The 144,179-nt window shown below is 47.3% G+C and overlaps 1 protein-coding gene across 2 annotated transcripts; it reads right to left on the bottom strand.

The window, feature by feature from the left end:
* Positions 1-2,590: 2,590 nt before the first annotated feature.
* Positions 2,591-110,066, bottom strand: IGSF11 (immunoglobulin superfamily member 11). 2 transcript variants are annotated; one of them, XM_075436916.1, is made up of 7 exons: positions 109,876-110,066; positions 10,054-10,217; positions 8,599-8,806; positions 7,667-7,822; positions 6,542-6,664; positions 6,161-6,311; positions 2,591-5,468 (listed from the first exon to the last, which is right to left on the bottom strand). In XM_075436916.1, exons 1-7 carry the CDS (start codon positions 109,949-109,951, stop codon positions 5,018-5,020), a joined length of 1,329 nt encoding a protein of 442 aa, XP_075293031.1. In that variant the 5' UTR covers positions 109,952-110,066; the 3' UTR covers positions 2,591-5,017. The 2 variants fall into 2 exon arrangements, with proteins under 2 accessions (XP_075293031.1, XP_075293040.1); XM_075436925.1 differs by lacking the exon at positions 109,876-110,066 and adding an exon at positions 107,868-107,922.
* Positions 110,067-144,179: the final 34,113 nt, after the last annotated feature.

Raw genomic sequence — 144,179 nt, forward strand, 5'->3', positions numbered from 1 at the left:
TCACGCTGAATTCCCTTTCTCAGCACCCACAGTCCTGAACCTCATGAGCATATCCTGCCTTATTCACAAGAGCAGAGCTATAACAAGGGCACGGTGGGGGAACCTCTGCTTTGCTGGCATCAGGACAACAACCTGAAGGTAGAATGGCCAGCAGCACTTGCAAAAAACATGGAGAGAAAGCCAACGCAGTCATCAAGACACCTCACAACCGCTCTGCTCCAGGCCTCCCTTGAACAGAGGCCATATGAGTTAATAGGAGGGCCTGCTGGGTTTGCTCTGAAGTCAACATGTGAAAAGGACCTGCTTCCTCAGTTTCCCTGCCCTCTGTCTTAGAAATGTTCAAGACCCGCTTAACAGAATCGGCTGAGCCATTTTGGGTGCACTCAGTGTTGGCACACACATGCACAGACTCCTCCACTTGCTCACGAACCAGCAGCACCATGGCTGGGAAGACCCCAGCTAGAGTGCAGATACAGAAAGGCACTTGTGTGCCTAAATTCAAGTAAGCTGGAATGCACAGTGTTGCTTCCAAGAGATATCCAGTAACCTGAAAAAACTTACCAATGTGTTTGATGAAACTGGAAATTTATCACAAAAAGTTTTCCCAGTATCTTTCCTTTTTTGGGGGACGATAAAAAAATTTCAGTTTGATTTCCTCTGCCCAGTACCAAATTGATCACCCAGTTACCTCAGTCCTGGACATCATCTGAGGCTACCCTGATTTGAGGTACTCTTTCTGAGGACTTAAACCATGACATGAGGAGGGTTGATCTCCTGAGCATCCCAGGTCCTCAGAGGGAAACCAGGCAGCCTTGGATAGGACATCATCTGGTAGACTGACTTCAGCTGGAAACTCATCTGTGTTCTGACTAGAGTTTGTTGAAGTGCGTGCATCTGGGTAATTTTGGTTTTTTTTTTAGTTCAGATGAATCAGCAGATTCAAGTCCAAAAGCTGCGTGAGTTAAAATAACTTCTGGCAGTTTACAGACCAGATTTTCCAAATGTTTGGAATTGAGTTGTCGTCTGTATGAATCTCTGAAAAGATGTCCACTGCTAAAGTGTAAAGCATCCTCTCATGATTATTTCTTTGTCTCAGCACTCAAATATACAGTTAATCCTTGTTCTAGAACAAGTTTCCTTCTGATATTCTTTGGTGGAAGATGATACCACTGATAAGGACTGACATTTAATATAACATCTGTGGCACCCACTGTGACGGACAATCCCCGCCACACAGCTGGGGTTGAAGGCTATCAGCAAACTCAAGCATTTCAGTGGTGGCTTGAACTTTTGTTTGCTTTTTAATGATAAATGGTCACTCTGGAGCACTATCAAGACCTCTAACTGGTAATATTTTTGGCTAGATATTTGTATTGCAGCAGTGCCTCACTAAGTACAATTTACAGGCTAGAACTTGAGCATACTAGGGGCTGCAGAAACGTTGTAAACTATCCTGTGTCTTAGGAAATCCTGCTCTAGATCAATAGACAGAGATGTGCAGAAGAATGATGTAAGGGGCAAGCCAGTGGCAAGGAATGTATAGTGTAGCAGAATATTGACAGAGCTATCATGGGAAGAAAATGCAAAGATGCTATTAATGTCACATCAAGGCTGCACAATCAAAAGATGAAAAACACAAATGTTAAGATTCCTACAGCAACTTTCCCAAAATGGCAATGCAGTCAGCTCATTTACTGTAAGGCCTATAGCTGAAAACACACTTGCAGGAGTATTTTAAACTAGGTATTGAAAAATAACAAGGAATGAGAACATGATGCATGTGCAGCAGGGCTGAATTACCACTGCTGCTGGGTCTGTAGGTTTCTGGTTTTAATAATCACTTTCAGAATATCTGTGGGATTTTAGAGAAGAAGCAGGGAAAATGAAACATGGAGAGAAAAATGGAAAATCTTTGGCAAAACATCAGGTTGCCCTAACTAACAATAACATTTTGCTAGCAGCTGTTGATGCAGACTAAGAAGTGTGTGCTTTCCAGTCTTCTTATGCCCTGGAAGTGTGAATGCTCAGACACTGAAATTTCCCATGCTCTGTCTACGGGGATCAGCAGTTTCATTAACTTCCTGACAGTTTCCCCCATTAAACTTTGATTCAGATGCCCAAGAAAATCAGTGAGGACTTTCCTGGACACTGCCTTAGATTTTAGATCTGAGTTGAACATGCCATGTTTCAGATTGGAAAACAACCACATCAGCAAAGTTAGGCAATTTTTAAAAACATTTTCCCACACTAATTACAGCAGCACAGAGGATCACCCCCCCCCCCCCCAGTCAAATGACGGAAAATAGTACTCACCTTTGTTTAGGGAAGTAGAGACCTTGCGAGCCTGGGAAACTGTACCTTCAAGGGCAATGTGTCAAACTATTATGAATGAGAAAAATAAGGCTGTAGTAGCAGGGTTCACTACCAAACTGTCTGGGCTAATAACATGCAGGTCTTGGTTGCATGGGCGCTGCTTACTGCCAGTGATATCAAGGAAGAGTATGAACAGCCAGATTCATTGCAGTTACAGAATTAGGCGGGGGGGGGGGGGTGAGGAAAAAGCAGCAGCAGGCAGTAAGAAGTCCTTTTTTTATATGAATAAAGTTTTATTGAATTTTAGACAATTAGAAAGAACAAAGAAAGAGGAGCAAACAGTCTCATGGAGGGTAGGAACCAGACGAGCTTTCCCAGAAGAAAAGGGGGCCTGCTGAGGGCAGTGTTCCTGTGAATGTCACACAGGGGTTGTTACAAAAGCAGAGAAGGTGTCTGGGCTTTTCTTGGATAGTTGTTTTTCCTTTTCCTGCTACACTAGGCTTTCTAAAGCCACTATTCTTCCTCCATCAGTCCTACCCCCCTGCAGCAAAGTGAGCAGACAGGCAGGAAAGAGGACTGCTCCGGTGAAGTGTGTGTACACACACACAGAGCAACCGCAGTGCCTGCACCGCCGCGGGGTTTGCACCCATTCTGGATGGAGTTGTGTCAAGGGGGAAAGAAGGGAGGTTGGATTTTTTTTTCCTCCTTTTTCTTTTGTTTTTTTATTTTAAGCAGAGAAGGCACAAAATCTCAGCCAAGCTTCAAACCTAGTGCTGCCTGGGAACACTCAGCCTCCCAAAACCCCACTGTGTCCATGTGGGAACGGAGCCCTCACCACCCCTCCTTCTTCCTCAGAGTCTGTGCTTGCATTTGAAAGGTACCGCTCAGGCAGGAGGCCCTGCCCACAGTGTGTGCACTGCTAAGGAAAGTAAAGCCGTGCCAGGACAAGGAAAGTGGGGATGAGGAATAGTCCGTTGGCTTAAACAGACCATTTTACCAATGTGAGAGCTACATAAAGTCACCTGTGACTCCCCACATTGCTTTTCCAAGAGCAGACCGGGGAGGGCTCTGGTGCTTTTGGAGGTCACCACTGCCTTTACATGTGCAAGGGTTGGTCTTATGCAGGAGGGCCAAGACCATCATCCAGGCATGGTCCCTTTGAGCCAGTGCTCTCTAGGAGGGTAAGTCCCAGCCCTCAGTCCAGCCCTCCAAATGGCACCAGGTTCCTTCAATGGTTTCAGCTCTTGGCTTTGATTAAGGCTATTTAGTTGCAATAGAAAAAGGATAGGTGGCAGCCACAACCACTTCCCTGACTATGAGGAGATGGCAAAGCCACTGGCAGATGCCACCAGCACCCAGCCCTGCGACACTGAAGGAGGTAGAGGAGGCAGAGAGATAGCATGGGGGCTTCCACAGGGTTACCTCGTCCATTAAGCTCCTGCTTTCACTCTTTCTAAGGAAAGAGATTTGGAAACGAATCCTGCCTACCTCAGCGTCTGGAAAGTCTGTGTGCATGGGAGGGTGGAAATGAAAACTGTGATGCCTCCATGTGAGGGCCCCAAGCACAGCATGTGCCCTGCCATGCCGGCCAGCCATGGATAGTTCAATAAGGAAAACCCACCATGCAAACACCAAAGCTGTGGGGCTTAAAGCCACTTGCCCCAAGACAGAGCAACCCAGGGGCAGCAGACACCTCCTGGACCTGCCTGCTGCTCTGCCACGCTACCCTGCTCCTCTCTGCCTCCTGAATTACCCCAGCAACACTCCAAAAAAAAATCCAACCCACACAAGCCCTACAGCAGCAGCAGCAGCAATGCACCCTCACCCTGCATGGAGTGTCTCAGGGAAGGACACTCAGAGGGCTGTGTCCTCCACAGCCATGAGCAGGGCTCTGGTAGCACCCCAAGCTTATGCAGTAAAACCACCCAGTCTGAGGAGGACCTGTGTGTGTCTCCAAGTGTCTGTGTCTGTCTGTGTCTGTCTGTGCGTGTTGGGGTGGGGGAAGAACTGCAGAAAATAAAGACAAACACTCCCCGGTGCGCACCCTCACCCCGCCGTCCCTTGGCCGGGCTGGTGGCTGTGCCTTCATCTTGCCCCTCCAGCCTGGCCCGCGCCTCCCGACACCCGGCCCTGGCACACCACCCTCCCTCATCTGGCAGCGGGGCCGGGGGGAGGGCCTGGGGCTGCCATGTTGGGGCATACCCTGCCTCAGCACCCCTCCCTGCTCAGCCCTCCCTGCCCTGACACAGGGCTGTCGTCCTCTTGGAAATAAAACAGCAACAACAACGGAAAAAAATAATATATATATATATCTCCCCAAACCTCCCTGAAAGACCCAAATGGACGGAATCAACCCCCAACAAAACCAACGAGAAACCAAAGCAAACCCCCCCACCCCAAGGTCAGGGCCGAGTGCACATCCCAGCCGGGGCCCAGCAGCTGGGGAGCGCGTCCGACCCCCCTGCTCCCCCCGCCTTGGCACGTCTGCGGCGTCCGCCGGCACGAGGAGCCCCGACAGCCGGGGGAGATGTGGCACAGCCGGGGCTGTCCCACCAGCCGGCAGCAGCCTCGGGAGGGGAGGGCAGGGGAAGAGGCGAGTGTGTGTGTCCCCTGCCGCCTTGCCACCTTTCAGGAAGGAGTAGGGTCTCTTTGCCCCGTTGAGTCCAAGAGGCCCCTCGCTCGGCGCTCGGCTGCCGGCATGGCCCTACACAAGGGAGCCAGCCCGGCTCTGGGCGGGCACCATGACGGGGACAGCCCCAATCCGCTCCAGCGTGGCCTGGCTGACGGCGTAGGAGCGGGTGTGCGGCGGCCGCGGCTTCCTGCTGACCGAGCCGTTGCTCCGGATCGCCTCCTGAGGGGACGGCGCCGTGCTGGCCGTCACCACCAGCGTCTTAGGGGGAGCCGGGGACGGGTGGCCGCCGTTGGCATAGACGGGGCGGGTGCTCGTGCTCCCCGAGCGGGAGAAGGGGGGCTGGTGGGTGTCGTTGCTGTTGCTGAAGCGGGTGAAGGAGTCTGTGGCGTGGTTGGCTTTGGGGTCATTCCAGTAGCGGCTGTTGTAGGTGTTGGAGGAGGTGAGGGTGTCGTTCTCTGATGAGGATGCATCGGCATGGAATGTCTTGGTGGTGGAGGAGCATTTGGGTGGCAGGTCGTCCTCCCTGGAAAGAAGAGGGTGTGAGGGCACATGGAGGATGCTGCCCCTACTTGCCCAACACCCCTCCCTCTCGCCACACTCTGCTGGGGTCAACGCCATCAATTCCAGGTGAAGGGCAGCACCAACATGAACCAACATTGCTCCTCGGCCCGTTTGTTCATCCCTCTGGGACCCACCTCTGTGCACATTAATTGCTCCATGTGCTGACCACTGAGGCAAATGACCCACACTCATGTGTCTAGGGGGGCAAAAACAGTGATTGTCACAGCCACTGGTACTTCGCAGGTAGTCAGTATGACTGTACGACCAATGAAGTTCACCCTCAGCGGAGCTGGAGGAAGCTACCAGGGGGAAATACTGTGGCTGTAACACCACAGAAGATCAAAGTTGTACCTCCAGAGCCTTTCAGCTATCACTGTCTGGTATTGTGGGTCAGGATCCCCACCACATCACTCTCTTACAGAGCTAACAACATCAAGTCAAAGCTCTCAATAAAGGCAATACTGAAAACAAAATCTGTCACTACCACTCCTCATTTGCTCCCGCCGCTTTCTGAACATACATGGACATCTTCCCCTGGCCCAGGGGAACACATCTGGGATTAGCAAGAGTGAGATTTCTGATTGCCTTCCTGCCAGCTGCTGCTTTTGCTGGGCAATCACAGGTCTCCTGCCACCAGATTTCCCTGACCCTTACCTTATCTCATTGGGAATCTCCTCCTCTTCTTCTTCTTTGTGTTTATTTTTCCAGTAGAACAGTGCCACAGCCACCAACACAATGCAAACAACGAGCACAACTGCGCCTGTGGCCACCGCTCCTGCAATCAGGCCAATACTCCGGGGGTGGGCTGTGGAGGCAATCGAACAGAAAATGGAAAAGAAATGAGGGCTGGGCTGTGGCCATCCATGAGCATTTGAAGCTGCGGTGGCTTGGGAAGGGGGAAGGCAACTTCCCCATTCCAGGGCACAAGGATCTTCTCATAGAGAGGCACATGGTGGCTCACAGCAAACATGGTTACATACTTTACTGTCAGAAGACAGAAGCAGGTGGCCAAGCCTTCCTCAGCAAAATACTTACGTGCAATGACTTGCAGGTCCAGAAGGCAAGTGCTGGTTCCAATGGCATTTGAAGCCACACATTGGTAAAGACCTGAGGACACAGTGCTGATATTTCGGAGAGTGACAGTGCCCTGGACTTGGTCTAGTCAGAGAGAAAAGAAGGATTTAAATCCCTCCCCCCCTTGAGGAAAATCATGAAAAGGCAAAGCCAGCAAATGGAGAATTCTGGTGTGAGACTCTTAAGAGAGAAATAAATTAGGAAATAACCTTGAGATGGAAGCGTTGTGCGCGCACACGCTCACACGCACACACAGAGATAAGATTAGGTCTTAAGAAGCTTACACTAGAAGTTTCTTTTTCTACTTATAGATGAATTTCTGCAAATGAAAGCTTGGGACTCTCAGCACTGTATGAGAAAAGGGACGAAAGAAGAGACATGCAATTACCTCTATGCAGATCTACCTGCTAAATTCAATCCTGCTCTGCAGAACCCCTACTCTCCCATCTCTGGGCTCCCCACCCCTTTCTCTTCCCCTCATTCCTGAATTATGTAAAAGCAGAATGTTTGCATAATCTTAAAATACAGTGAGATAAAGGGTAAAAGTACAGCTGTCACTACTTGGCCAGGATGCCTAGGCTAAGAACTCTTATGGATGTTACTTGGGGCTGGGCAACACCAAGTCTGATCAGAGCCTTGCTTTTACACACATCTGAAAGGCAGCTCTGGCAGTACCTTATCGGACAACAGTGTGAGAAGCTGGCAGTATTTTCCTGGGATGATTCTGTCTCCCTTCTCCCAGTTTCCAATCTATCAGTCATTCATTTGGTTTAAAAAGAAGGTGAGTTGGTGGCTGAAATCTCCAGCCACATGCCAACATCTGGCAACCATGTTCTCTCCTTCCCATTCAACCAGACTCTTGTTCCTCAATGGGGAACATGTTTCTGTACCAAAAAAGCCATGACAACCTAAGTGGCCACTGGAGGGTGCCTAGTCCACCATGGGCTCTAGGAATCTTTGTTCCAATAAAGTGACCATGCAAGTGATGGCAGACACTCAATGAACCATGCCACGTCTGGCGGCTCAAACAAAGGAAAGCCCACGTTGTCACCTGGGAAATAAGAGGATAATCAACAGAACAAGCACCTTGTGTGGCAGTTGGGGGCAACTTGGGAACATTGTCCAGTTTCTCCCAGAGGTACGTTGGCCGGGGAATGCCTTCTTCCGAGCTGCAGGTCAGTGTGATATCGCTGCCCACGTCCAGGGACCCCTGGATTCTGCAAAGTGGGGCAGAAGGAGGAACTGCGAGAGAAGAGGAGAAGGTGACAGCAAATGAGGAAATATGACCAAACAGTGGACACACGCTACTGGGGAAAGCGAGGACCCTGGCATGAACTGACAAGGGGACAAGAGGGAGGCAGCAGACAAGAACTCATGAAGGTTTGGGGGTGACAGTTCACAAAGATTCCTGACCCACAGCCCATCAAGGTTACAGACTACTGCTGACCTTCACAGGGTCAAGTTCTCTTAGATTCCTCCCTAGAGAAAACAAAGGTGAATACTCCTGTCTCTGAGACAGCAAAGGTGGTGAGAGCTAACAGAGTTGCAGACAGAATTTGCTGTAATTGGGTTTTTCTTTCATATCTCTATAGTGGCAGACACTCTAAAGTATTTAACATCCTAGGGAGCATCCAGTACTAATTGCTTTTGTGAAGAGGAAGCAAAGATCTAAAGTCATTCTCTTCTCCTGTTGCTATGCACAAAACTCTTATGGTCCCTTCACCTCTCCAGGATGCCCTCATACTTTATTCATGCTTTTTTGCAACTCCACATCACACTGCTGCCACAAAAGCTTTCTCTCTACCATATTTTAAAACTCCATTATATGTTACCTGCATATGAAAGCTATGTGCCCTACAGACTCCCACAATACCCACAAGGCAGCCCACCCCTCACCACAGGATGTCCACGGGCTCCAATGTATACAATACCATATTGTTCTGCTATGATGCACTAACATGCAGGGGAGCCCCTTGTCCCTCTTCCTCGCCTCTCCCCCATAATCCAAATAAACACACCCAAGACAGTAAGTCCAATGACTCCAATATTCCTGACGCCTCGGTCGGGAAGATTGTTGACCAAGCACTGGTATGTGCCAGTATCCGACAGCTGAGTGTTGTTGATGAAGATGGAGGCACTGGTGGTTGGCATTGTCACAGCAAACCCCACTCGCCCATAGAACTGAGGTGCACCACCAAAGATCTGACCTCCTTGGTAGAGAATAACCTGGAAAATAAAGGAAGGCTCAAACAACACTTTGCAGGAGCTGAGCAAGGAGGAAGAACAGCAAGCAAAACATGGGCTTCCAGAGACAAAGAACCAATTCTTTAAGCATCTCTCAATTCTCAGACCTCAATATACAGCTGTCCCAGGCAGACAACTCTGCACCCTAGCAGACTTGTTTTCTCTAAAAGCAGAACACACTCTGTAGCTTGTTTTATGTCAATAAAATGCTCACAGAGGTAACAGACCAGATAGATACCCAAGTCTTCTGGCATAGCCGAATTGGCAATACCAGCCTGCCTGCTTCATATAATAGTCATTACCTGTCTGGACAGGATTGATTCAAAGAATCAGAGACTCTCTGCAGGCCACTGAGTACTTTGCTGGAAAGCATCTCCCAGGTGAGCAGTATCATTCTGAGTCTCAGGCAGTAAGATACTGCCATGCTTTGACACTGCTTACTGAAGATCATTGGGCTGAACTGAATGACAGGCTATGCAACCCCTGAACCTGCACAGCCTCTACCAGTCAGATGGCTTGTATAGCAGTCTGTACTCAGACCAAGTCCCTGAGGAGCCAAGCACTCTTCCATGCAGGTTCTCACAACTGACTACCAAATGTGATGGGGGCAGTGTGACCCAAGACAGATGCATTTCAGAGCAATGGCATTCTTATGCTGTCAGAGTAAGTGGGCAAAACCTAGGCTAACAGATCTCAGGTTATGATTCCTGTGCTCACCACGACAGACTCTCACTTGCGAATGTTCCTAAGAATGCACTTACATAAGCAACAGACAGTGAAAAACTAAGAGGGGAAGTAACAGGGGAGAGGAGTCTTTGACAGGCCATGTGTTCTGGGCACATTTTACACATTTTACATAGATTTCACAAGTTTAAGCCTGCAGCTGTTCCCAGATCCTCAAAAGCCCATACCCAGAGCACCAAAACCTGGATTACATCTCCCATGCTCTTTTGAATACGCAAACCGCCAGAGATCCAGAGCAGCCATACAGTATCACGTGCACCTGCCCCAAATGCACAACCAGCCAAGGACACAATGCGCATCAGTTAACAAAGCATTGAAGAAATCAGATTCATGTATGATCCAGAGGGCATGTTCAGCAATGAAGGGAATGTTCTAGGACAACCAGAGACTCAGCATTGTAAAGGGACTACATCCAGATCAGTGTGAAAAATGTGAGGAAAAAGAAAGCCTCAAAGAAATGCATGCTCTCGTGAGAAAGGACCTACCTGTTGAGGCTGGTTGGCGTTAGAAAGAGGAATGACCATCCAGATGACATTAAGGTTAGTGAGAGCAGCGTTAGTGGTGAAGGTGCAGGGCAATACTGCTGTCTGGCCTCGGGCTACCTGGATACTCCCTGGACTGACTGACACCTCCAAAGGACACACCAGACCTGGAGAGAGAAGGACACTCAGTTCAAGCATTTCAGGAGAAGGACACCCAGTTCAAGCATTTAAGGTGGCCCCATACATATGCAGGTCATTACAACAGCATCCTGTTGTTACACAACTGTCCCTTACCAGTTACTTCAGGCTAAAAAGAATTATACTCTTCCTTCAACAGATCAGGCTGCTCTCATGCAGACCTTTTTCATAGGCAAATGCAAATAGGCAGCCCTTTTCAGTGAGAGCACTCTAGTTTCAGAGCCTCTGAAAACAACAGGTTTTGTTTTGGCAATGGATAAAGAGCCAAAAGAGCAGCCAAGCTGTGTCTAAAAGACAATGAAATATGCTTTCTAACCCATCAGCCTTAATGATACCCAACATCACTGAAACAGAAGAGGAAACTGCATTCTAAAAGTCTTCACCAAGGGGTAAGAAGAAAAAACATGCATCATTAAAGAAGAAACGCAGTTCTCCCCCAACTTCTACCCCTCATGAAGTCCAGCATAATCATAAATATTTTAGTGCTATTTTTAATTTAAAGGGTTAAAAATCTAAATCTTTGTCAGTCCAGATATTTCTATCTAGCTGGTGAAAAATGACTACTGATAATGGAGGATCTCGTCAAATCCAATTTATTTTCCAGCATTTCCACCATTCATTTCTTTGCATTCCACAGTCTGGACAGGACTCAAAGCCTGATAAGCCCCAGCTTCCCAGCGCACCAGCTCAAGGCTGCGGTTTTTAGACTGCAAGTCACACAGGGAAATATCTCCGTTCCTACTGCCCAAAACTTGTCAAATGTAACTAACCAAGAAGTCACCACCACCATTTTGAGTAGCGCTAAAATTCTTTAAACCATTTTTCCTCACAAAATCAAAATATTGACTACAAAAAACATCTCTCCGTATGACAGCTCACTATCTTCTTGTTCAGCTCATGTGGGAGGCTACTGGAGGAGAAGGCAAGCAGTTTTCAAGCTCCAAGGCAATATCAGAATATTTCCAGCACCAAGCTGTAGTCTGGGGACCGTTCTATTCTCTTGATGACTCCAGGGAGGGCTGCCAGCAAAGTTTCTATTTTCTTGCCAAGAGACACTAGTTTGCTGAAGGTGAAATGCTCCATGAGAATAGATTTTTAACTGAACCATGAAGAAATCAAACAGGCTAATTTCTGAGAAAAACGTGAGCAGTCTCCTGCATGCTAGTCTGCTGGGATCCTTCTCAGTCTACCTGATGGAGAGATGGGGTGCTCGGAGCCTGGAAGTGCTGAGTTTCAGATGCTACAGACTCAAAGTTTCTAGCACCTGAACAGCCTATAATGAGTTCCTGGGTTTGGACTGACTGGTCTGGACCTGCAATACTCCAGGTCCTTGCAAATCTTCAGCAGCCTCCTCAGGACTTCCGTCCCTCCTCCATATCTCCCACCTCCAAAACCCCAGGTAGTTTGGGAAGACTCAGGAGTGCTTCAGAACAGAGCCAGACAAAATGCCATTTTAATCTCTCCAAGTGAAATTCATGAGTTTCTTACTTTGCAGGAAAAAACCCAACAAAACTCAAGTCTGTCTTTGCTGACAGTCTTGGAACATATTTAAAAATATGGAGCTTTTTGGAAATTCCTAGGGCAACAGTTCATCTCTGATGCTAACATCTCAGAGAATTAGGTGCCTGAATGAGGAACAGCTGGTGAAAGTTTAATCCACCAATCTCCTATGCAGGGCAGTCAACAGCAAGCGGAAGTAAATAATCTAAAGAGCCAGTAATAAGCATCACATTTATTACAAGGAATCTGCCTTCCAATTGCATCTGGGGTCAACAGACTGGGAATGGTTTTGGACTTCTCATTTGCTTATGGCTGACCAGGCAGTGGCAGTAGCCCAAAAACCAGAATTGATCCATGTCAACTTTGGAGATGTTTCTTACTGGACATGACCCTAACAAGTGATCATCTCTTCTGCAAGCCTAAATTTGAAGACTACCTTGGCATGACTACTCATCTAGTCTAGCATCATCCATGTACTAAACATTGTGCAGCGAGTCACAATAAGTTGGACATTTACTGGATTAATCTCTCTCTCCAACATGGTGCAGAAAGCTCTTCTGCCATGTTCAGTGCAGATTTAATGAGAGGTTCTCCATGAGAGGAAAACCAACTAATCATCTGATTTGGAATAGCAACACGGTTTCTTTAGCCCTGTCTCTTGCCCCCTCCACTTTCCCCTTCAAAAAAAAGCCCACACATTCAAATTGTTGTCATTCAGGAAAAATAACATGTAAGTGTGAGTATTTGCTAATGACAAATTTACTGAAAGTTAGAGTTTACAGTTTGCATTGCAGGATTAGTTACATCAATCACTCAGTCATCAAGATGATCTGATTTTCATACCTAACCACCCTCTTGCTACTTCTACTACTTACTATTAGTTGACTGTATACATCTTGAAGAATAAAAAACCTACTAAAATAAAGGATGCATAATTTCTTCATTGTAAAAATCATTTTCGATACATTTCAGAATTTCCCAATCTATTTATAAAGAATTTAAAACAGGAAAGAAAACATACGATATTCCCTTTGCTCTGCCTGTGTCCCACTCTCCCCATGCAGCACCCCACAGCCTCTGTGACCTCCTCCCCCTACAGCACCCTTTTTAATTTGAATGCCATGGAGTCGTTTCAGGGGAGGCACTAAGAGCTGATGTCCCCATCCATTTCTCTTGCCGAGGTGAGCTGCTTTGAACCTGGGCATGCAAGATGCACACCCACCTCCCACCATGCTGTCCTTTGTCTCGTTAAACCACCAGGCAAGCCAGCTCCTCAGACTTGCCTTTGCCTCACACATCCCAGGGCCTGTCAGCTGGTCTTTGGCCCAGGATGCATACGAGGCAGGCAGCACTTAGACAAGGACTCATTTTGTTAAGCTAAGAGGCACCTGCAGGGCTACAGCTGGGGAAAACACACACAACCACTTCTGACAAGTAAGCTTAAACAAGGCGACAGGGGAGTCAGGAGAGCAAATGTAGGCGAAGTCCTCTTCCACCAGCATAAACAGGGAGGTAGGCTGGTGTGTTAGCACAGCACCAGGGGGGCATTACTACAACGCGACTCCTCTCCCAGGGAGACAGCTGAAAGAGCAAAGATCAAATCCTCTTCAGAAAATACAGCATCTTTTTTCATATCTCAGGCTACTAGAAAATGTAACACACTTATTCATGCACTTGCCTGTTTATGCAAGCACCTACATGACTGCATCCTTCCACACCAATACTCATGGCCCAAAACACAGGTGGATGAACACAGACACATATGCTTATAAACCTGCATGCCCAGGAAGACATCTAGTAGGAAAACTCAACCAAATGATACATGTTTAAACATTTCAAAATTAGGAGTTGCAAAAATGTGTCTTTGCATTAATGGAAAAGGAGGGAGGTGGGGAGGAGAGGGAGGAAGAGATTTCAAATTCAGCATATCTGTTGGGATAAGGCTTTCTCAGTGCAGCCTAAGGAATGAGGACTTGAATTCCCTTGGGTAGATATAAATGCAAATACAGATATATACACACACATACAGCCCAGTCTACTAAGTCAAATTACACACAAGAGGTCAGAAAAATCAAGCAAAGGATGTTGTAAAGGGTCTCCTTTTGAAAAGGTACACAATCCAGATGTTTTCTAAGCATTCAGAGAAGTTTAATGACTTCTGAGAGACAACGAGAATTGATCACCACCAAATCCTCCCTTAGAATTGGATTACAATAGCCATTACATCCTCTCTTGTGTGTGCAGTTTTCTCCTTATTTAGTAATGAAGTATCCCTGTAAGCAGCATGCCTGCAGAAGAGCAGGTACACTACTGTCAGCAGAAAGAGGAACGGGTCCTTCATGTACGTAGGACACTTTGATCTTAGCTTGATTCGACAAACAGCTTTCTCCTTTGATCACGATGCAGTGAGCTCCCAACACTAATTAGAACAGATGCTCTTTTTTTTTTTTTCCTCTATCAGGGAACCAGGCAGTAAAAAGATGTTTTGGCTACAGAGGCTCTTTTAGAGTTTCTTCATGTTTCCAGGACCAAGCAATTATTCTGGCAACAGATCAGTCTGATTTCACTTTTGATGGGTCACTACTGGTTTTCCAAGTAGCACACTCAGCTGCCTCCCCTGCATTCATGAGTGAGTCCACGTAGATAGTTCATGCAGCGTGACACAAGCATGTAGGGCCCAGTCCTGCAACCAGCATTTGCCTCCCTGCTGGATATGAGGAGGAGGCAGATGTTGCCACATGTTTGCTAGCTGCCCTAAAAGGGCTACAAGCCCAAGAGGCTTCAGAATATACCAGATGTAGCAAAGTTGAAAGATATGGGCACATCTCAGCACTTTGACTCATACCAAGTTGACTGAAAATGTTCCCAGCTCTCGCTCACTGCCACACCTCTCTGCCAGAGATCACCAGCAAGACCAGCAAATCACCTCAGCTGACAGCCCAATGGGTGAAATGAGGAGTCCCACCACCTTCACTTCACACCAATAGGCCAGATCGTAACATGAGCAGCTGATGCACAATCACCAGTCCATATCACGATGATGACAGGTGGTCTCAGACCACAAGAGCTTCAGAGGCTGTGATTTCAGGAGGCACTGTGGTCATGCTGTTGGAAGTTGTGCTAAGGGCACATCTTCCTCTACTGCTGGATCATCCTCAGCATCTGGTTATCAGAGGCAACCATGCTCAGCGAGATATCTGGGTATCACTGGCTGGGTTGCAGTACAGTGTATAGAGAGGGTCTCCCCCACTGTATTTAGCTTAGCAGCGTTCATCTAGCAGGACCACAGGACAATAGAAGTTTACTCAGAGTGTCATTCATAACATGAAAGTCAAGCTCCCGCCCTGCCTTACCTTCTGGAGGACACTCTGTACTTCGCAAGTCCCCCCAAGAACACTTGTCAAGTCAGCAGCATTTGGCACCTGCTAGGAGCAACCTCCTGATACTCAGTGGCGTGGGAGGCTGGGCTAGGATGACTTTGCATACGCAGAGGCCAGGGTACAGGTTCACTCCGCAGTGCTGGCAAGCCAGGGAAGCAAATGGCCAGGGGACAAAGGAGGGAAGGAGGTGTGAAAGGGATGAAAAAACCTCTGCTGCGTGCCTTCTGCATCTCCAGATCTCCAGAGAAAATGTGCAGAAATGTGTGTGGCTGGGGGGGAAATGAGAATAAAACTTCAGGCTATATCAGCTTGCATCCAAAATCCATGGAATGATTCTGCCCATCCCAGTGCAATTGGCAATCTTCTTGCGGTGTGCTGGGGAAGATGCCTTTGGCAGTATGGCATTTTGGGTCCCTCGTTAGAGAGGCAAAGATGAGGTCACTCAAAAGTTTCAAGAACAGGGTAGGAACAAAATGTTCAACCTGGCGACTGCAGGCAGCGGAGGGAGAAACTGCAGAGCAGTCTTTTTCCTGAGATGAAAGGAAAACACAAGTCGCTGTGCCTTTGGCCAGCCTCACATCTCTGAGTCTGGGACCAAAGCTGCCTTCTGTGCTAAAGAAGAGAAATCTTCCACCCCAAATGATCTGAGTTACCCTGCCAATGCAACACACTGAGCAGCAGCAAAACCCACAGCCCAGGAAGGAGCAACTCACAGCTGGAGGAGACAGCAACAGATGCAGGGAGTACTTCTGCCACAGGACTTCTTAGTGCAGCAACCATTCAAAAGCCCCTGAAGGAGCCTAATTTGCAGTTATAAGCACTGATAACACTGAAATTATCCAGCATGATGTGACAGCACCTAAACAGGCTGTGCAACAAGCTGTCTGAATACTGGTCTTGCCCATTCTCACCAGGAGCAGAGTATCTTCCTGTCAATCTAGGTGTGCTACAGCTGCTAGGTCAGAATCTATCTAACCAAAAGCAGTATTTACCCAGCCTGGTGTCTGAAGGCAGCTTGCAGTAGACTCCATTCTGCTTGTGGAACCAGCATCACCAAGCACTCCAAAGTAGCAGAAGTCTGAGTTAATGCCCACTGTCTTGGTAGAGACCTCCTTGGAACATTTATACTGGGAGCTGGGAACAATAGTGAGAAGAAGGGAGGGTTCCACCACACTATAGCCCTTTTGCCAGCTCACAGAAAGGAGAAGGCAAACTTTGGTCTAGAAACCAAAGTGATTGCCTCTGTGGCCCAGTTTGTGGGCACAAGTTATACAGGTGCTACAGGAAATCTTCCTGCAAGGCATACTGAGGACACCCAAGAAGAAGTCACTCTTCTGTCAGAAAAGAGTGACAGAGACTTTCTAGCATAGGTCCTGCTCAAGACACAGTCAACGCTGCCTAACCCACTCCCAACAGAAGTTTGTCTAATTTAAAGTTCCAGACAATGTCTGTATCGGGCAGCACATCTTAGCAGTCTGGTCCAGTACTCAGCAGCCCCTGCTTTCTTGTAAGCCCCAGAGCTCTCACCAGTGGTGCTTCTGGGCCCCTGCCCTTTCCTCTCTGCAACCCAGCCATGCAAGTCACATTTGCCAACCTTGTCCCTTCCCCTTGCCCTGTCCAGCTCTTTCTGCATGTCCTTCACTATTCCCATCACAAGGATGGGCAAGTATATAGCCAGAGATAAAAAGAGAAGTTGCAATTGATCAAAGTTTGGCCATTTTGTTGGCTGAAACAGCTACATAAAATTTTGAATATCTCAGCTACCAGACTGAGAATTTATTGAGAATAAACCCATTCCCTTTACTTGGATAGGCTCAATATCCCAAAACAAGGCTCGTGCTGATTCTTTCTGGCTCACAGATCTAGCAATGGGATAGTAACCTGACAGTGTATAAGGAAAAATAATTGCCAAACCTTTCCTTCCTATCTTTTCTGGCTCTACAGGACGGACTGGAACAAACAGCAGGAAAACTATCGCATCTAGCACGGTTTTAGAGCAAGATCTCCGTAACACAGGTGTTAAACCTACACTGACACTAACTTTTTCTCTGAAGTCTATACAGTGTTACCCTCTCTGTTAAATGCAGGTCAAAAGTGAGGTTAACCTTTCAGCACCTTTATCCCTGGAGAAGTCATCAGACACAACTGGTGGTATCTAGTCATCCCTCCAACACAGAGCATCCCCTGTAAATAGATCCATTTTATCACAGTAAGAGCAGTCTCAAGATTGCTGCCCACCCTGTAGGATGTGCGAGCTAGAAGACACTAACCCAGGGAGAAAACAAAATGTCAGGGTCTTGAACTCGAGCCCTGCAGCGTTTCTTGCCAAGAACTCCACCAGCTCATCAGGGACATTGGCTACCTGTAAATCTGTACTGATGACACCAATTCTTCTCCCTTACCATTTATAACCTCATCTGAACCAGATAAAAATAACAGTGAAATTTCCTGCTGACCCACTCTGCTCTGGCCTCAGCTGTTGGCTTGGTGAATAATGGCCACTACCACCCCTGCCATCCTCCTTTTTAGAAATAGGTCTTTCTCTGCAGGCCAGCTGGGAGGAGGATTTCAAACAACTGTCTGATTGAGATGACATGGTGCACATCTCCCTACCCCTGACCTCCCCAACCTGCAGCCATAAAGGGGATGAAAACTGGACTTTAAGACCAAAAAAAAGACAGGAAAGCTTTCAGCTATACATACTTCAAGAACGGTGTCAGTTCCCTCCCATGTCCTTGTCAGAGGAGCTGGACTAGCTCGTGCAGGAGTAGAAAAGGGGCTATCATATCACATGAGACAGCTGAACATCATGGAGGAATTTTATTCCTTCTTCATTTCTGCCACAGACTCCCTGGGTCCTGCTGAGCAAGTCAGTCAGCTCCATGTATTCTCAGAGGGTTCCTGTTAGTGCGAGATTCTCATTTGCTCAGGTTTAGACCTCAAAGGTTTGATCTGCTGAACTGCTGAGCGTTCAAACCTTCTAGGGAAATCGAGAGGGGCTGTGCTCTCCACGTAGCAGGGATCACATTATATTAAACTCTCTGTGTAATATGAACCATTCTCTTCCAACAGATCTTCAAGCTTGTGTTGATCTAGTCACACTCTTGAAATGTAAAAGAGGTTTTCGAACTGTGAGAAAAGCATGGTGCTAGAGAAGCTTGCTAACACATACAAATTGGGAATAAGAACCCAAATCTGGTTTACAGGTGCCCTGGTGATAGCAGGGTTGGAGGCCCCATAACTCAAATGGTGCTTTCCAGTTCTGGACTCCTGCTGTGCTCCCAATACCGCCTTGTCTTCTGTGTCTCTGTCCAGCCTGGTGGGAGCTGCCAGGAGAGTCACCTTCTTCATAGCTCCTGCTAGCTGGAATGGTTGCCTTGCACCTCTGCTGCCTAGGATGCAGTATGCATGCGAGTTAACAATAAAAAAACAACTGCATTATATCATAGCAAGATTATAAAAATAGGAAGGGGCATTGATAGGAACAAAAATAGCATCTACAATGACATTAGCTAGGATAAAACTAATCAATCGCTGTGCTCTGGGGCATGTGTTAATTCCCTCTCCATAGTATAGCGTTGCACAATTAGGTACATTATGGAAGGTTTAACACTTCCCTCCGATGCACGCAGCATTGGCTGGAAACAGACACTGCTGCGATCTGAGCTGGCAGTCCTTGAATTCACAGCATTTGCAGAAGAATCAAGGAGCAGCTGCACTACTGATGTTGGGGAATTTTTTGCTTTAGCAGATGAGCAAGACCAGAGGGGACCCAGAGGGGATCAGGAACTCACTCAAATGTTCACTCATTGCTCCCCCGTATTGAAAGAGGGGAGGGGTGGGTAAGCCTAATTCAGTTCACTCCGTGGGACTATTAGGTGCTCTCTTTGCCCATTCCTGGCTGTGCCTAGCATCGGAGTCAGCGATGACTCATTCCTCCAGGACTCAGGTGGGGAAATCAGGAGCATCCAATCTGACTACAGGAGATGGCTGAAGACCACAATGTGGCAGCATATCCAAGGTACAAACAGGGTGGTGTGTCCTTGCAACAAGGTGCTAGTCATTTCTTTCCCTCTTAAAGTTCTCCAGAGATGCTTGGAGCACCATTTTCCAAATCACAAGCATACACAAGGAGGAAAGTGAAAGTCTAGCTGGGCACAGAAAGGTGTCTCACTGTTCTTTACCTTCTACAAAGCTGAGACTGCCAAACACAGTTCTTCCTCCTTTACTCCTAGTCCTGTGATAGATCAGCTCTGGGGAATCCTGTTGCAGTAACTTAAGATGTTGTCATGATCTGCTGTTTGCCTCATTGCTCAGCACAAGGTTGTTGCCCTAAAAGCAGTGAAAGCAGGAAGGAATCTGTGCCTCCATCTCACAGCCAGGCATTAATTAGCATAGCCTGCATAGGAAGGTCGAAGGACAGGCTAACTTGCTTTGCTGAGGAAGGGAAAAGCTGCACTGCAGACACGCTGTCCTGTTCTGCTCGCTGCTACAGTGGAGGCATCATCCAACAGTAATGAATGTCTAGGAGTAGGAGCATTTTAATGACCATGGCCAGTTACTTTAGCTGAAGTGACTTGGGAATGAAAGCTTATCAAATGTTCATGCAACGCATTTAAGGTGGGAAGCTCAGCTAGAGTTTGCAAAGAGCCTGCAACAACAGCTCAGAGCTGCATACTTTCACATTCATCTAGCTCAGATGCCAGCATAAACCTCCCACATCCCTCCTCTTTAATTATCCCACTGCTTGTCACAGGACATCAGAAAGGAAAATGCGCCTTTTACAGAAAAGCTGTGTATCTACGTTTCCTAAAAGAGGGAAAAGGCACAGAGCTGACAGAGAGCAGCGAAGGCAATACGTTGGATTTGCTTTCTTGAAGCAGGTTGCAAAATCTTGCAGGACCCAGCTCTTAACATTTGGGAAGGATGACCATGGCCAGTCACTGTCTCTGAAAGTATCCTCAGGCATCCCCATGGATATCTATAACCACACTGGAGGCCAGCTGAGCCCACATCATGCGAAGTACAGGATGAGGCTGCACGGGATAAGATCAGAGCTGTATGCAACTTGCTTACCCCAGAGCAGGAATCTAATTAGAGCTCTTCCCAGGATCTAAAAGTAAGAATAGCCTCGAGTTTCCCACCCCCGCCCCCTTGCCCATCCCATTTCCCTGCTAATATTCTCCCAGCACAGCCCAGTCAGCAGAGATCTGTCGCGCTGCGGTTCAGTGCCAAGTGCTGGCAACTGCACGTGACTTTGCTGACACAGCAAAGTGGCTTCCTTCGGGAGATGGTATCCACTGTTGTCTCCGCAAGAGGAATGTATCTGCTCCGAAGACTGGGGAACAGAGAGTCAGGGTTAGGAAACCAAAATGAAAACAGGTCGGCAAAGCTCTGCTAAGACACTCACTCCTATTTTCTGTTTGCCAAGCCATAAAAAATACATTAACAGCCCAGCAGCTTTGTAAATGATTTATGGTCAAAAGAATAAATTTCTTCCTTCTCTCCTGGTTACAAAAAAAGAAGGTGCAACATAGTGATAAACTGCTTAATAAGGGAAAACAACTTGAGGTTTAAATATGTTCAATGGTTTATTGCGTGGGAAGGACAGAGCCCATAAGGAATAAGATTAAGGGCTGGTAAGGGAAGGTGGCACAGGGGAAGGCAGGGTGAATGGGTGGGCAGGCTGGAATATAGAACTTGTGTGGGGTGGGGAGAGGCAGGAGCGCAGGGTGCAGCTGCATAGGAAAAGAGTTGGCGGCGGGGGAGGGAGAACCAGCTCATCAGTGACTTTTAGCACTGCTCATAAATGCCTCCCAGAATGCATCGAGAGATAGGCACTCTGCATATCCTACCACCTCCTGCCCCCATTATGGGAAAAGTGCCATTGAAACACAGACTGCTAACTCACACTGGACTGGCTTTTAATCCTACCCTGACTCAACCATCATTAGATCTGACTCCAGTGCAAATAGTCCTAACCTGCGGTTTAACTACGGTGCAGCCACTTTTACCCAAAGCACCAAGAGCTATGTCCATACTCTCCCAAAAGGAGGAAGAGCAGAAGGTGGTAGAAAGAAAAGGGACAGCGCCTGTGCTCTTGGCACAGGCTGGGGGAAGATGCAGGAACATGCTGCTGCGTGATACTGTCACTGCAGACACCACTGACATCCTTTGGGAGTCCTCCAGGAACCTCAGTTGTCCATGTGAAACCCAGGCCTTGTTAGTGCTGCTGCATCTTCCAGAAATGATGAGGCAGCAAGATGACAAGAACACGATGCATCCACCCATCCAGATATTGACGGGCTCCACCACAAACAGGAGCGCAGGTGTGCACGTACGACACAAAGCCACTGAGGCCACGGCAGGACTTTCGTCAGCGATGACGGCTGCAGGGAGCTGGGACTTCCCATGTGAGAAAGTTTCCCTGCAAGGGAGAGAGAGCAGGCTGGGCCAGACCTGGATCAGACTGGAGAGGGGCCAAGGGCCGCCCCAGGAGGGAGAGGTTGGGGGAGAGGAATGAGGGGCTGCAGTAGCAGTGTGGGAGCTGGGGTTGGGGTTAAGGAAGTGCAGGGGACCATGAAAAGTGGAGCCTGGGGGTAGGAAATAACTCCCCAAGAAATGGGCCCACATGTCCAAGCCAAATGCAGGGGAAGTCCCCCAGTGCTTCCCAGGGTACCCCACCTTACCTGCCTTCCCCCATTACTAGGATATTCCAGCACCATCATCACCCCATGGCTGGTTATGATGGCCCACGGGGGGTTATGATGGGCTGGTCCCTCAACAAAGGGGTGCCTAAGACAAAACAAAATAAAATTAAATAATTTAAAATAAAAGCAGTGCGTGAAGAAACAGAAGCTAGTCATTTGTGAGAAAAAAACGTTTTCATTTATAGACTGATCCCATACTCCTTGAAGTAAGGAAGGACTGTCACCAGGATGAGTATCAGATTCTTAAAGGATCTGGTCCAGCAACCCACAACTTTCGGCTGAGGCAATGCAAACAAGTTGGCTGCCTGCGTTCCACCTCAGTTTTGTGTCTCGTGTACGAAATGTCCTCACCCTATGGAGTACACAGGCTTCGCAAGTGAAAGGATATTCATTGTTCACAATGCCTTTGAGCTCCCCTGAAATTTTTCCTGCTCAGTGACTTGGCTGTGAGCCCTACTTCACCTACACTGCTGCCTGCACCGCCAACAGAGTACCCACATGGAGCTGGGGCCGCCTGGCCAGACACTGATGCCCAGGCTGGCTTGATATGTCCTAGCAATTACTCTAAAGGCAGTTAAGTCACTGGAAATACACTTGATGTTTAAAAATTAAGCACATGTTTAAGTATCTTGCCAAATCGGGGCTTAAAGGTCTAATCACATTTGCGTCCATTTTGATGACAAAACTCCTGTGGCCCGCTGGTATGAGAGAGAGCCTTTAAGCGAGAATATGCACAACTACAGTGAAACTTCCTTATCTCATACATGATGTTGAAAACAAGCCTGGTAACAGCTTAGAAGCATAACTTTCAGTCTCCAAAAGCAGTCAGACTGAAGCTAGATTTCATGGGGATGTTCAAAGATATTAGACTTCCATATGTTAAACTTTGTTAATCCCAAAATACTTCAGAAGTAACATTATTAAAATTATTAAAAATAAACAGATAAGAAACAAGAAAAGGCAAGGCCTTTTTCATTTAAATTAAAAAGAAAGGAAAACCCAAATTTGTCTTCTGATTTGGCAAATGTCGGGTCAGTAATTGAATGTTTCAGATTATGAGTTGAGCGCTCTGAAAGAGGTTGTAAAAGGACAATTTTCCACAGGGAAAAAAAAGAGTTTTCATTAAAATCAAAATAGGTTGTAAGAATATCAACTTTGATGACATTTTCAGTCAGTGAAGACAAAGTGAATTGCTTCGACTTTCCAATTTAATTATGGTAATACTGGCACACTTCAGTTCAATAAGGTAAAACCACTTTATTTCAGTCCATTTAAACTTTTGTCATATATTTAGATATTACATAAATTCTAACTTTGTCTAATTTTTTTCAGTAACAGTACAATGTAATATGCACACACATGCTGAATACACTATGGCCTTTCAACATCATGTGAAAGGTATCTTTTCCCAGTAAAAATTCCCCCTGATTTTTGTTCCATCCACTAAAAATTCTGGACTCTCACTGTAACGTGAAATGAAACAAATAGGACACGTTGGAACTTCTCTGGACAGATGACTAGTTTGTTGCCAGGTTCAGCTACCAACAACTCCAGCCCAATCTTCTCACAGGAACACCCAGAGTTCAGGAGCTGTAGGTGTTTCCATGTGAAGTTTGGTCCTGATGTTGCTCAACTGGCCAGTGTCAGGCACAGACACTTCCGCACATGAGCCACAGGAACACATCTTTATAAGCACTTTGCTGTCTTTTCCCTGAATGCGACTCGCTCCCTGCTCTCCATCCTCAGGAAGCGCTGTCTTCCCCACCTCCCTGCCCCGAAACCCAAACCTTTAGTGCAAGTATTGCTGACTATAAATCAGTTCCCTGCTCTGCAGCCATTTGGGCTAATCATTCCCACGTTGCATGGTGGAAGCAGGACCAATAGACAAAAAGTGCACAGCCAGATTAATGCAAATCTGCTGTCCGTCTGCTGCGTGACCTTTTGACATGTGGGTATGTGCCAGCACAGGGCGCAAAGGGAAACAAGTCCTAATGCTGGGCAGCCCTCTCTGCTCACAGCGTACCCAGGGTTGAGGCATCTGCAGCTCTAAGCATCCAAGCTAAGATCACTGGGCCTGTTTTTTCATACATCCTTGCATCCTTGCCTCAAGCCAGTGCCAGCCCAGCATCACGCTGAAAAAAATCAAGTTCAGAAAGTTACACTGGTAGCTCTAAAATATGTTAGCAGGTAAGGCACTAGGGCAATGCAGAGAATCTCCATTTTGCAGCGAAGAAAACCAAGATGGAGAGAGACTATAACTCACCTGAACACCACGCAGCAGGTCAATGGCGAGACAAGAATAGGACTCAGCACCTGATTCATGGGCCTTGTTCTGCCTATTAATCACTCTCTCCACCACTGTGCCAAGTATTAGTATTGATTTCAAATTAACACACACATTTCTTATCAAGGAGAAAAAAAAATTACCAAGAAGGTTCACTATGTTTGGCTCTGTTGGAGGCCAACAAGCAAACGCTTTCTGCAAAAGGCCCTGGCCAAAGTGGTCCAGACTGGGAGGCACGTAGCATCACTCTGAAGAAAGTGTCAGATGCTCACAAAATGCTCCAAACCTCTTAAGGAGGTTTTAAAAAAAAAAATCATCATAACATGCTTGAAACGCAGGAAAGAGACTTTGTGAATGCAGCTGCTGCATTATTGTACATGACAACGTGCCTCCCTCCTCACCACCTTCTTTTCTGATGCCAAGTCCTGAGAGTTAACCCTGGGTGATCAAGCCTCCCGGTCCTGTCTGATTTTATGCTTGCCCTCTCTTCTTCCCTTCTCCTGATGTCCTAAATTCCTTTTTACAAGAACTGCTAAGTTTTGCAAACATAAAGCTGCTACAGGCTTCCCTTGTCTTTTAGAGTTAGAGTCTCAGGAAAACATTTTGCAAATTTTCCCTCCATAACAGATGCAAGAAGCTGCTTATGCCCAAGCAGCAAAGTACACAACTGCTCTGCACTAAGAAAGACTTCTTTCTGCACGGCTGGCTCAGTTTTTCACACAGATGTTGTCTCTCCTCCCAAGACTGAGAACACACAGAGCAGCATTAATATGAAAGAGCCCAATCGGACACTGGTTTAACAAGTTGAAAATTCCGCAAGCACAGACTGGATGCTGGGTTTTCCTTTTCCTTTGTTTTTTGCTTTAATGTACCCAGTGAAAAAAAAAAGTAAAATATAACAAAACCATAAGAAGCGACTGAAGGTTGTCTTAGCCTTTCGGGGGTAAATTCACTTCTTGAAATTCGAAACACACATGTTAATCTTTAATGTTAAACCCTGGATTAAAAATTCATTCAAAAATCTTACAGTTTGGAACACTTACAAGTCCATTGCATTATTAAAAGCTCAGATCAGTGCTACTCTGCGTAAAGAAGTCTCTCCAAACTCTTTCATTTCTCTTGAAGCCAAAACCAGGTACTCACTGCTCTCCCCATTTATCTGTGAAGTTCAGAGTAGCCTTATTGTGGTTCCCAAGATCTGGGAAAGGCTCAGACTGGGGGTCTCCAGGTCCTGTTTCAGAGTACTGCCACTCACTCTGCGGTCCTGGGGAGCAAACCCGGAGCCAGCGGGAACAAGCTGAACGCTTCCAAACAGCACTGCCCTGTTTAGCAGGGTTTAGCGGTGGTGCAAGGTCACAGATCGACTCAGCCTGTCCAGTTGTGCCTTTTTGAAACCAGATCCTGTCCACGGGCATCAAAAACATCACGGGCCTCAGCCTTCGTCTGAGTGCCTCAGCAATGCTGGGGAGGACTCGCACCCAATTCTGCAGGTCAGCCCCAGTGTTGAGCTTGCCGGTGCACGCAAACACCCTCGGTTTTAACAAAGCTATGTGGGACGCACAGCCAGTATCATCCCCAAGAAAAGAACCGACTGTGCCTGACGTGGTCCTGGTTGCCAAAACTCACTGTGGCAGAGGACCTTTTCCAGAGGACTCACTGAAATATTTTGCATCGTGGAAAGAAGAATTGTTCCCAAACTGCCCTGTGCTGTCTTACTATAAAGTTTATGTTTTAGAAACACAAGGCATGAGGCTGAGCCCTCAGTTTTACTTATTTTTTTGTACTCTATTTGCCTGGGAAGGGGGGATCGAGGGACCAGGCAACATGTGCAGAGGTGCCGTGGTTTTTCACAAGTATTTTTTGAGCCATTTGCTCTCTTATCAGCTGCAGTAGGCTGAGCAGGAGGTTTCCATCTCTACAGTCTGTGGCACCACGTCATTTAGCACAAGGGGTAAAACTTCCTATTTAAGCATCAATGTTTTTAACAGCCGCCTCAGCACCGTTGTGCTAGCGGTTACCATAATGACGCAGCCTCTCTCCTACCCCCTTTCCTACACTCGGAGGCTCATTTCCTTCCAAATCCTCCACCTGAGACCATCCCCAGGAGGCTGCCCTCACCTGCAGCCATCTGGGTCCGAGACAAACCACTGTGACAGCCAAGGTGAGCACTGCCCACGCACACCTCGGGCAACGAAGGCGCACGGGCAGCGAGCACAGCTCTTGGGAGAGGTGTCCCCCTCGAGGAGGTGCTGATGCTTCTCTGACCCTCCAGATACCCTCGGAAGAGAAGACCTTTCCTCTGCAGTTGGGACTGCTGCCTGCTGCGCTAAAGGTACGGTATGAGACCGAATATGCTGCGCTGCGCCATGCAATGGGCAACCCCGATGTCACCGGACTCCAGGCGAAAACGATGCAATCTGTCCTTAGCTTTAAAGCAGTACTTGTCATCAGGTAAGAAAAAAAAGAAAAGAGAATACACGCAGAAAAGATTAAACACATACAAATTGCACTTATCTCTCCCTTGTTTATCATAACTTTTCCTGCCGTATTTGCTAATGGCAATAATAATAATCACTGTAGTAGAAGCATGCTTTGGCTTCTTTCCCAGATTCTCCTCATGTTCACCAGGCAGTGAAGTCATTGTATCACCAAAACTTCACATAGACCTGGCATTGCAGGAGAGGCCCCCACTAAGAAGGGGTTTGACAGCTTCCTATAGAAGCTGAAAAAACAGAAGAGGGGAGGAGGAGAGCCCTTGTTTCAGGGACAGGGAGGTGACAAACAGGAAGGAAAAAAGGTGGTAAATCTCCACTATATTTGCCAAGAATGGGAAGTAAGGAAAGCAGCAATTATGAATGAACAGGTAGTCCAGCACACAAACAAACCTGCTCAGGATGCAGATGTGTTCCCCCAGCAGGAACTGAGCACACCTGCGACCCCAGGAGAGGCAAGGAGCAATAAGCCCAGGTGACTTGCCCATGCTTGTGCAGAGCTAGATATGAACTCTCACTATCCATGGCCCAGCTTGGTAGTTCATCTCCCAGATCATCTCTCCTTCCATAAATTCAGTCTTCTAATTTTAAACTCATGCACCCATGAAGTCAGATTACAATTAAAACCTTGCAAATATGGCAAAATGTATTCATGAACATCTGTTTGAATAATAAGGCTGAATTCGCTTTGACAGTATTCACAGACCTGGTTTCTTTGCCTTCTGTGAGTGCTCACACCAGCTCTCCCCTGTTCAACGACGATGACATAAGGGAGAGGCTGCCGCACACACTCACGTAAACACGAAGATGGTTTCAGCTGGTGGAGGAGGAGTTTCCAGCCTCTGGTACACAGACTTTCCAGATGTTGCAGGCTACTTATTGGACTTCACAAAAAACAGCTAAGATAAACAAGCCTAAAATCAGAAGGCTATATTTACTGCACCAAGGCCTGGTGTACCACTAAGAAATCTGTACATGGGTTTGAATCCTCTGCAGTTTGGATGTGCTGGGAGAAGAGGGGTAGTCCCGTGTGCTGAGTCTATACCCACTCCTCTGGCTGGGTTCCCCCAGGGGTGCAGGTAAGCATCCCACCTGCTCCTTATCCCACCCTCTCCCCCTCAGACCTGCCAGCAGAACTGCTGGTGTAATAGTTGTCCGACACAGCTTTGGCAAAAAGATCCTTGTTAGTGGGTAAGAGCAAATTTTTTCTACCCTAGGTCACATTGAAAAGATCAGGTTAAAGAGCAAGAATGCAGGCAGCTATGCTGGCAACCTGAACTGATGGTAACCTCTGGCAGGGGAAGGGGAGCAGGGACAGCAGAGGAAGGGAGCAGGGACAGCCTCTGACCACTCCATCCACCCCAGCAGCAGTCAGGGCAGTACATCTGACTGCAGCCTCACTCCCTGCCTCCATTTGCCTGGTTGGAACTGGGGCAGTGGCCCCCCTCAGCCCACCAGCTCTCTGTGCTTGGGCACGTGGTATTGAGGGAAAGCAGGTAAACAAGCAGAGGGACCGATGGAAGGAGCAGAAACCATACCCCGAGGTCTACATGAACATTGAAAGTAATAAATACTCAAAGCAATAGATTGCAAGCTTGAATATGACCTTGGGAAAAACATTTAAAAACAGAGAGCAGTAAACTCAACTGTATACATTTGATGGCCAGCTGGAGAGAGACGTGGAGTTCAATCGGCATGGCCTAAAACACAACCCCAACAGAGACAGATGGAAAGGCTGCCCACTGGATGCCTCTGCAAGAGCTCTGTATCTCCACAGATATTTTGGCTACCTCTAATCAGGATGTGGAATGGCTAAAGAACAATATAGCAGGACAAGAGTAGTCTCTGGGTGGAAGGAACCAAGAGCTTGAGGAAGACCAGCACTACACTGGATAAATCCCAGAAAAACAGAAGCTCAGAAGGAGTTGTCTTTTAAAGTTGCCACAGGGATGTTATTTATGTTCACAGTAAAAACAGGCCACAGGGAAGGAATTCAGCTCTAATGACAAGGTGGTATTGTGGGAGGCTGTGCTGTACTGAGACTGGCACAAGGCTGCTGCCCATCCAGGGACGACTTTCATCAAAGGAACAGCTTTTTACAACTGCTTACCTAGTAGGGCGTACTGATACGTATTTCCACACTCATGTCACAAAATATTAAAGTCTTTTCCAAGCTCTAGTAAGCAGGAAGATACAGCAGTGGAGGAAAGCACTTCTGTTAGGCTGGAAGACAGCATTGCTTCAGACAGCACGTGCAGCAACAATCCATAACCACAGAGGACAGCTGAAGAAAATACAGCTACCTTTGGAGAGTGGAAGTCTAACAAATTGAAACAAGCTTCCATTAGTCTTTTGGCATGACGAACCCTGGCTCAAAGTAATTAAATGGGTTTGGTTGATACTTCTTTTAACTGATCAAGAGGAATGGTGTTGCTGCTTCCACACCCCCATTACATCTAAAATGATGAGTAGCAGCTCAGCACTTCCCTAGCAGAGAGAGAAGAGCCTCGGGCATTCACTCACCTCTGCTCTTTCCTGTAGCCCTCTCAATGACCCTCACAAATCTCCTCTCCAATGCCAATATTGCCCCCCACCAACAAGACCCAAGAGGACATGGTTCGAAGCAGGGTGGTTGTGCCCAGCACCACAACAGTGCAGCTGGCCGTGGCTGTGGGAAGCACAGGAAGGGCCTGAGGGGAAAAATCATGCCCCCAACTTGAATGACATTGTATGGAACCTCACTCCCTGGGACTGTGGTGGCTTTGCAGGCCATACCTCCAGCCCCGTGCCAGCAAGACACCGAACATGGGGGTGTGGAAGGAAGGGTGGCAGCACACAAGCTTCCCACCATTACACCATCTTCCTCCTCAGGGCAATGGAGTCAGGGTGCTTGCTGGAGCTGACAAGGCCATGCAGCACCGATTCGGTGTTTGGCATTCTCCGAGAAGTGAAAAACAGGAGGTGGCAGGGTGGTTTTCCCCCTGCTTTCTGGATGCTCGGGTTTCTGACAGATTTCTCTGCAAGGGGCTACCCAAAAGCACCATGGAGCTGGAGTGTCAAACGTTAACACTCAGCACTTATTTTGTGGTGCAAATCCTGTCAAAGCCAATCGTGTCTCTGTGCTCCTCCGAGGCATCCCAGGCTCTCTCGACTTCTGCAGGGGGCTGAGGCTTTAAGGAATGGCCAACTGCTAAAGCGAGCCTGCGAACCGGCAGGATGTACAGCGTATGCTCCAGTGCCAGGCATGCCCTCTCCCCTCTCCTCCCCTCTGCCGGCTCCACGTACCTACACAGAGTGGCCAGCAGGGAATACACCCCAGGAGGCTTAATTAATGAACGTATTTGCAAGCTCCGGGCATCATCACACTGCGAGAAAAGAGTGATAATGTTCGCTTCTGAGCATGAGCTGTCTGGGTTAAGAGAGGAGGGAGATGGGGCTGGAGGCACTGGCTGGCTGGCTGGGAAGCATCCCAAAAGCACAGGACCCTCTATAGGGATCTGCCATACTCCTCTGTACCAGACACAAAGCTACCAGAGGGGAAGGAGCCTGCTACAATGGGAGATCAGGCAGGATTAAGTGGGAACCCACAACACACGGCAGATGCTTCTTTCTGCCCCCTGTGAAAGGAGAAAGTGATCATCCTGGAGGAGGGAAGATAGGAAATGAGATAGAGATAGGGAGATACATCAAAGGGACAGAAAAGAAACAGAAGAAAAATAGACAGAAAAATGCTAAAAGATAAATGTAGTCTGTTTTTAATTTGCATGAGAAAAATAGTTCTCTTTTCCCCACCGATCATCTTTATTAGCAACAAAATTTGCAGTGAGATCTCAGACTAGCTATCTAGCTATGACAACAGCAAAGCTCTGAAACAAACTGCTCCAGAGAGGCTGGGAAAACTCCACCTCAGGCAGCTTTTAAAGGCATGGTGTAGGGCTGACTGAGACTTAACCGGGTCCTTTGCCTGAGCAGCACACAGACCAGATCAGTGATGCCTGAACTTTTGGCTCACTGTCCGCTCTCTGATTTTTGGAGAACAGCTGCATGAAATCACTGAGTTTCTAAAAGCCACTGTTTAATACAGTTTAGCTACATAGTGCTGACCTCGGTCTCCCAGACCACAGTCCACATACCACTAGCCTAAAAAGATGCCCCAAGATCTTCTCAAGCTTCTCAAGCTGTACCTTCAACCACAGGGACAGGCTCCAGGAGACATGAAGGAAGCCACAGAAAAAAAAGGGATGTGTAGGAAGCCCACTTTGCCCCAGGGACCTACAGCTTGCTCAGCAATAAAGCATGTGCTATATGTAACCACACTGAGAGGGGCAATCTGCCCAATGCTTCCAATACCCCTTCTCTGTCGAAGAACCCACTGTCTGCCATCCACACCAACATACAGCACTGAGTCTGAAGATGGAGCACATCAGGCTTGAACTGTGTCCTTTTAGGTCTTAGCTATGAGGAGGAAAGCCAATGGCAACACCTTGAGCAGGGGAAGAGGTTGGTGGCAAGCAACTCTTCCTTCATCCTCTCTTCATGACGCTCCAGGGAGAAGGCACATGGGAAAAGATGTGTCCTTGAACATCTTCATTCTCTGAGTATCTGCTGCAATCCAAATTCCAACCAGTAGCCCAGTTATGGGGATACATGGGCCTGAGGCAAATCACAGCAAAGCCACTGCTATTAAGAATAGAAAAAGCAGTAGATGATCTCTGGCAGAGAACAATCATGGCTAAGAAACCTTCTGCCAGGAGCACTGGAGAATGACAAGAGGTCTTAAATCTCCATGCCTGGCACCATTCCCATTTAAAATCCTCCTCGCTTCTCAAGCCAGCGGACCTGATGGGAGAAGACCACCTTCCTCCATATGCCGTAAGGAAAATAAAGGGGGTAATCTCCTTCTTTTTCCAGGAGACAAGGGGCAGCTCTGCTTTCTCAAGCTTGCCTGCTCACATGAAGGTGTGAGTAGCTGGAGAGGGATGTTCTCTCCAGCTTTTGCTTACCAGGCTGACACCAGCACACAGCCCATCCACCAGCTCTTGGCTCAGCAGCTTGCCAGACTGGTGACCAGCTTCAGTGCTCAAGAAGTTACCAGCTTAGCTTACAGGGCTGATACCAAGGCACATTTCTACGTGAATCACTGTATTTCCCTGCAAGTTTGCTTTCCTACATTCCATGCAAATATCAGCACTTGTGGCTACTTATGCTCTCAGGAAAGTGATTGCCTGTGACGAGGGAAACTATGAGAAAGGAACACAAGAAATAAAGGGACAAAGAGGAAAATAAGGAGAAAAGCAGACAAGAGTTTTCCAGCACTCAACTTGGATGAAAAAGGAACAAAAAAATGTTTCCTTTCCTTTCCTTTCCCTTTCCTTTCCCCTTTCCTTTCCTTTCCCTTTCCTTTCCCTTTCCTTTCCTCTTCCCTTCCCTACCCTTCCCTTCCCTTCTTTCATTTCCTCCCTTGAGTTCCTTCCCACACTTTTTTCCCTGCCTTTTTTTTCTCACAGTGAGAATCAGAGGTAGTATTAGAAAAAATTAACAAACACCCATCCCAATTCCTTCTCCTACTCTGACCACTTTCTATAGAAAAAATGAAATGAAGAAAAACAGTACTTGATTTAAAAAGCCGTATTTCATCAACATATACAGCTGAAGGAAAAACCTGGACCAGCTCTGCACAAGATTTTGGAGATACAGCCTAGCCCCAAACCCACAAGTATTTGTCCTCAGCAAAATTCAGACACAGCAGGAGTGGACGTGCCTATAGTAGGTTTAATCCAGCTAGCATGCTAAAACAGCAGGGATGCCATGCTGGAATGGACACTATATACTTTCCTGTAAGCAGCTCACAATGAGATCTGTGCCACCACATCCTCCCTCTGACTTTTACTTGTGCTAAAACAGGAAGGATGCAGCAGTGCCATCACACGCTCCTTCCCCCAGACAGACAAAATCACTAAATGCACTGATTCAGTGCTACAACCTCATGCAGCAGGTATCAGAGCCCCAGCTCCTGGCCAGGAGCAATAGAGTAGTTCACGTACATGGGGCTGCTGTCAAAGGCACACGTCTCTGTGAGGTTTATTGGCTCTCTACCTCCCACTTGCTGGGAGAAAGCCAAGATGCAGGAATTTGTGAACTTGCTAACTCAGCATTTCTGCCTTGCTGGCACAACGTCTGGACATGGCCTTCTGGAAAGTCTAATGACCACTTGCTGGTTGCAGGGACAATGCTCAAGCCCAGGTCTTTTGAAGCTGTTGCCCCAGAGCATCAAGACTTCACGCTGTAGTACAGGTCAGGAGATCAGCACTACAGATTTGTTAGTGAAAGGAGGCCTGCGAAGGACCCTTAGGGCACCGCCAGCGGGGCACCGCTGCCCACCCTGGCAGCCACACTTAGACACCAGGCAGCTGCATCATGGTGCACCACAGCAGCTGGGGTAATACAGGAGGCATGCCAAGCAGAGATGGGGTGCATCAACATTAAAGGGGTCCAAATGTCCTCAAATAGCTGAGTGCATCTGCTCATGTACATGAGTAAACAGGGGAACAGCACTGTTTCCTCTGGATCTTCTTTTAAAGCAGATTGAGGAGAACCAGAGGTGGATTCTCACTTTTTCTTTGGTGTAGTGGTCCAGCAGGAGGGAGCAGAGGAGGATAACTGGCACAAGGACACATCTTCCTGTGGAAGGGATGATGGACCAAGAACTCTCTTGCCAAAGCATTCTGTTGTTCCCATTTGGGGCAAGTACTTCTACACCCTTCACAGCAGCCTTGTATTCCCTTCATGCTTCCTGCTCCCTCAGAAAAAAAAAAAATCCTCCTGTAAAAACATTAGACACCTTAAGTTCTTTCTTAGCTAGCATTTGCTTCACCCATGAAAGCACAAAAAGAAGCTGAGCTCTGATGTACCACTGCATCCTCCCCTTTACCCCCATCCTTTCCTGAGCACAATTTGAACAGTAATGACCTGAACCAACCCCATCTTAAGACAATGGGTGTCTGTGTACTGACTTCAATGGAATTTGGATTAACATGGGATTGTATAATCTCCAAAATTAATGCAACTCTACTGCTGTTAAAACAATGGCTCAAAGGTCAGTAGATCCCTGAAGTTAAAGGTTTCCCTTGATATTAAGTAAGCCACGACGCACATCCTGCATTGCCTATGATTATACCTTCGTACAGAGAATGAAACCGAGTGCTGCACATCTGACAACAAAACTCAGGAATATAAAACACCCTGTGTGCAAAGCAAACATTGAGAGTAGATAGTTGTAGCTATCTACCTCTTTCTTTATCCCCCAGTTGGTACTGATATCTTGTTCGCTGCAGTGCTTTTTGTTCTTGTGCTTTTCTTGAAAAATTAATAAAACAAAAATGTTAGAAGAAGACAGTGCATGTAGAACAAATACTCCTTTGACAACAGTTATTCTACAACAACACTGCTCAGAGAGCAGCAAACTCAGCCTCAGCCTCCACTCTAAGTAGTCACGGGATGCCACCTTTGAGCCCCCGCTCCAACTCACCAGAGGCCAGGCAGGAAAGCAGTGAGATGTTGAGGAATATGCCACTAACAGTGACACCCTCTTTCAGAGCTTCTCTCCCCATGCAGGTAATGTCCTTGTGCGTAATGTTATCCAAACCGCGCAAGAGAGAAACTGAACTGCCTGGCTCCAGTTTTAATCAGAGAACCCACTGAATTGTGACTGCTGACAATTAGAGATGCCCATTAGACAAGAGATGTTAGCCAGAAGCTGACTACCCGCAGCTCCTGCTGAAGGCAACGAGGGCTGGCAGTTTGGAGTAGTCCTTTCTCCAGTCGCTGTTATAATGTCGTGATAATGCCATGCCTCAATGTGGCCCCACAGGAAGTGGGGTGAGATGGATGGAGTTGGAGAGGGAAGCAGGCAGCCGCTCTTCCCACTGTTTGCTCATCTTTTGGGACCTGTCTATTTTCCCGAGAACTTTCCAGGGAAATCCTGGCTACACGTAGTTTGGCTGGGGTACAAGGCTATTTTTAGGGAGACACAAAATAGCTGAAGATCCATTTTTAATTTTCATTTAGATCTAGGATTTATATTTTATTTGTTAATTTTGCTTTAATCTCCTTGTCCTTCATTACTCCCTGACTTTCACAGCAGGGGAGAGGAGGGACACAGGGAGGAGGGTGAGGAGTAGTACCCAGTGGGAGCAGTGATGAGGAAGGTACTGAAAGAGGGAAGAGAGTGGGGGGAAAAGAGTATTGTTGACAGCATCTGATCCTCCGATTAATGTATTTCTAAGCAGATTAACCAAATCCCAACTGCTCTGTGCCAGGTTTCCTCTCTAAGCTTCTGTCTCCCCCATGTAAACAACAAGACACTTCCTCTGAGCAAACATCCAACGTACTGACCTGGCAGAATCCCTGTCCTCATGCAGAACAACACTATGGGGCAGAGGGGAAGTATGGGTCTGTGGAGGTAACCTCTATTTTTAAGCATATTTTGTGCTCTTTCTTTCAACTCCTCAAGACTTTGCATGACTCCTGACTTGTCCATCTTAAAGAAGTGTAGAAGGATGCCAAGAGTCACGTGGGAAGATGAAGCAGCAATGGCTAGTACTATTCTGGTCCCAGAGGCACATGAGAACTCATGATCTCATTACGCTTTGCTTATCCGTAACTGCTTTCCATAGCACCCACATAGGGAGAAGGGAACGAGAAAGGTGGGTGAAAGCATCCCCAAAAGAGATGGTGGGAACCACTAAACACAAACCACTTCTTCTCTCCCTGCCCCACCAAAACTTTCATGTTGATTCCTTACAAGAAAGAATTGTTGCCGTTTCAACCTAGGTTCTTGGAGCAGTTTGCAGTCAGTAGTTGGCCAAACACCCACAACCCTCTATCACTGTCCTTATTTTATATGAAGGGAAACCAATTGTAGGAGAGACTTTTCCAAAGTCAGAGGACATGTCAGTGGCACAATCCCATTCACATGAGCTGAGTTACAGACGTCTTTTCAGGTCACAAGATCAGCCTTGACTGAACAGAGGTTCTCTAATGAGTGTCTGAATTTAACCTCCAAGTATATTTGTTTCCACACCTCGTGAAGCAACCCCTCCACCAGTCAATCTCCAGCCTTGCTCCCCAAGGGCTGGCTTCCCGTCTCTGCTAGCAACAGCCATGGTGGTCTTGGGATACTTGTGCCTGCGTAACATGCTGATTGAGCTCAAAGACTGTGCCTGCCTTCAAGCATTGCAGCTTTGCCAACCTGTCGTGAAAGGGAGTCTGGAAGGATGGAAAGACCTCCTGCCCCTCTCCCCTCTCACAGCCGCTCATTTTTTTGGTACAGGTTTCCTAGTGGCGCTCTGCCCTCACCACCCTGCTTGAATTGGAAGAACTCCCCTTAAACAGGGAAGTTTTTCTATATCTCCTAACAGGAAAGGAGAGCAGCTGTCATAATGAACAGGCAACACAGCGTAGTTGATGAAACCACTCAGAAGGAAGAGGAATTCCCATTTGCTCAGCTGCCTGTCTTGCCCTGCTGAAGTCGTGGTGGGAGCTTTAAAAATTAAGCCAAAGACACACTAAAACTAAAATGCTGGCTTTACCACACAGGGACTGTTTCTAACATAAATTCTCGCTGAGAAGGCTCCACCACACTCAACTTTTAAATGAAACACTTCAGATCTTATCGCACTGTACAGCACTGTGCTTTCCTACTGATGCCTTTTCATTAAGAAAATCACAAGAAAAGTCCTGCGCTGCAAATGGAAGTGGAGATTGTGACTAAACAAGAATATACAGAGTCAGTTAAGGCTGTAGGCAAAAAATAAGGGCAAGGGGAAAAAAGCAAATGAATTTACGTTGCCTAAGGCACTGAAAGGAATAAGAAGGGATTTACAAATTCATCAGGAGGAGAAGAAGCACCAGGAAGAAGGTAGGTTCATTAATGAATGAGGAAGAGGATGAAATTAATGGTTCAGAAATGGCTGAGCAGCTTTTTTAAATCTGTCCTTAGCCAGAAGAATATAGAGAGGAATTTTCGACTAGAAAGGAGGAAAAAAAGGAAGTTTAAAAAAAAGCAGAAGCATAAGGAGCTTGAAGAATGATATGTCCACAAACCAAATAAAGCAAATGACATCTTAGAACTTAATCCAGAAAAGACAGAGACATTTTTTAAAAGTATTTTTCACTTCAACAGAATTAATACAGAGCTGAACGTTAAGCAATCTATACATATAAGCACCTGCATAAATGTATGCAGGATCAGGAGCCTAATTTGTTACGGCAAGGCATTGACAAACGTATTATCCCAGTGACAAATAACCTGACAATTTGCATTGAGCTAGGTAGGCTCCACAAAACCGACAAATAAGCAAACATAATAAAGATTTTCAGTAAGGAATAGTCAGCAATGTTTAATACCAAGCCAATATCTATCCCTAGTGAAATAATGAAACCAATATGAAGGGCCGTTAAGAATCAAAAGAAAAAGATCACATGCAATACACAGGTGCAAGTATTTTCCTTTTTAATACACGTACACAACTAGCACCCAGAAGAAAGGCAGTAAAGGGAATTGAAGCTTTAGGAGTTTGAAGGATTTGACATTGCTCCACTGTGTGAGTTTGACCAGAACCAACAGCCCATGGATCAAAAAACTGGCCAGAGGTAGCAAAAGAAAATACATTTTTTTGGACGGGGAAAAGACAAATGATGTGCCGGAGGGTTTGCATCCATGCTGGTCTTATTAAACCAGTGTCACAGGAAACCAGCACTAACTGTCCATGAAATTTGCAGCTGAGACCCTACAGAGAAATTGCAAATATAATGAAAGACAGAGAAACAGGCCCTCGACGAACTTGAGCTCCTTAAAATTGAGCATGCGTGGGCAATGGTCCGAAAGTTAAAGCAGAGAGTAGCATGAGTGGGACAGAGGATGATTGAATCTAGTCCCATCAAAGCCACAAGCTGAACCCAACAAAATAGAAAAATGCGGGTAATGTCCCTGGAGAGCAATAATCCAAAAGATGGATACTCAGCAGGAGGGAGAAAGCACAGCATCTGTTTTGCTCTCTGAGACTTGAGGTTACAGAAAATGGCAAATAAAAAATCTTTATGTAATATATTAGCAAAACAGGCTCTGGCAATTTTGGGTGGCAAACAGAGGAGCATCCCATCACTGCAAAGGGAGGGAGGAAAGAGTTTCTGCACCATTTCAATCCAACCAGCCCAAAGATTCAATTTTGTTCATTACATCAGTTTTTCCTCACCAGCAATAAATGAGCAGCAAACTAGAAAAAAATCAGAGATGATTGATAGAGAGACCTGGAAGAATTTATGAAGAAGACTAAAAAAGGTTAAATGTGTACAGCTTATTAAGGAATAACCCCAAGGAAGTAAACTATAAAATATACTTGATGCATGTGAATACTGCAGAGTGGGAGAAGGTAATAACTAGGAGTTATGAGATTAAACTAGAAAGAAAAGGAAAAAAGTATAGACCTTATAGGAGGAAATAAGTTGGCCTCGTTCTGCCTCTGCATCAGTGAAAATTAGAAGTAACTCAACAGAGAGGAAAGCAGGGGCATAGAAAACAGGTACTGCGAGTGCATCCAGAAAGAGCATTTTGGAGATCCATTCCCTCTCTCCCTGTCTTTGCACTGTCTGAGATCTCAGGTCCCAAGCTCCAGCAGCACTCTTCACTGCACTGATTTGTTCCTTCCTTTTAGGAAAAACAGACACTTTACCCAGTACACGAGCACTGGGCAGAATTCAAACCACTGCCGAGGCAAAACAGCGTTGCTCGGTGTTTCAGCAGCTCTGGCTAATCTTATGCCCATTAGCAACATTTTTAGTTACGTAAAAGAGATACTAAGGCTCCAATTCCACTATTCATTACCATTATTAATACCGTGACATACAAATACATAACTCCCTCCTGTCCCTAGGGAGGTCATCTTGCCAGGTGCCTGGTGACCACAAGAAGGGCTGGGAGAGGGGCACAGTTTCTGAATTCCCCTAAGCACTACCAGGCTGCATAAACAGACATGACCTCTTCTCCTGGACAGTGACAAAAATGAACATTCTTATCTGTCATTGAAATTTAAGTCAGGACAAACTGCAGGTACACCCACAGAGCACTAAACCCAGGGAGGAACATCTGCAGGGTCCTACGTATTTTCAAAAAGACAAATCCAACCCCCAAGTCAGGAGATGTCCATGTCTGTTACTTTAGAGCCAATGAAGGAGAAAACAACAGTAATAGTGCTCAGCAGCCCCGAGGACCTTCAACTAAGCTGCTGCGAAAGGTCTGCGCTAGTGCAGGCACAGGGAAGGAGAGAGCACACTGGAGACAACGGTACGGGAGAGCACCGCTGCTTGGCGGTAACCCATGTGACAAATTTGGCCACCCGTTATGCCTGTTACCGCAGGATGAAGGAGTGCTGTGACAGGGGCTTTCAGATTCTTTGTCCACTTACTGAAATAAATTGACGTCGCCTGCCTGAGAGGTGTCTTTTGGCAGTTAATACACTTAATATCCTTATTATATTCATTCCTCATTTCCTGATGGCTAAATCCTGGCTTGCCCTGCCTTCATATGCATCCCATTTGCTTGAGTGTACAGCATATGTGCATTCCCCACTATCTATTTTGGGCAGGGCCAGATGCAACACAGCATTAAGTGTTCCCAGGTCAGCCGGTGGCAACAATACTCAGTTGCCCCCCATGGTCCCAGAGCAGCAAGCTCAGCTCTTTGGGGGCTAGGACTGGAGACCTACCTTCCTCTGAATGTGTGGCAGAAGCATTTCAGGAACTGCAGTGCTTTTATCCAGCAAGCATAAAAACTTCTATACAGCTCACTTGCCCCACCCAGAGGCATTTTGCTCTGCTTCTTGCAAACACCAAAGTTCTGCAGCCTCCAAGTTCCACAGGAGAGGCGCAGATAACAGCTGTATCACTGAATCAAACCCAAGAAGCGGCAATGACGGTAGTGAGGGAATCCTACAGACCTCGACAATTAGCAAGTTCAGGACCTCTGGGGCTTTTCTTCAGTGTCTCAGAGTTGTGAAATTGATATGGAAACCACTTTATTAATGTTCTTTCTTTTCCTCCCCTTCTCCCCAAGCAGCATCATCATTTATTAATTTATGATTAAATGAATTATTGATTCTCACTGCACCTGCAGCATTCGCCATTGTCCTTCTCCCCCAGAGATATCTTTGACTGATGTGAGAATGGCAAGATGTCAGAGAGACAAAAAGAGGGAGAGAAGAAGCTCACTGCATATAGGACCTCAGACTCCCCACTGAAGTGCCAAGCTGCAGAAGATGGACGCAATGCACCAGGGCACAGCAATGGGGCCACCTTCTCAGATGGCAACGAAAAAAAACATACCAAAGTGTAAAATTAAATTGCTCCTGCTAAGGAGGGAAAGAGTAGCAGAGCTATTCATAGGCATTCAGCACGTGGGGAGGTATTTCTAAAAAAAAAAAGGTCTGACCCAAAGCAGAAGCTTTTGTTTTTATTCAGAAAAGTCAAGCGGCAGTTCTTTGAATACATCACTGAAAAAACCTTCCAGGCTTTTGGCTTTTGCCTTGTGATTACAATCAACAGATGGTGATTATTTCACAGGCTGGGGCATCTGGTCAGCTCCTAGCCAAACATAAATAAAAGACCTTTGCGTGATTTTATTGGGCATTCTGGTCCAGAAACAAAAACAAGTTTGGGAGCAAAAGAAAAAAGGTAAAAGAGAAGAGGTATTTAAAGTTCCCTGGGTTTGGAGATATTTCATTTCCAAGAGAAAAAACAGGGAGGGCAGGGGGGAACAAATACAGAATCTTTACAGAAATGTGCCCCTTGCACAGATGATCAGAGCTCAGCACTCCTGAAACTGATGGAAATTTATGAGCCAGAATCTCCCTGACATGAATTAAACCTAAACCCTGACCTTTTATGTGGGCTTTGCAGGCCAGATAAACCTTCACCATTTTTCATAGCACCTTTCACCCAAGCGTCGTAATGTGCCTCTCCCTAAAAAGCCAGGCAAGTTTTTCTCTGTTTGAGAATAGGAGGAACGCATCAAGGTACTGCTCCTGCTTTTCATCAGGGAAAAAGGACAACCAAGCCACACAGGGAAACATCCTCTCCCCATGCATCTTTCCTGGCCAGAAGAGCTGCAATATTCTCCTTTAACTAACCGCACAGAAAACGTGCCACCCGACTTTTGTCCTTCCCGCAGCCCTCGCCCCCCCCGTGAATCACTGCTCACCAAAACACTAAGTGGTGCACACCAGCTCTGTGCGCCTGACCACTGCCCACCGAGGACCTGAACCCACAACAGCGAGGGAAGACCTAATTGCGGCAGGCAAATTACTCCCTTCGGTGGGAGGTGCGGGGCTGTGTTTAGGGGAGAGGAATTCCCAGATGACCGAGGCTTTGGGCACGCATGTGTGCAAACACCCCCAGAAGAAATGCAATGACCACTTCTGCTGTTCCTACACCCAAATTTTGTTACATCCTGTTAGCCCACAGCTCTGTTTCATCCCAAGCGCATGTGAAAGGATCGCAGGTTTTATCTCCGAGCAGCATGGGCACTACAAACCTCAGGGATGTAAGAGGAGGTTATTACTTATTACCTGCATCTCACCCAGCACCCTGACAGATTCCCCCATTGCCTTGCTGCATATGAAAGCAGCTTTTTACCACCTCCCTGCCCTCCCCTTTGCTATTGGTGGTGCTGCAGGCCTGCCTCGCCTGATCTGCAGAGAAGCTTCAGAGCCCTTATTGCTATTTTGTGCTACAGGACAGTGGCTGAAAATCTGCAAGGCAGTCAGCCAGAGAGAAATTCTGTTAGGAAAACAAGACAAACACTTTCTGTTCCTGCCTCACACATGCCTCTGGGTTACTCAGCCATTATCTGCTAGATCAAGGCCAGCACGACTGGCCTTAAGAGCCCGTCCTGTACCAAAGTGACGGCCAACCATGACTTCCCAGCCATTGCCGTGGGGCATACGCGGCCGTCTTGAACTCTCCGGCAGCTTGTGCAGAATCCTCGCCCACCTCTCACAAACACACAAGCTCTGCTCTCATGGGCAGTGCGAAGAAAGAGTTGAAGAACTCCTATAGGTTGCCACCATCACAGCTCATGTTACAACACACCACTGAACAGTTTCTGACTCCCTCCCGGGGATAATCGGCAGGATTTGGCCATTTCATTACGTGCTTGGCAGGACTACAGGCAAGAGTGGAATTAGATGCCTGCTTTCTAGCTGAGGAGGAATGAGAGGGACACCCTACGGCCCAATTTATACAGCGGCTTCGGAAGGCAATGGCAAAACAGGGCCCAAGGTGGGGCAGGGGGCATGGACGAGTAACATAGGAGTGAAATCTCTGCAGAGAACACACATACGTCATGGAATGAAGGAAGGAAATTACATTACACTCTCCACGTACAGGGAACAAGCTTGGTTCTGAAATAAAAGAGCAGCACGCTACCCCACTGCCTCCTATTAAATTGATGGACTACTTGGCTGTGCCCAGGGCTTCTCAAGATAAAAAGGTTCATTTCCTCAGAGAACAAGGTTTTGACCTTCACGACCTTATTGGGCCTGTGCGCGTTTACCCATTTTAATTTCAGATTAGCATCTCGCATTTTCAATACCTAGGGGATTATTGTTTTCGCCTGTGCAGCAACCGCAGTTCATAAAAGTATCGGTTACCCTCCCCCTTGTTCACAAAATCAAGGCAGATCTGACCAGATGGCACATGCTCCTGCGCTCTGTGTCAGGCTGCATTAATTCAGGGGAAATGAACTCTCCTGCAAAACTATATTTATTTCAGATACTGCCATGCCCAGTCGCTGGGCTGTCCTCAGGAAAACCCTAGAGCCAGCTCTTCTCCATGATCTTAGCAGGGGAAAAAGCATGGCAAAGGCCTTGCTGGAAGTATCAGATGCCAGGAAGGAGGAGTACCCACAGGCTCCCAAGTGGCTGGAAGTATTTCAGTGCCCCTCCCCCAGGGCTTTGAAGCAGTAGCTGTTTCCCTAATGCTCAAAGCATCATGAAGCAGAAGGTGCTCCCACACCTCATTGGTCCAGCCCGGTAACATCTTAATGCAGTGCTACTGGAACAGCTCAGCCTTTCTGGGAAGGTTGCATTACGCTGCCTTGCTAGGATCAGGAATGGTAATCCTCCAAGCAACAGAGAAAGGCGAAAGCTGTTCTGGTATGGTGGAGGACGTGCAACTTCAGTTACTAGCTAGATCCAGCTCTTCGACAGGCCCATTTCTGCGGGGTTTTAGGCAAGGCATTTCACTATTTATAGCTCTGGCCATGCTGCCCGTTGATAGCCCGTTTCCTCCACCTTCTGCTGGAATAATTCTCCCCATTGCTGGAGACACTATAGTATGAGTGCTGGAAAGAGAGTCTGATTGGCTAAAAAATATGCCCTTTGTTCTTCTCTGTAAAATGTTATTTACCGTCTTAAATAGCACATATAACAACACCTAAGTGCTATACTACAATTAGTAAAATCATGCGGAGAAACTGTTCGTGTGGATAATGATACTTTGCGTCCTCCCATGTGGGTAGTTTAAGGTTGAATTAATTCATCTTTGCCCAGCTTTGTGAGATCTATGGAAGAAAGGCCATTGTTATGTAAATAATTATTAATAATGACTCCTCCTGTGCTGCTTCCCATTAAATGTGCTCAATTTATAAGTCAAAGGGTGTTTTTCTCTTTGCTGCAAGACAAACTGGGTTCCACAAATGGAAATGTTGGTGTCGGTGTACCTGGCAAGGGAGGACAGCTCTGAAATGAGGATACTTTTCTGAGACTGAAGGCTCGGCCTCTGGATGCTCCTTTCTATACTACAAGTAATATATGTGACCCTGGAAGTCGCTTGGAAGAGCAGTCACGCTGCCTACTCAAGGCATCAAACTGGGGTACAGTTCAGAGGATCTCAACACAAAGGCAAGCCCATGCAGAGGGCAATTCAGACCACCAAATACCATATAATTTGCCCAGAGGTGAATAATTGTCTTCATTTCACAGACTGAAGCACTAACACTTTTGACAATCAGGCAGCTTTCAGAGGTACAGTGAGTAGAAATACACCACACATATAATGCTCAAATCCTAGACTAAATAAGGACAGGTGTCTAACAAAGACAATTTTTAAGAACATCAGGTTCTCAGTACAATGCAGGCATGAGGCATTTGGTATCACAACCACAACCATAGTTCTTTGGAACAGATGCGCAAAACGGCTCCATAGCTGGCTGCTAAGCTCACTGAGAGGTCTCCCACTGTGGATGAAGGCAGGACAACATAGAGTAAGTAGATAAGGAATTTCATATTGGACAAGGATTCTCCCAGGTTGCAGGGCATTTCATGATCCACACAGGGTTCACACCAACACGACACCCACAGGACTGTTGAATGACTGCATGCCCCTCAACAAATTCTCTTTTTTCATCTGGTAAAACTATGAGGGCAGAAAAAGAGAAATTTGGCTATTACCATAGGCTTTTTAGAGCTTCATCAGCCTGGTACAGAAATAGTCTGATAACTTTTAAAGAAGAACAATTTTTTCCGTATGCTGTGCAAGGCTGCTTGCAGCCAGAACACATCAGATTTACTGTGCTATTTTCACGCGGGAAACAGCCATCAGCGTAGCAGGTCTGATGCACCCCAAGCCCTCATGCACACTTACCTCGGTGAGGGATTTCTCAAACAGAAACACAGAGAAGCAAGAATTAAGCTACACTTTTGGCTCCCAAGGCAGCAGCTTGCGTGCCCAGGGTTCCTGAGCATCATAGGCTCGACAGAGGTTAACCGTCCGTCACTGACAAACATTTTTGCAGGGTTCCCACTGCACCAAAGTTCGCAGATGCCTTAGGCAAGACACAAGGTAGAAAGGTTTGAGGTGGGTGTCCTCCTGCATCTTCAGCAGCTGTGGACACTAGAGAATCTGCAGTCAGAACTTAGCTCGAGGTGGGGTTTGAGGACCATAAGAGACAGAAGCAATGCCTGCTCATCTCCCTCTAGTTCTGCAGATGCAATCCAGCTAAACATCAAGGAAATTAATTTGTGTGACATGAATGAGCAAGTAGGAGGTGAAGGCACTCCTGAAACTGATGTGGTAGAAAGAAGGTCCTTCTCCATTTTATTTATCTGCTACCCTGGTTTCACAGTAGCTGTGACAAATAGATACTAATCATTGCCACAGATGTTCCAGTGTTCAGATGTGTGCCCTTCCCTGAGGCCCCTGGAAGACTGCATATTGTGTGTGTTTGCATGAGAAATACAGCCAGCCCCACTGCTTGCACAGGCCTGCAGATTTGCTCAGTTGGTCATCAGTCCAAGGCACAAACACTTGCAGTCCACCCACAATTACCCAAAATCTTGAAGAAACAGACGAGGTGTTGTAGTGTGTAGATGCTGGCGAAGCTGCCAGGAAGAAAAGTGCGTGCCTTAAGCCCTGCAGAGCAGTGTGTCTAGGACCTGACGTTTAAGGGATTCCCTAGTGATTTCAACAAGCTGATAAAAAAACACCCTAGAACAAGTCTTTTTTGAACTGTAGCAAATTTAACCAAAGAAAGCTCTTCCTCGCTGTTGAGTTTTCAACTGAGGGAAAGTCAGATCTCTGGGTAAGGTTTCCAGCCATCAGGAGTGATGGCTTCATGTTCTGACACACATGAATCCCTTCAACATGAACTCCACAAGCAGCAGTAAGCAGAGAGGGCAGAAAGCACATATATTGCTGACATTTTAGATAGGTCTCAGTAGTTCAGTCACATATGGATTTTCATTCCAGCCTGGACAGCTTTTCCTTAGGCTGTTTCCCAAAAACAGGTTTGTGTCACTGGGGTCTGCTGTAGTAGCCCATTTTGGCTAGGACAACACATTTTTTTTTACAGAGGACTTCTGTAAATGGACTTCTCCAAGGACTGAGATCAGCTTTTGAAACATCACACCTGGTCTCCCCTGTACAATGGAAAAATCATAGGGCACTTTCTGTTGGCCAAGTGTCCTAGGACTAGATGAGGAATCCAGCTAAAAATCTTTAAAGAACCAAAACCATTATACGTGTGAGCAAAGTATTCTGTTACCTACACAGCCACAAATCTTTAGATAGAAACTTGCATCTCTCAGGGGCGTTAAAGGCTTTTAGGCCTTTTTGTGGAGAAGAAAACATGAGACCAGCACAGGAGAGAACACAAGGGTGGTAAGGTCAGGCAGGTCACAAAGATGAGACTTTATCTTTTTTTTTCCTCTCTGCTGGACCCACTTGTCTAGTGCTGCAAAGAGAATATTCACAGGCAAGAAATATACTTAATTTTTTTAAATGGCACCAAAGATGCCAAAACTCCGGTGCAGTTAGCTTACAGGAAAAGCTCAAGGTTTTCAGTTTACCATCCCAGGTAAGGATGCTATTAATGATCATACATTGTGCTGGTAAACCAACAGGGACCATGCAATTGCCAGGGTCGCAACAGGACAGCTAATTCCTCAGTGCTCTGGTTAAATTTTTTCTTTCAGAGGGACAAAAAGCTTCTTGAGCAGCAGAATCTCTGAAGCCTGACTTCCTACAGCTGTCTGGTATGCAGCTTCTCGAGTGTCCAGTAGCTCATCTGAGTTCCCACTGCAGCCACTGCAGAACTGAATAGCACCTTCCCACCCCATCTCTAACACCACGTGTTCCTTGTCTTTCTTCAACAAGTTACTCATGAATGACTGATCATTGGCGACTTTTTGGTTAGCTCTTTCCCTTCCTGCAGAAAGTGTCTCTTCTGCAGAGGTCAGTTTTGCCACTGGAGTATATTTACTACTTGGAGCCTCTGTGTTTCACTGGTAGGGGAGAAGCGTGCACACGCAGCTCCCGTCAGGGCACAGGTCTGAACAGAAGCATTCAAGAAATAGAGCAGTAGGCTCTTTCTTGGATGCAGTTAGCTGTCTGATTGCTATCTTGTAAGACTGGCCCTGGGGGACAGTTGTGACATATGACTGCAGTGCAAACATTGCAGGTGTTCCCTAATCTGGGAGTTACTCAGGAACTAGTACAACTTTCATGTTACAGGTAACATATGAGCAGCATCAGGAGAAGAAACACTAATTAGATGACTTATGAGCCGTGAAAAGACTAGGCAAGACATGAAACAAAAGATTCCCTTCCAGACCTGCAGTCACTGACCGGTAAACTGGCATTGGTCTTGGCAGTTGTGTCTATCAACTCCACTATCAGCTCTGCACGATGCAGCCTGAGACTCACGATGAACTGCTTCCTGTAATGGACACCCCCAGCACAGATGAAGGCCAAAAATTTCCTGTACCATGTCTTCCAGGCTATGAGAAATGCCAATACTTTGTGCTGTAGCAGAGACACAGCCAAGAGGAGAAAAACAGTTTCCAGATTTCACAGTTCAGTGATCCCCTAGACCTGCTGAGGAAGAACATCTCTGCTCTCTGCAAGTTTTGAGGAAAAGGAGAAAGACCTAAAATATCCCCTGCTAGTCCATCTATGGAGGACATCTCACCACAGCCCACTTACAGTGCACATCAGAAATGCAGGACTTCAACATACGGCCAGGTTCTTTTCCAAGTGAGGAATGTGCAGTTTCACTTATTTACAGCAATGTTCCACACTGCTTTCCTACTCTACCGGCAGTGGAAAAGACTCGCAGCCAGCACGAGGCAGCTGTTTCAGCAGTGGCCTTTGTCACAGAATAGATGCTGTGAATACATCATACACTTGTCAGTCACTCTGGCCAACAGGATACCTGAGTATAATTAAACCCCCATTTTACAGATTCTTAAACTAAGCCACGAAGCATTAACCTGACTTGCCATGAACCCACAGGCAGTGAATGACCAAGGCAGGGGCAGCAGCTCTCCCTCGCCTCCCAAGGAGGCACGCGGATGAGCAGAGATAAAGCATGCACCTCTGCTTTCTTGCTGTTCTGCATCGCCTTTTCTAAATCCCTCCTTCTGTCTGCAAACTTGTGATGCACTCCTGGCACTCATGTCAGCCCTCCACGTGCACCATTGATCACAGACCAGGCTTTGTGGGATGCTTGCTGCTTGTTTGTTTGCTAATGAACATTATTTTTAAAAAGCAAGAGGTAGGGGGGGAGGAAGGACGAGGCAGCCTGGAGTGAAGGCTGCCGCTGTGTTCAGTCTCTATGGAAATAATCCACAATGCTAATACGTCCTAAAATGGTAATAAAGCCTGTGTTCTCTTATGTAATCCCATAGTAAGAAAGAGCTCTGTCGGCTTGCCTGACAAATGATATCTCTGTAACCTTGGAGGGGATTATTACTAAAAAGCACAGGGTGGAAAAACAAAGCAACACACACACACAGGCGCAGGCAAATCCATCGAATGCAGCAAAAGGAAAAACAGCTCCAGCTGGGCACCTGCGTGTTGGCCCCACGATGCTACATCTCTGCCGTCAAACCGGGAAAGGACCTCCTGGCAAAGCAGCCACCCTGCCCCCTGCTTGCAGCCCACCCTCCTTCCCCAGGCACCTCAGCACCAGCAGCAGGCACAGGGCAGGTTTTCTCCTCTTCTGTCCTCCTTCCCTCCCTCCCTCAAAATGAACATTCAAAGCCCCGGCAGCTGGCCAAATCCAGTTTGCCTGCGTCACCAATGCACGCGGATTCACATCTGTCCTACCCAGCAGTGGTGGAGCCAGGGTTACGTGCATCCCTGAGGAGGATTCATGCCCCCCAGATCCACCAAGCTGTGTGTCAGCAAGGGGCGAACTGCACTTTTTCTGGGCACAGCTCAATGGCTCTGTAAGGCTACCCAGTTTGCCTTAGAGGTATAGGGAGACAGGAGGTCTGGAGGCAGCGGTACACTTATTTTAGAGCTGTCTCTAAGTTTGGCTGGTGAACCATAAACCAAAGGCAGGCAGCTCTTTGCTCTTGTGCCTCAGGTGCAGAACAGAAATAAGGCACTGCCAGATTAAAGCCATGCTTCACAAGGTGAACCACAGTGTACGTCCAGGGAAGTAGTCCTTTCACCACCTCCATCTACTCCTCTGTCCCCTTGCAGATGTGCCCCTCTGCGAATATGGAAAGGGATCCACCAGGTCACCCTGGAAACCCATCAGAGGCATGGGTCTAACACAGTAATTGCTTGAACAAACACTCCTGTCCTCATGTGGACCAGCCAGCCCCAAGCTCCCTCCTCCAGGACACGGCAATCAGTCAGTCAGGAGGCTGACCCCAGGAGACAAGTCACACGGGATAGTATTAGCACCAAGCTCTTATCTCCGTGCCAGCAAAGGATGGTGACTACTCCAGTATCCCTTTCCCACAGATGAAAGCATGGGAACATTTAGCGGAACGCCAAAAAACTTTCTTGGGAACGAGAGATGACATCAGACGGGTTTCCATGCCTGACTGGACATTCACCCTTTCATGATGGGCTGCGTTTAAGAGACTTTTAAAGTTTTCTCAGACAGCAGGAGATGAATGAATAGGCAGTCTCGAGTCAGAGAACATTCCTGAAGGCAGGAGAAAGCCAATTCTGAAAAAAAAATCACCCCTAACACTTAACAAGAGGTTATTATGACACTTAAAAGACGTGTCTAAGGGAGCACAGCCTTTACCAGTCAGTGCATGCAGAGAGCTCTAATTCAAACTAGATGTATAAAATGTGACCGCCTGGAGAATAAAGGGTTACAATCATTATTCACAGCAGTCTCATATTTTTTAATTAATAACCTTGTAATTGGTATCGATTTCAACCAACTGATGACAGTCTTATGACGAGCCATTCCCAGCCAAGCTTCCTACCCAATTGCCCTCAGGTCAGGAAAACAGTGAACTCCATTATCGGGCAGAAGCTTTCCACCCCGCCCCAGTCTCCTTCCCAGGCCACAGCGAGGTCGCCCCACACACGAGATGCAGCAGCCACCCACCAACCTCCACAGCCTTCTTCCAGCCCCTGCCTGCCAGGACCACGGCTGTACTGAGCCTCTACCGTGCTGCAGCCTGTCTTCCACAGGCCAGCATCCAAAACACCAGCACGTTCGGTGCAGAGATTCCCCTGCGGGGAACTGTGATTAAAAAAGGTGATCCCACAGTCAGGGCTACCAGACCCCCTTCCCAAAGCCACCCTGGCAAAGAAAGCAAAGGCTAATCCACCTCCAGGTGGAAATAGGAAGGAGAAGGAGCAAACTTTGCTCCTCCAAGATGCAGGCTCAAGCAACGGAAATTCCCCTGCAAGATCTGCAAGATGTGGTAATTTTGGACGTCTCTGACACAGCTGCCATACGCAGCTTGGACATGCCTCTCTGCAGGACAGGGAAAGGAAAAAGGGCAGCGCTGACAAAGGGCAGCCTTGTCTCCGCAGCAGCTCAAGCCGTGGCCTCGCTTGAGACAGGTCACAGCTAAGGAGAAAGCCCTGGGGCACCATTTCTGGCCTGAAGCTCACTTACAGCAAATTTCGGGAGAAGTTTAGTGCCACACAGCAAAGAGCAAGTCGCCTGGGTGCAGGAGGGATCAGAGCAGCCCCCCTGTGAGGGCCTGACCCGCTGCACACCAGGCATGCCAAGGGGATGGATATGCCAAACTACGGCTCTGGCATCACGGCTGTCCCCGGGCTGTGCCCCCCACCCCCAGCGGGACCGAAAAAGACCCCTTTTTCCCTCCCAAGCCTCGACAGGGAGCTGGCGGGGTCTTCCTGGGGCCAGCCTCCCTCAGAGGGTCCCCCCACCGCTACCGACCCGGGCACCCCCCGGGCAAGGTGTCCTCCCAGCAAGGCGACCCTCAGCACCCCGAGGAGGGGGCCAAACCCCCCCCGGCCCAGCTCCTTTCCCCCCCGCTGCGGCGAGCCAGGGGGTTCCGCAGGGGCTGCTTTTTAATTAGAGAACGCCGTGTTTTAATTAAATAAATGTGAAGCTGAAGAAGGCGATCGGGAGAATTGCCTGCGCTCTTCCGTTCCGCTATTCAATTTATTTTGTGCTGCCCCCGCACTTTTGGTTTTCTCGTGCCAAAGGCTTTTGCATCGATCCCTGGGAGCTGCATTGCAGAACCTGCCAGGGAGAGGGCTGGGAGCGCTGGCTGCTGGCGAGCGGGCAGCTGGAGCTTCTCACTGCTGGAGATGCACGGGAGGCAGCCGGCGTCTGCAGCAGAGAAACTGGGGTTTTTCCAGATTTTCGAGCACCGAAGTTCCCACTGGCCGTAAGCGGCATTCAGCAACGCTCCTGAAACTCAGGTGCGAAAGAAGAGAACAAGAAAACACGCTGTCCCATCCAGAACTAGGGAGAGCAAGTGAGCAAGCGTGCACACACACGTGCATGCAAGCGAGCACACAAACCAACGGGGCATCTTCGTTCTGCTGCAAGCACTTCATTGATTTCCTGAGCACGCAATTATTAATTTTAAGGTTCTAGAAACCAAAATTACAAAAAAAAACCAAGGAGTTTTGCTTTCCAAAGCCAGTTCTGGTTGCTAAGTGACTACAATATACTTCTCTGTCACATCATTTGAAAAACCCACGCGCTAAGAGCAAGGAAATTGCTAGGTTAGGGCATCAGGAATGTGCCCTAGCAAGATGATGAATTTTATATATGTATTTGTACTACAGTAGCTCTTAGAGACCCCAGGGAGCTATTGTCTTTGGTAACATTAAGAGTAAAAGAAGGTTCCAAGGAGGTCTTAAACAAGCTAAAACAGGGCACAACAAGTTGGTGTAAGAAACCGTAGCACAGACCTGGAAAAAGGGAAGGCAAAGAAGCAGCTATATCAAGACTGAAAAGACAGCCCGCCACAAACAGAAGAAACTCTAAAGGGAGATATCTAAGGGAAGAACTGATAACTGAGGCTGTAATAAACTACATTTGGGTGGAGTGCGATGGGAAGCTTGGGGGAAAGAACACGAGAAGGTAAAAGCATGAATGAGGGGCTAAAGTAGCAAAGTTTTAAAACTAAGGTCAGAAGGTTGAGAGAACAGAGGACACCAGAGGAGCATCCTGCAGGAAAAAAGCTCGTAGTGAGGGTACAGACAGAATTATAGTTGAAAATCTGGTGGAAAAAAAATTGAAACTTTTACAGACTGCAGGCAAAGATGTAGTAAGAGATGAACCTGTCAGCTGAAGCAGCACCATCAGTAATAGCTGCAAGACAGCAGGCACTAGTCCTGGTTACTGCAGCAATATATGCAAAAATGTTCTAACTGAGAGAATATGATTCCTCTGTGCTTTATCAAGCATCACATAATGAAAAATATGAAGCGACTTTACTTCCCTTCTCTAATAGCTCTGGAATTCTTCAAAAGGACTATTGATTTTACTTCCTAAAAACTACTTTCAAGAATGCTTGTCCATAAGAATTATTGTCAGTGAATAAATTAATCAGCTGACTATGCATGTGAATAGACTTTCTGCTTGCTGATTCTTAGGAATGCTGGCATCACTGTCTGGTATGAAGTCTGCATGTAGCTATAACAAACCCCGTTGTTTTGTAAATACCCTTTTACTCATGAAAAAGTGCTATTCTTTCCCATATGGCCCTCCTACATCCCTCTCAAACAGGAATTTCACATGCAGTGCCAAGCAGGGAACAAAGACAAGCAGGAACAGATATCGTGCCACGGACTTCAGAGTACCCATAGACAGGGTACGCGCCTAGGAAATGGGTAGGGGGCTGGCCCACGGGGACTCTAGCTACATACAGACATGGTGCCCCGGGGTCTTCTCCAAGCCAGAGGACCACAGCAGCAGTGAGACCTGGGACTCTAGTCCAAGTATAACTGCCCACTAAATGTCCACCACAAGGTAGCTCAGATAAGACCGAAAGAGTTTGTACAGATAATTCAGAAGGAAAAATGACAAAACTTGATTGGTAATGCAACTAGAGAGGTGGACTTGCTTTTAAGCCAAAAAGCTACGATTACTGTCTATATATACAACACTTATGTCATTTATTGAGATCACACTGTGAATTTGTGTGGGTGTACGTCAGTATTTTGTCACCCACACAGTTCTCAGACCTGCTGGTCAGAAAATTTAACAAAGCAGTAGACACCTCCAAGACTTAGGTTCCTGTAAGTTTTGTGACATTGAGGGGATGAGTAAATTTGTGTTGTAACAAACTGTTACAACAACTCAACAGATAGCTGCCTGGTTTCGCCTGCCAGGCAGTCAATCACCACCCATAGATCCCAAAGCCAAGTACCTGCCAAACCAGTACCTCGTCAAGCAAATAGGAAGGAGAGTAGAAAGTAAGGGATATTTCCAAAGGTCACAAGAGATGTAGGAAGGAGGTGAGTACCAGCTGGGGGGGGGGGGGGGGGGAGGGGAGCTTTGGCAGGGCACGGGATGCTTGAAGATGTGTAGACTCTCTGCAAATGCTGTGGTGCTTGATCCTGGGGATGTCAGCAGCAGAAGACAGCATTGCACGGTGACGGGGATGTAGGACAGGAACCTGCAGGCAGCCAAGTTCCCAAATGAGTTTTTCTTTTTGTGTCAGCAGGTGAAAACACCATTTTCTTTAAAGGTCTATAAAAGAAGGGCAAGTACTACGTAGATACAGATGCAAATCAGTGTAAGCAAGCTCCTTCTAGGCGTGCCCACATGCTGCAAAATGATGTTAGCTGCACACGTCTGTGCAGCAGTGTCCTCATTCACCCAAAGGTCGCCAGCAAGCACAGAGATATGGGAGAAAGCCCAAGCTGAGTACACCTGCTCGCCATATCCCTGCCTTGTGCCCCGCCCAGGAGGTCATGAAGTCTCTTGCCTCTGTTTCCAGACTGAGCTTCTGAACCTCAGGGGCTTATAAAGTGTGTTCAACAGTGCTTTGCATCTGAATAACGCCTAATCATTATCTGTAGAGATATTCAGAACAACTGAGTATCTACAAGCAACCTCTGCAACAGTTGTTACCATCTAGCAGAGAAGTTACAGACATACCAGGCCATCTGCGACGGAGGCTTTGGTCATCCCTGCGCCACAAAACCCCCATAACCTCAGACAATTCACTTCACTGTGGTTATTCACACAAAAACTGGGCCTGTATCCTATTCCTCATTGCCAAGGAGGCAGAGTAGTGGGGAGTTCAGGAGGAGGAATAATTTAAGGTTAACAGATGAACGACTCTGTGCTCTTTCAGTGCCACTACTTCCCAGTCTTGAACTGACACATTTTATCCCCGCAGTCGGCTGGGTGACAAAATGGCTCAGGCAGCCCTGCAGGTCCTTGGCCCCCCTCTCCTGCTCCCATCTAGCAGCTCCTGCCCCCAGCACCACATGGCTCCCTGCCAGTGATGGCCGAGCATCTCTGCATGCTGCGGGTTCACAACGGTAACCGAACACGGCTCCTCAGAATAGACACGCTCCCCCCACTGCTCCCACCCCCCTGCGTCTTCGGTAACCCTACCCCACCGGGGCAGGGGCTGGAGGCAGGAGACCAGGCGGGCCAGCAGAACAGGAGACGCTCAAGACTCCAGGGATTAACTCCATCCACCAGGCGCAACTGCTGCCCGAGTCCTTCTCCCCACCCCATCCCCGAATTGTCCTAACAGGTGGAGAAGGAGGGGGTGGCCACCACCCTCGCAAGAATCCCTGCACGCATGCCTAAGGGCTGGATATAACCAGGTACAGCCAGAGGCATCCTGGCAGAGGGATGAAGATGTCGAGCCAAATAAAGACATGGAATTCGGCACTCAAGTGAGGATAAAAATACACGGACTTCACCCCTGCCCTGAGCAGAAGGAATGGCTGAGAGAGCTCGCCGCCTAACCCAACAAATTTTGTTCTGCCCTTCCGAAAAGGTTTCACAGAATCATTGAATCATAGGTTGGAAAAGACCTCTAAGATCATTGAGTCCAACCATCCACCCAACACTACCATTCCTACTAAACCATATCCTGAAGTGCCACATCTACTCGTTTTTCAAACACCTTCAGGGATGGGGACTCCACCACCTCCCTGGGCAGCCTATTCCAATGCCTGACCGCTCTTTCAGTAAAGAAATTTTTCCTAATATCTAATCTAACCTCCCCTGATGCAACTTGAGGCCATTGCCTCTCGTCCTATTGCTAATTACCTGGGAGAAGAGACCAACACCTGCCTCACTACAACCTCCTTTCAGGTAGTTGTAGAGAGCAATAGTTTCAAAAGACACGGCAAATACGGACTCAACCATAACATGCAAGCCAGGCCAGGCGTGCCAGGTGTATGCGGGCTTCAGGCCTGGGTATCTGCACGGCCCCCCAGGAGCCACTGCCGAGAGGGAAGAGCTGCCCAAGGCTCACAGAGGGCGAGGAGGCAAGGGCAGCCCAGGGCTGGTGGATGAACACGACAAAGACTGGGAGATGGCCAGGCTTCTTGGACAGGGACGGCTGGAAAAGGAGCCACAGTCCTCGAGCGTCTTGCCCTGGACACTGGGCAAAGTCCCTTGACCAAACGACCAGTGGGTCTGCCCAAGGAGAAGCAGGGAGGGAAGCTGTGGGAGAAGTGCAGGAGCAAGGGTAAGAGCTCCTGGTTGTGTACAGGTTGCAATGGGAGGAATTGGAAGACTGGGGGGGGGACACAGAGGAGGAATGAGTCTCAGAGAAAACTAAAAAGAAGCAACAGCGACTAGACAGAGAAAACAGACTCCATTTTTCTGCACCGCTGAACTGAGTCACTTAGTTTTTTATGAGACCAATGATGTACTAGAAAAAAAAAGAAACCCAGCCCCTTTCACAGACAGGTTTAATGGAAACAGGATTACGTCTGTATTTCACCAGTCGCTTTCCACAGGTGGCTTCCCTCCCCAGATGGCTTCAAAGCTTCACCAGTCTTATGGCTTAGAGGTGCTCAAAACGGCTGGGCAGACCCAGTGTGCTCTGCAGCAGCTGGGATCCAGACAATGACATGCTGACAGGGCCAGCAGTCACGTCACCTATATGCGCGTTTTTAGCAAATTGAATGCAATGTGAATCACACACTCGGGGATGTGGCATCTATGTTAACTGCTTTCACATAAAACCAGCTTTAATTCAGCTCCTTCCTATATTCCTCCTCCCTCCCCATAGCTATCAACGACTTTACAAGAAGTCTCCGAAGCAGAGAAGCTGTCAGGAGGCTATAGCAGCTGAGCATGAGACAACAGGGCTCTTCACACTTCAGCAATACGTTGGAGGCAGCTAAGAGTTGCGGTATTCACACGTTTGCTGGATATCATTATTGCTCAGTGATGAAGGAGTTAACTATGCCAGCAGTTACACTCCTGGGTTTAGATCACCCCACTCTGGACTAACTGGTCTGCACGCCTCTCCAAGAGCAACCGTTGCAAGCTCGTTTACCGCTCATTGCAAAAAAACCTGCTGCAAAGGCGGGGGTCCCCCCACTGCATCCTCGAACATCCAGCTCTGTCTCCGAGGTATGCTTGAAAGCAAGGGGAAAAAACTAACAAGCTGAGATTTGTTAGTATTGCTGAAATTCCGCGAGCCTGGCAGCAGCTAGAGTCATGAGGCTGGCAGCAGCACTGGGAGAGAGAAGCTTTGGTTCAGGCTATGGCCTAATGGGGGAGGAAGAAGGAAGAAGACAGCTGATCTGAGAGGAGATAGAGAGGAGCAAAGTGGAGCACAAAGCAGAATATAGTAACAGATCCTGTCCAAAAATATCATCTGCACAGGAGATGGTAAAACCTCACAGGAGGAGATAAAAAAATGTCCTGGAAAAGGTGTGCAGAGGTGCTCTATTTGGTAAAAGAGTCTCTCCAACTAAAAATCACTTCCACTTTCAGCCCACTCTGACTACAGACTAATCACTTAGTTTCAGCAACAAGCTGGGGCAGCAACCCAGCTGGGAGGACTGATGATGAGAAGATGATGTGCACAAATCAACACATACATATCTGCATACACACAAATGTATGGAGAAAATTCCTTAGTAATCTACTGTTGCGTATCTTAGGCTGCTTCAAAATCCTCTCCAAGGCAGACAAAGAAAGCTTTGCCCTCCTGTATCTATCCTGTGACAGGTAGGCAAGTGGGGCTGGCAGGGGGGCTTGCTGCAAAGCGTCAGGCACTAGCCATTTTGCTGGAGGCAGGATGCTCAATGCTCTGATAAAGGACCACAAGCCCCTGTTTCTACCCAGTACTGACTGTGAACTCTTCCTAGACAGGGGACAGTCTTACCTCTCTCTTAGGAGTGAAATATTGATAACCTTTGTGCAAAACAAACAGCCTGCAGGTACGACTCCAAGAGGCTGGAGAGCAAGAAAGAGGCCCTATGAAGAGGCAGCAGCAAAGAGCAAAGAGTTCTTACCATCAACAGTGTGCAGGGCTGCATGTTGGACTGCTCAGCTTCCTATTTTAGTGCCTTAGACTCCATAGCTTGACTGCTTAGGAGAGTCCGGTTCTCCTTCCCTCACTCCAGAAGGGTACCTTCACTGCAGGGTTATCCTCAGCTCTTCCATGGCTGTTGCCCCTGCTCACACACAGGCATCTTGGACCTGGCATGTGAGCTCGGTCCTTGCTAGAGGCCCGGGTTAAAACCCAAGTGCTGGTTCCACTCCTGCAGATAAGTCCTACCTACTCCGCAGTGTGGGCAAGGGGTCCTCCTGGTCCTGCCCACAACTCTACCAAGATGACACCTCCGTGCCTTACCTACACACTCCCAACGTATCCATTATTCCCTATCAAAGACCACATTTTGCCATACTGTCCCCTGCATCAATGTTTCAAATCCAGAGAACATGTTGGGGCCAGGGACCTGCTGGACCCCCAGTCTATGGCCTGGAGGACCTTGAGTTCAGAGATTTGCACTCAGATCTGCCACTTTACAATGACCTTGTGCAAGACAGGTTTTCCAGCAGGATTTCAGACAAGGAAAAATTCAAAGCCCTCAAGCTATGTATCAAAAAGATGAAAGATCATATCCTTCATTCTACCAGCATTTACAAAAATGTGTAGCGGACTCAGCAGCAACGTGCAGCTGAGAGACTGACTGATGACCTGCAATAAGTACAAAGGCACCTGAGAAATCACCCAGAGCATGAGCCACAACATGCAGCCATCTCTCAACTGCTGTCGATTCAGGAAAACCATCATTTGGGCTGAGTAAGCTTCACTTGAGTAAACTCGCCTGTACTACGGGAAATCCCCTTAGCAGGACTCCAGCAGGTACTGATTTACACAAGTTTTCGCAGTGAAATCCTGGACTGCCATTCAGATCAACTGTCCACACAGGTTCTCAGGACTATTTATGTTGCACTGTGTGTGCAGACAGAATCTGGGAATGTAACCTCTTCCGCTGTTCATACCTCTTCCTGTACCTCTTCCCTGCCGCCCACGCTGCTGCACAGACACTGGCAAAAAGAGTTGGCTAGTGGTCCTCCAAAGCCCAAGCGCCCGACAGAGCAGTTCTATACCCTGCAGCAAAGACAGCAGTGCAATAAAAAATGCCACGCCGAGGAAGAGGTTATGGGACCTCCTAATACAGCTGGGAAAAGGCACACGTCCCCTCGCAAAGCAGGAGCAACAAGCTGCAAGGTACATGCGAGTTGAGAGCCAGGCTTCCAAGGCTCAGCCTCCAACGGAACGCTGGTCCCCGGAGCACACAGCTGCTGGGTTTGAATTGTACAGGTGCTTTCCTCTGGTGATGGCTTTGAAGACTGCCCATTCATCTGATTTGTGAGTTATGTAATCACCAGAGGAAAATAGGGTTTGTTTGCTTGCTTTTTGCTTTAACAGAAATCATGTAATCACTTTAGGTTTAAGCTCCAGTCCAAATCGGACTATTTTTACATTTCAAGCTTGATCTCTCTGGAAAGAGGATGAGTCCTTTTGCCTGGCTTACAGGAACAGGTTCTGATAACACAGTGGCTGCTGGAGGACTACATGGAGAGCAGCGTGTCCCTTCGCATCCTGAGCCCTGGGGTGCACTCCCTGGTTGCTCATCCCACAGTTCCCAGGTAGAGATCCCTGGGAGATGGTGCTGTAACCTGAAGCATGCGACCTGGACAAACCTTGAACACTCTTTCATTTCCCAGTCTCACTCTAACTTTCTTCCACCTATACATCCCACTGTCATCTCCCCAGAAATCAGTAACTCTCTATTTCATCCAAGGTTTTGAGCTCATCACATTGTTCAGCGTTGCTGTCTAAAATCCAGCAGCCGTTGCTTTCATGATACTTCCCTTGATGTTAGCTGTCATGGTGCATGCTGCCTACCATCTAAACATTGAGGTGCTAAGTTTCAACCAAAGTGACTGACAAAGGATTTGCGCATTATAACAAATCATACCTTTTATTACACGGGTGCTACTCTGTGCACAGACCAAGCCTTAACCACCTGGAATAAAACAGGCTTCCCCACTATGCTATGCCTGTTCCCCACTAACACCCCATTTCTCCACATTTGCAGCAGAGACTGCCTTCTACTGGAGACAGTCTGCGCTTTAGACATGCTTAGACCTTGGTCCAAGCTATCGTAGAAACAAAATCTGTGTATAGACCTTCCTCACAGCGCAGAGGGTTTACAAACTGATTTATTGCCCCAGGCCCCATCAGTACCTGTTTTTGCTCCTTGTCAAACGATTTGGATTTCACTCAACACTTCTTCTCATGCAGAAACGCCCATCATGTCGGCAGCGGGATTAAAATGGCATGTGAGCCAGCCAGGGTGAAAACGTCCCCATTAATTTTTCATCTTTCCTCAGGCAACTCTGCCTATAGATCTACACAGGTATTAAGACAGCCTTGTCAACTAAAATGGTGAGCTCATCTTCCTCTTGCATCCTTGGTGCACAGCCAGCAAGCTGCCAGTGCGGCAGTGGAAGGCAGCAGTCCTCTTGGAGTGGCTGCACCCTTGCCTTACTGGGGAGTCTGGGGCAACCGCTGAGCCAAAGGCAGGTCCCAGTGGACCCTCCTACCACTCCTAGGGGCAGCTGAGCCAATGGTGGCCGGAGAGTGTTTTCGATGGGGAGTTTGATCCCAGGTAGTCTTTTGTGCTGGGTACCACTGGGCAACCATCACTTTGCATCAAAAGTGCTTGCACAGCCTAGAGCATCCCTCCACTGCACACCCGCAAACCCCTTCAGTGGGGCCCACGGAGGTCAGACCATGCTGGGGAATCACGTCTCTGTGAGTGGGCATCTCACTGGGAGACACCGAGCTGCTGCGACTGAAATCCTTCCGTGCGCTGCCCCAGAGCTCTCAACGTCAGCAGCAAAGGTGATCGCACCTCCAAGTTCACAGAGCTGTTCCACTCCAACCTGTACTTGGTCCCCTCTTCTCTGACATCGTATCTCCCTTTAGCCCTCCCCAAACAGAGAGACATTGCAAGAGATGTCAAGAGCAATCATCCCTGTAAACACAACAAAATCCGTATCCACCCTTCCTTAACAGCCCTTGATAGAGCCTGGCCTCCCACCGGCTCCGCTCCCATGCTCGCTGAGCCTGAACAGGGAAAAGACGATAGCAAATCAAGGACACCTTCATGGGAAACAAATCAAATGCTGCCCAAGGTGAGTTGTCAGCAGGTTATTCTCTCTGCTGAGTCCAGGCTGGGAGAACAGCCTTTCCTATAGTAAAGCCATGCTGTTGGAGACCCTGGCTTTCAGGCCAGAGGTAAAGCTGAGGACCAGACCACTTCTAGCCATTGTAGATCCTATGGTCCTTTTTTTATAAGATTAAAAGTGATAAGCCCAATACATTCCAGCTCAGGTGATCACATGTTCTCTACCTTAATCCCTTCCCCGCCCTTCCACAGGTCTGACTGGATAGACTAATAGCAAGCCAGTACCTGCTCAGTAACTTACATTCAGTTTACATACAAGGCACAGCAAAAATAGCAAGCCAGGCTCAGGGAAGGCTCTGTTCAGGGGTACCTGAAGCCAAAAAGACTTCAACAAATGCAAATTAGCAAAAAAGTGTTTTAACTGTGTACCAGGCAGAATTCTTTCTTAAAAAGCTGATGAGGAATTTAGAGATTTGTGTGCATTTGATTGCATGTCTGATCATACATCCTATTACAATAGATCCAGCTGTAAAATATTGCTAAGGATGCAGCCTTACAATACATACTTGATATGAGGACCATTAACAATGAGAACTACGTAAGTACTGGACTCAACCAGATGGCAGCAAGATTTTTGCATTTTCTCATCATACAGTTACTGATGGCTCTGCACCATCATCATAATAGCTTTGTCCTCCAGCTGTATAGTCATAATTGCATTTTATTTTTGTATTTCTTTGCAATTTAGTGCTAAGCGCAGCTCTCAAAATGGCTGCTTTTGTTCCATGTAGGACCCTTCCCTCCCCCCACTGGCTGGCTTTAACTTCTGTTGTGTTCTGTTGTGACAATATGTTTATCTTCTCTAATATTTGTTTACCCTTTTTTATTCCATCTATTTTCTTTGACATACATTTTTAATTAGATGCGCTCTGCTTTCATTGCCTGCTAACACATTCATTTAGAAAGCGCAGTGCTCACTATTGCTGCAAATCTCTGTTGTATGCTTAAAAGGTCAAGTCTATTTCTTGCAATAACCTTTGTCTGGCCAAGTTATCCGTCATACATCACAGATGAGATGAACCCTAAGGAGACCACTTGCATTAAAAATGTATTCAAATCTTTTTCCTTTGGTGATGACGATACGTAAACATGAAGGATAACAGTATCACACCACTACAGTAATAATTATTTTTTACTTTTAGAGAGAATATGCCTTTCTCAAGGGACACTCTTCCTTCTAGACTGGTGGTACTCTTGAAATCTCTGGAGATTTTGTTCAACATGATGCAGTTCTCTTTGAACTAGCACCTACTTCTGAGCCCCTGACCCTCCAAGCCTCCTACGGGCAGCAGGTTTGCTCACCCTCTGCGCATTTCTCTGAAATGCCTCAGAAAACTGGGAAGCACTGGAACCGCCTCATTCAATGCTCCACCAGAGATAGTAATCTCCCATGTGCTTTCCTGAAGCTGGTGCCCAGGATGCAGCGCAGGAGAGAAAGCAACAGGGCTGAAAGATGGGCGTTCTTCCTCTATCCCCATGAGTATGATGGGGGACCACAATGTGGCTGGGGTGCTCTAGGGTCAGCTTCAGCTTTGCAAAACCAGGGGGACACCAGGTTTGTGCAGTTAATTGGAAAGCGTCTTGGAATACCAACCGCAATGGGCGATACTGACCACAACAGCAGTTTGCCTTTTTCCATCCCCCAGGACGGTTACAAGCAGCCCTGGGTGCCTCCACACTACAAGAAAGGCAGCCTTCTTGGGTAAAGAGAACGTGCTGAGGCATGGAGAGGTGACCCGCCTTCACCCAGATCAGTGGCAGAGCTAGGACTGGGATTTGAGTTGGTAACAAGAATCAAAACAGACTGAAATGCTTTGCTGATGTCCCGACTTTGCCCCCACCTTGCCACCGCTTCCTTCACGTCAGCCTCAGTGGCTGTAGAGGTATCTAGAGTCAGTTCTGAGGGGCAATTGCAAATGTCAGGACAGAGGAGGTGGTAGGAAGTCATGGATTAGCGGGCAGAGAGTAGCAGCATGGTCTCAACTCAGCATACACCAACCACAGACCCACGCCTCGAGCAGCCCTGACTCTCAACCTCATGCATTTGTAACCTCCTCAGGTGTACAGCAGCTGGATACCTCTCTGAAGCCAAGTAACTGAACCGCTTCCAAGATAAGCCAGGCTCTCCTCAGCACTGCTTCAGCACTGTAATTAATGCACCAGCCTTTCCTTTTTCCCTCCCCGTGCCAGGTTAGCAAATCCACTGTTACGCCAGTTACTAAAACTGTATCTCGCTCTCACTGGCAGTTTATCAATTTTATTGGTGTGAATATGTCTTCCCCAGATGGCCTTCTGAACTAAACGTGTGGTAGAACAAACAGCTGAAAGCGTGCAGGACAGACAGGGCAAAAAGCTTGCATGATACATGGCGCAGGAGGTTGGGAGAGCGAGACAGAGCCTGTGCACGAGGTGAAGAAGAAAACATGCGTGAGCAGAAGAGAGACATCGCCCGTACCCAAAGAAGCCGTGGGGCTGCTCCTCTGGGATCAAGGGTGGATAACACTGGCAATGCTTGTGCTCATATCCAGGTAGTGGTTCACAGCACCCAGGGCAAGACGTGCAACCCAGGGCCGGCTTTCAGCTAGCCTTCACAATGCCTCTCAACGCACTTGCTTTTGCAGGAAGACATTTCTAGTTTCTGGGATGCCGCGAGAAGCCTACTGTGAAACTCGGCAAAATAAGAAGCATTCAGACCGCCCGCGAGGTACAAGAAGCACTCCCGTATGATGGGAAACAAGTTGCTGAAATAAAGATATCAGCTATCCAGCTGTGTAACCAGGGGTCCTCGCTGTGAAGGCACGTGTATACTAGCCTTCTCCGCTTTCAAAACGCTCCTCAGATTTCATTGCCATCTCAGAAATGATTATATTTGCCCTCCAGGTATTGTCTGCATTGTATTTTAATAATCTGCCCACCTGTTATTATTTTCTCTCCCAAATCTGTCTCTCTTCAGCAGTGCTGTAATTTAACTCCACTTGAAGGCTGCTTGGGTTTGGATGACAACGTTTTCTCTATTAGTACCTGCCAGAGACAAAGCTGAAGCTCATCAAATGATAAACGATCATAACCGCCTTTCACTCTGTGAGATTTATTTAGATCGTGATGCAGAGAAAAAAAAGCTGAAATGCATTTGATCATCACAGCCCTACTGCAGGCAAATGTCAGTCTCCAATCATGACATGACCCACCAGTCAAGGATACCTACTGGCCTCAAAGGTTTTCTAATGACAGTTGCAGCATTGCCACACACATGCAGTGTGGTATTTTCTCTCATCTTTTCCACAGGAAGGTGAAAGTCAAGACCAGATGCTGTTTTTCTGGCAGTGTGGTAAAAGGGGGAGAGAGAGATGGTTGCCACACTGTCTACCATGTCTCCATGGTGTCCAGGCTGTGTCAAAAGAGAGAGCAACGTCCTGCCCTGTTACACCAAAGAAAATGAATCTGGTGAATGATTTCCTGGTGAAAATACAACACACATCCCTCCAACATCAAATCTGAATATATACGGGAGGAGAGGGTAGGGAAAACTCCTTCCTGGACATTATGGGTGACCAGCAGAAGCCCCAGAGTACTTAGGCTTCTCCTGCAAAATTAAAAGAAGTCTAAAACAGTCTGACTCCAGAAAGCCAGGGCTCTGCTATTCTGAAAATGCACATTCAAGCTAGGTCTTCTATGCAGGCCTCATATTTCCCTTGGCCAGCATCTCTTTCAACTGTGCAACACGACATTTTACATACCTAGCAATACTAGTCAAGATCTGTAGCGTCTCCTCCCTGAGAGGAAAGCAGTGGAAAAAATAATGTGTCATTGCACTAAAGTAATTCTGATCTGTCCTGGGGCTATATTACGATGAGACTTCACTCGCTGGTATACTTCCAGACGTTTCCATCTCCTCACTGTCACTTCCTCTCGGATAAGTTCGCCTGCACCGTTTGCATAGCTGTCAAGTCCACTGCAGATGCCAGGAGACTGACAGCTGCTCACACAACTGCACTGTCCTGCACCACAACTCTCCTGCCCGGCCCCGCACCACGGCCAGTGCTGCCACCTCCCTTCAGCACACCACCAGCCACCGACCTGCTCCCTGCCTCTGAAGATGCTTGCAAGAAGGGCCCAGCCAAGGAGCTGTCTCATCCTTGCTGAATGTACCCTCAGCAAGTTTGCTACTGACACAAAACTGGGAGGAGTGGTAGACACACCAGAAGGCTGTGCTGCCATTCAGCAAGACCTGGATAGGCTGGAAAGTTGGGCAGAGAGGAACCTGATGAGGTTCAACAAAGCCAAATGCAGGGTCATGCACCTGGGGAGGAACAACCCCATGCATCAGTACAGGCTTGGGGTGGACCTGCTGGAGAGCAGCTCTGCGGAGAGGGACCTGGGTGTCCTGGTGGACGACAGGTTAACCATCAGCCAGCAGTGTGCCCTGGCTGCCAAGAAGGCCAGTGGGATCCTGGGGTGCATCAAGAAGAGTGTGGTCAGCAGGACGAGGGAGGTTCTCCTTCCCCTCTACACTGCCCTAGTGAGGCCTCATCTGGAGTACTCTGTCCAGTTCTGAGCTCCCCAGTTCAAGAAAGATGAAGAGCTACTGGAGAGAGTCCAGCGGAGGGCTACGAGGATGGTGAGGGGCTACGAGGAGGGGCTGAGGGAGCTGGGCTTGTTCAGCCTGGAGAAGGCTGCAAGGGGACCTAATAAATGCTTATAAATATCTGAAGGGTGGGTGTCAGGAGGATGGGGCCAAGCTCTTTTCAGTGGTGCCCAGCGACAGGACAAGGGGCAATGGGCACAAACTGAGGCACAGGAAGTTCCGTCTGAATATGAGGAAGAACTTCTTCCCTCTGAGGGTGACGGAGCACTGGAACAGGCTGCCCAGGGAGGTTGTGGAGTCTCATTTTCTGGAGATATTCAAGACCCGCCTGGACAAGATCCTGTGCAGCCTGCTGTGGGTGACCCTGCTTCGGCAGGAGGGTTGGACTAGATGACCCACAGAGGTCCCTTCCAACCCCTACCGTTCTGTGATTCTGTGATTCTGTGATCCCTTGGCAGTGTGCAGGTTGAAAGAACAGCAGGACCATGCATAGACTTGTTCCCAGATGCAGAGTCAGTCCAGGGTTCCTTCTTGCTGGTGCACACATCCTCACCACCATGCAATCACCCTGACTGGCCTCGATGAAGAAGGCAGTACACGTTTCTCTGAGTTGACGTGGGCTCAGACACAAGGCAGGGAGGACTACTCTTGCTCCGTACCATCTGTCAGCCAACAAGCTGCTGTCTTGCACTGTCCCACAAGATCTTGTGGGTTTGGGATGCCTTCAAGAAAAGGTCTTGTCCTTTGCCTGGACAATGATTTTAGACTTCTGCGGGGTGCCACGAGCCTTTGCTCTTTAGACAACCACCTGCCTTCTCTCCTAGAGACAAGATGACCATGACACGATGACAAGCAAGCTGCTTTTCACTAGACCTTGTCAAACAAGGGACGCAAGACCCAGTAACAAGACCCACCCAAATTTTATGAAGGCTAGTTGATTGGAAGATTCATTGAGCATTGCTGGAGCCAGGACTACAGCTTAATCACATGTCCTGAAGCAAGCTAAGACCAGCTCTCACCAGAAGCGAGCCGTGACACAGAGAGATGGAGCCTCCCAGCCCAACAGGCTAGCTGCAAGTCAGCAAATATTACAATGTCTAGCCAGTATGTACTGGCTGTGAAATAGCCAATACAACTCTACTTGAGAGAAAGATTCCTTCAGCTCCTCAAGACACCAAATCTCAAAACTTGAATGTCTGTGTCAGCGTCATGCTACAGACCCTGACTTTTTGCATTCTCTCACAAACTGCAGTTATTCAGAGTTGCCTGTGGGAAGGAGGGAAAGGATAGATCCTGCAGTTGCAGTTCGTTGCATTATTCGGTTCTACGGTCAGTGTCTGTCAGTGGCAGAATTTTCCTCTCTAGAGGTATCTGGAAATTTTCCAGGATGAAAGCTTCTATTGCTTAGCTGATGCTATTACCTCCCGGGACAGACAAGGATGCACCCCTTCGCTGGTGATTTCTGAGGTGACAGCAGCTGTCAGACCCTAGCAGAGAAGGTGAACATAACAGTTGAAAGAAACTTGCTATTATTCTGTCGGGTAAAATGTCTACGTGGATGCTGAAACATTCCAGGCAAGTGCAGTTCGACTGTTCTCCCATCAGTCTTGTTAGGAGCTCAGTTTATTACGTTTTGTTATTGCTAGGCTGAGTTCATTTTGGGGCCTCTTAATTACAATGCAGTCTGCTTCGGAAATAAAACCTGCAATACTGTCTGCAAGCACTCACAGAGCAGAGAATTATACCGGGCAAACTAAAATAAAAAATATTAGAGGCAAACCTTCAGCTGTAAGGGTCTCCAATTTACGGCCAGGCAGGTTACTTCAGGGGCATTCGAGCCGAGTCACTCTGCATTAGGATGATGAAGATGGGGAGCATCCGCCCCGGGTGGGAGCCACAGCTGAGCAGGGGCACCATGTCACAGCGTTTGCTACGCTAGTACCTGGTGCCATGGCCTTTGGAGAGCTGGTGCACAAAACAGGCACGCGTTGGTGAGGCATCATGTGGGTTTGGGGAGAAAGGCAGAAAGGAGCAGGAGAACAGATCAGGTACAAGGTGAGGAATTTGTGTGCATTACAGATAGGCTCTCGTGGGCAGCTGTAAACTTGGTAAACACATTATGTTTGGAGATTAATGAGGTGAGACACTTGCAATAGGAACCCATTCCAGGCGATGCTTTCTGCCAGCAAAAATTCTGCAAGCTCTCTGGAAAACATGCAGGTGGCTGCAGCAGCAGAGGGGAACTTGGGTGTGTGTAAGCATATGGAGGAGATCAACTGTATACAGGGAGCAGTCCTCACCAGTGTGCAGGCAGGCTTAATGTTGGGAGGGGTGGTGGGGTATATTTTTATCTTGCAAGAAGGCTGCAGCACAGCCATCATTAGAAGCACTCAAGTAGATGCTTCATCTGTCTGTCAGGAGAGTGACGATGCCTCTTCCGCACAGGCACAGTCGTGGGACAATGAAGGACTAACACTTTAGTTGGCTGTCACTGTGCTCCAGCCATGGTCCCTCTGAATGCCTCCAAGTGCACAGTCTGGGTGTAGAAACCCTCCTAAGAAAACACGGATCCTTCCCACCCAGGATGAGGGAGAACCTCTCTACACTGCGACTGGGGCTCTGCTATCCAGAAGGACAGCTCAGCAATTTTTAAGCCTGATTGAAAGTCAGAGAGCAGGCCCAGCAGCATGATGGGCACACCAGTTCAGCAGTGCAAAACAAGCAGCACATACAAAATCAACGTAGGCACACTCTGAGGCTTTTCTTTTTTTCTTTGCAGTGCCACCAACGTCCACCAAATCCTTCCCAGACCTTATCAAAGAGACATGAGGACTGACACCCCACCACGGTTTGAGAGCAGACAGATTTAACAGTGACAGCGTGGGGTAAAGCGTTACTGGAAAATGTAACATTTGCAACACGTCTCCACCAAAAATAACAAGAAGCGCTGGCGCTGTTTGTTTCTTCATGTAAAAAAAAAAAAGATGTGGAGAAAGGGACAAAACATGTGCGTGAGCTCAGGTGATATCGGACAGAATCCAGTCCAGCCCTGGCTGTGCAGAATAATTTACTACTATGGGGTCTCTGCTCCAGTATTTTACTGTCTGTATCTATGTGCCCCAGACAGTGCTGCGCTTACCCTTGTCACTTATAAGCCAGACCAAAAAATGTCTGTTAGGAGCTTTTCTTGATACTTCACCTACCTTTCTTTCCCTGAGCTTTATCACATCGCTTCCACTTTTATACCTCCAGCTACCTTTTAGAGTGGCTCCTCTCCTGAAGTTCACACCCTCCAAATCACAGGAAGACAGTTAGATTTCCCCTTTTAATCACTAATTACCCATGATAAATGCACTTAGTTGCTTCAATTTTTCCTCATACCTCGGCTCCCCTCCAGCACCCTAATCATTGGTGCTTATCTTTGAGGTCTTTCTAACTTGCCTTCCTCTGTGACAATGAGATGTCTGGAGCTGAGCGCGGAGGTTTGGGTGGGATCTGGCCAAAGCTGCACACTGATTTTGTCATTAGCAAGATTAGGTTTCTCTGGAAGGATGCAAACACCCGTTCATTCGCACATTTCATTGCTCATGGCAGGGTTGTCCACCAGCCGTCTGCAGATTCCTGCTCCCACTATCATTCATTGGTTTTATTTAACCAAGGGATTAAAAGCTTTCAGGACGGTAATTACAATGATCATCTGAGTGCTGGCTCTTAAGCCTGACGGCACACCAGACGTCCTCTGGCATGTGAAGAGCTTGCAGGGATGGGTCAGATGGTGCTCCCACACTCACAGCCTCTGCACGACACCTCCACCCATGGCAAGCTGAGCCCACAGCAACTATGCATGGCTTGGATGCTCTGGCCACAGGCAGGAGAGCCTCAGGGTGCGAATGCAGTAGCTTGGTGCTCTCTGAAACTTCGGGCACTGCCTTGCCATCGCTGGCCCTGCCAACGAAGACTGCCTGTGCAGGCGTCCAATAGCACTGTCAACAAACGCAGACCGAATCTAGGACACGAAAGTCAGCTAGGGATGCTCTGAAGTGGCAACTTCAATCTTATACTCTCAAGGAGAAGGCAGCATAAAAGCCGCACACATGGCTGCAGAGTCACATTAGCTCTGGTATACTAAGCCAGAATGAAAAGAGTTCCTGGTGATGCACGACCACGGTATCGAACAATAGCCTGTCACTGAGCCACTTGTACCCAGAGCACAGGCTGGAAAGTGTCCTACGGGTGAGTATCACCTACGATAGTCTTCTGCACTATGCCACTGGGCAGAAATGCAGGGGTGTCATATATTTTCAATTTGTTAGCTTTCTGCATATGTTCCAGGAACAAATTTCCATAAAATGGAGCTAATGAGTCTTGCCTGGTTTGAGACACAGATCTGCAAAGCCCTCCATATAAGGTACAGGCGGTATTAATAATATATTGGACTTCTCTGCAATACTGTTCTCATAGCTGAGAACATATGTGACTGCGTGCAAGCTTCATCATCTCTCATCCCTGTGCCTGGAGGGCTTCAGGGTGATTTCAAACTTTGAAAGGCTTCCTCTCCACTTGCTCCAGTTTCTGCTGTTCCTAGAGAGCTGTCTGAATTTCACAACATCACCTGAGTAGTAAATAAGTAAAAATTCCTTCAGCGGTAGAGGAGAAATCTAGGTTAATTATGTTGATAACTTAACCCCCAGGCTAATCTCTAGTCCATTAAGGTAAGCAGATGGTCAGCTCACTGCAGGGAAGAGAGGATGGAGTAGCAGCTCCCATTGACAACATGCAGGACCAGACATGTCCCCGAGAGGGTGGGCATTCCCAGCCGGCTCCCTTCCCTCACGGATGGGTTTTCTTTGCACCCTTGCCTGGCAAAGCAATCTGGAAAGGGGAGCACAGAACCCCCAGAAGATAAACAAAAGCCCACACAAGGTGATTTTTTCCATGATTCATGTAACCAGAGCACTAGCATAGACTGAAAGCAGAGAGGAATAGGGAATGGGAGGCACATACAGATGGGTCTTGCAGGCTGGCATACCTGAAGTGGCATGGTTAAACAATATATACATAAGAAATAAAGGTCAGACACAAGGTGTCATTGCATGAATGGAGAATAAGCATTCACAAAGTGAATGACACTGACCAAAGCAGACACCAAGAGCCCTCCCAGGAGCTACCTGTGGCCTACGCCCCTCCCAAGATGACAGAGAGGGAGGCTCCCCCTGTGGACAATGCAGAGCTAGATATCCCAGCTCCTGTCCCCAGTTCTTTCAGTGATGAATGGATCAAGAAGGAGAAAGGCATTTTGTCTCAGTTTCTCAGTCTGTAAAGAATTCCTTCTACACCTTGGAGGGGGATTTTGTAAAGCTTGAACACCTATAAAGTGCTTTCTGGCCCTTGGACAAAAAGGGACAGTGACACTTCACATCTCTGTTAGCAGTCTTCACGTTTCTTCAGTGGAGAGACAGGGATGCCAGGAACTGCTATGCTTGCCTGAGAGCTCCCTGGCTTCTACTGAAATTGCAGAAAACTCTTCATCCATCCTCCTCTACAGAAAGAGCAAATCCCAGGAGGAGAATAGATGAATATATGTCTGTATGAAAATTTCTGCAGTGTACAGAAGGGACTCTCCAAACTACCCATTTTGGGGATCATATCTTAGAGGAAAACTGTCCCTTCCCAACTTAATCCTCTAACCGCTGTAGCAAGGGACTTCCCAAACACTGGCATTCTGCAGACCACCTGCTAGGACACCAAAGCTGTCCACAGCATGGGAATATTCAACCTTGTGGAGAAGCAGAAATTGGAAGCTTCAGTCTAACTATTATATTTAAAGGCACAGTTCAAGACTAATAGTCATGTTGCAATGATGCCTTGTGATATGTGAGATTCCTGTGCGAAGACCACAACATAACTATTGAGTCAGCAGGATGAGACTAACGTGCAATGTGTACATTAAGCAATTATACCTGAAGGAAACAGGAGCAGCTGGAGCACATTAGAGCCATTTTACTTATTTAGGGGACAATCTGAGCAGCCTTCCCTTAAACATGCACTTGGAGGTGAACTGCACTTTGGGAAAAACAGGGGTTATAATCAAAAGATGGCATCAGGAGAGCCATGGGTACATTGACCTGGTGTACTGCAGAAAGAAGCAAGTCCTGACCATCATTTGAACGGATAAAGCTGCATAGCTGTAGTTAGCATGCAGAGATGCAAGGTGCGTTAGCTCATACAGAGTGCTGCACTGAAGCAGCGTCGTGGCTTTCAGACCAGCGCTGGCTTGCACCCACCAACTCAGATGGAAGGTCGAGGGACCTTACTTCTGCCTGCAACGTATCATGCAGGCATTGCCCACATCACCTCCCTGCGAGCCTATAAATCCTTTCTCCTCATATTTCCTTTTTCTTCTCTCTGTTCCCTTTCTGTAGTTCAGGTTCTTTTGGGAGGAGGGGAAGGACAGCACTGAGTGGCACCTCATCACCACTAATGTGCACACACGCAGAGGGACGGCTCACAAAAAAAAACGCTGCCTCCCTGAGGAAATCACACAGGCTTCACCTCCCAGGAGCACCCTCCAGGCAGTCATCCTTTCCCTGCTGCATCTCACAGGAGCAGCAACAAAAAGTGCAACTTCTGTCAGAAAAATGACTGTTAGCGAAGGTCCCCTTCCTGCTGATGAGATCCACTCCCTCTGTGTGCGCCCACACGTCCAGCTCTCCTTACCCAGATATATCTTAACAGCTTCTTATTTCTGCTGGCACAACCAATTGAGTTGTTCCTCTTCTGGTTCAAATTCCGATGTTAAAACACATCCAAAAATAATGCCTATAACCAGCAGCACCAGCCCCTTACACAATACTGCTGGCTTAGGCCCGGGCATGAGGAACCAGGCATCTCCCTGGGTCCTCCGACCGAGATGGCTCACCTCCTCCTTACCCACCGTCTCAGCCAGCACACCGACTTCTCCAGCCCGAGGGACCCCAAGCACATGTCATGCCCCTTGGGATGGCAGCACTTCTAAGGGTAGGCAAGTGTCAGTGTCACAGACAGGCGCTTAAGCCACAGGTCCCTAAATCCTCTTCCAGACACTACCAGTCAGGGAAGAGCTAGCAGCTCTCACTCTGCTAAAACTGACATTACCGTTGGTGAGGTGACAGCAGGAAAGATGTGTTCTTACATCTCAGAGCCCTGCATGAGTTGGTGGCACAAAGGCACTAGGTCTGCTATGGTGGCTGGGCAACACCGGCCGCACCAGAAGAAGATGCCAAGATGCAAAGCAGAAATACAGCTCTATCACTCCAGGATGCCCCAAGATGGGCAGGTGGCAACCCTGGAGAGCCCCAAGGAAGAGCGGGAAGACATCATGTTTCAATGAGGCTTTCCCCTCCTGAGTCACTTGAAGGAGGAACCCTGCTTCAGATTCAGTCCAGCCCTGCCCAGTGATAATTTCTAATCCAGCAGATGCAGGATTACAGACAGTTAAAGGAGACAGATGGTGTTGAGAAGATGGGGAAGTCTCATTGCTTGCCTGCAGCCTGCACTTCCCTAGGTTATGTCCAGGATTTCTGCAAGCTGCGCCCTCCATGTAAGCTGTGCTCACCCAGGGTCGGGCAGCCCCACCGTACCAGCGAGGTGCTGGCTTAGTGCAGGAACAGCAGAGGTTGCTGGCAGGACGGTTTGCAGATGGGCTGCAACAAAGAGGGATCCCTCCTCTACGCATCCTCACAAGCCTTTTTGTTTGGGACCAGGTGGGGAATAAGAATATTTTACATCCATCCAGCACTCTGCAGAGGCATGAGCAACAATCCCTGTTAAAGTGCACACCACCTCCCCACACCTCAAGCAGCTGTCACCTTTCCCAGCTTTACCTGTTGGAAAATGAGGCACCATTTTGCACCAAGTTAGTGGCAGAGCCTAGGACAAAGCGATGCGGGCTGCCCTGGCTCCCTGCAGCCTGCTCTGCTCCCCTCCAGCAACGCCCGCACCCGCCTCACTCTGCCCCTGCCCTCAGTCCAGCCAGGGCACAGTGGTTGCCCAGAGAAAGGTGACCATCATGTGCCAGCTAGTACCAGCCTTGCTCCCAAGCTGGGCTGCAAGAGAAGGATGCTTCAGCCTGTGGATTTTTCTTTTTATGAGTTTACAGTAGTCTGGGGCTTACGTGTAAATTTAGGTATAGACAGGTTTTTTACATCTGCTTTTTAAATTCTTTTTAAGACACATTAGAAACACTAGGTCTCAGTTTCCAAAATTTTGCCACAAATATCACCAGTGAGCTAATGAAATAGGCACATCACAAGCAACAGGACTGAAGCCGGAGCCAGGAAACTGGAAGAACCGTTGTAAATTCACCCTCTGCTTTAAGTTAACACTTCTTTAAACCAGTTGCCTGACAAACGCTTGTGAGAAAATACTGTTTTCCTGAAAGCCAATGCAATTTTCAGAGATGAAGAAACTTAATGATACACCTTTCCAATCTTCCCAGAAGCCCTCCAGGAAAACCTGGGAGACAGCTTCCCGACATGTCCCATGTGAGTAACAAGTAGAGAAAAGAACGGAACCATACCCCAGGGGGTTTCAGACACCCCTGGGTAACAGCACAGTCAGCAGCAGCACTGCAGTAACATCCACAACCCAGCAACAGATCAGTGAAACGTGCAGAAGTCTGACAAAACAAATATCTCTGCTTCTAATGGCAGTATATTTTTCTTCTTATGGGACACCTTTAAAACAAGGCAAAGTGAACAAGCCTGAGTCATGGCGTCTGGTTCTGCTCTTGGCTCTCTCCAGGCTGCACAGACCTCAGCAAAACCTCTCCCTTTCCTACCCTCTAGTCTTGCCTGCTGCCAAGCAAGGATCTCGGGGAGATTTTTGAGGCCTATAGACAAAAATGTATTTTGACAGGCCCAGGAGGAATAAGTGGCACCCCATGATTTTGCACTGGCACAGCCAGGACATAGGTTTCCCTTTCTGCCCCCTCCTTCATGTTGCCAGTCACGTCCAGCACAGGGGTGGCACAGGCTTCTTGCACAATTCCTAGCAGTTACAAACTGAACATGCACCCAGGCCCTTGATTTGATAAATAAATAAAATTCTAGAAATCCCACACAATGCTCCTTCCCTCTCCCTTCACAAAAAAAAACCAAAAAATCAAAAAAAAACCACCAAACACCTAAAGCTCAGTGGACCAAAATCCAAGTGGAGAATCTGAGCGTGGTCTGAGGGCAGACAGCGCTTTATACCTCCATCTTCTGCTTCAGTGCAATGTGCTGAAGGCGTTATTTACAGCAGAGGCATTGTTGCACACTAGTTACTCTTTCTTTGGGAGCTGTGGAGGCTGCAGGAATAATGAGATAATTATCCCCATTATTCACAGCGATGGTGGGAATGAGTCCACTTTTGTCCGATGCTCCAGACTGCACCAGCTCAGATGGCTTTGTTCTACCAGCAGACCCATCTTTGTGGAGGCTTCAGGGACATTTTGGCCGGGGCAGCGCCTGGTTACATATGTGGGAGCAGGGCGACCACAACAGACCCTGGATGCGTCCACACGGCAGAAATCCTCTCCCTGGGGCATTCCAACCGACCAAGTGCATCCCCACTCCCCTCAAAACACATGCCATGCCCTACTTGGGCGAGGATCATCGGAAATGCAGACAGCAGATGGGAGGGAATTAAACTCAGATTGAGGAGACTCTGGTCTCCCAGAATTGAGACTTACTCCTGGCAACCAGCAGCTGAAAAGCACTTAGATATCGGCAGTCCTTGTTAATTCACCAGAGGGTATTATCCAAGCTTGTTATAAGATTGATGTCCACTGTGGTACAGTTGTTAAAAAGTTACCCTTAGCATTTGGCCTGGATAGGGATGCAAAATCTAGTAGCCAGAAGTTGTTTCTCTTTCTTTTTTGATCATTTTGCTGATCCCTTGGCCTAAGCATAATGATCAGATTAGAAGGATTTTTTTTTTTTTTTTTTTTGCTTCTTAAGCACTTTAAACTAGATTCACACTTCTGTGGGCCACTTGTCATCACTGCCAGAACCATTAATTAGAGCCAATGAGAACCTGCATGACCTGCTGTGGCACAAGAACAGCGTCATGGAGAAACAGCGACTCCAGCAGAAGGCTTGAACCAGGAGCTTAACAGAGCAGCCACCCTCCCCTGACAGCCCAACACATGCAATGGCTCCACACACGTTCAGGCAGTCATGAGACTGCTGGAAAGCGAGAGAAAGGGGGTGAAGTCACCAAGCCTGACAGCAAGAACACAACTGAAAGTCCTTAATGCCAAGTTATTTGCTGCACTGCTCTGCCTGTGGGTGGGCTAAACAGGCCCTTCCATCATAACCCTTTTCATCATCCCGTATTTCAGGGAAGACACAGCATTGTAGGCCATAGACAGCAACGCAACCATCGTTAGGTAACACCTTTCCGCAATATTCTTTTTATTTCGGCGAGCGCTGCAAGCATGATGTGCTCTCATACAGCCGAACAGCTCAGCAGCTACACCACCTCTTGCTCGGCAGCCCTCGCAGCAGGGAGGTTATCTGCAAAGGATCACCATCGCTTCTCCTGTTCACCACCACGTCTTCCAGCTTTCAGCAACGCCCGGCTCAGACTAGCCTCTGGGGCCCTGATGGCCTCATGGGGATGAGCACAACAGAGCTGGTCATCGCGGGGCCGCACACAATGGTGGCATTTACGGAGGTGGTGCCTGTGACTTGTCGAAGCTATTTCAGTTGGGAAACAAAAAGCCTTTTTTCCACCCCAGTTCCTTGTTTTTAAATGGGCACCAGCCACGTGAGAATGATGCCGGCTTCACCCGCAGCTGTAGCACCCGTGCCCCGTACCTCCGGCAGCAGGAAAACTGCTCTCTGCAGGACCCATTGCAGTGGGCACAACTACAGAGGCAGAAACCTCATTTACACCTGAAACTGCCCAGAAAAGGGCAAATATCCTCGAGGGCTCCTGCCTGCCTGCTGGGGAAAGCGCCTGTTTCTGGAGCAGCAGAGGAAGGGAGGCGAGGAGGGACTCGGCCCAGCAGCAAAGGGGAAGCAGAACTGGTTTTGCCAAATAGGAAACACAAGCAGAAAAACTGGGCAAGGTGTGAAGATGATGAAAAGGAAATGAACATAAAGAGAAAAGGCACATCTACTAGCACCAAATTATTCCCTCACAGCATACCCAGGCTCCCCTGTTCCTCTCCTCCAAAATAACTTAGGAAGGAAATAAAATCAGCTCCTTATGATATCGAAGTGTCATTAGTTCATGAAGAGGCACAGAGGTTATAGATGCCAGGGACAAAATAGGAGTTGAAACTCCTATCTTTGTTTCCACCTCCCTTTTCCTCCCATCTGTGCCAGCATCCGATGCCTAGGTAAAGCAGCAGACCCACTCCTCACTGTAAAGCAACAGCCAGCGCATCCCTTTCCTGGCCTGCCTTTTGTCTCTCTCTCAAACTAGGTGAGAGTCATCAGCCTTCCAACTTGACGCCCATATACAAATCCAGCCCCTGTGCCAGGAGAGGGTTGGCCGGGACACCTCTTCCCCTCCGAAACCCTCTGCCACCCCAGCCCACGGCTGCAGTAGCCACACGAAGCCAGGCTGCTGACCTTTTCCTGGCACAAGCGTCTGCAATTTTCGTAAGGGGATTGTTGTTTTCTCCTGGGTTATGCATTTAAGAACATTATATTTGGAGCACGAATAGAAAGGATCTATTTAACCAGATCTTTTATTCCCTCTCTCACACACACACGTACACACTTACTACTCCCCCATGGCCAGTCCTCTGTGCACACACACACCATGAGTGCCTTTTGGCTGCATCCATCACACTTTAATTAAATACCTTGGAGGCTTGTTTCTAAACCAAGATTATTGATAGATTTTTTTAAATATATTTTTTAGTACCTTTACTGCTGCAATTCAGAACCCAATGAGGTGAACAAAAAGATTCAAACTAAAGGGAGGGAGGGAGAAGGAGCACAGCAGCACTCAGAACTGAGCAGGAGAAGGACATAGGCTGCACTTGGAGCAGGATCCAGGAAAATACAGCAGCAGTTACCGAGGAAGTACAATCTCCACCACAGACTGTGAGCATCCCACCAGTCCTCAGAAGAATCGCATCCCCATCACTAGGAAGGAAAGACTGGAATGGACCATCAGGTCACTAACTGCAGCACCATGCAATAGCTAGCAGTCTGGCAATGGACATTTTGATACGGAAAGGTCCTACAAAGAGTAACTTCACCCTCCTTCCAATGCCATGTGCCCCTGACAGTAGAAGACTGAAAGCTATAACTACAGAATACCAAGGGACAGGAGGGCAGATGAAGTGCTCCACTAAGACCCTGAAAGGCTCTGCTGTGCGTCTTCACCATCAGGAGGAATTTATTGGGCAGAAATGCCCAGAAATTTGAAAGAGTGAAGGATGTTCCAAAGTACACAGGACAGGAAAAAAAACAACCAGATGACAGCAGATCCTGCTGCGCTGATCAGAGGGAGAAATGCCCTCCTGACCCTACAGATGACCAACACACAGTCTGAAACATGAGATTAAAGCATGTGCAAGAAAGACTAAGGTTACGAGTATTGTCCAGGTAAACTCAGAAAGCCCAGAAGGAAACCCCTCCAGGGATGCCAGCACTCAGGCTGGAAAGATCCTCTCCTCTCCAGTTGGTGTAGGCTTTCCTACCTAACTGACACTCTTGTTTCCAAAACACCTAGGGCAAATGAGACGAATTAGGTGTATTATTTACTCCAAAAACCTACCCAGAATTTATGCTGGCTGCTCATTTTCATACTGGATCCAAATCCAACGCCCCTCCTGCTGCCTACACTGAAACACAAAAAAGGTTTTACTTTGTGAGAAGGTAGGAAAGAAATGACAATAAATCACTGGTGAACATCTCTGGAAGAGCTCACACCATCCCTGCAAAGACACAGAGGAAGAAGGATACTGAGGTGGAGGAGAAAGAAAGAAACTCCAGCCTAATTTTGCAGCGCTGAGTATTAGTGCAGCAGAAAAAGTGCTTTGTTGCCACACAGCAGCTGCTGCTGCTGCACAGGCCAGAGGGGCAGCTGAGGAGGAGACTGCAGCTTGGAGTGGACAAGCCAACGTGCAGTGATCGCCAGTGGTCCAAATGCTGCAAAAAGAGGGAGACTGCCAGGAGTCTGCCCCTGCTCTGCCCACCCTGTGACTCCACAAGTGTGACTGCACATGCTCCCCCAGCTTGCCCTAGCTTGTAGCATACTTGACCTACGTCCTGGGTTTCTTGCCAGTATCTGCAACGGCCCATGATGAAAACGCGCTGTCTCAAGCAGTGCAAAGTACTGCGTGCACTGGTTTCTGACAACACTTGCCAACTGTTTTACTGCATCGCAAGGCAGACAAAGGCTCACCACACACAGCACCGAGACTCAGGCTCAGCCTGGTCCAGCACCCATGGCAACAAAAGTCACATGCCTGAGTTGATATTAGTTTTAGTGACACAGCACAAACTCCAGTTTATGTTTTAGCTAGGGAAATGCAAAAGTCTTTCATAGCAGAGAGCACCTTGCCCTCCAGCAGGCTTCTTGTTCCTCCCACTGCTACAGAGAACATTGCCTCTGCCGTGCAAAGTTTTCTGCTTTGAAATAAATGGGATGGGTTCATTGAGCACAGGCGCAAGTCAGAAGTGTCATTAACCCATGGTATGGGCTGAGCAGCACCCATGGGACCTGGGCCGAGGCCAGAGGGAGCATCTCATCTTACCCCTTAAAGGACAGCACAGGATGTCTCATTGCCCTCGGGCTGCCCAGGGGATTAGCTCACAGTTGTTCATCTTTGATAAGAGAGGAGGCAGGCATGTGAGCCCTGCTCAGCACGTAGGGTACCCTCTGTCAGTCAAAGAACTGAAAGTTGCAACAATCAAGGCCAGAAAGTGCCTCAGCTGAGCTGAGCTATAACTGGCAACTACAAAACTCAGCAACATTGCTGCTTTGTAGTCTTGTACGACCTCAGAGAGAGACCTTCAGCTTTACACACACACCCCCATCCCAAATACTCAAGGAATCCCCGAGTAGCAGGACTGAAGATTCCTGGAGCCTGCTGGCTTGGGGTTTTTTCTGCCTAATAATCTACCGAAGTTCACATTACAGACCTTCTTTCCCTCAGTGGAGTTATTAATTTGGTTTCCTTTTTTAATCTCGTTATATGTTTTGATGAGTTCTGGCAAATGCAGTATTCTGTAGATCCTGTCAAACACAGCTGAAATTGGCCAACGAGGTACAAAGCTATAAGGGTGAAGCAGACAGTGCAACTTCACAGTCCTTCCTTCCCAGTAAATTTTGGACTAAAAATGGATCCTGTAAGTGCAGTTTTTAGTTCCTGCACCAAGAAAAACCCAAGAGCCTCAAATCCTGTCTGAAATGCAGTTTGGGCTAAACAGCCCTTTCCATTCTTGGCTTCATTTAGGCAACAGATTTTTCAGGACTTTTAAAGACTTTAAACACTTGAAGTGAACTGTCTAAGAGATTATTGATATCCCTCTCCTTACTTGACTTAACTCCTGAACCCTTCCTGCCCGTCCCACGATACACACGACCTTCAGGAGGTGGGAGTGCAGGCAAGAATGGCAGTGCTGCAGTGGCATGCCGAATTACCGCTCCCCACCAAAACCCTAGGTACAAGGCCAGGTTTAGGCTGAGGCTGGCACCTGGGCTGTAATGCCAGCTGCTTCACTGATCAAGCCTATGCCATCAGGCTCATTCCTAGCTGCGGCCCTGACCCCATTTTCCCCCCTCAGTTACACTGGGGTTGTGCCAGATCAGCCCTGCGGCCACCATGCAGTCAGGGATCAGCTCCCATGATGGCTACACAAAGCGTGCATGCTTAAGCCTCTTCCACTGCACTTCTGGGACCCGCACAGGATGAGCTGGGACTCAGGGTCAAAGTGTTAGTAATTCCTTAGTAAGCACTCAAGTGCTCCAGCAGGGTCAGTAACCCAACATGTGGAGCCTTATGCCACTCCTCCGCTCTGCCCAGCAGCCCCTCCTCGATGCCCAGCCACTTCGGAAGCCCCACCAATTCTCAGCAAGGCAAAAACCTGAAGGACAGAGGCTTAGTGAGCTGAAGGTCAGAGACAGACACACCCATGCCTGGCTCCATGGGCACAGAGAGCAACCTCACACCGTGGCACAAGGACACCATTCCACAGGGCATCAGTGGGGAGAAAAGGGCAACCTCCTGGAGGGCAGCGGGAGCTTCAGCCCAAAACCCCACATTGCCCTTCTCCCCTCCGGAGGTCAGGTATCAGAGCACAGGCACCACAAGCCAGTTGCTGTGGAGGCACGAGAGCCGGAGGTGAAGGCAAAGAGCAGAAACTATTTCAGGTTACATGACCCCATCTCCACCAAATAGGATTGCCAGACACAATCCAATTGGCCGAGGTGGGTCACGGTGCTGAAAATAGTTTAGTACTCTTGCCCTCTTAGCTGGTAAATAGCTTTCAGCCCCCAAAAGTGCTGAGCTGTGCTATGCATTGGTGGAAACAGCTTGCACAAAAGTGAGACGGCTCGAGGACGGGGAAGGGGAAACCTGGGCACCAGGTGAAATGGTGCTGCAGCATATTCAGGTCAAAAGGACATCCTGAAAGAAGCCATTGAAAGAAAAGAAAACACAAGAAATGATCTCAAAGTTGCAAGCCACTTAAAGTTTCATCTATGCTTTCTGTTAATCCCACCAAACTCACCAGGATGGAGAAGCAAGTGGGGCTCAGCAGGGCCACCTCCTTCCTCCTGCCCCTGCTCTGCCTAGCACTTACAGGACACTCATGGTGCTCGCTCCCTCCTGCTCCGTTTCCATTAGCACGGGATGATGCAACTAGACTTTTACTGCAATTCACCGAGGAACGCTGCTGTCCAAACTGATGAAACAGCAATTCAGCAGAGGATGCAGGAGGCACTTTAGAGAAGTGGCAGTGACACTAGACAAGCTTTCACCACATTTATCAAAGTGCCTGCAGATTCCATTTCAAGGCGGTAGCAACACTTATAAATAATGAGAAGAGCTCCTCCGCATCCAGAGCATTTTAATAAATAAGAATGTAAAAAAGAAGCCTAAACGGCACAGTTAGTTCTGCTTCTGCAACCTTTTTGGTCTTCCAGTAATATATATCAATGATTTTCTGCTTTTCAGTCCCTGAAAACACAACTCTCCCTGGGTGATGTCCCTTTAGCACAGACATGATCTTTCATATATAGAGGGCATGCTACTACACTGTTACGGAGAAATGCAGAGCTCTATGTTTGTGTGTGTGGCACACGTGTGCGTGAGTATATGATTTCATTCATCAGCTGCTTGCTCAGGTTTCAGGCACAGAATAAACCAGCCCAGTCCCTTCCCTGCACACTCTAAGTTTATTCATACTCTCTTCCTTCCAATCACTACCGCTTTTGAGGATGGCATTTTGTTTCGGGATCTGTTTCCTATTTCATTATCCAATTTTAAGTCCTCATGAAGAATGGCTAAGGGAAGAGCAGGAAAATATTTTTTGAGACTCAACTTCGCCCATGTCCCCACTTCCTGCCCCACAGCATCCCCGCTGCCCTGCCCATGAGCCAATTTAAAGCACAGATGACAAAATGCTTAGTGGTCTTCTAACACGGGCTCAGAGGGCAATGTGGAACCCACTCACAGCAATTTCAGCTTTCCAATACCATGTTTCCTTACGCACCACTGAAATGCAGCCTGGCCTGATAGGAGAGCAGGATCACAGCACACGTGCACACAGCAGTGACAGGCACACGCACACTGCCCAAACCACACCCCACTCTGCAAGGATGCTCTGCCAGAGCGCTCGCATCTCTCCCTAGGTGCTGCACAGTTCTGGCAGCGCATCCTGTGACCAAGCTTGAACAAGGTGCACCACTACGAGCGCTGGGCTTTATTCAGCCTTTGCAAGTCTCGGGGACCAAAGTCAGGACGTCTCGGTCTCTGCTGCACACCCTGCTTTGCCTGCCTTTCATACCCAGCTTGAGTGACGTCCACCGTATGGCACAGTAAGTATGCCCTCTCCGCTAATGTGATTCACAGCCTAATTAAACCCCTGCAGAAAGAAGAGATTTTCTCTGTGACTTGCTGCAAGTTATCTGCACAGACTTGCCGAGATGCAGCAGGGGCTGCTGCCACAGCAACCTCTCTGCAAAAGAGACAGGAAGGTGCCGTGGGGAGGAAAATGGCTTCTACTGGAATAAATTACATCGTTGATGAATACTTGGAAGTGCCAGTCCAGCGGAGCTTCCTGGTCCCCCAGCTCCAGCGTGACAGGCAGCACAAGCCAGGAGCCAGCCCGCTGCAGCTGCTGCCAGGGTCCTGGTTTTGCCGGAGAAATACACCTGCTGTGCCAGTGGGAACCCACCTTGCCTTCCCAGGCTGTTCAGACAAACATATCTGAATATAAAACAAGGGGTACACTGCTACTGAAACCACAAAACCCCAACAAGCATAAGAAGTTTGTTCTCCCCTTGCTGCCTGCTCACAATGGTAGTCACTGCGGGTCACGCAGGAAGGTGAAAGAGGGCAAACAAACTGTTCCCAGGACCCTTCTTCTGTATGGGTCCAAAAGGGACCAAAAAAAACCCCCAAAGAACACAGCAAACCAGATACAAATGTCACAAAACTAAAAAAAAAAAATGTAAAAAGGTAGAAAAATAAATAACCCGAGTTCAAGTGCCCAAGTATCACTGCGCAGCTGAAGAGTCTGCTCCCCTTGTGAACGCTTTCCTTTCTTAGTGAATGCGTCCTGCTGAATTACACAGAGATGCTAGTGAAGGGATGCTCCTTTCCCAGAAGGGAAAGTGCAAATTCAAAGTCCTGAGAATTCAGAACGCGGCTGCCAGAGAAAACACTGAGCTCTTTCCAGGACCATATTTATGGCTAGATTTTCAGGGTTTTATACAATATTTAGAGCTACTGTTGGGTTTGGGTTTTTTGGGGTGTGACTTCTGCATTTCCTTTTACTTAATTGTGAGTCATCCAGGTGATAACCATGTGCAGATTGGTTAACAAAACTCAAACAGAAGCAGCTGAACTATCATCACAGTCTCATAGCTAAACACTCCTAATCTGGAAATAAAATGCTGAAGGTTCTCATAGTAATATTATCTCAGCATTTTACATACCCTACATCTGACAAATGATCTTTGAAAAAAACACACAAAGAAATATTCATACTGAAAATACAATCTTCTCCAAGCACAATAAAGACAAGATAACATTTCCCAAATGTCACAATTTAGAAACCTATTCATCTGAGACATTAATGTTCCAGTAACACAAGCATCTATGTTTTTCTCTCCCTGAATTCCCCACAACCTCCACTATAAAAAAAAAAAAAAAAAAAAAAAAAAAATACCAACTATGTATAACCGGAGCTGCTCAGCTTGAACAAATTCCACAGGCTTCACGAGTGTAAACTCCGTCAGAGGCAGTGCAGCATTTAAAAGCTGTCTGGTAAGAAGGTCCCCTCCTGCGGAGTTTATACACCCTGTAGAAGTACAAAGATTTTGCCAATCTGTTGGTTGTGTTAAAACTTGCCTAAAGTTTCCACATTGCAAACTGTCACAGGAGCTGGAGAATTCCAGTGGGACTCAGAAACCTATTTTCCTCTGGGCCCCTTGCGCTTCATCAGTTGGTAGGGCTAATGAAAGGCCTGGTCCTGCTGGGCTCTGAGCATCCGTAGCAGTCCCTGGCCACATCCACTGGGGCTGTCAGCTGTCATAGCCTCCCCTGAAGTGCTGAGCATAACAGCGCACCAGCCCCTATATAGCCTCAAACAGCAAGGAGTGCTTACTTCCCTCAAAACATGCTGCTACTAATGCTCATTTGTAAACATTTTTTATTCAGTTTTCATATTCCTTTTTTCTTCATCATGGCAAAGAAGAAGAAGGGTTCTTCTAAGAAAAAAACCCCTTGACTGGGAATTACTACATACTTTAACTTTGATCCTTTCACGCTACAAATAACCCCTCCCAAAAGATCAAAAAATAAAGCCACCACTCTTCACAAGTCCATAGCACCTTCTTCTTTTCAGAGCACAGTGATACCACTCCATCATAAAGACACATGCACATACAAAACGTTGCCAAATCAACAACTGGAAATCCCCTCCTCTAGGCTGATACCAAATCGGGAGACTGCATCCCAATGAAAAAGTCTTTCTTACGCCCGTGACTAGTATGAAAGCTGAGAGTGCAATGAGATTTCCAGTGCTGATACAGGCAGCCAGAGGACTGCTCGCAGCAGGAGGAATCATCCTGTAGTTAGGCCACCCACCTGGAAAGGTGACTTGGTACCTTCTCCCAGGTACCACTACCAATTTGCTCAAAGTCTCCGCTAATGGTTTACGTCCGGGTGCCGAGAACATTTCGGTGCCTAATTCCCAATGAAGTCAACGGACACCAGGATAGCAGCCAGGACCTAGGTGCCTCCATACCTATGGATGTCTCTTACTCTCCCCTTCTGCCTCTTTACCCATGGGCAAGGGCAGGCAGCCACAACAGCCCATCCTTCATGCGGAATGGCTCCACAGCACAAGCATTGAGGTAACCAAAGAGCATCTCTTGGGGCACCAACCCCCAGAGCCTAAGGAATACGAAATGCTGGATTTCCAGTGCTTCTGTCAGCAGCAGAGAAGCAGTCACTTATCTGCTCCAGGACTTCGTCACCAACCCAAATGAGCCCCACACCGCTTGCAGGCTTCAGTGCCACCCTCACATCACTAGTCCCACCCTGCTGCCAGAGCCAGGGTGGAAGCGGAGGGGGCAAAGCCAAGACCTCCAGGCCCCTGCATATGCTCCACCACTTGCTTGCTGCAGAGGGGTGTAGCTCACTTCAATTAATGTCTCCATTAGCAAGGGGGGAACAAAACTGCAAGAGCTCAGTGCAGGAGAGGGCGTCAGCAGAGGACAAATGAAAAGTACTCTTCGGAAAAAACAAGAAAGAGAAAAAGAGGTGCAGCTAAATTAAAACTTTTAAGTACTGACCAGAAGAAAGCACTACCTTTCCTTATTAGCATTTTACCCATACTGACAGAAGAGAAAGGTTTCCTCATTCTCACCTGCTGCGAACTAGCAATTTAACACATTGTAACCAGTTTTAGTGGGCTTTGTTTGCTGCCAGCCTTGGCAGAGGTCTGCCTGGCCTCATCACTGTCCCCACGCTCCAGCTGGCTCTCCCTGAAGCAGCAGAGAGGGAAGCCTGCTCTGCGGAATTTAAATGTCACCGGCGTGACACTATTTGGGGAAAAACACAAACAAACCTGGAGTCCCTTACCTCTACCCACAGAGAAGAAAAATAAAAGAAAACAGTTCAGAAAAGCAGCAGCACCTACAGTCACCCTGGCACGTCACAACACCGGGAGCTCCTTTGTGGCTTTGCACTTGGGACTCCTTGTGTCACCAAAAGCTCCTGGAAGCTGAAGGCAGCAGGAGAAGTAGCCAAGTTCCCCCACACCTTGCTGGGGAGAGGAGCTTCCCGTGGCGGGGACCAATCCTTCATGACACCTACACCAGCATCATCTGGAGAGTAAATTCCAAAAAGTATTACGAGAGGGGTCTGTCAGCCCTCACCCACATCCAGCTACAGTAATGAGACTCCAGCGCTTCAAACGCAGGCAGCTCACTGCAGGGTCCTGTGTGGGGACACGCTCAGTATGGTGGGATGGGGCAGGAGGGTTTGGTATGCCCAAGCTCAAAGGTGCGAGGGCATGGGGGTTAGGTGTTGCTCCTCTGTCCTGCCTTTACCTTGAAATCGTGCAGATGGGGAGCCACAGCTGCGTGTCTGGAAATAAACACCAGTCCAGAAAGCTACCTGCGTGGCAGGACACGTTTTTTAGGAGAAAATGTCAGGGGTGAGGCTGCCTCTGACCCGAAGCATCAGCACGAACTCATGAGGCAGGAGCCCTGAGCACAACGCACGCACCCACGCATCATTGGAGCCTTTGGCAAAGGACCCTATCTCATCCCCCATCCCTCGCTGCCACTCCAGTTTGACTTATCCCTCCGTTTTTTATTACCTCGGCACCGCATGAAAACCAGCTGCAAGCCAAACAAGCTTCTGATAGATCATAAAGCCCTAAGTGGGGACAGACTGAGGCTGCTTAAAATGAGTGGCGTGCTGCCCGGGGCCGGGAGCCTGCCCCCCACCAGCCCGGCGCCCCGGTCTGCAGTGGAGGGGCTGAAAAGCCCCATTGAGGACGGCGGGGACGTCAGGGCTGGCTGAACATCCCATCCGAGAACAGTGGGCTCCTTGTTCACCCGCCTGGGCGGTGGGGAAGCCTCAGCAGAAAGCTTACTATTGAAATGGAAATCAGGGCCTTGCACCCAGCCAGGAGGAGGAGGAACGCTGGCTCCTTCCGAACAACAAGGGCTCTGGGAGACTTCAGATGGAGGGAAGGATAGGGGGGAAGGGGATGGAGGAGGGGTAGACACGCTCCAGCATGCGCTGCACAAGCGGATGCTGGAGTGGGAGAAAACAAAACCCCTTTGGGGGCATGAAGGGAATCTCCAGTGAGGGTGAGGGAGGTGCTGGGCATAACCGCTTGGCTCTCTTAGTCCATGAGAAGCAAATTTGGTAAGGCTGGGCATCCAACACGCTTGTGATCCCAAAAGCACATCTCAGACGCAAATGACACATGGGGAAATAACAGCCTCGAGGAGCAAGGCTGCTTGTCCACGGGCTTGTAGCAGGCATGGGGCAGAGACACGCTGATAACTCTGTGCAAAGAATCGTTATTGAAACCTAAGATATTTCTCTGTCTCCTTCAAACAGCAGAAGCTGTGAATCCATCCCTTCCTTCTCACTTTATTTTTTTTTTCCTGGTGGAGGGGTGGAAAAAGGCAAGAGCATGGGGGTAGTATGATCAGTAACTTGTGCTGGATCATTACTTGATAGCACGCCTTTCCAGGCTGCAAGAAAACGCAGTGGCTCTTCACACAAGCTGTCTGAGGGAGCAATTCAGCAATGGAATAAATCAAGGCCAACCCTCAATAAATTAAACCTGAATTAAATTAATTAAGAGGAGACATTATGACTTCAATCACAGGGAATTCTACAAGCCGACCTGTGGCTTTAATTTCACAGCTGTGCTTGTGCTACCCTGTGGTGCTATCAGTCTAAATTAATTCTAGGTACTCACCCAGCAAAAGCCTGGAAGACAGCGGCTGCCCTACAGAGCCCAACAACTGGGGTCCAGATCTCTTTCCTCATCCCAGCCTTCATCCCGGATCAGGCTTGACCAGGCAGGGAAACATGTCTTCCTCCAGTCTTTATGGCACCCCTTTCCCATGCACAATTTCTCTGGGCAGGGCACTGGGAAAATCAGAGCCTAAAAATGACCTTTAGTTTGCACATTCCTTTCCCGGGCAGAAGCAAAAATAAAAAGCTGGGGGGTTTTTTGTCTTCGATGTTGGTAATGGGATAACAGAGAGGCAGTTTCAGAGTAATTTGCTGGGACTTCCTCCCAAGTTCAGTTATTACAGGACTCAAACACAAGCCACAAAAAAAGGGGAATGATACACTGTCTTTAACTGGGCTTGCCAGGAATCCCTGTGTCATCCACAGGAAAGATATTCAAAAGGGAAGAGCAGAAAGCAAGAATCAAAGGAAAAAAAGTGAAACACGTGTCCTGCCCACCTTCACCCTTCGCTTTAGAAACTAATTACTCCCAGTGTTTCTCATTTGCTCTGTTTCTTAACTACCTAATAGAGGACAGGAACATACTTGGAAATAAAACTATGGAGAAACACAGGGAAGGCTTCCTTTGCCCAGAAGCCTGGCAGTCTCCAAACACCCCCAGCAGGTAAGAAAGCCTTTCTCTAAACCATTAAGATAAAGCACAAAGGGCCATGGACAAACACAACAGAAATACATCTTTTCAAGGCTCACTGAGCTAGGAGGGAGATTGCTTTGATTAAAAAGCTGCATTTCCATGTTGGGAAAGACAAAAGTGTTCTGCAGAGCAATGAAACTCCTCTCCGGATGCATCTCACCCCTAGGAATTAAGAGCCACTATCTGTGGGTTTCTCACAGTACCAGTCCCCCTCATACTTTCAGCAGCAACTCCTGTGCAGCTAGAACAGCTGGAGAGCGGAGGGCAGGGAAGGGGAAGATACTCTCTTGTTGCCATTGATTTTTGCAGGAGAAAGTCATTCAGTTAGTGTCAAGGTAATGTCTGGTGCCTATTTTAGCCCTCTTACTGTCTGCAATTTCTTCACAACACATGGTTTAAAACATTATTTACTCTCAATTCATAATGGGTTTGAAAATTATTTATTCTCAATTCGCAATCACTTGGTGAATGATTTAAGAAACTAAAAAACCTTTCCATATGAGAGAGAGAGAGTCTGCTCGCACCAGCTCTTCATGCGACTGGTAACCTCAATCACAGGGTGCTAGGTCTTGACACAATCTGAGAGCAACAGGCTGGGAAGGCTAAACAGAAAATTTTCTTGCTTGCTCCCAGGAATGCCCACACAGTGAAGAGCCACCTCCCAATCACTCATGCAACTGAACCAGCCTGTACGAAGACTTGGGAGCAACAAGGCACGTGAGGACAACCAAACCCTACAGGCTCCCTGCATGATGAGAAGTATTTACAGACCCTGCTCAGCAGCAGGAGGCCAGCTCCTTGGAGCCAATAAGGTGCAGTGATCTTGGCATATGTTTCACGAGCCTTAGCACCTTTTTTCCATTTTGAGGAAGCAGGAGTGGGGAGGGAGGGAGGGAGGGAGGGAGAACACACCAGCAACTGTTATCAGCACTATGTTTGAGCAGCTTCCCTGCTCGCGTCTAATTGACCTGCTGCAGCCCCAGGCATCAAGCAAGGCAGGAGGAAGGCGCTTCAGGAACTTCAGTTTCCCTCTTGTTTTCCCCCTCATGCTGTGTAAATTGCTCCCTACCCAAGCCCCGAAACACACCACCATCTACTTTGCTTCTGAACGAGGGCTTCTGAGCAAAAGCCTGCTGAGTTAGCGTAGGTTGGGGGTCTAAGTTTAGGTTATGGAAGTCATTTCCGTGTGAATTAGACCAACCCCTTCATGGTATTGAGGTCATAAAGGAAGGGGCCCCCAATCCCTTAGAGACTCCAGGTCTAGTCTTCAGCAGGACAAAACACCTTCAGCATCTGCTTTGGGACTAAACGTTAGTCTCCCAAGAAAGTCACTCCCACTTCAAAGAGGAGGTGACTGCTCCTGAAGAGCCTCAGTACAAATGCAGGTGTCCAGCTTTAGGCACCCAAATGTCTTATATTTGGCCTAATGGAACTGGCAGCAGTCTGTCTTTGCAAAAGGCTGAGTTAGACAGCCTCCACAAAACACACATCACATCCAGCTGAGAGACCGTTTTGTCCTCAGCTTCCACTCTTCTGAATAAAAACAAAAACAGGGAAGAGTACAAATGCCCAAAGAGCATCTTTTGACCGCTGCCAGGGAAAGTGGCATCCCCACCTCCCTCAGTGGCTCCTCTTCCCCTGGTGCTGCGATGCCGGAGGAGAGACTAGAAACGCAGGTAACAAGGCATATGTGAGCTCACCCACCACTTCTGGCAGCCCTTGCTGCCAGAGACCCCAGGTGCGATTCCTCCACTCGGGTAACAAACATGTGCTGCCCACCAAGTGCAGCTCCTGGGGAAATTCAGTGCCCATCCCTTTCATGTCCACCAGCCTCTCCACATTTTCAGTCATCACCTAAAGCCATTTACTTTACCGAAGAGTCATCTCTCTCCTTTTCCTTCCCATTTGTCTTCCCGAAGGAAGAAACAGACTCTGCCCATACTGCCAGCAACAATGATGAAATACTTCTACTGCAGAAGTCCCACAACATGTTTTGCTGAAAGGTCCCTGCACCAAAACACTTCTCCCATTAAACAGGGCAGCAGCAAACCTCAAATCAGCAGTGAATGAGCACCACACCAGTGAGTTCTCAGCACAGAAGTGACAGGAGAAATTTCAGGAATATAATATACCTGCAGGGAAAGGATGAAAGAGGCAACCTACTTCAGAGGTCTAAATCCTCTGAATTTTTTAAATTCATTGCTGTTTATTGTTACTAATATAACAATTATTAATAGTTATTACCTGATTGTTATGTTAATTCATCTCCTTTTTAACCCTGCTGTGCAAGTACCAGCCTTCACCAAGGTAGTTTATAAGCAAATTATCGAATCCCTCAAGCATCAACACAGCTGAGGTATTCAGCCCAGCTGCTGCCAGAAGAGCAACAGCATTGCATGCAATATCCACTGGCACTACTAAAATGTAGCTGACCATGTACTAAAACAAACAAACAAGTAAATATATCACATACTTTTCTTCGTTCCTCTTTATTTCAAACTCTGGGATAGACAGAAACTGAGTGTATATTTAATCCTCTGTTTCACTGACTTTACACTATGTGACCGCAGCTTTTAATTACAGTATTCCTTCAAGTCCCAGACAGAAGATAGAATCTCTGAGTCCCTGTGGAAGTTTTTCAGGTGCTCAGTGGTGTAGCATGCCATACCTTCACAAGTAAATTCCTCTAGTTTTTCAGTTCCTCTGGGATTGGACACTGGTCTGCTTGCCCAGCCATTCCCAGACTCATCCTGCCCCACTCCTCTGAGCCTCATCAGGCCACAGGGTCCCTCGCCAAGCCCCACTCCCACTCTCAATCTCTCTGTGCAACCTTTGTCTTCCACAGGAGAGGCTGAGAGCTGGAACAGCCTGAAGCAGAGAAGGCTTGGGGGGCACAACATCAATGTGACTTAACCCCAGTGAGTTCCCATCTCCAACAAGTCCAATTTGGCTCTGCTTCCTCCCTTCTCCCCACCCTCCCTTGGTGCAAGTCCAACTCTTATCATGCTCCTTTGTCCCCAGGCACCCCTCACCTTGGTCACCTCCCTTACCAGCTCCTTCTCTGCTTGAACATAAGCAGGGTGGCTTGCTCCTCCATCACCTCCATGTATGACAAAGGAAGTCCCCCAAGCAGGTAAGGGAGAGACGGACCTGCACCCCGCTCCTACTGGCGGAGACTAGCCCAAGCTCAGCTCATGGCGTCTGTAGGGGAGGTCTGGATTCTTCCTGGCACCTGCTCAGTATGGTCTACATGCTGGGGGTGGGGGGGGGGAGAACAAGGCACAGGCCCATCACACACAACAGCTGCAAGGGGGTGAAAACTCAAAGGCTTTTTCCTTACTAAAGTCTGTGGTGCTTCTGCTGAGCACGTGGATGATCAGATTTAATTTTTCAAAGGTTCTTTATCTAGCCAAATTCAGGTAGATTTTCTCAAAGGTGGCAGAAAGCACACCTGTGTCACACAGACCACACTTCTGCTGTTTCAAGGTCTGGCTGCACACCACAGTGGAAAGGCAGCATCCAAAAGAAAACATTTTCCTTTTCAAACACGCAGGGACCCATTTTTCTTCCTAATCTTATTCTTAAAAATAAGACAGAGGTGGCTAATATTTTCCATATGAAGTCAGTCTGAGCTAGAATCCAGAGACCGGAAAAATTCAGCCCATCTTTTTAAAACCTGGCAAGACAGTTAAGCATTTCATAGCAAGGACAGGATAAAAATCATGACCATCACCGTTACTCAGGGGGCAACAATTGCAGTCAGTGGGATTGTTGACCCCATTTACCAAGAATGAAACTGAGGCAAGAAAATGTGAAAAGTGTAACTGAAAAGACCAGGCATCCTTAAGCACAAGCAGCACAACCAGCCTCCTTGATCGCAGTACTATTTTTTAAAAAATGCTAAAATGCTGTTATTGTCTCTAGAGATGATATAACCAGACTGCAGATTTAACCACACCGTCAGTGCAGAAATATGGTGGTGGCTCCCGTCAGGAGCTGGACGACCAGCCCTGGCTCTGCGCATCATGAACAAGGCGAAGCTGCTGCGAGAGGCAGATCAAGCGCGCAGTGGCTCGAAGCCTCAGCGAGGCAGCTTCGCCAAGCAGGCAGCGTGCGGAACCAGCACGGGTGTGCCTGCACCCCTGAGCTGCTGCTGGTCAGGAGCACTCAAGGGCGCAGCGTGGAGATGCTCGAGTGACCCTGCGCTGTGCCAGCCAGGTTTGATACAGCCACTCGTGAATCAGAGTGAACAAACCGTGCCAAAGCTCCTCTCCTGCAAAGCCAATTAGGCGTCTCTCCGCTGTGATCCCTTCTACGCAGTATCTGGGAGAGCTGATCCTAAGCAAACGCGTGGAAGTCAGCTCAGGTCTGGCGCTGCATCCAGGCTGCACAGGCCTCTCCTGACCCAGGCTCTAGGCAACACAGTGGAAACATGAGCATGGACCTAGTAGGGCTTATTATCAGTGGAAAGACCCCCACCACGCCAAACACACGCTGTTTCCAGGGGGATCTTCCAGATGCATTTGCTTTAGCTGTGCTACACAGTATCTGCAGCATCTGGGCGCTTCACAGTCCGGACAACGCTACTCTGCGTGACCTCAGTGCAACAAGAGAAGCACTCTACCCTGAAAAGACCAGGGGTAAAGCTTCACCCTACTGCCCCAAGGCAGGATTTCCTACAGCTCTGTCACCCTTCCAGCTGCTGGCTGAACCTGTTCTTAGAGGCCTCCTTCTGTGGTGGAAACTCCACGCCTTCCACAGCCAGCCTCCTCCAATGGTTGTCAACACCTCCTGCATGTAGGAAACCTCCAAGAAAGATGCAGATACTACAGAAGCCAATAGTACATCTGGCACTCTGGCACCTGAGATTAAGGTTGCAACTGTTTGGGTTTCTGCAGGAGAGCACGAGCACACAAGCAAAATGAGTCCTGAGAGCTTTAATAAACCATGCACTACCCTTACATGAAGGACAGCCCATAAGATAAAGAATCTCTTCACAGAGTCTCTGAAGTCTTACTTGTAGTCTATTTGTATATCTGTGCTGATGCTAGTGTAGATACATCCACAGAGAACAACACACCCATGTACAGAATGACAAGGGAAAAATATTGCCGTTCTGCTTGGCTAGGTCCCAATTCAGGGCAGTTTTGCTGCAAACCTTTATCTTCCTTATATGTCTTAGGTCATGGTTATGGCCGTAATATTAACACAGCACCAACGTGATGTTATTCCCTGCCACCATCCTCAGAAACAAGCCTCTGTCATTCCATTGCTAGAGGTGGGAAAAGCAAGTCCCAAGTTTTTGCACCCACCACGGTGCAAGTAACCAACAGTGCAGGGGCAAGACACACGGCCTCATGCTCAGTCCACGCTCCTCTACCACGTTCTCCAAGGCAGCACCTCCTCCTGCCTCTCCCTGATTCCTGCTCCCACAGCTGGGCAAGGAACAAAAGCCTGAGAACAGGTATGAAATTCATTCTCAGGACAAGAAAAAGCAGAAGAAAAGTAATCTGGAAGATGAATAGAAAACACAGCACTGGAGTGGTGCTGTGTTTCCCCACTGGAAAAAAAAAACACACAGCAGAGTTTCCCTACCCAAGTCCTCAGTACAGTAAAAGAAGTCCAAAAAGAACACAAAACTCTGTCTTGCTGCTGCTTTACTGGTGTCAGCCACTGCAGGACAAAAAGGATGAGGGTGTTCGGGCACAGCCAGCCAGCCCCCTGCCAGCAGTCCCCCCTTCGATCTCTCTGCACACCGCATAAAAATGCGGGAATAAAAGTAGGGAATAAAAACGTGAGTAGGGACAGGATAAAAGCAGACCCGACACCCTTCTACCCAACACTTATCAGTGTGCTTGTGCAATGATAATCAAAAAAGCTGCAAACTCCTCCAGTGAGCTGAAGTACAGCTGCCCCATCTACTTACCAAACCACCTACGGGAGGTGGCGAGGACATGCAGTTCTTACCTATTTTCTTTAGTACATATTTACTCTGTGTATCTGCATAAACACAGACAGGATTTAAAATCAAAGCCTGCTTATGCACACATATGTACCACCCCCCCCTCCCTGCCCCACAGAGAGGACAGCTCCAGCTCCTATCAGTCCCCACAGTTCCAATGGAAAAATGTGTGTGGGGGCAGAGTGGGAGGGGAAAGAGTCATGAGCAGAAGCCGTGATCTGACTCTGTCAGCAGATGACTTCTATTTGCACTCGTTAGCACTGCCCTAGCATGAGCTAACACCACCCCCTCGGGTAATTTAAATTTATAAAAAAAAAGAAATAGAGGAGAAGAGAGGAAAAAAATAAAAAGCCTGTATTTCTATATTTAGGAGGTTAGGATAATCGGGGTGGAAGAGCCCATCTGTTTGACGTTCACTCCAGCTGCTGTGGATGCGGAAATTTGTCTATTTTCTTTCCTTTTGCCTGTTTCGACTTGTCCTGGATGACTGAGACAGATACACAGAGAGTATGATGTATGGCCATAGACATTTAGATCTGAAACTGTGCACCATCCCATAGCAGTCACTGCAGAACCAGTTGGCACAACTGGGATCTTTCCCAAGGGAGTGTAAAACAGTTAATAATTATTTTATTATTCTATTGCTACTATTAACAAATCTATGTTTATAACACTGAAGAGTAAGACAAAAAGGCAGAAGACAAGATCCATCTTAGGCCTCTGTAAAAGTCAGTTTCAGGAAGGCAGCCTACCCTCTGCCACATCCCCCTCTTGAGAGATCTCCCCATATAAAGCTGAATTTCTGCGGATCCCAACTCCTCAGCAGCAGCACTAGCCACTGGATGGAGACGCAGCCACACTTCTTTTCAAACTAACCTGTTCTGCCATTTTCATCCCAAGGCTCTATGACAGTGAGCCCAAGCTAAACTCAGAAGCAGTCTTTGATCTCCCACCTTCCTGAGCTGACCAGGCTCTGGTCCCAATATAACAGAGATGCAATTGCCTCAAGCAGTCTCTTGATGCTGTTCCTGTCATGGATACGGATGCCCACAGCCCTTACAGGATATAGCATTATTGCCCCTGTAAACTTAAAGCAGTGCTACTTATTTTGCTGCTAAAGGCATCTCTGTAGTGTGTAAGGGTACTTGGCAAACCGTTGGGACCATTTGCTGTTTATCTTTTTTGGTATAGGTGATTGCTTTTTAATTTCACAATGTTCATCACTAGGGTCATTAAAGGTGCCGGGGATGAGCAGTAAGCCTGGATAAATTTTATGCAATTAATGTTCAGAAAGCCCTACAAAGAGGAGAGAAGATTGCTGGTGCAAAATTCAGAATTCTACTGCCAGCCTTTCCTTGCAGGGTCCTCTCCAGCCCTGAAGCTGGGATCACACGACAGGACACGGTGGAGGACAGGCAGGTGAGAAGAACATTGATAAACAGGAATACAGATGGGGAAACGCATCAGTGCAGGGACTCCCCAGTCCTCCCTGCAGCAACATTCCTAGTCCAGCTCCAGAGCTCCTTTCTTCTGCCCAACAAACCTTCTCTTCACCATCCCAACCAGAGCTGAAACTGCCCCACTGATTTCCATGTGTGCAAGATCAGTATCTACGCCATTACCTAGGGGGTAATAAATGCATCCAGAGATCCAAAAAATTCCCTTTGGAAAAAGTCCTCATCTCACCAATGACCACATTTTGCAGGTTTGTCCTTGTGAGTTTTGGTACAAAGCATGGCTTGGATACATTTCTGACCACAGTCGCAAAAGAAATGACATCTTACTCCCTTAAGTCTCTGCTCCAAAGAGGTCATTTTAGCTCTTGTATGTCAGCAGGAACAGTCACTTCTCCTCACCCAGAAGTCACTGCCTACTTCTGCGGCTGCCTCCCACATATCATCCATAACCCAGAAACAGCTTTTTCTCTTCCCAGCTTCCCAGACCACAGTTGTCTGAGCTGTTTGTGGTCTTATGCTAGCTAATCCACTCAATATGCCCATGGGCATCTGGCCCACAGATACTTGTTTCCTTGTGACACAAGGCCCCTGCATCCATACCTCCTCTGACTGAGGATTAAAGACTTCAAAGACATTACTTTTCTTTCTGTAAGTTTCAGGAAACTAGGTAAGCACATACAGGTGAGATAGTCTCTGCTAGGGGCAAAGACCAGGCCATGCTCAACCCTCTAATAGACATAAGAGACTCCACACAGGTCAACCTGCAGGCACAAATGGGAAGGAGATGAGGTCTCACTGGTTCACAAACCCACAAAACAAATTATTTAACTGTGCTTTTCAGGCAGGCCAACAAAACACCACCTGCATTACAGAGCATCACTTTCCATAATGTGTAGCCTTCAAAATATGCACAGAAAACTTTAGACCTTTTGCAATTCATATTGTTACAACAGCCTTCTAAGATGCTAAAGTAACTCATAGCTACCCCTTGCAGACCCAGAGAAAGTTCTCCTGTGAGGGTCACTTTTGTCAAGCATTATTTAATATTTCCAAATTAACTTTTTTTTAGAGAGATCATAAACCAACGAAAGCATATGGAAAACATTCTGAAATCTGAGAAATCTTACAAGAAGAAGATAGAGATAAAATAGTAAGTAAAACTAATAGCTGAGTTTTTTTTCAATTCTTCATGTTATTTATCCCAATATTTAGGGGGAAAAAAGCGCAGAATGGCACACGTGGAAAATTTCACATGAACTGTCTTCTATTTGATCAAATCAGAAATACTGCAAGCTAGTGCAATATTTATACCATTGCCTCCCCCCACCATCTGAAAGACACACTACCCCTTAACTGCAGATAAAGAAACAAAATTCTCTCATATGTTCACTTTCATGAAAGATAAATTTGCTTTGTTCTGTATTTTTGGGCCCTAATTCAGCAAACCATTTAAACGTATGCTGAAATTCATCATTTGCCACTCTACCACTTCTGCATCTATTCAAGAATACGCCTGAAGTCAAGCATATGCACAGCACTCTGCTGACTGTGGACCTTAGATCTTTCTGTTCATTTCTGTAACTATTCTAATTTAGTGACGTGAATGTATATGGAAGTAACACGTTTTAAGCAATTTTTAGCACACACTGGCAAAAGTGAAATTTGAACTTGCCTATCCACACCAATAATCTGAATAATTTTAAGAAACAATAACTAACCCTTGATACCTTTCAGAAACAGCTTAATTCTAACAATTACTTTATGCTGTCAGGATAGTGAAATACTATGATGTGAACTTTTGCTCTGTACCAGTGTCGAACAGCCAAACCTGGAGGTGAAATACTGCTCCCCTCAAAAGGAAACAGAAAAAAAAAAAATGTTCATATACATCCAGTACGTCAAATATTATTTGTAGAAGCTATTCAGTAAGTAATTTCAAATAAGTAAAATGCAAAGAAACCACAGGATGTTCAAAAACAATTTGCAAATAGAAATGGAAGAGGAATTCATTAAATAAATTATTTGCTATAAATTATTCACCTACCTCTAATCTTACTACCACTTAGACTATAAAAATCATGCCATAAAAGATACAGGATACATAACAAGGCATTATTAACTTATGTATTTCCCAGTGCTGCTTTATTTTGACTGTCCAGTTATATCATTGCATTAAGGCAGCCTTTTGACTTTAATGTACTTTGAGTGTAATACATTTTTGTTTCAAAAGCTGAGCCAAGGAGACCTGGTCTGATTTTAGACTGTGATTTGATTTTGAGCTCCAAGGCTGAATAACTCTTCAAATCTGAGAGAAGAATCCAAGCTGTTCTCTGAGCAAAACAAAAATGAATGGAAATCTTACACAGCTGGCTAATTTCATAAGATTTCCACAATTTGAGTCCATTTCACATAAATTCACAGTGAGGAGAGGGGGAATATTTTTGCGTCCATCATGCCATGTAGTAAACATTTTCATAAAGGCAAGAGATGCAGGAGGCATGCGTTGGAGAGCCAAGGGGCGAGGGGATCCGAGGAGTGGATCACAGGCGGGGGACAGCAGTGGCTCTCTGGGACCCACTGGCTCTGCACCAGATCACAGGGTCAGCAACATCCCCACCTGGAATCACTTTTCCCCTCCTGCAGCTGCAAGACAAACTGCCAGCTGTGCCCTGGCTACATGGCCAGAAGAAGAAAGTCCATAAAGAAACTTAAAGTACAGTACACAATTCTTTCTATAGCCATGAAAACCAAATCCCAGAAAAGGTTCTCACTCAGAACCAAGGATGAAGGCATCTTTTTCTTCTTGTTTGTGTCCTGACTTGTGCTAAGTGGCAGCTATACTCTGCTACTCATTTAGTCTCTCAGCAGTTGTTTTCTTTTTTAATACCGTGTTTGTTTACTTTTAATTAAAATTATGATGGTTGTCACCAAATTTCTCTGCTTGTGGAAAACTGATGCAAACTGTGCTTATTTGGTTCTGGAGGAAGAGAGTGTAAAAAGGTTCTAGCTGTTGTCAAAATAACCTCCCAACTGTCACCAGAGTGAATGCTGTCGCTGCTGTTGGCAACCGGTTGCTATTAAACACTACACCACCTCATCCATGCATATTTTTACTTCTTGGAAATGAAAGAAAAGCCAGTTTTGCAGGGCTTCATCATCCTTGACTGACTCGTAGCAGGCTTACTCCTTGGCCCAGTGGACATCAGGTGCATTTATCGAGCCCCAGCACAGAGTCGCTACGCACAGTGCTATTACACACTAGTATTTCCACAGTACTTCTGAGTGCTTTAAAAGACTGTCAGCACAGGGCCAGAGGAAGCAAGAGCACAGGGTCCACTCGCACTGGAGACCTCCTGAAGACTCTGGTCCCAGTTCCTGACCCACAGACCTTAAAAGCAAAATAGGTTTTACCACAGCAGTTGCTACATCAAACACAGGGAGAATAGCTATGGCACTGCTGACATAACTGCTTCCTCTCCTTGAGTATTTTCAACATAAATTCATGTCAGCTAGGCTTTTTAAAATGAACCTGAGGGAATTGCGTACTTAATTCCCATAGGTACCTTGTAAAATCCCAACTGTAACAGACAATGCTCTATTTTTTTTTTCCATTTCCAGAGTGAAGGCACAGTATGGGTAGAGAGCAGATACGGAGGAAGGGCTGCATTTGGCCATATGGACACTCAGGTTCCTTGAGCAACAAAGCCAATTCTTCAGACACAGGAGGACCAGGTCCACTCTTCCCTATAGCAGTGCCCTGGCTAGCACATCTCCACCATCCATTGCAAAACTCACAAAGAAACACAAATTGAAGGCAGGCCAGTCACGCAGCAGATCATCCTGGGCCTCTTGAGCCAAGCCCAAGTGCTAAGCTATCCCCGGCTGGTCTCGCAGCAGAACCCCGTGGGGCAAGGCTTGCTCCAAAACATCCTCAAGCCACAGATAGCTTAAGGCTTCCATCAGCATCGCAGATTGCACACAGTATGTGAACAGGCAGCCAGGCAGAGGCAAGCAGGACAGACATCACGTACAGGCTACCCCCTCCCCAGTGCCATCTATCCAGGGGTCCTGTGCGTGACTTTCACTGTGTAAGTGGCCAAGGCAAGGATGAGAGAACAACCACGTTCCATTTAGTTGCTGCAAACTTTCTTTAAAGACTCAGAATCAATGAACATCCAGGAGCTACTGCCATGAAAGCTCAGGAAGGAAAATATTCAGCAGGCCACTGACTATAACAGTAGGCAGGCAGCACGCTCCTTTGGAGAAAGCACAGGGGCGGCAATCAGGAGGTGCAGGCTCCAACCCCAAGCTGGCCGTGTGATTCCTGCATGACCATGGGCAAGGCACTTCTCACCTCTGGGCCTCAGTTTTCCCATCAGCTGCATGCTGATCTAGATAACATGGCTGTTACCCAAGTCAGCAGAGAGATAGATTATACAAAGATTAGCATTAAAAACGTGGGCGGGTGGAGCACAGCAAAGAAAAGGTTCAGGAAAATTATGTGGGCCTCCCTCTCTATGCTCCTCGTCTCCTTCCACAAAGTGGTTACTCAAAGCAAAAGTAATATACCCTTGCTAGAAAGGCAGCACACATCAGACACATATATTTAGATCACTGTGCAAACAATTACCAACTTTTGTCCGATGCAGGAAAACGGTACCCTGTGCTGCAGAGGGCAAGAAAGACGTAGATGTCCAAAGTCACCCTGGAGCAAGGAAAAGGAAAGGATCCAGATCTCTGGGACAAATTCAGCTATGGTATAAACACTGATGCTAGCCACACTTAAGAAGGTCAGGAGTAAATGGCAAAGCTCTCACAAGCCTGACCTGGAGGTCCATCGGGTGCTGATGTATATAGGACAAGCACTCATCTTCCTGCATGTCAAACAACTCCTTTCAAACCCCTAAACAAACAGTAGGACACTGCACCAGAAGCAACCCTTAGGAAGGATAAGACAAAACACCTTTTCAGTCATTTTGTTTTGCAGCATTTTTGGCTTGCTAAGCTATCCCCCTTGCCCATCTGAGGGTGCCACATGCTCCTTTTCCTCACCCAGGAGACATCAATCTGTCACTAGGGCCACTCACTTGTCTATGACCCCCAACATGTGTTTTCTACCCCCTCTACTTGCTCGGAGCATGAAAACGGCAGCAGGTGGGAACAGAGCTCACATCTCCTAATCCCCAGTGCTCAAAGCTAAAAAAAAAAAAAAAGGAAAAAGGAAAAAAAAAAGAAAGAGAGCTCCCCCCCCACCCACCAGCGCCCGGTTTCTCCCTTACATGCATAGCATCACTGCTGCTGAATGGCAGCCTCAGAAAAGGGAAAGAAAGAAGCCCAAAAGGCAGCCAGGAAACCCACCGTCCATTGGCTTCCCTCCACACGAGGCGAGCGGGCTCCTTCTGCTGCAGTGACTTGGCAAGCACACCTCGCTCTGACTCAGCACCTCGCCGGCACCTCCTGTCAGTTATTCCCACAAACTGCTGACGCCAGAAGGGCTATTTGCAATTAGGATGCAACACAAGCCGGTGGCGGTGGGATGCCTCAGCTCCCCCCTTCATCTGTAGCGGTCCCCTCCGCTTCGCCCCTGTGGCTTAGGGCTGGGGCTCCCAGGGAGGGTAGAGGGGGGCAGTTAGTGGAAGAGGGTTGAAGGATGGGGACCAGGGTGGGTGGGGGAAGCCGGCTTGCGCTGTACCTATTCTGTCGATAAACAGCTGTCAATGTGGCAGCCGAAACGCAGTTTTACCAAAAAAAAAAAAAAAAAAAAAAAAGCAGCCACTGGGAATAGGGACAAGAGCAGCAAGAACAGATGAAACTATGCAAAAAAGCTACCAAAGAACTAATTAACATGGACTGTTCCCCAAAGAACAAGCAAAGCGCAGTCTTGCTGCAACTCCGTGCAGCTGAGAAACACAAGCCTACACCCTGTGTCCAGTGCAGGAGAGGGAGGCGCTGGTTGCGGATGAGTCCTGTAATAGGGGCCCAGGGCACACCAGCTGTTTCAGGGGCAAAAGGAAGGGCTGCCCTTGACAAGCCAAGGTCATGACGATTCTGCAGACAGACTGAGGCTATTCTGTCCCTCTGCCAAGTAGCCAAGGTCCTCTCAACCTCTCCGAGCCACTAGATCCCGACACGCAGCCAGAAAGCCAAGCAGGCTTGCAGTCTAGCTGCTCCACAACCAACCGAGACGTTCAGACATCAGACAATGTTCAAACACATGCTCAGCCATGGAAGCAGCCCAGTGGCCACACAAGTCCAGCAGTGCCCTGCAGCACCTTCTCTCCCAGGGCTTCCCTAAAACAACAAGGTCTGCCACCCACCCCTCTCTTCTTCCCCAGGGGTCACAGGGGGCTTCAGGCCCCCCTCACTGGCATGGGTGGTGAGAGGCAGCAGAGCAAGCGATGCACAGGACCCCGGGGAACCCGGAGTGTTCCCTGCAGAAGCACCCAAGGACCTTTTAACCAAAAAGCAGGACTGTATTTTCTGAGATATCGCTTCAAAACTAAACATTTCACAGAGTGCAGCTGATGCTGACAGACCGCACAGGAACACGGATCAGAGCAGGCGGTGTGAAGCTGGAGCAAAAGGCTCCAAGTAGGACTTCAGGTCTGATGCTGAAGCCTGCAGTGAACCATTCCCTACAAGATGATGCAATAAGCGCTTTATACAGTGCATGATAGGGATGAAAGAGCCAAGCTAACCAACAGTTAAAATGTCCAACGTCTCATTGTCACAGAATTCATCACAGCGTATGTCCTGCCTGGAAATCCAGTGCGGGCAAAAGGCAGAGACATCAAATTGCAAGAGGAGTAATGCACAGGTCCCATCTAGATAGCCAAGGCTGAAGAGGGAGAAAAGCCAAATCTCACTACAGCAACCTGGATTTACCAATGGCCTCCTGATAAGAAAGGGACTATCTACCGCACGGCGTGGAGTGGAAGCAAAGGAATAACAAAGTTAAAGAGCGAAAAATAGCGACTTCAGCAACACGTGCAGGAATTAGCTAAGTGTCACTGCAGGTTACAATTTTGCAGCGTCTTAAAGAACGTAGGTAGGGCTTGGAACAGCCAGTCCCAAGGCACTGAGAAGCTAAAATACTGCAATTGATGCAAAGAGCAACCCGAGTCACAAAGTAACAGCGACCGCTAAATAATCAAATTTAACATCCCCCTGAGAAGAAGTACCACAACTTTGCATCATACCTCTTCAACATTAGACAAGGCAATTACAAGCAAAAATGGTCAAAACAGCCTAACTCCAAAGGCCGGGGAATTAAAGCTGTTAGGCTCTGTATGGTGGTGTGCTGCAGCAATCTCAGCACCGCCACCGCAAAGGTACTCGGTGCCCCTGAACAAAAGACTGCCGAGAAGCAAGAAAGCACATTGTACGCTCAAACAAAAGGAACAAGAAGTCATTTAGTCTAAGCAGTTCCTTCATAAGCTGGTAGCTAGGAGGGCTGAGAATAAAATTGAAGGCCAAATTGTCAAAGTCTCAAAACCAAACAATCATTTCAGTATATTCAAAGGACAAGCCTAAACTGCTCAACAGTAGGAGAATGGCATTTCTCAAGTGGCTGCGTTGCTAGAAAAGACACGCAAGCTCTTGCTAAGTCAGGTGTTTGTTGAAGTTAGCAATGCTTTTCTTGAGAGAGAGTACAGGCTAACCTGGAAGTTGCAGTGGGGATCAGTTAAACCGTTCAAATTCCCCAAGCCCCTAGAAGTACACAACAGGAGACAAAGCCAACTTGATCTCTGCTCAGAGAAACCTGCGCTCCTTCAATCCACTCAAATTTTGGAAGGAAAATGACAGGACTAAGTGATTAATTTTCAGTCACTTCAAAGCGCACCCACTAAACCGCTCTGGGCAGGATGCCAATACAGCGCCAGCCCCATCCCCCCTTGCCTCCCCCCCCCCGGTGGGGTTCAGCCACTGGGGTTCAGGCTGAGTCCAGAGCTGCTGCCCCACCATTCGGTGCCCAGGCTCAGAGGCGCGGGACCCCCTCTCCCCCTGTCCCTGCCCTGTCCCTGATTACAAGGGATTACCCCCAGGTTTCATACCAGCTCTGGTGTGGTTTAATCTATTTCTTAATATCTGGAAGAGAGACTAGGAGCTGGCAAAGTGATTTAGGCTGGCTGAGACAAAAGAAGATTGAAAGAGACTTCCAAGGGATCTGACAAAGCTCGGCAAGTGGGCAGCGATGAAATTCAACATTACCAAATGGACAGTAATAAGAACTTGAGAGAATAATCTGAACTACTCGTATACCATGGGGCTCTAATTCAAATGTAATCACTTGAGGAAAATATCTTGGTATCACTGTGAACGGCTCAATGAAAACATCTGTTCAACATAGAATGGTGGTCAAAAAAGCAAGCAAGCTGTTGGGACGTCTGAAGTCAGAGGCTGAAAAACATGCTGGAAGTGAACACTGAACACTGACAGCAGCATCCTCAGCTACAACTGCTGCAGCTGCTTCTGGATGGTACACCTGAAAATACAGAAAGCACAGAAAGATTTCATCGTTCACCAGTCAATAACACTTACTGGTCAATCACAGTTCAAATGGGTACAATTTAATCTGGAGACAAGCTAGATAGAAAGAAATAATCAAACAGGCCTGAAGTGAACCAGGTGCTGCCTTTTTTTGTTTTTTGAGAGAAAGGCAAAAGTTATTCAATGCAACTGAAGAGAGGAAAATGTGACCAGACATAAGGAAACTATTCCAATTTTCTTTTCCTTCCCTGTTTTTTCTTTTTGTGCTTATTCTAAACACAACCCATAATTAAGTACCAGGAATGACTAGCCCGTGTTATTGTAAAGTCAAGACCTCAGCAGAAATCAGAGGCCTGCGCATTTATAAGGATACTGGGAAAAGCCACAGATAGGTCAGGTAGAATGAGAAAAAAAAAAAAGGCAAAGAAAAAAACATAGCAGCACTACACCCTCATGCTTTCAGGCATTAGCCAACTTCTAATTAACAAGCATTAGGAAGTAATCTTCCCAGGGCGCATGCAGAGAGGGTGTACCAACCCACTTGCTCCTAGCAAATGCTGCTTATATCCCCGGCAGGGGAAGAGCTGAGGCTGTGCAGCCCACCCACAGCCCATGCCGTTTGGGAGGCTGAGGTCGGGGCTCCCAAGGGGGACTGCGAACCAGCCCCCCATACCTGAGCAGGCAGCAAGAAGAGGCTGGGTCACCCCAGCTCTACCTCGCTCCTGGCGAGGGGGCAAGTTTTGTTGCTATTACTTTGCAAGCAGAGGGGGCTTCCCTGAGGAAAGGAGAGGGGACATTTTACTCGCTCTGTAGTGGTAGGAGGAACACATATGACCTCGTTCATTTTACGGCAAGGAAGTAGAGGGTGGGCACCTTGTGCTGAGAGAGTTAAGAGCAAATTGGCTTGAGCAGACTTTGAAGTCCAGAGCAATATGCAGCCCAATCTCCTCCTAGGGCAACGCGTAGCCCTGGCGTGGCACCAGACTCCCTGTTAGAAAACGTCTGGTACCAGTTGCTCACTGTGGGGGTTTCGGCACCCCCTGTTATAGCATCCAGCGCTGGCCATGCCACCACAGGCCAGCGGTCTGACCTGACCCAGCGCTGCTTAGACAGGCTGCTGCAGAAAAGCACCACACATTGTAAACATCCCCCCTCGAAATAGCATTCCTGGCTTCTGCATTTTGAGTACAACTGGAGCCCAGATGGAAGCAAGTAGAGCTCAAACATCAGCTTTCTCCTGCTGATGCTTGCGAAACACAATCTAGCTCACATTCTCATAGCTAGGTTGACTTGTGTGGACGTGAGCAAAAAAACGCACAAGTTTTTATCCCTAAGTAAGCGATCTGATCCCTCCAATACAGAAATTACACCTGAAACTAACTTCACGCAGATCTGCAAACGCTCGAGTACTGCTGTGCTGCCAGGAGGAGAGCTGCGGCTCTGCACATGCACGGGTAAGAAGACACTGAGCTCAATCTGCTAGTCCTGTTCTGACTTCTCCGGTGACTGCTCCAGAAGGGGAAACAAAGATTAACAGGAAGGGCTGTATTTCTTAAATACAAAATTGTCTTATTTCATAGTCTATATTCCGCTTGTTTTCATGCAAATATTCATTGTGCTGTAGGACACTAAGGAAAGGACACAGGCAATGCCACATGCATGTACATGGTGTTTGCATACGTGTGTCTAGATGGCAAAAATAACAGACAGAGACTGTGCACAGATACCACCAATTGCTGCACATTGGTTTTTATAATTGTTGTTTTTAAATGCCCTGTAGAAATAAAAAAATAGCAACCACTAAGGCGTTAACTGCCGATACTTCCATTAAACCAAACCTTATCAAACCTGAGGTGTTTTGTAAAATCATAATTGTTTCACAAGAAAAACAGGAAAAAATTGTCAGAAATAGAGAAACATCCAACTCAAGCATCTTTGGGAAGAAAAGTTTTGACTTTTCACATAAAAATATCTTTTTACTTGGGGTAATTTTTTCCAAGTTATAACCATACAATTCCACAAAGAAACACAATAATGGTTGACCTAAGACAGAAAGCCTCTCAAAAATTTCCTCAGAACAGAAGACTTGTCCTCAGCTCAGCTGAAGCAATGAAAATAAAGACAGAAGCCAGAATGGACAAAAGTGACATCCAAAACCAAAGAGATTAAAACATATAAGAATAAAAAACCTCACAACGGTTCACTGCGCATAACTAATAATATTGTGCTTTCTCCCTGGTGCATAAGACATGAAGCATTTGTGAGAGAAAAGTGGGGTGGCTTACGACCGGGTGCCCTGTAATTGTGACTTCTCTACAGGAGAGGCTGGGCAGATGTCCCACCGGGCAGCAAGCAAATCATTTCATCTCTGTACACCTCAGTTTTCCACGCTACAAATCAAACCGACCGCTCTCACAAAGTGAGTCTGGAGATTCTTCATTAATGTTCGTAAATGACGGTGAAAACACAAGGTAATATTAACCAGAGAACTGGCTTTGTTACTCTACTGTCTGTTAAACAACCAGGAGCTAAATTTCTCTCTGGACATTTACAAAAGGGAAGGCATCATTAATGCTCCACAAGGAGAAAACTACAAAGAAGAGATTTTCAGTGCATGCACTTCTCCCTGAAATAAACTGTGTTAGAAGCATTTTACTTAAAAAGCACAATGATAGTAGCATCCTGCTAAATATAGATGACTCACCACAATTTATTAGTGAACTTCCCTAAAGAGTACCATTACAGTATTGCTTAACCTGCTGCATAAATTTAAGCGTTCTCCTGTGGTTACAGTTTGGACCAAGACACTCACGACTACTAACAGCATCCGCTGACCTTCAGTGGCTCACAAAGCCTCTCTGAGCCTCATTTTCTCCATCTGTACTATTGGTGTAAAAATAAAAACTAAGCTCCCCAATGAAGGCAGGAAAAATGATTTCTAAGTTTCCTAATGAGTTGTTTATACCATACTTTATATATCCATGTTACTAGTGAGCAGCTAAATATAGCTGTTCTCCAGGCACTTTGAGATCCCTCAGAGAAAGGAATCTTACAAAAGAAAACTGGGTTTGAGGCAATACTTATGAAACGGAGATACAGAATCAGTTTCCAAAAGAAGGGAAGGACACCCACTTCAGAGATGCAAGAAGTAGTTAATGCATCTGTGCCTACCGCTGGGGACCAAGGTCAGGTCACAAGCAAAATGATTTATCTACACGTCACAAAACCACACAGCTTGACACAAATGGCAATCTGTTCCAAACAAAAATGCATAAGCACGGAAAAGCGAGGGACTGCCACAGTCCTCTCTTGCTAGGGCTGAGGACCTGGTGCAGGGCAGGGAATGATATGTGGGCTAGCACAAGGGTGCTGCAAGGCCAGAATTTAAACACTCAGTTTCAGCTGCGATAACCTCAGACTGCCAGGAGGGTGATTTCAGGTGAGGACTAGAAAAGTTGTGTGAAAAGCTGCAGGCCTACTGTTGCACTGATGCACTACTGCCAGGCACACCCACCCCACCCACCCAGATCTTACAAGATCCAGCTGCAACGGACTGTAACACACTGACACCTCACCTATTGCAATACTATGTCACAGGATCCAAACACCCTGCAGTTAAAAAAGAAAAGTTGGTTCTGCAGTTTAGCTGTACCCGATGTGTGATTTCTAACACATTTGACAATTTGCAGTATACTATTCCTGGCTACGTAGCAGGATTGGTTTGCAATCACAGGTTTGGTTTCCAAGCTCTAAACAGAATTCCCTCCTATCTTTCCCTAAACTTCTCTAGGGAGCCTGAAAAATATTGTTTCTGCAAAAGTTATTACACTTACAATGCTTTAGAGGGAATAGATAGACGCTGCCCCTGACCCAGGAGCATTAAACACGGGTATTATAGGCCCAGACAAAGCAGGCATCTAGATCCGGTTAAAAAGAAACATTGCCATTCTACAAATTGAAAAACAACTTAAGAAAATGGGACTATAATACTTGATTGACATTCCACTAGAAAGCCTGACTGTATTTTATCATAGGCATAAAGCGTGAGAATGACAAAATGACCTCCAGGGACCATTTTTCCCCCACCACTTTTCATTTGTTTGGTGTTAAGTATTTCTTCTGATTGTACACTCTTACAGCTTCTGATCCTTTAACTTTTAAACTTTTCACCTTTATATAGGTATCACTCTGCATATGACCCCATCGTTTTTCTTCTCTATCTTCTAAACCAATCTAAAGCCTCAAAAAGGAAAAAAAAAAAAAAATCACTCTTCCTAACCAGACTTCACAACTCAGAGCGGAAATACACGTAGTGATGTTCCGCAAATGTTGTTTAGAAAAAGCTCTCCCAATTTTATTTCAGCTTTCACGAGTGTACGTCTGTTCCTTATACCTTATCGGGATTTTCTTTTCCAATTCAAGAACCACCGAAAATATGGCCATACTGTGTAACACAGATGTAACTCTGCACCACAGCTATTTTCATGTACTACCATCTTCTAAAGACTGTTCCTAAGACAAGAAGAAAAAAAACAAGCTTGAGACAGAGGTGGTTCATTCCAGTAATCTTCAAGCCTTAAAGGAAAGTGCAAGAAAAAACATTACACTATCGCAGACAAACACTTTATGGAAAGATGTGTTTCTGTGCTTAGTTGTCTCCATTGCCATTGTCCCCACACGCCCTCAACCAAAAAAATAAAATTAAATATTGAGTCAATCTTTTTGCCTAAAGAGATAATTAAACACCCCTTTAATTGTAGCCTTAAATCTGGTTACCGATACATGTTTTTCCAGGGATATCACATCAAGCGAAAGGCTTCATCACTTCTATGACTCTAATGGCAGCAGGCACAGTAACTTCTTAGACAGTTACACCTTTGCAATGCCTGCAGACAAAAAATTCTGGCACTGAGAACCTGAAAGTCATTGAATTCACTTTCCAAACAGGGACAAGTACAAAAAGTAAACAAATAGCATGAAGTGTGAAACAGTTGAGGATATTTCTTTCAATTAAATGCTAAGAAACTTCCCTCCCCCATAATTCATCTCTTTGGTCAGCAGGTGCAATTTCCAGTTAACGCATGCGACTCAGACTCCAGAGTGTTTTCTGAGGGTGGAGCTCAGGGTGCTTTCGGGGCTAAAGCATTTGTGACAAGTTCATCTTGTCCATCACAAGACTTGTTTCTCAGTGGGCAGGGAGGAATAGCCTGCAGCTCCTCAAAGGGCCATGAGAATCAAGCACGGCTACCCAAGAAGCAGACTCCATCCAGATCCAGAGTGCGAGGAAGTTTTATCCAGACCTTGCTGAGACATCTCTGGCATTCTAGTGGGAAAGCCCTTCATTTCTTACCGTCCTCCTGTTCTCTCAGGGATCACTTGCAGCAGATTTTGCAGTTTCCCAGCAGCGAAGGTAGCCAGCAGCAGTGCCCGGCTGGCTCAGCGGAGCTGTGCACTGCTCACTGCTGAGCAGAGCTCTGCAAAACTGCTTAGCGAACCTCTGCACAAACGAGCAGACCTTAAAAAAATTACATTGCGCACCTCAGTAGAACATAACTGAGCAAGCAGGCCTGCTCTGAAGTTCAGCATTAGTTGAAAGAAGGCATTGCCACCTGATCAACAGATGAGTCCGAACATTTTGCACTTCGTGGTTTCTTCTGCTGCCCTTACGGCAGCACCTCCTGGTGCTCTCTCCAGCAAGGCGCCAAGTGATGTGAGCAGCACCTGTCACATGCGATTTGCTCCCTCTACACACAGAGGACCAGGGTACGCACCTTATTTCGGCAGGGCTTCCAGGGGCGGGAGGCGATGGCGTGGTTTGGGTCTCTCCGCAGCCCCAGGGGTAGGCGCTCATCTTAGAGCTGTGGGACCCTGCCATGCACCTGGGAGGAGGAGGTCAGGGGAAGCCCCCCCGGGGGATACCGAGGGCTCCGGGCAGCCTGTCACCACCTCCGCAGAAAGTTCCTGAAGGATACACCAGAGTTTTCCGCCCAGGTGAGCTTACCAAGGGGCTAGGCCCAGACAACTAAGCATGAGGGGAAACCCAGTTTAGAGCAAGTTTTACAGCACCGTGAAGAGAATGTATGTGCATATATATATATGTATACATAACAACAGCGAGAAGGATGGCGATGCAGAGGAGAGGCAGCAGAAGGAGCCGAGCGGAGCGGCTCCCGCCTGCAGAAGCTCTCACCCACCGCCGCATTCCCGAGCATCACCGGCGGGACCGCAACCAAAAACTTCCCCACCGGCTCAGGGAGGACGAGGCAGCGCCGGTGGGGTCGGGGAAGGGGATGGGGCGGGCGGGGGGGGGTCCCCCCCGCCCGCCCCATCCCCTTCCCCGACCCCCCCGGCGCTGCCCCGTCCGTGGGTACCGCGCCCCGCTCCGCCCGCGCAGCACTCACCTCGCAGGGCCAGGAGCGCGGCCAGGGCTACCGGTACCCACCTCCCGCCGCCGCCGCCGGCTCCCCGCCGCGTCATGCCGAGCCCTGCCTCTCCCCGCAGCCGCCGGTGGTGGTGGCGGCGGTGCCGCCGCCGTCCCGGGACCGCCCGCCCTCCCGCTCGCGGCGAGCGAGCCCCGGTCGCCCCGGGGAGGGCGGCGGGAGAGGCGGCCGGCCCGAGAGCGCAGCCTGGCGGCCCCGAGCCGCCCCCGCAACCCGCCGGGATGCGGCCGTCACGCCGCGTCCCGTCCCGACACATCCCACACAACCCCCCGCCCCCCCCCCCGCAACAAATCGGGGGGTTCCCCCCAACCCCGCCCGCTTCCCCGCCGACCCGCTGCATCCCTAGGGATGCCGCACGGGCCCGGCGTGAGGAGCCACGCAGCTTCTCCGGATCATCGCAGCGGCGTGGGGGGCTTCTTCCCTGCCGACGGCTGCGTGGAAGGAGCAAGCGGCAGCACGCAGCGAGTGGGATTTGGGATGGGCTGCAAGGGACCGGGCGCCGCACGGTAGGAAGAGCGCTGGCTTGCTGTTCAAAGGTATGAGCCGCCCTGGCTCTGCTCTTCAGGAGAGGGGAAACACAAGCGCTCAGCACCCTGAAAACAAAAAAATCAGACCAAGACACCTCTGAAGGGAGTAAAGCAGTTCTCAGAGCTGGGGCCCTGCAAGATGACATAACACCAAAAATCACCAAGAAGTTCTGTCATTCAGGGTTATGAGCTGAAGTAATTGCAGTCACAGAATCACAGAATGTTCGAGGTTGGAAGGGACCTCTGTGGGTCATCTAGTCCAACCCTCCTGCCAAAGCAGGGTCACCTACAGCAGGCTGCACAGGACCGCGTCCAGGTGAGTCTTGAATATCTCCAGAGAAAGAGACTTCACAACCTCCCTGGGCAGCCTGTTCCAGTGCTCCGTCACCCTCAGAGGGAAGAAATTCTTCCTCACGTTCAGACGGAACTTCCTGTGCTTCAGTTTGTGCCCGCTGCCCCTTGTCCTGTTGCTGGGCACCACTGAAAAGAGCTTGGCCCCATCCTCCTAACACCCACCTTTGAGATATTTGCAAGCATATATTAGGCCCCCTCACAGCCTTCTTTCCTTCAGGCTGAACAAGCCCAGCTCCCTCAGCTTCTCCTCATAGGAGAGATGCTCCAGTCCCCTCATCATCCTCATAGCCCTCCACTGGACTCTCTCCAGTAGCTCCTCATCTTTCTTGAACTGGGGAGCCCAGAGGTACTCCAGATGGGGCCTCACTAGGGCAGTGTAGAGCAGAAGGAGTGCCTTCCTCAACCTGCTGGCCACACTCCTCCTAATGCAGTCCTTCAGGCCACGCAGAATATCAATCAAAATCCAGCACAGCAGACACCAAGCATCCATGTAGAGTGTGGGGAAGTGGTGAAAGGAACCCTTTACAAATTTAGGGCAGTCATCTGGGGAAAGGATCAAAGCAGCGAGCTCACACAGACCGACTTCTCCATGTGCCCAGCTCCCTGTTGAAGTCTGACCACACTAGTTCTGCTACCTTAAAACAAGCGGTTTGGTCAGGAAAATCCTCTAACAATTCTGCAAAGTGTGTGATTACTCCATTCCCCTACCCAAAGTTTCCTCCCCACCAAAGCACGGCCACTCAGCCTTGCATCCTGCAGGCAGCCAATCCACCTTGTGAAGCTTCTCCCTACCTCCTTCCCAACCGGAGGTCCTGGGAGTGTCCCCATGCCCAGCCTACCCTACCGCTCAGTGCCTGTCAGGTTTCTGCCTCCTCAGTTGCCTCGAAAGCTGCATTGACCCTCTGTGCAGCTGTAGTCCCACTGAGAAGGGGAGAGCTGCACCTGGGCGAGAGGAAGACCAGGAAAAGCATCCAGGGTATCAGAGCAGAAGTGACTAAGCAACAGGAAAAAGGTAAGCTGATGCCTGTGGAAACAGTAAGTGGGAAACTGGCTGTCATCTAACCAGCTTAGGTTAAGCTCTGCCTTGCCCAGTATCAAGCCGTGGCACCCTTCTACTGGAGGACTAGGTAAAAGCATCACCCCAGCAGTTCAGGTTTACAGATTTTCTTGGTTCCACATAAAACCCAGTAACTATTTATGAGGAGCAACGGCTGACCTGACCTTATCAGGCAGCAAAAGTCCTGCCAAATCCCACGTGGGCTGGGATTTCAGTCAGTAAGTGGTGGTACCATGGAGTGAAAAGGCACCACGTGGGGATTCAGGGGATGTACCACCAGTCGTTTTCCAGGTCTGCCAGGTGCCTGCTGCGTGTCCTTGGGCATCAAACCTGACAACGTGGACAGTCACACAGGTCTAGCACTCTTGCAAAACACCCTCCACTGCAGCCCTGCCACGGGCAGACGGGCTAATGGAGAGTTTTGCTCCTTTAGGGAGCCAGATCTTGGCGAAGGCTGAAGCACAACACTTCAGAAAAGCACTGAAGGGAAAGTCATAGCCCAGCTGTTTCCCTCACTCTCCGGCAATATGGGGACTGAAGTTCTCTCAGGACCCCTCAAACTGCCTCTTTCCTTCGGCTGACCTGCTGGGGTTTTTTTTGGCTAGAAAAAGGGTAGAGGAACACGATGCTCTTAGTGAGCAGCACCAGCTCCAGGAGACCCCTCCTCCTTGAGGGTATGTGCAGTAACCACCTGGAGGAGCGCTGTGAGTGCGTCCAAGCCCCTAACTACAATGAAAGCCCAGGAATGTTTCTCGTCAAACATAGCCTCCTTCACTGAAGTCAAGGGCAGATAGCACAGAGCACACCGGGTGCAGCAGCCTGCCGCTATCCTGACTGCTCCAGGTAGCTTCTGGGGATGAAAAGACTCAAAGACAAGTCAAGTAAAACCAGGAAAAAAATGCTTATTCCCCCAGGACTGCCGCACTGCTTTCCTGATCTGCCAAGATCTGGAAGCTCTCTTGACCTAATGGAAATAAGGGTGGTTTTTAATATAAGGACACACTGCATTTGGCAAATTCCATCCCAGCTCGCCTTGGACTGTTCCTTGCACCCTGCTGTGCATCAGCTGGCAGATAAACAGCAAAGATCAGTTAGCCCTGTACAGTGGCTGAATTAATGTGCTTCCCAAAGAGCACCGTGAGCATAATGTGCATCAAGGGCCTGGTGGTCAGAGAAGGCATTTCTGGTCAGAATAGATCCAGATGACTCCCTTCTGACCCAAGCCGGTAGGAGCAGGGAGTATTTTATCACCTTTTGGATTGGATCTGGTCACCACAGCAGATACTATGTCATACCGGCATAACACAGTGACACAGCAAGTGACTTTAGCTGCTTCTTGCAGCAATTGCAAGAACAATCTGTGGCCCTGCTCCAGAAGGATGGAGCAGCCACGGGGGATAATAATCTTCAGATGCACCAGTCAGTCCTCTCACCCTGGCTCCCTCTCCACCTTACCACCACTTCCAAAAATAGCTTACAGACTGTACAGAAAGGACATGGACGAGGAGATATTGTTCCTGGAACTCTGAATTTCTACTTGAGCCGCCCTTGAGCCTTCCCAAAATATTAGGCTTATGCCAACCATTTGTTCAGTGAGTGCAGCACACTCCAGCCAGTCGGATGCTAGAACTACGAGTAGACACGTTTGCTGCTCCAGCAGTCTATCTTCCCCCCAGTGAGTGTCTATACCTCTTGCTTTGTGCTGATGGAATAGCACATCGTGGATAGAGGAGACATGTTTGCAATACCCCAAGCATCACACGCTGGCAGGTGACCACTGCAGGACTCGGTTGTGTCACATTACTCACAAGAACAGACATGGGATCCTTAAACTGAACGGCCAAGATATTTGCCAAGATACTTACACGCTAGGCTGGGCAAGGACAGAAAGAGAAAAATTAAACCACTCCCACCTGCTTTTTTCTTTTGAAAGAATTATGATAAGTAATGTTATTCTCATGTCTCGGGGAAAAACATCTTTCTGAATCAAATTTAAAAAACAGACTTTTTTCCAGGATGATGCTCTTTTCCCCTTTCTTTTCCCGTAACATGGCTCTAAAAACCAGTGGGGATGCAGTTGGGTTCAAGAGCTGCAATAGATGCCAAGTCTTACATCACCTTTGCTGACTCCCAGCTTGTTACTGGGTTATCTATTGTCAGATGGGAATTTACTGAAGGTGGCATTGCTTACAAATTGATCAAAATCAGCTTCACTGAAGTGTCCTTCCAAGATATAAAGAGATGGATAAAATTTACTCAGTTGATCATTAATAACTTCAGTCTGTGGAATTGGTTATCTCCTTTTGACAGAGGAAATAGGATTAAAACAGTTCAATCTGCAAACTCTATCTGAGAAGAAATACGACAGACCTTCAAGAGATACACCCACTTAACTATCTCTGTACCTTTTCAATAAAAAATAATTTTAAAAAATCCTAGATTTATTTTGCTGAACACCTGTGTATACAAAACATGTCACTAACCAGAAGAAAAAAAACGCAATAGTCCTGTCAAATCATCTATCAGATTTTTTTTCTCTTGGCCGCAGGAATGGTTATGTGGGAATACTGTCCCAAGTAAAGGTCTGTGTTTTTGAAAGACTGTATACTGGAATTCTCAGGAGCCTCAGGTCCGGGAGAGGCAGGTATTCACTAGTTTACTCTCATCTGCCCTCTCTGTCCAGACTCAGGTGCCTGCATTGAGCCCAATGCATTGCCAGCGTAGGCTTTTGGGCAAGCACTCCCACGCACCGGGGTCAGGGTAACCTCATCCCAGCCACGGCAATGACCTGTGCTTGCGTGTTGGCCACGCAGTGAGACCTCAGGAACAGCTGAGAAAAACTGGCCCTCAAACACACATACTTCCGCACTCCTTCACTGCCAGATGGCAGGAGCAGATGTGTCCATGGAAACCCGGGTGGGATTAGGCGTACTTTCAAACTTCTCAGTACTGAAGTAGGCCACCACGCTGTTTCTTTCTCCAAGGCCACGCTGACCCACACCTTGAGCAGTCTCTCTCTGCCTGTCCCCACTTCATGGGAAGGGAGCCATGCAGCCAAGCTTCCCAATCACCCCAGAGCTGGGCTGGGACACCACTTCCCCTAGACCTTTTCACCCTCTTGGGCATGCTGGTTTGTCTGGTTTCCTCATCGTGGGCATATAGTACATGCGACGCAGCAACTTTGATTAGCATACTGAAAGGTACTCTTTTCTTCAGTAGCATGGGAAATAAATGCATTTCTATGCCCCCACACACCCCCACCCCTCCAGTTTCTAACTGCCCTGGAACACCTCAGTGTGCTTTGAGCTAATCCACAATCTTGTCAAGCCTCTCCATCTTTTTTTACATATTTTGAGTTTTCCCTGGCTGCTCCCACAGTAAAAATCAAACCTCCTCAGCTACAAAATCCTCTCTTTCCTCCTCCTGCCCAGAGACACGCCCCCCTCCCCGTGTTTCAGTGCACATCTACAAAAATCAAAGCTTTTTATTCAACATTTTGAAATCCTTCATCTCTTCCTCACTCCACTCCCCCAAACCCAGTCCACACAGACAGGTTTGGATCAAATTGCTCTCCAAGGTTTCAACTAAATCTTTTTTTTAAGATGTGTTGTTCTTGCTGTGATCAACAGAGTACAACGGACAGTTGTCAGACACATGCTGCCACCCCTGTTATCAAGCAGTGGATGCTGCATCCACATAAAAGCATTTCATAATACTGTTATTTACATAATAACTTTCTGAATTGTACATCAACAGATTTCCCCAAGTCATTACAGTAGGTGAATTAAATCCTCCACTAAACACCAGCAAATGTTGGTAATGACAAGTCTTCTAAGTAGCACACCCCATAAAGCTCAGAAAATGGAAATCAATCACTCCTCCATTTTTTTCCTCCAGAACTGCTGAAAGAATTTATTACACACAGCTGTGACAGAAAATAAATAGATGACAAAATTGAGAAGAAATACACTAAAGTTAGGACTCATGTGGACACATTCCCGCAGTTGAGATACAAAATGGGTCTTCAAGAATCTTGTTTAGTAGCAGTGTTCCTATGGTTGTGATGGTCTAAAGATATGTGAGGTGCAGTAACTTCTGTAGAGAAGCAATAATTTTTAGTCGACCAGGCTGATGTAGCTGAAAAATATCACACTTATGGGTACATTGACCTGTAGAAGGGCTTCCATGCCTGAAAACTCATCTGCTTTTTCCTTATTACATCCACTGGTCTAATAAGAGATACTGCAGCTTTCTGTATTTCTTAACAATTTGATGTTCGTTGGCAGCTAGTAACCATGCATAATGTTTTTCAGCCACTGACTTGCTTTTTCCTATCAGGACTAAAAACTAGTAGAGGAAAACAAGAGGGTAAAATGTTTGTGCCAGTGGACATATGGCCACTTTACTTCATCTTGGTGTCACTAATGGTACCTGTGTCAATAACTTACTGGATTAAAAGTTAATTTTGCATGTTATCGAGAAAGGCCAGAGGTATCCCAGGTAACAGTGAAAACCCGAGCGATATACAGGAAAGTCTGGAGAGCACAGGGCAGAGACTTCCACGTTCAGCAAACACGAGCTTTGCCAAGCCCACAGGGCAATTCAGGTATCTCTGTAGCACCCTCACAGCGGCTCCCAACTCAGGAGTGTTGCTTGGCTCAGGGACTACAGTATTGTCTATGTTACTCTGTAGCTGAGCAAAGCATATCTGTTGGGCTAAGGCAGGAGCAAGCTCAGGTCTTTGGTACCCACAGAGCAACGTCTCCATAGATGAGATAGATGGCCCATGCAGTGACTGGGGGTGTTATGTATTACTGGTCTAAATATCAATTTGGGCAGGTCTTTGCACCTATAAAGCAGGATGCTACTTATTATCATCGTCACACCAAAGTGACCGAATTTTAGAGAACATGCACCTCACCCCTGTCTGCCAGCAATTTCATGGGACAAGTACTCTGCATCTTCTGGGTCCACTGACTTGATTCTCCAACACAGGGAGCCAACCACATCCCAAGAGTGACTCCTCCAAAATCTAGGCAGCCATGTCGCAACAAATGAAGTCTTCTGTTTAGAAGGAACATAACAATAAACTAATATAAGAACAAAACATGAGCTTGCACTTTGATATGACCTGCTGGTTAACATTTCTAGTTGCCCATGCTGCACTTCAGACTCAAACCTCTCCGTGTTAGAATGAAGAGTTAGAATATACCCTCAGCAAGTTTGCTGATGACACAAAACTGGGAGGAGTGGTAGATACACCAGAAGGCTGTGCTGCCATTCAGCATGACCTGGACAGGCTAGAAAGTTGGGCAGAGAGGAACCTGATGAGGTTCAACAAAGGCAAATGCAGGGTCCTGCACCTGGGGAGGAACAACCCCATGCACCAGTACAGGCTTGGGGTGGACCTGATGGAGAGCAGCTCTGCGGAGAGGGACCTGGGTGTCCTGGTGGATGACAGGTGAACCATGAGCCAGCAGTGTGCCCTGGCTGCCAAGAAGGCCAATGGCATCCCAGGGTGCATTAGGAGGAGTGTGGCCAGCAGGTCGAGGGAGGTTTTCCTTCCCCTCTACACTGCCCTAGTGAGGCCCCATCTGGAGTACTGTGTCCAGTTCTGGGCTCCCCAGTTCAAGAAAGATGAGGAGCTACTGGACAGAGTCCAGTGGAGGGCTACGAGGATGATGAGGGGACTGGAACATCTCTCCTACGAGGAGAGGCTGAGGGAGCTGGGCTAGTTCAGCCTGAAGAAGAGAAGGCTGAGAGGGGACTTAATATATACTTACAAATATCTGAAGGGTGGGTGTCAGGAGGATGGGGCCAAACTCTTTTCAGTGGTGCCCAGCGACAGGACAAGGGGCAGCGGGCACAAACTGAAGCACAGGAAGTTCCATCTGAACATGAGGAAGAACTTCTTCCCTCTGAGGGTGACAAAGCCCTGGAACAGTTTGCCCAGGGAGGTTGTGGAGTCTCCTTCTCTGGAGATATTCAAGACCCACCTGGACGCAGTCCTGTGCAGCCTGCTGTGGGAGACCCTGCTTTGGCAGGGGGGTTGGACTAGATGACCCACAGAGGTCCCTTCCAACCCCTACCATTCTGAGGCAACATTTGCTGTGCTACTGGGAAGGTGCCCTGAGCCCACGCCAGCTGATCTTCCTTTCACCTGTTCTGGAAGGAGTTTAAACCACCCTGTAAATCACTGCTGACAGGAATGCAAGCTCCCAAGCTATTACTGGCAGTATTGCCTGCCGTTGCTTGGTGTTAGCCATATCCCACATGGTATTTGTCAGAGTACATGGCACTCGAGGAGTTAACAGTATCTTGGATGTGCACAAGTATAGCTCTGCTGAACATATTGCTTTGGCACAATACTCCATGGCTTCCTATGCAGGGCAGGGTGTGCATGATTCACATTAGCCTAGGCCAGAAAGGGTTTGTTTCACAGCAAAGAGAGCAGAACACTTTTTTAGAAACCTTACCATGCTCACTACATAATGAAAGAGTCATCAGGCGAGTCCACCAGGGCCAGGGCTTAAGCTAGAGGAAGAAGTCATCAGAGCTGACTTCAGGACAGCAGAAAGGATTAAACCCTGCCCTCGCCAGACTCCAGAGCCAGGACGTCCCAAGAGCATGAACCAGCAGCTGCTGCTGGGGAGGAGAAGAGTAGCTCCATGTAGAACACAAGGCAGATTTGCATCTCCCACCGCAGTCACATAACAACAAAAGGTGAAGTCACCAATGCTGTTTGAAATCCCCGTCTAGGGATTATAATTCCAGGCTCCACATCAATTAACTAATATGGGGCAGAACACAGACTCTCTCTCCATTTTGCACTAGGGCTTTGAAATAATTTGGCAAGTAGGATTTCTAAGCACCGTTTTGATGTTCACATGGATAACCCAGGCACTGTAGTCCCAAGTAAAGACTGCCGGAAGCCTTTGTTGCTGAATCTACTCCCAATCAATTTTTGCTTCCCTTTATGTACATAGAAAATGTCTTGCTTCTCCCTCCATTGCACAAAACTGTCATTATAGCTGGCAATTACAGCACCAGCACTAAAAACTCAACAGGCTTGTAGAAGGTAGTGCCCTCTCAGTCCAAATCGTGTTTTCTCCAGGTCACCACAGGAACGCAGCTACAGTCCCACTATTTGCCTTTAACTGTGAATGCAGGACTTCAGTCTCCAGAGCAGAGTTGTCAGCCCTGCACCTTCCCTTACCCCGTCTTCATTTAGTGGTGCTTAAAAAATGTATGCTTAAAAAGCAAAGTTGAGTTCTCTAAGTGCAAAGGAAAGCCTCTTAATTAGCACTCAAATCAAAAGAAGGAGGAAAACGAAGGAAAAGCATAAAGTGATTTAACATTTTTGAGTGAATTTCCTGGACCATTCCCCTCTCCCTCCACCTCTTTTTTCCTGAATCTACCATGACAACAGCCCCTTTGGGCCTGCTGGACTGAAAAGTGCTGTCTGTAAAGAACTACATGGGGACTGCCAGTCCATTTCACCTTCATGGCACTGATTTACACCAGTGCCTGGTCAAGGATTAAACCCTCCATCAAATTTTAACAGCCCCTTGTCCCTTTAACAGTCCAATTTCAAGCAGGAACCCTTCTTAGACCCCGAATGTCTCTATGGTAACACAACAAGATCGTTTTGTTCTCTCTCACAGCATTGTGTGCATATTGAAAAGCACAGTTAAGATATTTTGAAGTGGAGAGTCCAGATCAGCCAATTCTGAAGCCTTGCAAGAAAAATGATTATGCAAATTAAACTCTAAAGGTGAATGGCAATGAATGCTTTCAACAACAATACAGTCACAGTAAGAGAAATGCGAGCAGGGGTCTCAGCAAGGTGCCTCACGCAGCAGTACAAAACCCACTACACTAGTTGCCTTACTTTCTGCTTATCTCAGCAAAACAGTCTGGGACAGATCGGGTCATACTGGTAAAAGCGGCTTTGTAGCTGCTGTGCAGCACAGCCAAGACTGAGCATGGCCACTGCACACAGAAGTCAAGCCTCCAGGAACCATAACAGGGTCCCTCTCACATCAAGAGAAGGGAAAAGAGGTGCAGGAAGTAGAGCCCAGAGTTCAGGACATGACTAGTAGAGGCAGCAATTTAAATGTCCGCTTGCCCCAACCCGTAGAGGAAAACTGCATGTCGCCCGTTTCCCTAGTGCCATCTGACTTGCATTCGGCAGCCTGTGCTCTCTCTCACTTGCTGGTTTCTCCAGAAAAGCTTGGTCTCATGGAATACTGCAACTTCAGGAGGGCAGGACGACGTCTCATGCCAGAGAGCACAAACCTGAACCTGAGGAAGTTATTACCTCTTCTGGTTGCTGTTTCTATTTTATTTTTTCACGGCTATCACTCACCTGCTGAGTGCTACTGTTGCACTCAGATTCTTGCTATAGAAGGTCTGTTTCCGTATTGTCTAGGTAAACCCAATAATTTACTGTCAGTGTAATTGAAACCTTAACAGTCCATTGAAAGAAATATTATTTGCCTAGATCTAATTATTCAAGGAAAATTCCTCTGGAAAAACTGAGTGATAATACAGTCGGAATTGTTTTACATACTTCCTGGCAAACATCCCACCTTTCTCTTCACAAGGAGGAACACGATGCTGATGTATTCTTCCTCCTCCATCTAAGGTCCATATGGAGCTGGGTTTATAGATTTTCTAGCAACGTTTTACATCTTACTCCTCCTTCCTTGGTCTGCAAGTCCACACTGCATCCAGATTTACTACATATGGAGAATTTTTGCATATGTTGGATTCTGTTCTTTTTTTAATACTGTTTTTTCACTACTCTCATGTCTGCATTTCTTTATCTGATCACTGGCGAGATGCTTGTAGACCTGGGCTATACAGTGGTATCCTGCACCTCTTTTCTCATCACTCCATGCCTGTTCTCCTCTGCACTGCATCCTCTGTCATCACATCATGTGTGCATTTCTCTATGCTGTACCAGTATGAAGAGCAGGGACCACGTGACTTCCACCGATATTGCCCTTTTGAAAACAAGGTGCTCCCAAAAAGACAGGAGGCAGTAACAGTTGGGTGTTGGTCAGCCAGAGACAGCATGTTCTGCTGGGGGAACATGTAGTCCTTTAAACCAAGCCGGAGAACTATGGAGGATAAGACTTCTTAGAAACCAATTGGAGTTTTCAGTTTGGTAGCACAGGTTCAACTCAATTTAGCTAAATTAAGCCCTTAATAAGAAATTCACTTTCTTCTTCATCTGCGTGTTCTTCAAAGGGATGCGCTGGACCAACCTATGGGGGGCTTCATTACCAGTGGACCCTTGGGTGCAACTGGAATAAAAACATGAAATAATTCTGAGAAGTCCTAGTTACCACACCCAGTGTTATTCACTCTGTCTAGACACACCAAAAACTGAGCATAGACCAGGTCCAAGTTTTTCAACTGAATTCTTAACAAAAGCGTTTTTCTTCACATTACATCTTCTTGTGGAGACATTCCAGTCCTAGTGCTTCTCAAACACAGCAGGGGTTTGATAGATATTTTTTCTTAAAGCTTTGAATTAAAAATGTTGCCTATGAGGCAACTAATTTAAGCAAAAAACCCAAGTAATTTAAGAAAAAAACATATCTTACTTAAAAAAATAGCAAATTAACAATTTCAGCAGGGTTAACATTCAATCCAGACCAGGTTGCTTAGAGCTTTGACCAGTCAGTTCTTCAAAGCCTCCAAGGACACAGACTCCACAACCTCTCTAAACCACCTATTCCAGGGATTAATTATTCTCAGTAAAGAGCCTGACTTCACCTTCTTGATGACCTCCATGTACGCATTGGAAGACAGGTGTTTGTTCCCCTGACCCTGCTCTTCTCCAGGATGAAGCAGTCCAGCTCCCTCAGCTCCGACTTGTTTTCAGATAGGGTAGTGAATCAAAGTCTCTACATCACAACGACAGTACTTAATATAATTTAATCAGTAAAGAAACATAGCAAGCTCATACTGATACAGGGCATGCTAACCAACTCAGTTTCTCAGAGTGGTATCACTCTGGTAGCAATTTAAAATGTATGTAGGACAGGTGAGGTCTAAGCGACTTCCCTGGACATACCACTGTTTGAAACATAATGCAGGTATTACAGAAATTGGAACTGGTTTTACACTTGTGTGTATGGTTACATTTGGACAACTCGCATAGACTCCTGATCCTACTTCCAGTGACTCAGAGAAGCTTTTTCTGAAGCTGTCCTCTACCACTCATTCAACTCTCAGTTTAACATGGCACAGATCTCTTCTGAGTATAGAAATATCTGCTCCAGTTACCAGGGATACTATGTTCTATAACGGTTTCCAGGAGGTGTCATCTCCAAGGATGAATCCTGCTCCCAAAAGGGAGCAAAGAAGTTGGCTTTCTCTAGGAAGGCAAAGACAAGCAGCTACAAACCTGATTTTTCAGAAGTGTCTCACAAAATGGATCTTGATGTTGTAAAGACAAAAGCACAGTACTTATCTTACCTGTACCAGAAGGAGCCCAGAGCCGCAGAGCGGATCTTGACCCTTCTCAGATAAAAAACACTGTTGATTCTTTCCTCCTAAATCCCACTCCTCATTACTCACATGTTACTAGTAAGAAAATCAGACGACTGGGCAATGATGCATTCACATTGTTGAACTGAAAATTTAAAACCTTCCCCGCTGGATTAACTGAATGCAGCAAGTAACATGCAGTCAAGTGCCAGAATACGCCTTGGCCTGCAGCCCAATAAATGAATCCTGAAGGAGTTGGCATCTCACTTCCACACAAATATAGCTCTCTGCTCATTACCGATCCAGTCTGAAATACTGGGGAAGACTACAGGAAAACAGACACCTGGCAGAGATGCTAAGTTATTTCCCTGCATACTGATTTATGCAGTGATACTTCCTAAATCACTAGCAAGGGGAGCACAAGCTGTGCAAGGAACAGTAGCCCCAAGGTGTGATGCAGAGGTATGCGGCAGGGGTCCTCCCCCCCCCCCCCGCTGTAAAGGGGCAGCAGTTCAGTTTAAGCCCTCTTTCCCTAGGCTGCTTGATTATGAGAGACGGGCTCACAGCAAGTGCAGCTAATGCTCTTACAAGAACCAGGAGCTCCAGCCTAGCCAGCTTCCCTTATCACCTCGGTCATGTCTATAACAAGGCACAGTGACCTGTTTCTGCCTGGGACAGGCCACTTCACAGGGAAATTTCCATTCTTTTCTATAGCCCTGTGTTAGAGTTTCAGTCTCCCAGAAGGCAGGAACCCGCACATCCCTCACAAGCCAGACTTCAACCTCTGGTGACCCTGGCACCTAAAACCCACATCATCTGCAGCATCACCAGACATCCACCTTTGCAATGCTTCTCCTGCCCCCTTATATAGCCTTCTTCAGCTTATTTCTCCTTGGTAGCAAAGTTGGCCTTCATGAGGGAACAACTGCAAAGACGGAAGCTTGGACATTTATGGAAATAGTCAGGAATCCATTAAGCATGAAAGCTTTAATAGTCTAATATTTCACTAGTGAGCAGCACTGCCTTCTAAGATAGTCTCAATATTTTTCAGGTGTGTGCTTTCTCACATTGTATCTTTACTTCTGTTTGTACAGCACCAAGCACACTATGGCTTGGTATGGTATTGCTAGACTCTACAGCTGTAGAAATAAAGAATGTGATATGCCTAATTGGAGGCGTGATCCAGGTGATCAATTATACAGTCCTGTCAAAACTGAATTAATCAGGTACCTTTCACCAGCTCAGTTGCACTCTACCCATTAATCCATCCGCACTGAGATGTATTCTAGTGCTACAAATAACTCAGTTTCAAAGGCATCGCTCCCCAAACTATCCCCACTCTGGACAGACTAGATTCAGACTCAGCCTTGAGCAAGCGATGCTTTTCTAGGCATAAAAACCCTGTACAACAAAAACCCTCTCATCTTTAATGCCTGACAGTCATGGAGGGATAGGAATGAGAGCTTCATGCTATTAGTGTAGGGCAATTCCCAGCTGCACAAAGGGGACACGTCCTGAAAAGACTCGAGATTTTAATGCTATGACTTTTTGTGCATAGAAATGCATTTGAGTCATTTTTAAATGGTTGCACAGCTAATTCCCTTTGAGTTCTGCACAGTTGGATTCATTGAAATAAAGGCAACTTTGTTCACAGTAGTAGCGTTGTTGTAGTTGTGAAGGCTTTAGGCTGTAGCTGAGACAAAGTTTGTAGGGAAATGAATTTTTTTTTTTTGAGATCAGCTAAGAGATGTGAAAAAAAAAAAATCACACAATCTTTTAGCCACGCAAAGCCTTAAAGATTAAAAAAATAAATCTCTGTATCTGAATACTAGGGAGCCAAGGAAGAGAGAATTCTTCCAACAAACATTTTAAGCTCACCAAATTATTCCAGTGGGTTTTTTGCAATAGCAGTTGGCATGCAATGGGCTAAAAAGTTACCAGGGCTTCTTCAGGATGAGCTACATAAATGAGTTACACATCAGGACACACGAGGAACAACTCCATCCCCAATTCATTCCAAAAAAGCTTATCTGGCACGCAACTTGCTCACTTCCACTCATAGCACCACAGCATAGACTGCCTCTCTCCAGCTGACAGCAGGCACCTGCAGGTCCCTCTTCTCTGAGAGAACAAATGGTTACACTTAAAGAAAACTTCTTCTGCCGCAGTTTAATTGATTTGTTTGGTTAGGGTTTTTTCTAGTTGTTTCTAAAAACAAAGAAATGCAATAAGTAATGACATGAAGGGAAGTATTACGTACTGCAGAAGTTAAAAAGAAGCTAAAGGAGCAGAATCTCACAGCTTCAGCTGGGAGCAAGCCAGGATTGCCAGCTCTAACTTTTAGAGCAGTCAGAAAGTACCTGACATACACAATTTAATGTTTCTCCAAAAGAGGGCAAACTCAGCACTCCCTAGCCCTTTGCAAGAAGCAAAAGGGGTTGCTTCTTAGAATAACTAATAGCAGGAAGACCAACACTTGTTACAGAAATAATATGCCTTTAGGAGGAGAAGCCTAGAGAGTTAGCTTGGGAAGATCATGTATTACGTGCACCCACAGGCAACCTGATTCAAAAATTTTTTGGCCTCTTCCAAATGTAAGGTATAAGCAGTCCGTGCTCACTTTGCATCCCTTGGTCTTACATCACAAAGAGTTAAGGAAAAAATCTCTCATTCAAGATCACCTTTGAGCTGAATTTAACTCCAAGAGGCTCACTGGAGATCAACAAAGGTAGTGGCAAAAAGTCACCTCCCTCAGTACCCCAGACACCACAAAGCATTTTCAGGCCAACTAGAAAAGCACAGTCCCAACTTGATACTCAGACAGGTCTAGAACAGGCTGGCTCAGACTGGCCACCAGCGAGTGCAAAATAGGTACAGTGAAATAAGTCACAGCAGAGTCCCCACCAACTAATCGAGAGAGAAAACACTTACCTACCCTTTCCAGAAGCAGATAGTGCAATGACACTTATCTGAGATGGAACAACATCAAAACACCACTACAAGAACCAATCTAAACCTTTTTTTTTGTTGTTGTTGCTATTTAAGCAGGCCCACTGACACCAGGAGAAGACCCAACCCAACTCCACAGCTGGCCCTGTTTATATAATAACGACATCAGCAAGACTGCAATGGAAGACTTTTGAGGCCCTGTCGCTTGCCTCTGTTAACAGCATTTTCTCATTTATTCTCACAAGTTTCCTAGCAACATCCTTGTATGCACATTAACACCTATATTAGATCTTGCACAGACACCTGTAGAACAGTCAGGGCTAGAAAACTTTGCTTTCATGTTGACTCTGAGGGGAAATCAATTTGCTTCAAGAAGCAAACCCCTTCAAGGCAGCAAAGGCTACCAACAAAGGCTACCAACACACTTGCGACTCATTTGTGAAACCATGGAGCTCTCAGTGAAGGGAGAACCTGCTGCATCCAATTTCATTACTGGCATTTTCCATGTAAGAAGGCAGTGGGTTATCCTCTCCCTGCAGCTTTCAAAGAAGGCAAATGTCAATACATAGAATAAGGCTCTGAATAACACATAAAGAAGTCTGAGTAGCCAGACAGGCAGACACTGGACAAAGGGTCAAAAGGACCAATAATTCAATTCTACATAACCTGTATCAAACCCTCTGTGTCTCTAACATCTGCCTGTTCTGGCAGCTGGATGCTACCCTTATTTCTCGCTGCCTGAGACAGTGGCTTTCTTCCCAAACCCAGCTAGCAGATGGGTTCACCTGCCCCAGTACCATCTCAGTGAATCCATCATGGAGGAAGGACTTGTCCCAGTCTGCCGGGTGGATTCAAACCTCATGCTTCATGCAGCAACAGTGTCTGCACACCAGGGAGAGGAAGATCCACGAAGTGCCCGGAGCAAAACCTCAGTAATTAGCAGGAATGTGAAACTCTTCTTTGTTAAATCTCACTTGCAGCAGTGACACCAGGATAAATAACACCCCAGGCTGGGACAGGGCAGAAACTGCGGCAAGTTCCTTGTACCATTAACGTGTACCAGCACCGCCCAGGAGTAGCAGATCGGCAGCATTTACCTACCACGTTTGCCATGTGAATAACACAGAGCTGCATACCTGGCTTGGACTGAAATCACCTGGAGGCTCCTAGGCAAAGAAGGAGCATTTGGGACACCCCTCAAGGTGATCAAGACATTCTTAAGGGATGGGAGGTCACAACACTCTCAGTCGCCCTCACCCTGTGCTCCATTACCCTTCTCTGCAGGAGTAATCTGAACCAAAATTTTTCACTTGGCTGGAAAGTGATCTGGAGCACGCTTTGAAGCCCAGGCGTACCCCACACCTTGCTCTGCTGAAGCTTCATGCAGTAGAGACGAGTACGGTGCAAGAAAATTGCCTTGAACTGAAATGCACGCTTTAGAGCACTTTGCTTTTGAGGCTAAGACAGCCTTGCCTTGCCTGTTGCCTAAAAAGAGGGCCATGAGAAACGTCCCAATCTCCTGCTGCCTTTCTAATGGGGTTTCCAGCCCTGGAAAAGGCTAATGCTGGTGTGCAGAGCTCCACCAGACGTGAGGGGAAGCTGGTGCCTCGCAGGGCCATGCCCAGCGGCCGGGAACTGGAACGAAGCCACCGCCAGGAAGCGTGCGTCTCTGATTAATGCTCTCAGGCTGCCTGTTGACAAAGGCAGCAAGAGGATTTGTAATGCCTAAGCTTATCATCATCGCGTTTTGAGAAAATCCCTCTCCAAGAAACAGTGTAAATAAGTAAAGTTTTACAAGTTAGCGGACTCCCCTAATTGAGTAACCCTTGTAGATTAATAACATTGAAGCAAATGTACAAAGACTCTGCTGACTTTCCGGAAGATGTCTAATAAGGTTCAGGTTTACTAAAGTGCCCAGAGGAGCTGGTCCCCAAACCTTATCGTAATTTGCCAAGAGATTAATGATAGCTAACTTCTATAGGTTTTTTCATGAGCATGTATACAAGGACAGGAGAACCATCACTAGGTCTTCCCTCCTGACCCAGACAGGTGATAGTCCTTCCACTCCCACTATTTTGCAATCCCATAGTGAATAGGGGGATGGTGTCTCTCCTTCCTTCAAGCAGGTCCTGCAGTACAACACCAAAAAAACATCCTTGGAGCATCTTTCACAGCCAACGTGGAAAGTCTCAGGAGTGTCTCTGTGTGTCGCTGTTCCTGCCTGAGGGTTCCACATCCTCCCACCCTGAGCAAATGCATTTAATAGCTTAGCACCAATAGGTGAAACATGACAAAAGGCTTCATTTCTGTTGCAGTTTTTGTTGTACCTTTTGCTTTGCCTTCCTCTGTTCCAGCCATTACCAGCCTGGTCTCCCTGAGGAGAAGCTGTGGTTGGGTGAATAATGCAGAGTGAATACACCTTTTTTTTCTTCAGATGAACTTTGTCTTTCTTTGCTCATGGACACTGACAGCAGTTCCTGCTACAGCATTCACTGTTTGAATCTACCAGGCCATCCGCACTGTATTTATTTTGACTTTAATGGCTGTGAATATACACACGCCTTCAGTCACGTTGCTAGGAGCATGCCCACCCATAAAATTGTGCTGCTGTTACATGCATTTAGTTGAAGGTCCCCTGCCTTCGCTCACACTCTATAGGACTGGAAACAGCTTATGATGATCCAAGTTAAGTCTGTAAGGAAATTATGAATTAAAAAGCAGATGTAAGCCACTTTTAAACTGACATGAGAGAGCTCAGAGGGGAGATTGTGCTGCTTTAACTAACTCAGGGCAGGGCCATGAGTGAGAAAGGCCTCAGGCAACAGAGAGGTGCCTTCTCTCAGATTCAGACATGCCAGTGGAAGAACAAATGTACCTCAGCTTGTTCTCGCTGCCCTTGCAAGGGTGGAGGGCCTACGCAGCACTGCTGGGAGAGCAGTTCACAGGAGCCTTCCTGAATACAAGCCATGAAAAAAACAGACTTGTTGAAGCCATCAAAATGGTTGTGAACTAAGCCTGAGGATTTTGCACAACTCAGACAAGGGAATGAAACTTGCACAGCTTGCCTGGCAGATTGGTCAGGGCTGGAAACTTCCAAGAAGGCAGCAGCACCAGCAAGCTGGGGCAGCCATCTTTTCCATCACTACAGCTAACTCCACTCATATGTGGAGGCTTGGGGCAAAGGCAAATGGCATCACCCTCAGACCAAAGCCTGTTTGGATGCCAATGCAGCCCACACCACTTGCAGCAGTGACCTGCTGTGCCCAACCCAACAGCAGTAACGGGAAGGACAAGGGCTTCCATCAGGTGCAGGTCCCAGCTCTTGAGCCAAGTAGGCTAGACCAAGGGATGCAAAGTATGGGACAATGACCCAGCTGCCTGCTTCACCTAGGACAAATCATTGAGCCAGGCTGGCTACTGCTGTGCTCAAGCAGGCAGATTTGTAGGACATGGACTTGTAGACACGCAGGACACGAGAAGAGGAATGCTTCCAATGGTCCACCAATGGCAGCTGCTCCAAAAAGTCCTAGACTAGCCTCTGACCTTCAGCCCCAAAGCAGTCAGTTTTGCTGACACGGCTGAGAAGCCCTGAGACAGCTCTGAGTGCACAGAAGGGCTCCAGAGCTCCCAGCATTTCTGCATCTCAATTGCTTCGATGGAAAACACTCTGATACACAAGACAGAGCCCAGTTCAAGAGTTCCAAGAGGCTCTGTGCGTGTTTGTGTTAAGATGCCTTAAACTGGCAGGTCTAGTGCAGGCCCCTTCTAAGTCATGGGCAGTTTTGGTCAGTGAAATATTCCTGATTTGTGAAAAAAAATAGTAAAGCAGCCACGTTGTGTGACAGCCCTGGAGTGTGCCCTTCTGCCAGGCACAACAGCAGAAGGCAGCCCCAGCTGAGGCAGTGGCCTGATGTGTACAGAGAGACATAGGCAGAGGTGCATTCCCACCTCACACAGCATCATCAGCACCACACAAACACATACAGCCCTTCACACAGGGTGAAGAGGTGGCTCCCCATGCTCACAGCTCCTGAAGCTCTCCTAGCAAGGAAATGGACGTTAGGATCCAGGGAGCAGTGATGCCTAGCAGATTCAGGTCTCTTTCTATAAATTCATTGGAAACTCATCACCCAGAGGACAGGCAGACCTGCTGTGACCGCAGACAGCAAGTGTTTTGTGCAGCCTGATCACACTCAACCTAGCAGAGCAGCACCTCTGGAAGTGAGTAGAGTGAAGGGGGAAATGAATGAACGTGGGATCAGGGACTCGTATGTGAGCCATGTTTCTCATAGACGTCATATCCCCTTCCCTTTGCCCTCTTACACCCTGGATGTGTGCAGTAAGTGTCAGATCAAGCCCCAAGTGAGAGAGGAGAGATTGTCCCCACAGACCAGGTCTTCTACAGAACAACAGAGCACCTCTCTTTGCCCTGACCACAACAGAGGGAGAATTAGCAATGCTGTGATCTTTTGAGGAACATGGAGTGGGATGGGGATGAAGGACACAATGCACAAGACCATGGGACTGCTCTCACAGGGGTAAGCTGAGCCTTTGGCTGACACAGAGAAACCAGGACGCACTGATTACTGCAGACTAGCAGGGATATCACCAGCCAGCAATTGTTCAGGTTTCCTCTGCACACATGGGTGTAGTGAGCAAGAGGCCATGACTGTCTTGCTGCATCCTATAACCTCCTGCCCTGGGTAACCCTATGCCTAGACCAACCCCTGGGCAGCCCCAGGGCCTGGAGCTCGCTGGTGCAGCACAGGGGCCTGACAGTGTGGAGCAGCTACTGCCATCACGGCTACCAAAGCCAGCACCTCTGCTGCAGACAAGCCTTTGTCCCTTGTGGATTAACATTCCCTCACAAAACCATCCTTTTTCCTCCTCTCTGCACTCCTCTCTGAGTGCTTGGTCTCTCCTCCGCTTCTTGGTGCAATGCAGCTCATGGTCCACTCCCTTGAGGTGTCCCAGAGAAGCTCTCCTGCACTGAGCCCAGTGCAGACAGCAGGAGCGAGACCTCCAACTCCTGCAACAGGACGTGCAGCCTGGGGGTTCAAAACAGAGAAATATATTCCTTCTGTGCTACCAGAAGCCAAACTTACTTATGAGCTTGGTAAGCCAGAGATACCATGCCATGGCAAGGTCTGGCAAGGTCATGTTGCTAATATTCAAATATGAGTAACATCTCTTTAGCGAGTAGGTTCCTGTCTGTGGTAGAACAAAGAGACTTTTTTGCCAATGCATAAAGCAGAAGTGAAATTTTACTTGCTTGCATCCCCAAGACGCACAGCACAAAACACACTCCTGAACTCTGGGCAATATTTAAGTGTCAAAGCCAGTTCTCCATAAGTGAAATTCTATTCCAGGCTTGTGCCATCTGCAGACTTACAAGCTACATGTCCCACAGGAGAGCACAGAGGAAGAGATGATCATATGGGGGAAATATGTATTTACAATGCAGCCACGTTGTGCAGCTGCACTGCGCATTATTACACCAGCTTCTCATTTTTTAAAATCAGATCACTGCAGAAAGTGAAGAGCTCAAATGTGATGGTCTAATGGAACATCAAAATATGAAGGTTGATTGCTTTAACAGAAAAAAAAGCATAAAAGCTGTTGATAAACGCAGCAAAATTTCTTGATGTCTGAAATCATTCAAGTCAATAGGTATAAAGGTGAAGGAAGTGGTGAGAAGCAGCAGCTGAAGGCACTCATAGATACAATAAAAGATAAAGAAGCAACTCAGCAGTGCTTCTCTCCTCCCCGAGGAGCTCAGCTAAGCCCCAGAGCTCCTCGCAGCCTTACGCCTCAGGGAACTGGGACCCCAAGCCAAGCCGAATCCCAGGGCTGTCCTGGCTCTCATGACAGCCCAGCCACGCCAGTTGCTGCTGGCTAGATCTCCTGCTGAGCTTGTTTGGGGAACTGTTCCTCACTGTCCCCTCGGTGGATCCCAGTGCAAGGGGACTGTGCGAAGAGTGGGTGACATAGGCCAACCTCTTCTGCTCACAGCCATCCAGTTCCCCGCCACCTCCATCATGAAAGCAAATCAAACTTCTCCAGGAAAGTGAGGCACTGCGCAGTCCTGGCTTCCCTGGTTTTCATGCTACCAGCTGGTCTAATTTCTCTTGACATTTCTTCCATAACAGCAACTGCAACCTGTCAGGGTTAATTAAGCCAAACAACGGGCGATTCTCGAAGAAGAACACACATCTGCCATGATCTGCCCCCACCTAAAAGCCAAGGAGCCTTTCCTAGCATGGGGAGGGGAAAAGGAAGAGGAAGCAGGAATGGTGAGGAATCTTCCAGCAGAAGGAACACAGGAGCTGGCAGGGTTCAGATGACCACCAGCACAGCTACAGCTCTTCAGCCTGACAGCAAGCACCTTGCACCTTGTTATTTAGCCCTCCAGATAGGCTCCAGTAGTTTTTGGAAGGTGTGCATTAGAGTTCTAGCAGGCAACTAAGGCCACCTCTCCCCAAATCTGAACACGGGACAGAGTTTGTTGGAAGATTTGCAGTGAGAGGGTCAGAGACTGATGCATGTCTGTGCTCCAGAGACAGGGCTGACCCTTCATTCACAGCCCAAACGCTGGCCTAGCACTGAGGAGAACAGCTACGCTGCCCAGTTTCAGGCGGGGAAGGAAAGCAGATCTCCAACACAACTAAGAACCACCACAGCCAGTGATGACAACGCAAGATGTTAAGTACATAGCCGCTGCATTTTGCGAAGCCACCTTTCCCCTTCCTGACTGTGGCCAGGAGAGGGATTTGCACAAGAGGGCATGCAGCAGTAAAGGATGCTCCTACCTCCTGACAACTGCAATAGCCAAAGGGTGGCACAGTATCCATCCATTTCCCCATGGCCCCCTTCCCAGCTAGAAGGTGAGACTTGGGTCAGCCCCTCAGCTTGGTGGGTCTTGGTGGCACTCAGTGCAGAGGCACCTGCAGGAACACAGGTCGAAACAGGCGAAAGGGCGTTCAGTGACCTCGCAGCATTTGGTCACTAACACAAGATGCCGTTAGAAATGCCTGGGATGTTCTCACTTCCACTTCTTCATTTTACTCGCTTCTCTCAGTTCCAGCCCTGCTGCCAAACCTTTCATCCTTCCAGCCATCAGACAAGGAGCCATGGGGTAGTCTCCGCTGTGCTTCCAGTTCAGCATTAATTCACACAAGTTGAGCCCTGTCACTTTCTCCGAGGTGGCATGTGGCTCAGTAATAAGAGAAATTCCCACAATTGTGAAAATGTTTTAAGGCAGGAAAGTTATATTTTATTAATAAGAAGCAGCTCTCTCGGTAACTGGCAATACATGTAGGATAGACATGACATAACATCCTGTACAGACATAATTACCTAAATACTGGCATTGGTTGATTATGAAAAATCATGATCCATGAATCAGCCTTCTGCTTGACTCACTCTGCGTGATGTCGTTGTATGTCAGTAACTGGATAACCACAGAAATACTAGGCTGAATGTCTTCTAATTTTAGCAAAGATATACATTTGTCCAAAAGATTTCACCAACAATACTTTTATTACCATGCTCTTCAAATTAATCTTCTCATCAGAGATCAGAGAGAGAGATCACCGCATAACCAGAGAGGCCAACTACAGACAGAACAACAAAGAATTCACTGCAAAACCTGTAACTTCATAGTCAAAACTGTTTATGAACAACTTTTGAGGAAATCTACTGGGAGAAAAACAGGATTGAGACACAATTAATGTACAGAAAAAAGTGTGTTACATAAGCATTGAACAATTAAGCCCACTCTACTGCGCAGTAGTACTAGAACAGCATCTCTAACTGTGGTGTACATGTGTTACAATACGAGGTGTTAAAGGGTTTGACCTTATTTGTCATACTCTGCATTTTTCAGGTGCTAAGACAAAATCTCAGATAAGATACCGAGCCATATATCTGCTCTCTATCAATATCAGCATAGCTATTTGGCAGAAGGTACACCAATCAAACCAGGCTGGGTGGAGAAGAGGATGGAGGATGCTTACAGGTCTGTGTTTTCTTCTATACATGGCGTTCTTGCAAACACCCAGAGCTGTACATTTTCTCCCTGGCACAATCCTGATGTATACTGGTCTATGTATTATGCATACAGATATTATAACGGTGTACACAACCGATTCCAGTAAACCTCTTGCGCTCAGACATCTCGAGATATACCTGCATCACAACATTCAAGTGTGACTCCAAATCCAAGTCCTTCCTTGCCCCACCACTGATGAAGAGCTCCATCTCTGTCACGGTCCATAATGAAGAGGCACTATGTCTCCAGAGACACGGCATACAATTCTCAAGGTCACTCTATGTCCTTAGGCATACTCCATCTGCATCTACATCCCACAGCTTATTGCACTTTAAGCCTGTCCACATGGTAAGTGGTTTTCTAATACCAGCCATAATTTTGCACCCAGTTGGCATGTGGAAGGCTATATTAAGCCCAGACGATTAATGCTGTCTTTGCTGAGAAGCAAGAAAATAGTCTCTGTGCTATTATACTCTGTCAGCGTTCCCAAACACTTCAGGCAACTAATTCTGAGGACTTTTTGACTGAATTGACATAAAATGCATCCTTCCCCTCTTGTTGCTTTTTAAATGTTTGGGTTATTTTTATAGTGCAATCTCAGAGGTCATTGGCAAGAGCATGTTCTGCCTCACAGCAGGCACTCGAGGAAATTTATGAAGACAGTCAGGTCCCATTAGTTCTGGTCATCCTTGGTGGGTTTACATGTTAGCAATAATGTGAATGAGCATCAAGCCGTTGTTTGTCACCAGAAGCCCCCTGGGTCTGTCCATGGGGAGGTGTTTTGGCACAGGTACAATGGTTAGTGCTTTCAATAGATACAGGAAGAAAATGTGGTCAGCAGTAGATGTGAAACTGGAGAGACGCCACCTGGAAAGAATTAAGAAAGTTCTAGGAAATCTGTCAGAGCAAAACCAGGAGAAGTTATATATATAATAGGCAAGGTCAGTGAAAGGTTTGTGAGAAATACGTATTTACATATTCTTGACTTCTGGGACTGAGCGTTTTGTGAACACATGATTCAGAAGACATTTCAGCTCAGGGCTCAGTTTCCTACATCCTCATGGCATGAAATGAAGTGGAAGGACTAAGCTGATATTCCCAGGGAATTGGAGATTATGTTTTGGTAACCACTTTTTACAGGAGCTTGCTATTGTTATTGACTGCCAAGGTGCACGCCATGGTGAAGTTTGCAGCTCAGGAATGAGTTAAACTGTGTGCACTTACAGCCTGTGTGAGATGTAGGTGTCTGGACTGTAGACACCTGTGTGTGAACTAGAGGCCAAACATCTGCTTACAGTCAACAAAAAATGAGCCAGTGTAGGCTGCAGAGTCTGGAGAGACATTCAGCCGACCAACTGTGTCTACTTCAGCCAGAGCAGCACAGCCCTCTAAACTGCACTGCCTGCATTGACTGGACCTCTGCTGATGCAATGTCCTAGCTTTCCACACACCCACATTTAAGCAACAGAGTTGGAGGTAAATCCTGCTGTCCATAAGAAGTTCTGGATATTTGCTCACTGCCAGAGGCCAAGGTGAAACACCCTTCAGTCACTCCACGTCCAGCTGGCCTTGCTTCACCACTGTGTGCTGCTTTTCTCGTAGGTTGCTCTGACTAATACTAGGTATCTGCCTTCAAAGTGTCAATTGCAAATACAGCGTGCCCTGATACCAAATACGTAGGCCGTTCTTTTGCAGACTCAGCTTGCTTTATAACATCATAATCAGTGACGCTTTAATTTCCCTGACTCATGTCATCCAGGTAATGGAGCTTCAGCAATTTTGAACAAAAATCAGTCTGAGGGCAATCAATCAGACCATTGATTTGTATGCACAAAATGAGATGTTTCTCAACTGCAACATTTTGACATCCACTAACCAGGAGATACAGTGGTACAGAAGTGAGAACTGAATGTTTAAACTTCCCACTGTAGACAAATTGTATCAGCAGCATTTCTCCTGAGTTGCCATCTTTTAACCAATACGCACTTTCTGTATGGATGCTGTATTTTGCTGGCTGTCTTCCCACGAGCTTTGTGAATAGGCAGTTCCAGTGGTGCAAGCTCCTCACTTGGAACAGAGAGGGTGTTGATGAAAGCTGCTTTTTAGCCAGTTCAATCCCTCTTGGATCAAATGATGTTTGGGAGACAGAGGACCTTCTGTTGCAGCAGTTAGAACAGAGCTATTTGTATTTTACTGTGGTTTACAACGTCAGTGCAGAACACCAGAACAACGTGCAGAACACAGCTGACAAAAGGGCCTGTACCACTGCTGTTGTGCACCACCATTTCAGTGGGAATCCCAGAATACGGGTTAGTTTCTTGGGGTCTGACCTTCAAAAATGCCGAAGAACAGGGTGTTTAAATGTGATATCTCTGCATCTGCTCCTAAGATATTTTTCTTACGGAGAGAGCTAGCAGCACAATTTCTACAGCATCCAAGTGGCTAAATTTTCCAGTCTTGGATAATCTAATTTCTGACAAGGCTAGGCTGCCTATGCAGAAAACAAGAAAAGAGCAGTAAAGATACTATACTCCTGTCATCCAAGATGTCATAACATTGGAGGTAATCCTGTACTCAGTCTTTCCCATTCCTGGCAAATTCTGAATTGGCAAAGTCCAGGGTCCTGTCCTCCACTCTTGCTGGATTGCAGGGCCACCTTCTCATCTCAGGAGCTTACTGGTGGAAGTTCCTGGGGATCAGTTATCTTATGTCTGAAACTATCGCCTTTACCGTTCTTATAGGTAACATAATAGAAACTTCAATATGATAGATTGCATCTTTTTTTTTTTTTTTCAGGCAAACGATCACACCCACTTTCATAATTTGTACAAATGCAGAGTAGCCATTTGCCTTGTAAAACAGGTGAACATTATGGACATCTTTTCTCCATAAAAAGGCAGTCTGTTACAAAATCAATACTGAGGCTTCGGCAAAGAGGAAGGAAATAATCTGTACTCTATATCCTCTCTGGATAGGACAATACACTGACAAGATGGGTAAATGACAATGAAACACTGGAACAGTTGCTGAGTTTGGGGAGTGCAGAGCCTCTACTGCTCGGATGCTCTGAGCACAGGTTATACAGCTGGCAGCAAGGACACCAGTGTAGCTGCTTCTGCCTTTTGGAGGGGGATTGATTAAGATAACTTCTCAAAGTCTGTTACGGCCTACAGTTCAGTAAAAACTACAGGATCTGGCCAGGATCAAAGCCCCACAAGCAAGCATCGGTAACCCAGACCAGACAGGGTGGTGGATGCATTAGTATGAGACCCATGGCCCACACTGCAATGATTTCTGCATTCCAAAATGTCTGCTGGAGACAGCAGGAGTTTGGATGTTCAGGAAAGCAGGACCGGTCCTCAATATTCAAGCAGGATTTTGGCTGAAAAGAGCTCTCTGCCTCTTGCAAAAACATTGCAAAACCCTTCACTTGAGTTGCTTGATGCAAAACATCTCTGCTCACTGGTGCTGGAGCTGCTAAATTAAGTGTGTTACTTTCTATAAATCCTTCCTGTTGTCAGTGGGTTGCCTCTTACTTATGGCCATTGTCCCTTTTGTTGCTACCAAGGAAAGTAACATAGCAGAGAGCTTTTGTTTAATGAGCCATCACATTTAAACATCATTTGTCTCAGTTGTTTTCCTTTTCTCATCTACCTTTGCTCATTAAACTCCACCCTGCTTGGCTGTTAACAGCATAATCATGGGGAGCAATAGCATCACAAGATTCCTTGTACCAGTGTGATGTGCTACCCCTGCTGCTTTCCCCCTGTTCACCAGCTCTGATGGGTCTGTGCTTGCCTAGCATTAAAGTCAGGGTAGCAGCAGCTTCAGTGCCAGATTACTCCGAACACTGAACAGCTGGAACTGTGCTTCCCCATATGGAGTAGGGTTTTGGGTGGATTGTCTTGGTGCTGCCCGTGACGTTCACCTTGTCCTTTCGCACGTCTGTCGCAGCCAGTTGCCAGCCCCTTGCCTCTGCAGAGGGTGTGGGGCGAGGGAAAGAGCTGTCGGTCTGTTCTGTACAGATGGCACATCAGCTGTGGCAACACTAAATGGAGACAGGGGACAAAAACAGAAGAACTGAGGTAGACGAGTGGTGTTTGCACCCCTCTGCAGGGGTGCTGCAGGAGGTCCTCCAGAATAAGAGATCTCCTGTGCTTCCTTCCCTGGCCCAGAGTTACAGCAGTCCTAAGCCAGGCAACCTGGGGAAGCAGTAGCCTCACCAACAGGGCAAGGCTCTGGGGCAAGGGAGCTGCTTACTCCAGTCACTCTAAGGCTGCAGATCCTAGCCAGAGCTAGAGAGAGCAAAGGCAGCTGTGATCTCCACAGTTCTCACCTTCACATGCGTGCTCAAATCTGAGCTAAAAAATTACCCTTGCATCTCTGAACCTCTCACTGAGTCAGTTTTGGGTAGGAAGGATACACCCATTGACTCTTACCATGGCTCATTTTTAGCATGAAGAACTACAGTGAAAACTCTGAATCGGTGTCTGTTATCTACCTCTGTGGCTTAGGCTGCCCACCTCTTCTCAGCTGTCCAGCATGGGGACGTTCAGATCCTGACAGATGGCACTTATCACCTGCGAGGGCAGAGTTGGGACCAAGCAGCTGCAGCAGTACCCAGCAGAACCTGTAGCTTCCTGTGTTGCCTGAGTTCAGCCTGGAGAAGAGAAGGCTCCGGGGTGACCTCATAGCAGCCTTCCAGGACCTGAAGCAGCCTACAGGAAGGGTGGAGAGGGACTTGTCACAGGGGAGTGTAGTGATAGGACAAGGAGGAATGGCTGTAAACTAAAAGAGGGCAGATTTAGATTAGAAGTTAGGAAGAAATTCTTCACCATGAGGGTGGTGAAAACACTGGAACAGGTTGCCCAGAGAAACTGTGGATGTCCCCTCCCTGAAAGTGTTCAAGGCCAGGCTGGATGGAGCTCTGAGCAAAGTGGTCTAGTGGAATGTGTCCCTGCTCACTGCAGGGGGTTGGAACCAGATGATCTTTAAGGTCCCTTCCAACCCAAACCATTCTATCATTCTATGATTCTATGAGTCTAGCCCTTCACAGCAGCTAAGTCAGGGCTCCAGTACTGGGAGATGCCGACTGTGGAACTGTCACTCTTTGGGCTCACAGGCAAACAACTGAGTCTGGAATAGCCATGTGTGGGCCAGCAACACTACAGCACTAACGGAAGCCTTGTCAACCCTGTTAAAAAGGCAGCTTCTCAAAGGAAGTGGCCATGTCCTCCAATCTGCACCACCATTACCTGACTCTGTATGTTTCTCGCCTGTATCAATCAGATTGAGGGTTTGTGTGGGATTTCATCAAAGGATAAATCAAAGACCCTAAGTTCAGTAAAATAGGGAAGACTGGCCGTGAGGAAGACATTTCTGTGAATATATTGTAGCCTCAAATCCCTGTAGAGGTGCCCAGATTTGAGGCTTGTTCCCAGACCTCCCAGGAATACTCAGCAGACACCACGACCTCCCACCAGTGAGGAGATTAACATCAACCTCAAATAACTAAAGTCTATCTGCCATTTCTCCAGTGGTTCAAACTTCCTGTGAGATGAAAGCAGCCAGGTCAGAAGACATACACATGTTTGGGGTGTGCATATACCCACTCTTTGCTAACCCACTGTGTAACGACTCTGTCTTGACCCACGGGTAACCCTGAGCATCTTTTCTTGGGCTAAACTGGCCATGACAACTACAAGGCTCACCAGCAAAAGTATTCCTCTGGCAGAACAAGGAGCCAAGAAGCAGGACTTTTCTAACGGGTGGCAAGTGTGCTTCTTTGTCACCACCCAAACCACCCCACACACACATGCACACACAGCACTAAGCCCATCTTTCCCAAGGCAGACAGGCTGTGGCTACTTTCCGCAGGCAGCTCAGCCTCAGAAAGTCGGAGCTGAGTATCTGCTTCTCCAAGGTTTAACCCAGCGAGCTCTACGACTGGGGTTCAACCCTTTCCATAGTGCAACCCTACTCCAGTCATACAGAGGGGCAGAAGAGCTGCAGCTCCCCCATACTCAATAGATGTTCCTGATCTTCATCTCTTTTTCCACCCACCCAGGTTGGAAAACACTCTTCCAGCCTTGTTAATTATTCCATGTACCTTTCCTTCACGGGGAAAAAAGGCACTTTCATAACATCATGTCTGACACTGGTACAGCAGAGCTGATTCCTCTTTTATGAAGGCCTTGATCCGGAGCCAGGGAAGTCTCTCTTGCTCCTCACTGATTCTTGTTGTCCAGATCCAACTTACTCTTTTAAAGTTACGCTCTTTATTCAGCAATACCCTCTAGGTTTTGCCAGCGTGGGGAAATTTGTTCAGTGTAAACTAGGTTATGATATCAAAAATTAAGTAATTTTACTGGCTAATACACAGATAGAAATTCCTTTCTCCTTTTGTTTTAGTTATGATTTGGAAAAGGCTTAAATTAAACCAAAAAGTCATTTATTCTAAAAGAATGCCTGCAGGGGACATAAACCATAAGCGCCTTAATTATGCTTGTATGCTCATTTTGATTGCTTTAATGTTTCTAATTACAGTGGTAACACTTCTCCTGTTTGACAAGCCGGGAAGACAATTTGGCTCAACCATGGAAGCTGGAGCATGGGTTATGGGAGATGTACATCACCTTCCAAAATGGCTTGCTCCTGCCAGCTTGGAAAGAAAGGATGCTCTCATTGGCATTCTGTTATTTCAGCCTGTTCTTCCTTTGGGGCACTGGTGGGGTAGCATTTTCAATGACAATGCAGTGGCAATGAAAATGCTGCTATTGCCACTTCTGGCAAGAAGACTTTGCAGGCATATGCAGAATCATAGAAAATAAAGTTAAAAGAAACTGCAAAGAACCATCTCTGCTTTTCTTCCGGGAGAAGAGAAGATCATTTCAGCGTGTTCATCCAAACCTCTCTACAGGCATAAGGCCCTGAGTCATTTATTACTGTGCTTCATTACTGTACCATTAGTAAAGGCTTCTTACTGTCTAACCAGATCTTGCTTCAGTTTCAGCCAATTACATATTGTCCTATCACCCAGGAGACACAGCACCATTTATTACTTCCAAGCATGTTAAGGCAAATATAAATTTAACAGTAAGCACCGGACTGTGAGTGAGGTACCTAAAGACTGATACTTCTGTACATCTGGATGGACGCCACAGCCCGGACAATTTTTAAGGAGTCTCCATAGACAGTCTATAAGTGCTAAAAAATTTCACTGCAGAAAATTTTAATCCAGTTTGCTTAGATGGAAGAGAAGGATGGGAGATTTTCACTAATGCGTGCAAAGATAATGTTTCTCTTTCATCCAGAAGAATGTTAATTCAGACCCCTTAATAACATAGTCTGAACTATAATTTGATTGGTAAGCAACAGATGGTATCTATAACATAATAAATGTAACCCTAAGTATCTCACTCCATTTGAACGCTAGAAATCTCTGAGGCCAATGCTACCTAGCATCCTCTAGAGATATCCCGAGTAGTAGAATGACCTTTACTGGTGTTTTTTTCCAGCAGATCCTACGAAGTGCTACCTCCAGTCTCCAAAGAAAAGGTCAATGGGCAGAGGTTACTTCCAGAGACAGTAGCACACCAAGCTAAAATCTACTCCTAATACAAGAGCTGGGCTAGGGCTAGCAAACTAGAGTGTACTGCTCCATGCCATTCCTGGGAAGCAGATGAGATCTGCTGAACAGTGACCCAATTCCAAAAGTCAGCTTCTGAAAAGCCAGCATTTCCTCCAGCTGCCAATCCTGTTCCTCCCTCTCTGTTCTCTACGCCACAGGTACAATTGTGCATTACATATGACCCCACACACATTCCTCCCTATTACGCTAACTCTACAGTGAATACTGTGTTGTTCTTTCTTAACTTGTTCATCATCACACCATTCAGGAACACATCTCTGGTGAAGGGCAAAATATGGCTGCACTTCCCTCCTATGCCATCCCTGACTCCAGCAACTTGTAAGAAAAAGCTTGAATCAGAGCTAGACTCTTCACGTTTAAAAAGAGCTCAGTGGATTATCTTCCAGGAATTAGATGTGGGAAGAGTTTCTAGTCTCTTAGTTCCATGAGGGCAGCGCTCAAGATTTAGGCACTTGCTCACAGGCCAGATGAGGGTTTTCCCACCATATTCTTCACTGCTGAGCCAAGACAGCCCATCTAAAAAAGCAACAAGGGCAAGGGAAGGGAAAGAAAAGACAGAAGTTAACTGAGTAATGCTTCGAATAAGTGTATCACTCTCTTTGCAATTAGTTCAACACCATTTCTAGTCTTAGACTCAGGCCCTAGACGTGCTCAGGTCCAAACACAGAAACCTCTTTATTTCCTTCTGAAAACACAGAACCCTTGTCTTTAAAGATAAGTGGGCAAACTTCTCTGGAGTCAGTGCTCTCTTTTCTTGGTTCATTGTCTAATGCTTTCTTTGATCACATCCGAGGAAACTTGCCAGTGTCCATGCTGCCCCCTTCCACTCACCATCTTAGAAGATCACCCCTTGCTAGCCACCAACTCTCTGTGCTTCCAGGAAACCACCTCAGGTCTTGTCACAGATGAATGGTTAGGACCGCTTAAAGAATAACCATCAAAGGTATAAGGAAAAAGTGATTTTAATAGGAATTTATAAAAGTGTGATTTAACAAAGTTCGATGGCAAGCTTCACTCTATTACTTACTACATGGATGGAACATACTTGGGAAAATGGAGTCAGAATCAAGTTAGAATGATTTATACAGGGCTCATTTGCAGTTTAAGGTGGATTATAAGCTTTTAGCAGCACAGTTTAAGGTGGATCATAAGACTCTTAGCAGCACTTAATCATTGACTAATTTAACATTTACAAAGTGAGTTAATAGAATTTACTTTAATCACAACAGTGACTTAATTACAGATTCAAGATGACAATATTTATACTACACTTGCTACCAGGTACCTAAATCAATTCACACACGCACACACACAGACACAAAGATACATAAACATATAAAGGTATACCTGTTAAAAATCCCCCTTAAGTGAAATATTCACTTCAAATGTCTCAGCATCTCTCAACGGGCGATGGCTGAGCCTCAAGGACTGAAGGGCCCCGGGAATTTAGCCCAGGTCCTGTCATCGGTTTTCGGCAACAGCCCTCCGAACTTTGCAAACTTGAGAGTTTGAGGGCTCTAAGAGACATCCCACTCAAAGAGAGCTGCTGGTCGCAGCCTGCTCTGGTCCAGGAGGGCTCAAGGGGCCTCACTTAGGACCGCTGTTTACAGGGTCATGAGATGATGGCCCTTCGTCAGCAGTACGTTTCCATCCTGGCCACAGTGTTGGGTGATTCTGGTATCTTAGCAGCAACCATACAATTCCAGTTCCTTCCAGACTGTACAGTTCTGGCATCTACCAGCCAGGGCTACGATCCAGGCAGCAGGAGTTCCAGGTATGGTCAGGGAGTGCTTCATCGTCCCAACTCACTGCTCTTACAAAAGAGACAAGAAAGGTGCCAGGTCGTCCCCACTCACCGTCCTGGTAACCAAGGCAAGAACACCATGTTGGCTGATTCCGACATGGCCAGGTAGCCCGGCGGGAGGGCAGGCTGCACCACCACAGGTCTGATTTCTTTGGGCACCAGGCCGCTCCCGGTTCTACAGAGAACAGTGGTTATTCGCGGTGAGGCTGAACACACACTTGTCCAAGCCCTGCAGGTTAGGACATTTATGAAAGTTAAGGTAAATTAACCAAAGATGTGAAATGAATGCACATGCATTACAGCATGTTAAGCCTTGTATGGATGTTCAGGGATAAAGTGACCTTGTTTTGCTTTTGTTTAATTGTCACCATAATGAACTGAGGCCATTTTCCTTCTGTATCAGGGCACCCACACAGAGGTTTAATGCACTTCGACTTCCGCGCATTAACTCACACCTCACACTAATTTGTCTTAACTCCCCATGTAAACAAGCCTGCAGAGGACTGTTTTTTCCTCTCCCATGTGACAGTTCGCTTTATCACAAAGTGAAATGTGTTGGAGAAAACTATTTGCAGTGAATTTTCCATCAGTTGTGGCTGCAGTGCCATCTTCTTTGTGAATTGCTGCAGAACTTCTCCCTCTGCCTAAGCTTGTCTGCCTGTTTTTTTCCTCTTTAAAACAGCTATATTGGAACAGCTTATAATTCGTAAGGTAGCATCCCTCTGCCAAGCAGATAGGGAACCACTGCCCTGCTCTATAGGTGGGGTATGGAGGTGATCCACGGAGATTAACTACTGGACTCTGGGTCACACAGGACATCTGCAGCTGAACATAGAAATTGTCTCAACCCAGGCCTCTTCTGGCCCTGGAAACGTCTTTTCTCCTACCCTCAGTGGATTTTTCTTCATTAGAAATACTCGGCGAGCTTCTTCAAACCTCAGGATCACGCCAATTGTGTGGGAAAGAAACAGAGAAAAATTACTGCTATCTGCATGACTCCCATGCAGGGACAAATCTTCCCCTCTCACCCTCCCTCTTTTCCTCCATCCTCCTTTTTTACTTACGAGCAGTAGGAGACCTTCACATTAAGATACTGAACCCATCACAGTCGGAGGAGACAAAGCCGGAGTGAGGAGGGAGGTGATGGAGGCTGAGACAATGTATTTTTAGTCATTTCAATGAATTATGGAGACGTGAAGTTGATAATTTATTGAAGAAGGGAAACGGGGGACTCTATGTAAATGTTTTCAGATGAATAATTAATGTGGCTTTCTAGCATCAGGGGGTCTTTAATTAAAGCCTCTGTTAAACAAGGCAAGGCAGACGGGCCCGGCTCCTTGCAGCAGCTAATTGCACCTTTCCCATGTACA

This window comes from Opisthocomus hoazin, chromosome 1 (genome assembly GCF_030867145.1).
Source record: "Opisthocomus hoazin isolate bOpiHoa1 chromosome 1, bOpiHoa1.hap1, whole genome shotgun sequence".
NCBI lineage: Eukaryota > Metazoa > Chordata > Aves > Opisthocomiformes > Opisthocomidae > Opisthocomus > Opisthocomus hoazin.

What these genes read in the sequence shown, in the direction of transcription:
- IGSF11 (XM_075436916.1), bottom strand. Translation starts at nt 109,951, where the DNA reads ATGACGCGGCGGGGAGCCGGCGGCGGCGGCGGGAGGTGGGTACCGGTA. An exon ending in CGCGCTCCTGGCCCTGCGAG is followed by an intron (nt 10,218 to 109,875) that starts GTGAGTGCTGCG and finishes TTCTCTCTCCAG; the next exon opens with GTCTGGTGTGTCCTTTGGAG. An exon ending in CATTGGACTTACTGTCTTGG is followed by an intron (nt 7,823 to 8,598) that starts GTGTGTTTATTT and finishes CTTCTCTCGCAG; the next exon opens with TTCCTCCTTCTGCCCCACTT.